The 144,179-nt window shown below is 25.4% G+C and overlaps 4 protein-coding genes across 7 annotated transcripts; 2 read left to right on the top strand and 2 right to left on the bottom strand.

Moving 5' to 3' along the window:
• The first annotated feature begins 37,081 nt into the window (after positions 1-37,081).
• On the top strand, positions 37,082-90,358 carry LOC129618756 (probable serine/threonine-protein kinase cdc7). Of its 3 annotated transcripts, XM_055533721.1 has the most exons (13): positions 37,082-37,343; positions 42,789-43,371; positions 55,205-55,388; positions 63,016-63,198; positions 63,259-64,179; positions 64,451-64,775; positions 64,896-65,120; positions 86,880-87,134; positions 87,189-87,366; positions 88,429-88,675; positions 88,839-89,081; positions 89,191-89,399; positions 89,635-90,358. In XM_055533721.1, exons 2-13 carry the CDS (start codon positions 42,848-42,850, stop codon positions 90,044-90,046), a joined length of 3,906 nt encoding a protein of 1,301 aa, XP_055389696.1. In that variant the 5' UTR covers positions 37,082-37,343; positions 42,789-42,847; the 3' UTR covers positions 90,047-90,358. The 3 variants fall into 3 exon arrangements, with proteins under 3 accessions (XP_055389696.1, XP_055389695.1, XP_055389694.1); XM_055533720.1 differs by having other exon boundaries at positions 86,880-87,366; positions 89,203-89,399; XM_055533719.1 differs by having other exon boundaries at positions 86,880-87,366.
• Positions 90,359-96,500: 6,142 nt separating this feature from the next.
• LOC129619145 (histone H3.3A) lies at positions 96,501-99,644 on the bottom strand. 2 transcript variants are annotated; one of them, XM_055534240.1, is made up of 3 exons: positions 99,490-99,644; positions 97,256-97,545; positions 96,512-97,185 (listed from the first exon to the last, which is right to left on the bottom strand). In XM_055534240.1, exons 2-3 carry the CDS (start codon positions 97,535-97,537, stop codon positions 97,057-97,059), a joined length of 411 nt encoding a protein of 136 aa, XP_055390215.1. In that variant the 5' UTR covers positions 97,538-97,545; positions 99,490-99,644; the 3' UTR covers positions 96,512-97,056. The 2 variants fall into 2 exon arrangements, with proteins under 2 accessions (XP_055390216.1, XP_055390215.1); XM_055534241.1 differs by lacking the exon at positions 99,490-99,644 and having other exon boundaries at positions 96,501-97,185; positions 97,256-97,543.
• A 2,004-nt stretch (positions 99,645-101,648) lies between these two features.
• Positions 101,649-107,166, top strand: LOC129618773 (trimethyllysine dioxygenase, mitochondrial). The gene is made up of 6 exons (XM_055533750.1): positions 101,649-101,685; positions 101,742-101,817; positions 101,898-102,547; positions 104,563-104,769; positions 104,838-105,111; positions 106,324-107,166. Exons 2-6 carry the CDS (start codon positions 101,798-101,800, stop codon positions 106,952-106,954), a joined length of 1,782 nt encoding a protein of 593 aa, XP_055389725.1. The 5' UTR covers positions 101,649-101,685; positions 101,742-101,797; the 3' UTR covers positions 106,955-107,166.
• A 3,603-nt stretch (positions 107,167-110,769) lies between these two features.
• LOC129618698 (chitinase-3-like protein 2) lies at positions 110,770-114,232 on the bottom strand. The gene is made up of 5 exons (XM_055533628.1): positions 114,033-114,232; positions 113,725-113,855; positions 112,390-113,172; positions 112,118-112,265; positions 110,770-112,039 (listed from the first exon to the last, which is right to left on the bottom strand). Exons 1-5 carry the CDS (start codon positions 114,083-114,085, stop codon positions 111,646-111,648), a joined length of 1,509 nt encoding a protein of 502 aa, XP_055389603.1. The 5' UTR covers positions 114,086-114,232; the 3' UTR covers positions 110,770-111,645.
• Between the last annotated feature and the right edge of the window lie 29,947 nt (positions 114,233-144,179).

Genomic DNA, 144,179 nt, shown 5'->3' with positions numbered 1-144,179 from the left:
TTCTGCAATAGAAGTTATAAGCAAAAATCTTGTGGAAATAGAAATTTCGTGAAAATTCTTTAAAATCCCTGTACCTTGGAAACCATTGAGATTTGACACCTAGTTCTGAACACAAATTTTGTTCATTTTTGATGTCCAAAAAGATGGTATATGTTACGTCGATAATATAACTCAATCACCTTTTATATGAGAATGCAGTTGCCTATTGAACATAAAATAAAACAAATTGAGGGGAATATAGGCATGGTATTTATTACAGTATACATATGTATTTTTTACAAATTACAAAATTATTTCTCCGAAAATTTCAATTTCATCTTAATTTCACACAAATTTCAGCATTTAACTTTATATTATTAATTATAGAACTACAACAACTAACTAATTAATATTTACTTACTTTTCAAAGTAACTCCAAAATTTCCGACAAAGTCTAAGCATAGATAGCTAAGTTAAAAGCTAACTTATTCGTTATTTATTACAAAGTTTTTGAATTTCAATAATATTCGCAATAATTTACATAACTAAATTATCAAAATTTAAAGATTTCCATTAAGAATTCTTTTTCAACTTATATTATCAAGAATTCGTCATTTTTGTGGACTTTCTTTTCGGGTTATTAACATTATCTTCAAATATTTATAATAATAGAAATAACATGTACTATACATATAATTCTTACATATTACGAATAATACATAGAAATAAATTTAAGATTTTAAATATAAACATTTAATCAACTAAAATAAATAAACGACCTATTAAACTTTTCCCACATTATGGCTATAGCGTTTCTCTCATCCTATCATAACAGAAAGTAGAACGGTTATTGAACTAACAAATTTGTTCTAATTGATAACAAAAATGAAATACAACTTAGGTCTATATTGGGATATTAATGAAGAGCTTTTGTATTAAATAAATATTTTATGTAAAAATTAAAAATATTTATTTATAATTTAAACGTTTGCGATGAAGTGATCTTCCCTAAATAGTGAAAGACTTGTAATTTAAAATCTTATAATTGAATACATAAATTTTATTGAAATTCCGGTTAGATTAAATGTGACGAAAACCAAGAAACTTACACCTTGAATGGGAAGGAAAAAGTTTTATAAATAATTTTCAAATAATTCGCAATCTTGTACGTTTCCAAACAATGAACATTATGGTAAATTGTATTATACGTTGTAAAAATCTTCTTTTATTATTCAGTAGAGATTATTCTGAGATCATAAGTATGTGATTAAGTTCGAACGTTTGCATATAATATAAAAATCCAATTAAAATTGAATATTAAAACACAAAACTCAGCAAGTTCCACATGCGCGTATACAATAACATTAACACTAGCTTCTTACATGAAAAAATAAATAAAAATTTAAATTATTATACAACCTATAATTATTTTTCCAACAAGACTTAAAATACCTTATATATGTATGTATATTATATCACAAATATCTCATGCTACAGTATTAATAAACAATATATTTATTAACCTCAACTGCTTATGTTACTCTTTTAGATAAATAAATTTTATAATAAATAATATTTATACTATATTTGGGATTCCAAAGACGAAGGGGTATACACTAAAATATGTTTAAAATTAACTTCCTACAACAAATAATTTGTAACTTTGATAAAGGAGAATGTTGAAGTTTTCGTAGATATTTCATAAAAACGTACACGAATGCATTTTTCATGATATTTACTGAATATTGAATAATTGTTATTTATATTTAAAATAATCTAAATTTACATTTGCTTAAAATATAGATCAATCACAAATATGAAAGAGTAAACAACACAAGTGCCTAAATATACCCGCTTTTAATAGTTATTTTATAGAAATGTGGCAAAGGCATGCATTTATGCTCGACACTATATTTTTTGGTACAATAATAAAGTGCATATCGTCGGTTAAGAAGCAGAAAGCATTAAGTCAGGAAACTGTGTTTTGAGTAAATTCAATTTGAATTGAATTTACTCAAAAAATTGTAAAACTAATCAATTAGTGCAATGGGATTGGTCTCTTTAATTTCTGAATTTATAAACTATATTCTGGATTTGTATGATTTTTTGTTACAACAAAGATTATATTATTCTGATTTAATTCATTATTATTTCGAATTCTCAAAAAATGCATTTAGTGCTTTCTGCCTTTTAACCGACAATATTATGGCTGTCAAAAATAATTTTTGTGAAAAATAAATTTTTTTAGTGATTTATTAAATTAAGGATTCAATTTTAAAATGATTTGAATATATTAATTTCAAAGGTATTGAAATTGTATAATTAATTGTATTCTGCCCGAATCTTTCTTGTCTTTAATAATAAAATTATTAAAATTCAAAAATAAAATTAGTAAATATTATTTATAAAGAATAAAATTATTTTATTGTACGATCACTTATTACTAAATAAATATGTTAGAAAAAATAAACGTTAAAATCAAGAAATGCAATGTATGGTAGGGTATAAAGTTTAACAATGTTATAAACGTTCTCCCATACATTTTAATCTGTCATTAATTTTAATCATAATCATTTTAATAGTTTATAAATCATGTTATGCTACACATTTACATATTATTAATTACGATTAATAATAACATCGTATTAGTAATGAAAAAATAAAGCAACGATATTAAAATTTCATTGCTTCTCCTAAATATATGCAATTTTTTTTTTTAACAAGTTATTACTTTGCACTTTTAATTGCCACTAACAGAATAATATTTTCGAACTAAGGCAAGTTTAATGTTAAAGTTTGGTGCAAATTATTAATTTTTTTTTCCATTTTTTTTAAATTATATTTAAACTTGACTGAAAACTTTTGCTCAATTAATTTTGCCCAGCTATTTTAATTTGATTAAATAATTAAAATTTCTGGAAAATAGAAATAGAAAAATTATAATCTGAAATTTAATTAAACTAAAATTTATATAACAAAACAATAGCTATTTAGTAAAATTTATTAAATGGAGACCATTGGGTTCTTAAGGAGAATATAAGAAGAGTTAGAATGACTAAGACTAAAGTAACATGTTTAAATTCGTTTCTTTTTTGGGAAATGGGAAATATAAGAATGACAAATTGAAAAAAATAAAAAATCACAGAACTAAAATACAAGTTCATTGAAACAATTTCAGAAACATTATAAAAGATCCCATTTCAATTTATGCTATATACAATTTATTACCGTAATTTAACTATTAACCATCATTTCCACAATGTAATGGTCTTTAACACAAAATTTGTTAATTAAATTCAAATGAATTGATCCAAATCCTCATTCTTTTCGTAAATAAAAGGTCATCAAACTCATATTTCATTGAAATAATGATTGATTTCACATATAATTGCATATTATTGTAATATAAAATTTAAATACCAAACCATGAACGACAAAGAATAGCGGTAAACTTACAAGTGTTAAGACATTTAATTGATTAATGTCATAAAGCTATCAAACTGATTTATGTTTCATTTAATTTAATTGCATAGATTAAATCGATTTAAATTTTTTTTTATTATTTCCAAATTTATTTGTCATGAAATTCAAGTTCAAGAAACATGAAAACATGAAATTTTCAAATACATTTTATTGTTCAAATTGCATCTTTATAACGTTATTAAAACATAAATTTTATTTTATTGCTTCTGGGTAAAAAAAAATTATTTTTCTTTATTTCTTTTTTTATTTTTTTTTGTATTTTGATATACGATCGTGTTTTACAAGTCTTTTATGTCTTTATATGTAATCAGTTTATGTTGTTAAACTTTAAGCTATCTGACTTTCTCTGATGCAGATATGATCAATGATGGTCATTTGGAAGCCCACAATAGTTCTGTGTGAAGAAATTATAAGAAGATGTGAGCACAAATAAAAATAATTACATGCCAAAATTTTTACTTAAATATTTAAATGTTAAAATAACAATGTAATGGAAAACTTATACTGGCATTCAATTTAATTTTCAGTGAAAAAAATTCAGTTAAAAATAATTTATGAATAATAACTTGATTTTCCAATTGATTTATGAACAGATAGCCGATAGCTAATAAAAATTTTAGTTTTAAGTCTTTAAAATTATAATTAACTTTTATTTTGTTTAACATTTTGCATTTACTTGAAGATCTTCAATTTTGATCTAAAGCCAATTTTTTATAAATTGAATTTCAAATATACAAATATATTTTATTACTATGGCATAAATGAAGAAGCTATAAATTTTTCCAGCATTACAAGTTCTAAAGTCTTGTAAGTTTAAAGAAGTTCAGTATACATATATGTACTTGCGAAGGTATGTAATAAATAAATAGGACCACGAAGTTTAATCACTTTTAATTCGTACTCATATTTTAAAGTTTAAAATTAGGATAAAAGCTTGTGAATCTAAAATTTTAATATTTTATTTAGCAAATTTGCTATTTTATCAAAAATATATTGAGTAATGGAACTAAACAGGATCAAATTTAAGGAGTGCTCTCAGTGTTTTAGTTTTTTTTTTTTAAATTATTGTTCTTACATCACTATAAATCATATACAGTCGGTTCAATGCCTTTTAAAATAACCGGAATAAAAATATTGAATGAAAAGAACAAAAAATTATTTTCAACTAAAGATATCAAAGATAAGGAAAGTTCGTATTTCAGCTCACTAAGAATACTTAAGAGAAATTATTCAATCAATATACAATTACGTTAGCTACTTGGCAAACTACTGAATACCGAATTAGTTTCTTCACATTAAAGTCCATATTCCAACTTTCTTTTTCATTCAATTGTTCGGAGTTTATTTAAGTTTTGATTTAACACTTAACTATTAAAATTAATCAAAAAAAAACTATAATTGGTTTTCACGCCCCTAATTAATATATTAAAACATTTTTCAATAATTTTAGTAAACATTGTTGTATTACTCATCAAGGAATGCCTTCCTGCCAATAACTTTTTCCCACTGCACTTCTCTTTTCATTATAAAAATTTAATTTTTATTTATTTCCGGTCTTAAAATTATTAATAAAAATCTATTAAATACTTTCTTAAATTTTTCTATTTTAATTTCAAATTGTAAAATTATTCATTATTGAATAACTTTTCTACACAAATGTTGAAATTGGTTATTGAAATTAATGTAAAAGTTTATTTTGTGAAAATTTCTTAGAAATTTAAATCAACTTTTAACCTCTTCGTAATTTTTTTACCATTTTTATTAAATGCAATTAAATCTTGTAATGAGCATCAATTTTATCTCTTTAAACACTTTTAAAGTGTAAATATTGAGATGAAAAATTACAACACTTATAAATACAAAAACGCAAATAAAGAAAAAATGTTAAATGGAAAAACTATAAGGTATTAAATTTTAAGACGTGTGTAATAAAAGTAAATTGATTATAAAATAGCTTATTCGATTGAATGAACTGAAATTTAAATTTTTTCAATTTCAAAAAAAATTTGGATGAATTTAAATTCAAAAGCAAAGAATTGATCTTAAAGAAAAAATTATTCACTTTTCCTGACCGTCTGATAATGGTCGGAGATCATAATTCAATTTAAAAAATTATTTATCCAAAGAACGAACAAAGTATCCAATGAAACAACTAAAAGTACATATTGTACTTTCTGTAGTTAGTATAGCAAAGGGGCAAGAGCAACCAGCACATGCTTAAAACCTTACAAATATGTCTAATTTTTTTAAATTTCTTTCTCATAAATAAAAAACTGTCTCATATGATAAGAAAATTATTCTGAAAATCAACGTGTTTTTCTATATTTAGACCATATAGAAAGGTCCTTCAAATAGGATGTAATGGAAAGTTTATTTGAAAGTCAACATTACTACAATTTTCTATTCTAATGAGGTGCAATTTAAGCAGCAATTGAAACTAATTGCCACCGTCTCTTTTTGAAATATTTCTAAGCAATTCCATTAATTTTATAAAATTTTCAAATTTTAATAGCGTTTAAACCCACATTACAAACTTAAGTTCAATTACCATTGCATTTTATACATTTTTTCACTTTCAATTTAATGAAATATCATCCTGTACGTGAAATTCCTTCGTTTAAATTATCGTTTGTTCTCTGAAACATTAAAAGTTCACATTATAAATATTGAAAAAGAAAACATGACAGCTGAACATTACATTGATTCTCCCTTTTTCCAGTTTAATTTCCCAACATTTTGCAAAATACATACATACACAATTTCATCATTATTCGATGGGAAAGAATGCAAAAATTCAACTATGTGAGGTGGTGATGAATTTATTAATGAAAAATCACTTTTTTCTTTTCTTCTTTTCAAATATTTTTAAAAATTTCTTTATTTTATTAATGCGGAATTGGAAAAATTATTTAATAATATTTTCTATTTTTATTTTAATATTTAATTTCCAAACTGATTTTCTTGAATTGTGTGTATTTTTTGATTTGCTATTAAAATTTTTTGTATACATAAGTTGCACAAACATGAAAGCAAATAAATTCTGCTTTTTTCTCTATTATTTTTGTTTTCAATGAATTTTTCGGAATTCCGTTCACCTTGAATGAAAGCGATATTATTATTATTATTTTTTTTTTTATTTTTTATGTTAATAATTTTTTGTATACACATACATATTTGCAAAAGTTCATATAGATTTTTCCATTCGAGATGTTTGAAGATAAATAAAAAACTGGGAGTATTACATTGTGCGCAATCATATAGTTAACATTATTTTAACATAAGGTGTACAAAAAGTACATATGATGTCATTTTACATGTTTTTATTTGTGTTTCTCATGCTTGTTTTCATGATTATTTTAAATTTTTGTAACACACACAGTGTAATATGCGTTAAAACAATGTTAGTAAGGTCAACAAAAATATCTCTAGGTGGATTCTCTGGTAATATGTCAAATGTTACATAAAAATTACAGCCTTTTAAAAATATAGCATAACATTAATTTTATAATTTAAAATAATAATCACATAATGTAACTGCAGTGTGTTCTGCAGTGCTTCCAGCAAAAACAGTTTTGTTTTTATTACTAAAAATGGAAAAACTTTTCAGCTGCATGTAGTGACGTCATAAAAATATCAGTAGTTCGTCCTAAAAAGTTGAAATATACAAGATGAATTCGATTTTCATTGGCGTCCAATGAACTAATTTTCTGCCCATCTAAACAGAGTGAATAATATGTACATAGGTATATACTATGTGTGAACTATGTGCGTCAAATGAGGTATTGAAATATTTCGAATAATATGCTTGGATTGTTGAAAAGTGGTGATTTATTTTATTAAATTTTAACAAAAATTCAATTTTAAGCAAAATAAACACATTGACAGATTTCGGATTTTCAAAAACTAAAACTGTTCGTTACACTTTTCATAATTCTAATGTCCCCTTTATATGGCAAAAAATTGTGTATTCCATCAAATATGCAAAATTTATCTTTACATGTACATAAGAGCACATATTTTTAGTACATTTGCAACAAAGCTAGAAAAAATATGCTTATAGGTTTAATGCTGCCCGTCCGTCCATCTGGACTTGTATTTACGAAAGTTCTACCCTTTGATATACATACATAAGATGAATTTTTATACACAAATGTTTTATATACACAAATATTTTGAGAAGAACATATTCATTTTCTTTTGTAAGCTTTTTCGATTTTTTTTTTTTGTACAAAAGGACAAAAATAACGGTAATTGCCTTGTCATCAAAAATAAATTAAGACTTAATAATTTGAAATTTAAAAAAAATATGTTTTTATTTATTCAAAGGAAATGTGCTACTTCACAAGCCAATTTGCGTTTCTTCTGAATATGCTAATAAAATATTTTTTGCAAAAATATAAACTCAATCAGTTCAAACATAACAAATAATAAATAATAACAGCATACAATTTGGAAAATGATCTTCAATAAAAAAGAAAAACAAAAAGCGCTTTATCATGTTGGGAAGGAAATATTGTGTTTATTTGTTGTTAGAATAGCAGTGACACTGTTATGCATCAGTAAATATTTTAACAATTTAAAGTTTGTTGTTAACACAAAAAGTAATAACGCTACTTCATGTTAGACCTGTCGCTTTGCTGTTATTATTTTGTCTTTGTCTTTTTCGATTATGAAATTTTTATTTTTAATTTACATATTTCAGCTCGTACTTTTACGCATTATGTACACATATGTACATATGGGATGAGTAATGAAAACTAAGTTTACTGGAAAAGAATTGTTATAGTTGAAAAACTAGTAGATCAATGACTTCTTTGTCATTTCATGTAATTTAATATTGTTTTATAAAAAAAATTATAATAATAGATTAAAATAATTATTTTCTAAAATAACTAAGATTTAAGAACTTCAACTTCATCTAAAAAGAACAATGACTTTAAATTTTATTTGAAAATTATTTGGTATAATTAATTTTTATTGTGAATATTGTTTTATAATATTCTTCAGCTTTGCTTTGCGCCTAAAATTAATTTTTACAAGAAAAGAATTTAAAATTTTACAACCCATTTCTAGCCCGTAAACCAAGTAAAATAGTAACATTTTTATAACTGTATTTGGAAACACACACATTATAGTTGGTTTATTTTCAAATTCAAAGTTTGAATCTTAATTTGAAAACATTTCTTTGCCTCAGACCACAAACAACACAAATGTTCACATATTTTATCTTATTACAAATCTCTTATAAAATAATTATAATTCTTTTTAATTAAAAATATGAAAAATTCGCAGTTAATTTTTTAAAAATTTACATTTTTAAGAAATGAATTTTGAAAGGCTGGTTGCTTCGCCACTATAATTAAACGCAATCGCATAATGAACATGAAATAATAAAATATGCGAGTGCTTCAAGCATTTCAAAATATTTTATGCAAAAAAATTTACTTAATTTCTACAAATATGCGCTTGACTTTCGTCATAAAATAAAAATGATTTTAAATTTTTAAAAGATTTTTTAAAATTCATACTCTTTAAATATTTTACAATTAATTAACTTGGTATTTAAAAGCAAAGTGAAAATATGGGATGAAAAAATTACATGGAAGCAGTTTCATTCATAAATAATTTTCAACACATACATAAATGAATTCATGTATTTTTTCTAGATTTCTAATGTATTTTTCTAGATGGCCCTTTAATCTAAAAGTGAATTCGACTTTTCCACATTTCCTTAAGATAAGTTGGAGGAAAATTGTCAACTAAAATATTGTGATGTTTTATATATGACAAAATTGACTTATTTCAATACTCGTTACTTCGAGAATTCGAAGTAATTGATTCCTCGTAGATCAGGAATACTCGTTACTCAATTCTCGCACATAATCTTTCATATTGTCACATCATGTACCTAGTATATAGTTAATAGAATAATCAAAATGTGACAAATTCGTATTAGAATTGATTCTTCGTGTAATTACATTGTGATTTTAATTACATTGTATAATATGCTACTTATGGGTAAGTGTAGAGGATTTATGTTTTTTTTTACATTCAAATACTGTCAATTATTAATTTATGTAAATGCTAGTGTAAAATTAAAATTTAGTTAGAATAGCCTTAACATCACGTTAACATTATAATTTTGATTCAAAAAATGTGCTACTGAATTTGTGATAAGGAACTTCAAAATGCTCTTTATAGAACTTCATACCTCCTGTCTGCTTAATTCAAAAAACGTACTCTCCGTTCTTAAAACAACAAAAAATTAAAAAAGTTCCAAAAAATGCTACAATTTCATGCCAAAAATTTCCAGCAGTAAATGAAGATTGTTCACATTTTTCATTACAACCATAAAGTTTATTTATATCCATACTTTAACTATCGTGGAAAATGGGTTTCTGAAAACTCAATATTATTGTGTCAGGATTTTAGCTGAATAAGATCGATCTGGTATTTTACTGGTAATGCGGTCAAAAATTTAATCGAAATGGCAGTATTATTTTGTTTGCTACCTGCTTTGACAAAAAAAAAGTGTTTCCATTTTCTAACATTCTTAAAATTTTTGCGCTCTTAGATAACTTGTTTCTAAATAAGAATTGTTAATGTAGCTCTGAATTTTCGAAAACACTCGATTTCATACGCATGTCTAAAAAATACAAACAAATTTATAGACATAAGAAAAGAGCTCTGAAATATTTTTAATTCTGAAAATTAATTCAGAAAGTATTTGAGCTCAAAGTTAAATACTTGTAGTACAAGTAATCAATAAACTAAATTACATCTAAAAACTATCAATCTGCAAAAATATTTATTAAATTATTCACAAAACGAAAATCAAATTCAAAATTACCCTCTTGTTGTTTTTCAATGTAATTTTATGGACTGTTGATCTCTACTGCCAGATTTTATAAGATTTTTTAAATAGTTTTCCTCAACTTTTCAAAAAAAAAAACAAATTTAATAAAATTTAATTTTCAATGTACAATTTGGAATTTTTCCAATTTTCCAATGTTATTTTCAATTTCACAAAATTTCAAATATGATTTTTTTATTATCTGAAAATAAGTGATAATTAGCATGACAAGTTTTAAAAAGTAAAATTTAATTAACGTGTCTTACAGAAAAGACAACTTGATTTGATGGCAACAAGTTTCTTAAAATTTATTTTACATACATATGTATATACATACATAATATGTACGTTGTCATAAATTTGCAACTATGATACCTAAGACGTGCATCAATCTTCGTCAAATATTTTAATATCTTTGAATCGAAATTTACAAGTGAAATTTCGTAGGTGTCTTGATTTAAGTTAATAAAATTTTTCATTTGAAAAAAAAACAAGACTTTTATATGATGAATATCAGAAAAAGCGGTCATAAATTTAAAAAACAAAAAGAAAAGCAAGTTCACTAACTTTCTAACAAAGAAAAAATACTGTGTATATACTAAGATGTGGTGAGGTGTCTGTGAAAAGTAACTTACTGGAAATTCTTTAAGCTTTCAAATAAACAACTGTATCCAATTAAGTATTTGTTAACATAGTCAATAATGCGAAAAATGGTCTAATATCTGTTCCTCCCAACTAAAAGAGAAAAAATAATTCCAATAAGTATACAAATGTTCCATAAATGATAAATATCACAACGCTTTTTTATCGAACGCAAGCGCTTGAGGCATTGACGCGAATGAATATCTCAGAAAGCATTTAGACTAGAATGCTAAAATCATAAATGAGTACATAAATTAGCGAATCCACCATTAATATAAATTAACATAAATAACTAAAGAGGAAAAATCCAGATGCTGAAGTTTCTCACTAAGTAAGTGTCCATTTCTTTTCTACAAATGCTAATAACTAAATTATTTTTTGTGTCGGAAGTCAGAAGAAATTTTATTTACATATAGTTTATTTCATATAGAAATTTAATCCAATAAATCTAAATGTAAATTTCGATCTTATTCTATAATATCACTTATCCTGAAAATATTATTCCTGCCAAACTTGTGAAAATTTTTAAATGGAAACAACAGAAAGCATTTACTCTCTAAAAACACATTTTGAGTTTAAATTAAAATAAATTTTTTAATTAATTTTCAGTAATTTTCTTCATTAATATTTGAAAAAAATTAAAATTTTCGCCATTCTCAATTCTCTAACTTCAACAACATTCAATACCGCATTAGAACTTTATTAAATGTCTTCTTTTATTCTCTTATGAAATTTACATTAGGAGTTCAGGGTATCAGAGCATTGCCTTGAATTTATTAATTTCGCTTATTAATTATAAAAATCTATATATTTACTTTCAAAATTGTAAGATTTTTTTCTGATAATATTCTAACATTGTGAAATTCTGTGAAACTTTTATTGTCTTGGACTCAAATTTTATTTGTAGCAAATATTTTAATTCCGCCTTGTCTTATACTCGTACAACAATTAATTAATTTTTAATCACAAAAAATTAAGAAAAATTTTTGCAATTTTCACAGCTTAATTATAACTGTAAAGTTTTAAATAATATTTATTTTCTTTTAATTTTTTCTAAATTAAAAATCATGGAAATTTGGAAACAAAAATAGCTTCTTTATTACCCATGCAATCAACTTAAATTGGCTATTCTATGTTGTGCGATCAATTCCATTACCATTTTAAAAACATTTTGATATTTTGAAATAGAAAAAAGAAAAAAGCAATAAAAATAAACTTTTTTTCCAAAAGTGACCATAAGAAATTCGTTTCGTTTGTGGCAACACTGACCCTACAATATAAAAACTCAATTTCTCATTTCAATCTCAAATTTTACCCATTCAAAATTTTTCTTTCCAAATTGAAAATGAACTACTAGAATTGCCCTAGTTTCATTTGATTACAACGTTTTTGTTATTCAAGTAAATTTTAAAATGTCTTCAACTAGTTTCTAAACGCTTAACTTATTACAATTTTTAATTGTTTTATTTTTTTCAATTTGTTTCTTTATTAGTTAAAGAAAACACAAAATAACCATGGATTTATTCTATTTTTCTCAAAAGGTTTTTTTGTTTTTTTAATTTTTCCAAGGTCATTCATTTAATTTCGAAATAATTTTCCCAACCTTTTAACTTTTAACTTTGAAAAACTAAAAACTTTAACTTTTGCCTTATTTTTGTTGCTTTTTGTATTTCATCTGCCTTGCAATGTAAATGATATTTCTAGAAATTTTAACATTTTTTAATGTTTAGACAAAACAGAGTAAAGTTACTCAACAAAAAAAAAAGAGCAAAGAAAAAACCATTTTATTTTATTTTCATCACCACCATTTTTAATGGTTGCGTGTAAAATGATGAGCGTTTGTTAATGATTGCTAATTGTTTAGATACACTTTGAGCATCTAAGCGACTATTTCGCTTTTTTTTTTTATGCAATCATCATAAATGTTAAAATTTTTATTCATTAGTGATTTTAAATAAAGATAATAAATATATGATTACATACATACATTCATACCTTGATATACTTATATGTATGTAAATGAAACATTATGCATATATGAAGATTTATGATAGTTTTTTTCTAGCATACAAATGCTCTTGTTTTAAATATTTTGTTCGTATTGAAACGCACAAACTAAAATTAAATCAGGCATTGTAATGAGTTCATTAATCATTTATTAAAATAAATTTGAATATGATGATGATTGACACATAAGATTATCGAAGACACAATTTATATAAGGAAATGAATTAATCTTTTATATGTATAATATTGGGGATGCAGTCATGGTGTGGGAAAATTTAGTATTCGCACATAGATGGAAAAAATTTTCAAATTTAAATTGAATAAGTTGAATTAAAAATTCATTTCTCTTTGAATGCTTTTATAATTTTAATGGATCAAAATATTAATGGATGACAAGAGCTGCTATAAAAGTAATCGAATTATTTTTAAAATTGGAGCGAAATACTTTTTCATTATAAAATTAAAGGAAGTTCTTGCGGCAAATCAGGGCAATTAGGTTTAGTAAATTTTTTAAAATATCAGGTATCAAGAATTCTCGAATAAGCTTTTTTGTTTTTATTTTTAATACACAGTTTCACTGGAATTCATTTTGTGCACTTGCAACGGAATTTTAATTTAATAGTTTATCGCTTCAATATATTGTAGATTGGTTTACCCAATTTAAGTGCCTAACATAATATTCTTTAAATGACTCTCTAATTCGGATGCACATTTTTCAGACTTTTGTTGCCTTTAATTATTAAAGTTATTTATTTTGATTATAAATAATCTTGAATACTTCAAAAGCTTGAAGTAGAAAAATTGGCGAGCACAATATTCACATTCATTTTTAATTTTTTAGGAACTCTTTAATTTTTATTGGAGAATAATTATAACATTTAGTACTACACTTGCAATTTTTGTTTCAATTCAATAAAAAAATATAAAAAAAATAAATATAATATAAAAATCAAAAATGATGATTCGCTTGACTTCGCTTGCACAAAGGTTCACAAAACGATTTTTTCAAAAACCTATCCTGAAAACTAAGTAACCTAGAAATTTGGATGGAAAATACCTGTTCCGGTGCAAACTAGCTCCATTTCACACACCCGTAAAATCAATTCAATCTCTGCTTTCTATTGCTTATAGTGCCACAAATCAGTTCTAATTGCATGAATTTAGAAAAGAAATTAATATTTACAGCAGACAATTTAGTTGGGAAAAGTATTCTTCTATATAGTACACTTGCATTCTATTTATCACAAATTGGATATTAAAATTTATGTCAGAAATAAAATCGAAATTTTTTCTAATTAAATTCTTTTTTTTTATAACTTTTATTTTTTCACACTAAATTTATTGAAATTTCAACTTTCTCCCAAATATTGTTTACACCTAACAGGATTTTTTTCATTTTGTCAAATCGTTAAAGGTGTGATTTCCCATAAAAATCCTTCTACATGCCATGCAAATAAAATAAAATTTATATTTTGTAGTTTATTTGGTTTGATTTAAACAAATCGTACGGGGATTTTTCTTTCTTCTTTTCACATAAATAAATTGAAAAGACTAATTTAAAATTATAGTGAAATTTCACAGGTTATAAAAAATTAATTAAGAATAGAAGAATTATTTTTTATAACTGATAATTTCTAAAAAAGAAAAATTGGCTTGAAATAAAAAGAAAAAGTATTCAAAATTTTAGAAGTTTTACGTACAACCAACCATAAATATATGATTTATGCTTGGTATCCAATTTGTTTTGTCCTTCTGTCTGTCATATTTAACTTTTTGACTGCGTATTTTCAATTATTTTACTAATTTACTAGTGTAACTAACAAACTTGTGACGGAAATTAAACTGAGCACACAAAAGAAGAAAACAACTGAAATTCGGAAAAAGTTTTAACACCCTTAAGTGATATCGTAACTGAAAAATTACATAAAATTAAATAATCATAAATAATTTTCAATCCAAAAGCAATTTTTTTTAATAAAACTTTAATCAAGACATAAAAACTTTTGAACATTTATGCACACTGAACGGATCCTCGCAAGTTGTTCGGATTTATTCCAAAGATAGCTGTCTCGGAGAGGTACGCTAGGATTATGCCTGTATTCTTTTTCGGGTGTCACAATATATCCAACTAATGATAGGCCTAGATGCATTCTCATTCTGTTCTTGCAAACTACAATCAGCGTCATCTTCGTAGGTAACATTAAAAAATAAAGTTGAAATATAGATCACATGTCTAGACGGACTTTATAAAATAAGAAAAATCTAATATTGTTCCTAATGTTTAATGTCTAAAAGTTCGTTAAAATTAATGAAGCAATTGTTGGTTAAAATTTTTATAACGATTTTTATTCAATTAAAGGTTTAAGGACGAAATAAAAGCTGCCTCTAAACTAAATTGTAAAAAAATGTGTGGATTAACCATTCTTTGATAGTCAATTCAAATTACGGTATAAAAATCTACGGTAACATTAAGCTTATATCGTTAAAATGTTTTAATTTAATTATACTTATTTAATTTTTATTTTTTGGCTTTTAAACTCACACGGTGATTGACCCAGTCATAGTTGATTATTAAATTATTTTTTAAGATTATCTGGATAATGAAATACTACCAAAAGTATCTTTTACTTGGTCTGTAAAGAAAATTATAATAATAACGATAATATTGCAATAAAATCATAATGAAAATGTGGTACGGTCTTAAAACTTAAGACTAAAACTAAAAAAAAGCATAAAAGAAAAAGAAATTATATTTCACGGTGTAAACAATTGGGATTTATCTTTAAATTTATTGACTTGTTTCGGAATCTATGAGAAATTTTGCTGGTATATTCAAAAATATTTTTTTATTTTTCAAAACAAAAATTTTGTTTTTTTCTCTGTTATTTTAGTTTCGATTTTATTTTTCTTTGTCTGTATGTAAGAAAAAGAGAGAAATTTTATATGAAGCCAAGAATATCTGAAGATATAAAAGCAAAATTAAATTCTTAAGAAAATGAAATCTTTTATTGCAGTTTACTGTTATTTTAGTTTCGTGACTTGTGACAAACAGTGAAAAATTCTTGGCGTATAGTACAAAAATAGTTGTAAGATCTGCAAACTGTCGAATGTAATTTAATTGTCAAATACACGTCTCTAAAGATATGGCTACCATTATGAAAATTTGCGGGATATTTTGACATTTAAAGTATTTTTCGCATATGTAGAATTTGTTAAAATCTTTTCTAAATCAAAAATTATGTTAAATTACGAATGCGAAAGAACAACAAAATAATGAGTGGCTAAACTAAGAAATATGTAAGATACAATGTACTCTTTCCCTTCTTCCTCTCTGCTTCTTTGTACTTCAGGTTTATTTGCCTCGAATTCGTACTTAAGATTTATGTCTTTAGTCATTTGATGTTTAAGTTAAGCAGCTTTCTCATTCCAAATTCTTTTATACTCCTATACAAATTATTTATTTATAATTTTTGATTTTTGTTTGTTTGTAATCTCACTAATTTTAATTTTTAACCAGTCATACAATTTGACGGTTCTTAATTATTTTCGTTTAGAACACGTTCTATAGTTTATTAAAATGCAATATTAAACATGTTAAATTGATGATATTTCTAACGCACTGTCCAAAAAGGCTTTTATAAAATAAGACTTTTCGAATAAATCATCTAAAAACGAAGTCATCATGGCTAATATTTAAAAGCAAATGACGATTACAGAATGAACATTTTAAAATGCAATTAAAAAATGATGGCAAAAATTTCAACTTTTTCCGTCTCTTATTTCAATTTACAAAATTATGTTTTAATCAAATCAAGTTACAATATTAGAGCTCTTCGCCACTTTTCTAAGAATTAATTCTTCAGATTTTGTATACTATACATTCTCACCACGGTTTGTTTCAAAGAGCAACTTGTTTATTTAGAACTAGAAAATGTAAAATTAAAAATTTGTGTAATTTTGTAACTTACCCTAACTCTAAAGCTTTAAATATCCCCTAATTTATATTGTAAACTTTTACATTTTCAACTAGCATTAAAAAATATGTTCCTCAGAAGAAGTTGTATAAAAATTTCCTTCATACTTTATTGAAATATGGCAACAATAGTCATATTTTCAGGGACATAAGATCCCTAAAGTAATCTTTCAACTTTTCGAAATATCTAATTCTAGAAATAATTAAAAATTATTAGGGAAATGAAAACAAATAGGGTAAAAAAATACCAGCACTTTTTAGATAATATTTTCAACTCAAGCATTCTCTGAATGTCTTCATTAATTTTTTATCTCGTTTTTTCTATTTGAATAGCACTACCACTTTAAGGTACTTATGTGTTCATGACTTAATTTATGTTAAAATTAATCATTATTGAAAATTAGCATTATTTACATTATTAAGCCGTAAACTCGTACATATAATTATTTATTTTAAATTTACAGGTTTGACGTTTTGAATTAGTAAAACTGTACTTTATTGTAAGCATTATGAAGAGAAGGTCATCATTTGTTAAAATAATTAAACTCGTCAAAATTGAATAGATTTTTAATTTTACAAAAATATCATTTACATACACAGCGCATAACATATAATTATTATTTAAAAAAAAAACAAAAATAAACAAAATTTTTTAAAGTTAAAATTTATTTATTATTAATTTTATTTATAATTAGTATTGATATGCTAATTATTTTATTTATTTTTAAAATTTATAACCTTAATGAAACTACCTTCAGCAAAACTGCCTACTGGATACCATCATAATATTGTGAAGAAAATAAAATTTAACTATAAAGCTTGTTTTCACGCAACTAAAACTGAATTATTTCAGCAACCTTTATTTTACACCTGTACATAATAAACCCGTGCATATATACTTGCTATTTATGAAAACTCGTACATAGATTCACGTATACGAGTATAAGACTAAATTTAGTTTTTTTTTTACTCTTCCCTTTTGTTTTTCCTCTTTAACTTATAATTGTAGAGTGTACGTGTATGTTTGTATCAAAAATTTCAATTTTTCTACATTAAAAAAATTTTTCATTTAATAAAAATATTTTAAATTTTACAGAAACTGAAAATCAAACTTAAATTTATACCTTTATTTTCATTGTGTTATAAATACAGCATAATTATATAGTATGCCGAATCTATTGTTATTCTTATATGCTGATTATGACGACAAAGCTTTAACATCTCATTCATTCAATTCATTCATATACACACATTTTACGCTACTAACAGTATAATAACGCGATGTATAAAAAATAAAGAAAAACAATATAGCGAAAATAGCAAAACTGAGCCTTGCATATTTTTTTTTATTCGCTTAAATATTTGCAAAGCTGAAGAGTGTAAAATACACACTCTGCTAAAACGAAATTTTCATCTCAAAAAACCAAACCAAAACAATTGAAACAAAAAATGTGTTTTTCATTTTCCATTTATGAGTAATTCATCCATCACCTTATATACTTGGGTATCAGTGTATATATATCATATACATACATTTGTGTACACACCATATAATAAATAGGCCTTAACTAGTGCTCATATAGATACATACTAACTATAGTAAAATCTCTGTAGGGAAAAAAGGTCTGACTTTAATTTTAGTTTATCTTTATATAGAAAAAACAGCAACCATGCAGCGATGATAGAAAAAATTTTACGATCACAAAGAAAATGAGAAAAAAAAATCATTTTCATAGCTGATATTCAACCATCCAAAACGTCAAAATGAGAGTTAACTTCATAAAGTAAAAACAAAAAGCCAACAACAACAAAATGCGAAAAAAAAATAAAAGCCGAAACCTGTGAATTTAAAAAAAAATTTTTTTTAGTTATTGTTGTAAAAAAAAAGCTTCTCATTATATGAAAATTTTAACTAAGTTAATGCCTTACACAGAGAAAAAAGTTAATCTAAATCAGTTGTAAACTGTTATAATACTTTTTTCTTCAAGTTCTTTGACTTCAAATTTCAAATAATATGAAGTCTAATCGATAATATGAATTAGATTAAAATTTACGAGCTAGTTCAAAACTAGAAAATTCATCTTTGTCGCTACATGGTTTTCAAAGTTTTCATCGTCTAATACTAAAAAAATTTCATTATCTTTTAATTTTAAATTGAAATAGGATTGAATATGCAAAAATTAAATGGTTTTTACATCATTACGAGTAGAACATCAGCAATTGCTCATATTCGTAGATAAAAGTAGACCCGGAAACTAATTCCAGTATACTTTTACGAAGTTATCAAAATATAGCTTTAAAGTGATTTTTACATTTGATTTTACTGTCAACGATTTCATGTTTTCAAATTTGATTTGATTGCTGCAGCTAGTTGCGAAGAAAAATTTTAGAAATTCTGATTGATTTGTCAAATTATTTTTGAAAATTATGATTTTGATCGACATAAACTTTTTGAAAATTTTGGAAAAGTCTACTCATAAAAATATAAACTGCATAAATATAGTGTATTTTAGGAGCTCAAATTATGAATTGTATTAGAATGAAATAGAATCGGATAAAATTTTGGAAAAAAAGCATATGTTTTGTGTTTTTTACGAAAAAGAAACCTTATTTACACTGAGTGCATTCCAAAATATCAAATTCATTACAAAATAATTCGAACACTTCTTTATCAAACAATTTTTGTGCTGATATTGCTGTCCATATCATACATCATTTCTCAACAGCTGCGTCACAATGAAAATGCAAATAACATATTTTAATCACATAGAAATATTTTCTATCATTAAAAAAAACTAAGAAAAAATTCAAACAATAATGACATTACTGTTCAATCACAAACATGAAATGGGAAAATTAGTTAAAAAAAATTATTGTATTTCTTTCAGTGTTTATTAACAATATTTTAATTATGGAAATTAGGAGAAGCATAATTTCAACATCATTGTATACAACAACAACCATCTATGTAACAACAAACAATGTGCAAAAGTCAAAAAAGTCATCAGAGTAAATTTGTCTATTGGGGCCATCGGACGTGTCGCACTAAATTATAACAACCAAAGAATACCATCAATTTGTAATAAAACAGAAAAAAAAAAATAAATAAATTACATAAAGAAAAGAAGAAAAAAAAGTACAAAATTTCGTAATAAATTTACGCGAATTTTAATTAAAAAGTTGGTATGTTGCGTGTCTAGTTAAAATGTTAAAAATGTTAATTAACCATGTTGGTCAATAGTTACAATGTTAGTGCTATATTTCGAGTTTTTTGTTCGTTACTCGTCATAAAATGTCCCCCAAATCGTGTATACTGGATTCAATTTTAAATAATAATTGTACCAAAAATTATAATAACCGTAATAGCAACGAAATAAAAATGCTCAATAAAAATTATAATAAAAATTTAGAACAAGAAAATTATTTTTATAATTTTAATAAAAAATGTGAAGTAAATAATTCAGTGTCAGCCCGAAACGGTATAGAATTATTGTTTCAACACTATAGGAATAACAATAATAGCACCAATCTAACAACTTCCACAACAACGACAACAACAACAGACAATGTAAATAAAATTTTTACTAATAGTAAAACTAGTAACTGTAGTACTTGTAGTACAAACACAAATAATAATAATCAAATTATGACACTTCATCAGCCACAAAATTACAAACATAGAAAACATAAATGTTTTTGTTCATCATCCGGTCTATTATCGTCATACAATCACCATCAACACCAATGTAATTTTGATTTCGAGTGCCAGCACCAGTGTATGAAATGCTCTAGTTGTTGTCTATCAACATTATCGTTATCAACCATACCAACAGAAACATGTATAGGAACTGAAGAAAATGTTAATGATAGTAGAAAACAAAATAATAGTAATAAAAACAACAAAAATTTTAATGGTACAACAATAATATCAGCAACTTCTTTAGAACAAAAACCAGAACAAAAATTAAAAATTTCTACAGCTGTTACAACAAAAACTAGTAAGGTCAATAAAAATTTATCATTGCCATCATCTACATCATTATCAACATCAACATCAACATCAGCAATACCATCATCAACAACGCCATCATTATCATCATCGTCAGTAATAGCAGAAAAATTATCATCATTATCATCATCATCATTATCAATAATACCAGCAACGAATAACCGGAATAAGAATACTGCCGGTATTACCAATGATATTGATATTCATAATGGTATTATATTTGTTAATAATGATAAAAATGATTATGATGATGATATTGATAATCATTTTAATAAACGGCATAATACAAATCTTAGTAAAAATAATAACAACAATAATAAAAAATTCATTGATAATTTTGATGATTGTAATAAAAGTGATTGTTGGATATTACGGTATTCTGAATTAGAAACTGACTTTCATCCATGGTCGTACCAAGGTGAAAAAAAATTTTGCCATTTTGATTTAGTACCTTGGCGAAAGCACAATAAACGAAATGCATTTGCGAATAACAATAATAACAATAATAATAGCAGCAATTTTAATAATACAAAATCAATTGCATCGCAGCAAAAAGAAAATAAATCTCGTTTAACAACAAAAACAAAACAAGAAGAAAAATCATTAAAGAAAATTAATAAAATTATTGAAAATCGTAAAAATCGTCAACAATTACGACGGATTTTAAGTGAAAAAAATAAAAATTTAAAAAATTTAACTCGCGTTCGGTTGATATTTTCAATTGAATTGCGTCATAAGAGAATGGATATATTAAAAAAGACCGAATTAAAACCATCAAAATTAAAATCAAAAATTTCTTCATCAACATTTGGTTCAACAACAAATATGACATCATTGGCAATGTCAAAGAAATATCCTTATAATTTTGATAAAAGTTTAAGTGAAAATGGTTATTTAAATTACACAAATAAATCAAATATGTTGAATAAATATAAAAAAAGTAAATTATTGCAAAAGCATTTGGCGTATTTGAGCCAAAGAAGTGATTATCGTAACATAATTAATGAGTGCTTAAAAATGAATGGTGGTGTTATAATATTAAGTGATAATATGGTACCATGTGGGAATTGTAGCAAAAGGTACACAATTATTTTACAATATTTTATTTATAATGAATACAGAAAATTATCTACTGATATTGCAAGAATTTTATAATATTTTGTACTTGTAAAGTTTCTCGCTTAAATCTTTTGTTTATTAAAAGCTTAATTACAAAAGCTCAAAACGAAAATGTGAAAATTTTAGTGTCTCTTAATAATTGCACCAAAATCTAGTGTTTGACGTTTTTTCAATTTGAAATTTAATTTAGTGACCAAATTTATATTCGAAGCTCATATTCTAATAGAAAATAAGAGTCTAAAATCAAGAACTCTAGTTCTGATATAAAAATTTGCAAACGTAACTTAAAAAAAAGTTTAGATTTTTCTGATTGAAAAATTACTTCTATTCAAGTAAAATTGAATTAGCAATGTGAAGGATAGCTCTGTTTATCGGCTCTTTCCACAAATATTTCGTTTAGGAGCTATGCAAAAAGATCACAAAATACTTACAAACACTTATATAAAATAATAAAAATATTCTTAAGAGAGAAACTTCTTATAACAGTAAGCTTATGATTCGAGCTCAATATGAAATTATGCTCGAATAATTCGAGCTTAGTTTTGCAAAAAACAAAGTATTTTATTTAATTTGACCAGACAAACTTTGCTATTTGGGATAATCAATTCTGCTGTTTGGATTAATTTTACTTGTTCAGCTTTTGGTTATCAAATACAAATTAGATTTGATAAAGATTTTTCGTATATTTTTTTATTATTCCAATTCGATGAACAAGTCAACACGATTAAGAATGACTTATGGGTTCTATTTTAATGCAAATGCACTTTGACACTTTTCTATAATCAAGTTTTTTAACTATTGAACACAAATTGACCTTGAAGATAATCGCGGGCTTATCGCGAGAAAAAGAGCGTTAAAATTGTATTTTGATTAGACTAATTTCTTCCATTTTAGGAGTTTAAAAAAAAAATAAAAGCTGGAGAACAACTTTTGAATTATATTCTTTTAGTGTTTCTCAGCAAAAGGAGAACGTCCTTCTTATAAAGCTCTCGTTAAATATTAACTTATCAACTTTTCAGAGATTTCCACTTTATATCTTAATTTCTTTGAAGTTGTCTTTCAAGTTCTTTGCAACTTAACTAATTCTCACGTCTGTATACGTTCAAATTTTGAGAGACAGTCAACATTGTATTTCCATTCCACATTTTCTTATTTAATTTTGCACGAAGAAAAAATCCATTAGCAATTTTCACTTTTCTTAGTCGAAGTTAGTTTTCACAGATGATAACTAATCAGCTGACTCATTCGAATAGAAGTCTATTTTGCTTTAAAAAGTCAAAAAAATAAACTCAAAACATGTTTCTTTTATCTTAAATCTTAAAGCATAGAAAAATTATTCCACGAGTCTATGGAACAAAAAGCAAATATTTTTTTAACCTAAAGAAAAATGTCTGCAACACAAATTTATGAAGTGATCATAAAACTAGTACATTAAAATATTTTATGATTGTGCCGTTTACAAAATTAAACATAAAAGAAAGGTACTTAAAATTCACATTTTTTCATCATTTTCTTTTCCTGATGATGAAAAACCACTCGTCGGACTTTGTGTTTTCTTTTGTTTTTGCAACATTCTCGTTCAAAAAGAAGTAAAAATGCAACAATATTGTTGATTACTTTTAGAGAAAGAGATGATGATGTTGCAAAAACACTTCAGTTTTATTAATTTACAAATAAGGATAAGATAAAAATGCAAAGACAAAAAAGTTTTTGAAATATTTAAAATCTTATTTTTACTTTCTAACACCTAATATAGAACAGAAAAAAAGAAACTATGCTGCAGCACTTATGATGTTTTGCTTCAGAGAATCGTGGCTTGTTTAGCATAATTGTAATCAAACGTGTTAAATTACTCGATGTAACTATTAAGCTGAGAATGTGCCTTTAAAAAAACAGGGTTGTACACTGTGTTTTATGCATGGGAATAGTTTGTTAGTTCACAATTAATTTAACTCACTGAAAGCTTCGGATTAAACTAATAATTTGTAAAGAAGTAGAAATTTTTTTTCTTTTCCAGCTATTTTCATTAACGAACCTTAAAAAATTAGTGTTAAAAAACCATTATGGTTGAACCCCACAGCAATTGAAATAAAGAGTTTCATATTTCGATGGGAAGTCACCGTAAGTTCTTTGCTTTTGTATAGAAATTTTAAAATGTCTTAAAAATAGAAAAATTAGGGGGACGAAAATTCGTATTTTGTTAATTTTAAATGGTGCTATCTTGGAAAAGGAACGAGGCAGATTCCTGTAAAACAAACGATTTATTAATTTATACCAACTGTGTGGAACTATATTAGTTTTTTCAAGCATAGGGAGAAGAATTAAGAGAAAAATTGTATTATAGTTTTGTGACAAGATTGTCCAAGATAACGGTTAATTTTTACATCTATTCTACCTAATTCGGTATAGAAGAAATCGTTATCTTTGTGTGCTTTAATTCCGGGATTTTAACGCGGAATAAAGCTTTCAAGCATAAAATGTGCAAATCTTTTTTAAACAGACGCATGAAAAGAATAAAATTAATAAGCACTAATTTTGTAGTTACTAATTTTGCTGCAATTTTGTTAAAAATCGATAATTATAGCCTTTACTAAATTTGCACCCCATATTTGTTTTAAATATGCATGGTATGGTCATTGTCATTCTGAACTAAAACAAAATACGAAAATAATCGTTAATATTTTCAAAGTTTACAATTTTCTACTGTAAAAACAATTTTTCTACAGATAAAAGCTAGTTGTACAGATTTATAAATTGAAAACGTCAATTGTATAGAATAATAATTTCACATGGCATCCTTATATGTTAAGAACCAATTTAAATATTAAGAGTTTTAAAACAAAAAAGGGCGTAATTGGATTCAAAAGCACAGAACAAAAGGAAAAAATAAATTAAACAACTTAAAAATTGCTACACAAGGATCAATCTTTTTTCTATTTCATGAGCGTATAAGCTCAAGAGTGAACAAATGCTCATTGCGATGAAGAATGTTTACTATTTAACTCTTTTAACTGTTTCTTGAGCCTAGATCTCTTGACTCACACTTCGTTTTGTTAAAAAAATTCTAAATTAAAATTTCAAAAATTTCAGTAAAATTAAAATATTAAAATAATTCTGAGGGAGAGAGAACCAAATCGAAATTAAACGAGAGGAATTGAAATTTTCATATGAAACGTACGTGTTCGGCAGTTCACAATATTTCTTTACAAAATTCATGAAGTAATGAATTCCAACTTGATTTCAAAACTGCACAAACTGTATAGTTTAGTATTAAAACAAAAAAATTACTTGAACTAGAGAAAGTATAAAAGGATTTCATGCATTAAAATAAAATTCGCAAAATTAATTTCATATAAGAATATGGACTCAATTTGTAGAAACTGATTGTTACGCACTTAACTCTTTAAAAATCCACCGTCAGAAATATTGTAAAATTAATATACAAATTACTCTTTTGAATGCGTTCTGAAATCTTAAAAATAATTTATATTATTTGAAATTATACTGAACACTTACTGAGTTCTGAAAATTCTACATGAAAATTGTAAATTACGTAAATTTCACTTATTTGCTCAGCCTTTCTTTTTAAATTCTACAACACAATATTTTCCATGTGGTCGACAATCTAATAACAATCTTTGAACTTAAAGCTGCAGGGCTTTTTTTCAAAATGATTTTATTAAAATATTTTATTAAGCATAAAATTTTGCGCATATTGCAAATAACAAAAAATTCATAAGGCATACTAGTAATTATGTCGAACATAAGCCCGATTACAACTCCAATCTCTATACTACCTATATATATTAAAAATTCATACTCAAACACATGTTTTATCTAAAAAAAAAAATCTCAAATAAAATTGAAAGTTTTAAATTTTTTATAAGTTTTGTGAAAAATTAATTTTACTGTTAAAAAAAAAAAAACAAAACCAACGTGTCCTTAATTACATAGCTGACTGTAGCAGAAAAATATTATACACGTATAATTTCACATTTCTTTTGCAATAAACTTGTAATAACCGTGATTATTGCAATTTTATTGTGATATGTTTAATACTATAAATGGTTACTATGCCATGCCATATACACACAATATATGTGTGTGTACACTAAAAGACTACTATAGCGTCACTTATAGCAGTGGAATCCGTTCAGTTGAATATAACGATGTTGCTTTTATACTTTTTACAACTTAATTGAATTGCAATGATTTTATATGGTGAAGATAAAATTGAAAAATAATGGTGGTTACATACAAATTTATTTATATGCATTTTTTATGAAAAATGAGTAGGATTTGAATCGAATATTAAGGCAATTTATATGAAATGATTTGTTATTATTGTAAAATGTTATAGCTCAACTTTTAAACTACATAATTAATTGTTTATTTGTAATATTTAATAAAATTACAATTGCTATACAAGTGTTAAACTCTTAAAGACCACAACGATTACTGGAAAATATTTAAAAACGTTTAATAAAAATTAAATTTCAAAATCTTGTCAGGACAATATTTATTATTTGAATTTAACACTATAATTAAAGCACTAAATTTCTTGCTTAAAACCACTTCTAATTAATAGGATATTGGAAATTTGAGTAACCATATTAGGTTGTCTTTTAAATTTATTGGATTTGCATATCGGAGAGCAATGGCTATGGCTATCAAATTTATAACACAAACTTACCTAATCAGGCAAGTAGTTTTCCGCTTTGTTTTACTCCTAAATACTTTGAAAAGTTTTGAATACTACGACTGACTTGCGATACATCTGATTGTGTTCTGCCTAAAATTAAACGTTAATTTGTTTTTTTTTTCATAAATTCTCAAACAGAAAAATTTTGTAAAATTGAGTGCATTCACCAAAATTGTTTTTCAAAAATTAATTACAAATTTGTAAGATTACGACTAGCCCTGTAATTATAAAGAAATTTTGTTCAACATCACCAACAAATGTCAAAAATTATTATTTTTCGATATTCATGAGATTTTATTTTGCTGCTTGTTGTTGGGCAATTTTTTCTTATCGTGCGATTTAGGTGTCATTTTTGAAATAGCCGTTTCAGATTTTCCTTGATTATTTCAAACAAATTGTATGGACTTTCCGTCATTGATTAGGCCAAAAGATAGTGTATCGATGTATTGATCTATCACAGTAAAGTTTTGCACTGTTACAACAGTAATTTAGCTGTTAAAGGAAATATCCTTCACTACGCTCCACAAAAATGCATACGCTCCACAAAAACGTATCGTAATTTTACATTGAAAATTTCCTTCAGTCGTTCTCTAGTTGGAGGCAAACAATTTTTTTTCCTTTTTTCTTTTGTCCTACTAAGACGTGTTGAAACAATAAAGTTTGCGCAATTTTCAAAAATTTTACTGAGCCGAACCATAAATATTTTTTTATAGTAAATGATTTTTAAATTATGACAATATTGAAACAAATTTAATTAAAGTAATTTTAAATTTTTTTTTAAATAAATTTACGAGATCAATCACGATAAACTCTTTGAACTAAAATTTTACTTTCACAGTAATTTAAAACTTTTTACAGCGCCATCTAGTTGTCAATAGAAACAAAGTGAAATAAAAATTTTGTTCATCCTAAATATATGCAACATTTTTTTATTTTATTCATAGCTTTCCATTTTGTGTTGAATAAAAATTTTGGTATGCAATCATTTTCATGCAGAAAAAATTTTAAATTTTTTTTATTTTTGTTTTTCATTTTTTTTTTCTTCTTTTTAGAGCTACAATCGGTTGTGTTAGGCAATTTAATGAGTGTAATACAAAAATGCATGCACATAGCATTGATTCATATGATTCTTATGGGAATTTATCAACATCAACAGAAAGGCCACGTGGTGGAGCTTTAGCATTGCATTATGCTGCTGCAAGAGGTTGTATTGATTGTGTACGTCTTCTGACTGAAGCAACAACAGAAATAAGGTAAGTGAATTAAAAATTAACAAATAATTATGATTTTATGAAATCTACGCACACACACACTTTGATTGCAGGTTACAATTTATGCAAATTTTTATAGGTCTATTATTAATAAGAATCTTAATAAAGTTTTAATAAAGTACATTAAGAGGCCTGGAATATTGAATAGAAAGATTTAAATAGTAGAATTCCACATAAACTATACTAAACGCTTATCATTTCAACATTATTGGACAATAAATTAATTTTTAATTTGTGCAAATATGACGACTGTGTGATACAGTGTGAATACTTGCAAAAATGCTCTTAGTCCCAACTAACATTATTTCCAAATGACAGTGCTGATAATGCTGTTATTTTAAGCGACAGTGCTGTTAAGTTGTAAAAAGTTATTCAAATTTCTGCTGTAATTTTCAATGAATTTCGTTTTATATGATAAAATTGTATGGAAGCTATTGTAAGAACTTGTACAACCAAAATTTGAGCAACGTAGAGTTTTTAGTGTCTAAATAATCTGGCAGTCAATAAATAGAAGCTTAGCTTCGACAGAGCCCACAAAATTAGCGTTCTTGTTTACTCTTAGAAATTTTCGAAAACAGACAGAAAGACGGACAAGCATAGGTTAATCAACTATGAATTCCTCGCTGAACAGAAATTTGCATATATATATAAATTTTTAGGCTTTACAAATGGGGTTATAAAGTCAGTGAGATTTAAAATTTTTGAAAATTCAAACTTGCCACAAAGCTCTAATAACTGGTGTAAAATATAAAATAAGAAAATTTTGTATTTAAAGTTTCTCCATTGATTGATACTCTAAAGCAGAATGTGTCATACATAATGCACAATTCCTACATGTCTAAAACGGACGATTACAGTCAAAGGTTTTCAATTAAATTGAGATTAGTCATAAACTACATCAACCCAAAAACATTACATAGAAATATTATGTTTGTACGCAGTTATCTACCTATTTTATCCGATAAGATATAACAGTTATCGCAAACAGAGCAATGTTATCTTTGTTCACTTTATTGCACTAAACTTGTTAATTACCCAACTATTTAATAACCAACATTCTTTATCTAAATTTTAAAAAAAATTAAATTTGTAATTTTCATTGAAATTTATGATAGTTTATGAGCTCAAATAAATGTTATTTAAAATTTTCAAGATGAGCTCTACTCCCACTTACATCGTATTTATTTTTTTTATTGTAACCTGTTACACTTTTGATTTTGATTTTTTGATGCGAGTATGTTAGATCCTACCGGTCACAATACGAAAAATCTTAAAAATTATAAGACGGTAACATAAGATACGTGCAAACATTTGCTGTATTTCAGATGACAATTTGGAAAACATTCAGAATACTGCCTAATTTTGAATTAACAGGTTTAGATCCAATATATGACCGGTGAACAAAAATCCACTATTGTTTAAAACTCGTGTCTGTCACATTGAGTCTGGTCACGTAATGTCGGCAACACCTTTATATATTGTTCTCCAATATGTGGTTTTGGGGCGCCCAACACTTTTCTACTTTGCTGGTTCCACAGTTAGTTTCCACAAATCATTATTGCTTATTCTAAGGGATCAATATATTTTGCAGATGGTTCTTAAATATCTGTTTATGAAGACCTGCAGCTTGTTATGATCATCTTTCTAAATCAGCCATGTCTCTGAGCCGTATAGCAGCACAGGCTTTACACATGCGTTGAATATTAACAACTAACTGCTAACTGCTAATAATACCAAAATAAAGGACTCTTGCGTTAAATTTATTGCGCTTTCACAAAAAGAGTGGTTTAAAAATATGCATTCCATGTGACTAGCTCATTTTTATCTCATAAATAACATGTAGATAAATAAGATAGTGCGAAATACTTATGTGTAGTGCTAGAGCAATTTATTCCGAGAACGACCTTAGCAACCACAAAATATATTTCATTTCCATCACGTGGGACTCAACTTATATTTTATAAAATATGCCAGCTATGTCCAACTATGCCTAAATATTAAAATATGCCAGGAAAGTAGTTGTAAAACCCATAAAATATTCAATAGAATAACGTAGTTTCGCAACTCATTCATCTTGTTTAGGGACAATTTTTTATTTTTTCACCAGAACTTTGATATCCAAGTAAGTCATTCGACTTGGAACTCCTATATTTAAGGCTATATTGAAAGCAAACAAAATAAGAAACTACGCGCTTCCGTTAGATGCAATTTGCATTTGTTTTCCAAAACGAAAAAAAAAGAAATCATTTTTTAAAAATTTTCTGTGTTGAAGTCGAAATTGTGTTTAAAGCGAACAACGAAATTAATGTACCGAAATTGCTACACTTCATTAAAAATTAATTAATTATTATATTAAATATAAAAATAATTAATTTTCGATTTAAATTCATAAATTTAAAAAAAAAAATATTTTATTTTGATTTTCGCCAACAAAACAACACGCAACATTTTCATCGTGTTGAAATTTTTTTCATTTTAAATTTAGGCACTGCAAATTTTGAAATCTCCAGTAATTTCTTCAAAAAATACAACTGCAATATTTGTAATTTTAAATTTGAATCAACTTTGATTGAACAATTTCACATCAAACTCAAAATTTTTATTGCATAATTAAAATTTTTCGTATTGCTACACGTTAATCGTATCGTTGTCATTTTAAACAAGTTTAAATTTATTCAATAGCAATATTTGAAAATCCAAAATTTTATATAATAAATGAAGAAATTGGAAAATTATGAAAGGAGTTGATAAGCTCTTTATTTCAGCATGATAACTTTAAAAATAAAAAATAAATTGTAAAACTTTCAACAAATTATTGCTGTCAACTGTAATTTATTATGCGTTCCAATTTAAAAAACAATTTCTAATAAAAATTTTTAAACAAGTTTTATTACGCATTTACAAATATTTTCTTGTATATTGCAGATTAAGTAAATTAATTAATTAGGTGTGCTTAGAGATTAGTTTTTCTCAATGAAGTTGTCAATTTTGAGAACTAATGCTTGCACACCGCACAAATTTACTATAAAAACGAGAAAAAATAGATTTGACCATGTCAACTCTGTGATATCCGTACGAATTTGCTATCCTATGCAGCGCCGGATCTGTCATATATGCAAAGTAAGCATATGCAATGAGCGCCAGAAAATAGGGGTGTAGTTATTATATGCAATATTCAATATTTGCTGCATATTGTTCATTGTTTGGAAAACGGTAGGGCACACTTTTTGAGAGCCGCGTAGGGCGCCGAACAGCTCAGAATCGAGCATAATCCTATGTGCCACTAAATATGCCATAGTTGACTATGGGACAGACTATGACTTTAAGTTATATCCCTATTATCATATTAATTTATGCAAAACTTCAGTACTGTGAATTCAATATTTTTTAAGATATAGCCAAAATACTCTTGAAGTTTTATGGCGGCTATTTAAAATCTCTGTATTTAAACTGAGCGATTTATTTTTTAACCAAGTTATTCTCGAAGGCTAATAAATTTTTTAAAAAATCAATTTTTTGTGTATTACAGGCTGATAGTATCATTGATCTATTTTTTGGAAATAAAACTGACGAAAATTTTACTATTATAGAGAATCACTACAGCTCCATGACAATCAGTCTCCTAGACCGTGTGCTATAACTCACGTACTTTACTATTATTATGGAATATCAAAAATTATTTAAAGCTTTAATTGAGATTGTATTAGCTAAGTTTTTAGCAAAATTATGATCTGAATTTTTTTAAACGTAATCTAAAATTCCATTTAACAATTAATATAGACTCGGATTTACCAAATTTATTTTAGAATTCGAAGAACAATTGCGCGAATCGTTCAAAAGTATAAAGAATTTTATTATGGTATTTTAATATAATGGTACAATACTGAAACTGCATAAGAAATTTGTCAAATAAATCAATTTGAGATACATAATGCTAAATGCTAGACAATTCCTCATCTCAAAAGAATTTGACAATTTGACAAATTTATGCATTTCAAATGGTATCCGAAATTTTTCAATAGCATAGAGAATTTCAGAATCAACTTATTAATTACGTTAATACAAAAAGCGTTTAAAGTTGTTTATGATTTCTTCAAAATTATTATTGTAATTTGGGGTAGAAACGAAAATGAAGATTAAAATACTTTGTTAACATTACATTTTATGTTAAAATTAACATTTCTTTGAATTCTAATTACTTCGAAAACCCTATAGAATAAAGATCTTAGATTAAATCCTGCTACAATGAAGAAAATCCTTCCTGGACTGCCTGGACATGATTTTTTTCGTATTTCTCTTAGAATAATTTTACAAAATCAAAAATTCTCTTAATTATAATGAACTTATTTAATTTTACATACACTTATCTTCCATTATGTTCACACTTTTAATATTGCGTTTTATAAATCAGGTGCAATATTTTAATTTAGTATTCCATTCGTTCAATGAAATTGTAAGTGTACAATTTTAAAATAAAAATAATATGCATTTCGTTCATAAAATTTTTTGCAGTTAAAATTAAGTTTTTATTATAAAATATATTAGACTGGAAAATTTCTAATAAAGCAACACGAAAACTCTCACAAGTCAATGACACTATAAATTTTTATATTAAAGTTTAATTGTATTCAATATTTATACAATCCACTATTTAAAATTAACCACCCATCATTAAAATCATATAAAAAATATTGTTTTATAATTCCAAAATGCAACTAAGCAAACGAAATTTCATATTCATATTTAACTGCGTGAGTGCGCTTACATGAATTTCGGTTGAAGACCGCACGAAATTGTAATACTGTGTGTTTTGAATTACTCTTATACTCGTATCGTAACATGTTTAAATTATTAAATTTACTTTGAAAACATAATCCCGACAGAGAAAATTTACTTGAACAATAAAATTTTTAATTAACTTGGTATATTCGAATTGTTATAAAATTTGAGGTGACGACAAATTATTCAAAAATTTTGCAATTTTCTGAATTTTAGAAAATTATTTTAGAAATTTAAAATCCTTTACTGAAAATTTTAATATATTTTTATAATTCTTATTAAAGTCTTATCGTGTTAAGTAAAGCGTCTTACAGCGTTTAGGGATATGCACAAGCTCAGTCCAGCCAATAACTCAAGGTTTCAGACTCATTACTCATTAATAAAATGTTTTCAGTTTTCATGTTGTCTTTTATCTTTTCTACCCATTTAATAAATCCTTGAAAGCGTAGTTGATTGAAAAATTGATAATAAGAGCTTTTATTTGTAAATGAATTGTGTTTCTAGAGAGGCACCCAGAGTCTCGGTATATCTCGTCTTTTCAGTTAACTTAATTTTCAAGTTGAATTTCTCCTTTCTTAAATTGGATAAGAATAGACTTGTCTCAGTTGAAAATTATGTTATACAAATATAATGATACGCAACAAATTTCTTCTCACTCGGCTGGTAAAAAGGCGGGAATCTTAATCAAACTCATCTCAATTCATGATTTTAAATTTTAATTGAGAAATTTTTCTCAAAATTACGATCAGATAAATAACATTTAATGTCAAATAAATTGCCTGTAATAACAAAAATTTATAACAGTTCTTCAATGTTGTGTAACAGATAATGGATTTTTTCCTAAAAACTTAACTTTTATGGAAATTATTTTTCTTTAAATGAGAGATTTTAAATTAGATTCCAAATTAGAAAGTGCGAATTGAAAAAAAATACGAAGGGCAAATTTTTTTAAGTATAGCTGTTATTTTAATTTTACTGTATTTTGCGAATGATTTAGAAAATGAGAGGTTTGTCTATATTAAAGCTCTACTACAAAATCTGAAAGTTATTGTATTATAATGAAAGTTAACAGTTTCAAGTTATTAAAGTTCCACAACTGAACAGAAGTCATTTAGTTGAATTCATAACATTCTGAAGTGTGCTTACAAGTAGTTAAGCGGGTTAAAATTTGTACCCAATTTTAAAAACTGGAAAAAAAAGTTTGTATACTCGAAACTTATTCTAGAATCTTCCCTGTTAAGGATAGAATTCCGTTTGCCTGCCATCTGAATCTGGTAAAATCTTTACTTACATCAAAATGAAAAACCTTTAATCCCATACTATTATGGTAAAACCCCACAAAGTATGCAAAATTTCTGTTTTCTTCGTTTTCCAATTTAATACAACAATAACACAAAAAATAAATTGTACTCGATTTTGAATAAAAAAAAATTTATTAAATAAATATTACGCACAATGTGTAACTTAACCCTATATCTACGTAACTCAAGTTTATTGAGAATAAGGACCACATTTCCAATGAACTCACAAATTTTTTTCTCAATTTTTCTTATTCTCTACTACAATTCATAAGCAATTATTAACGATTAAACTGAATGTAATTTTTTTCAGTTTCGTGTTCATGATAAAATTAATAAGTCTATTTAAAAAAAAATACCAATCTAAACACCTTTTTAATCAAATTTATAGAATTTATCCACTCTATGCCTCGTTATAAATTATAAATCGCATTACATTTGTTAGTTTTTCATTGTATTGGTACTCGTATTAAGTGAGCAGAATTTGAAATTATAAATAATAATGTAAATGTATCGTATATGCACCAAACATCAATACTTGGAGAGGATTTTAACCTCATTGCGATAATACCGTAAATTTATGTACGATATACAATAAAAAGTCCGTTACATTATGTTGCCTAACAACTCGTTAGAGAAAAGCTATCATCCATATTTAATTATAGGTCATTTTAACTAGATTTACCGCATCTTGTTTTTGTTTTTGTAATCACCAAGAGGATTTTCATTTATTTGAATTTTATGATTACCAACTGTTCATTATTTTTATACTTTATTAAGAATATTTTATAACTTGTCTTATGTTATTTTTTCTGCATTTTGTAGAAAAGTTAATTTAGTTTAGTAAGCAAAGTTTTCCTCCCCCAGCAATAAAGTATACGTTCCGATGAAAATTCTGACAATATCTTCAGTCCATTATCCAGATGTCTTAATTCCAGAATTAAATTTTTTATTTTATAAAGAGCGGGCTACAGTTATAAACAATTAGATAAAGCGACTCGAAAATTTTAATTCCAATAATATTGAATCGGCAATTACAATTGAAATTTTTAAGTTCTACAGGTAACCCTAATCTATTTCGCCTTTCTAAAAATGCCTCTAAACATTTAATTTTAATAAATAGAGAGAAATTTTTTATTTTATTTAATTAAATTATAAGGAGAAAATATTCAATGATTTCAGGGAAACTTTAAGGTACAATGTATACACAAATTTTATATTAGCTACTTTATGCTTCGAAACTGCCTTTACATTGTGATAATTGAAAATTTAATAATTTTCCAATTTAATTCTAAAAAAGTATAGCGTTAGGGAAGTTGAATGAGAAGAAGTTTGTAAAGTCAGCAAAACTTATAATTAAAGAAATTTGTATAATTTTTAAATCATTTGTTTGGTAATAAGCTTGTCAAATGTTTATCCATCATTCACCCGGTCTAATATTTTCTTAAAAGAATGCAAACAAGGTTAAATTATATTAAAAAGCACCCATCTGTTGTATCTATATTTATACGTTATAAAAGTTAAATTGAGTTTGGTCAACTAACTCTAAAACATAATGAACTAGGACTCATTATTCATAAAATTAAGCAGATATTATAGCAATTCACAAATAAATAACTTGAAATTTTTTTAATTTAAATTAAGGACCATTCAATTAACAATACAATCGAAGGATTTTGGGCTCAAATTACGATCTGACCTCTAAAGCATGTTTAATAATCTATGTGGCCAAATATTCAATTCGGCAATATTATTACTACTATACAAATTATTCTGAAATGTTGACCAAAAAAGCAATGTCTTGAAATAATCACCACAAAATTATGTCAACATTTCTGCATGACAGAAAATTTTCACTCCAAACCGTATATGATACTCGTAAACGAAACAACATGTTTTGAATAAAATCTCAATGTAAGAAAAATTGTGCAAAATATAAATTTAAAAAGTAAAACAAAGCAGAATAATAAAAAAAAAAATTCAAAAATGAAACCAACCTTACCGGCCTGTAATTTTTCTAAAACAGCATAAATAAGCGCATATATTTACATATGTGTACTGAACACATAACACCGATGTGAATACAAACTTACAAGCGATAGTAATCAACATTTTCATATTACACTTCTAACAATTCGCTATAATAATGCGGTTATGCTGTTAAAATATAGGAGAGTAAATCTAAATGATTTTCATTGGATTATAATTTGCTGTTTTTTTTTTTTAGTTTTTTTCTTCAATGAACATATTATGATAAACGTACATGTTATATGTTCAACGTATATAATATAATATTTGTATAGCACTATCATGCATGTATATCAACGATATCGTTTCAGTTTCATGTTACTTGCTTTCTTTATATTATAAAAAGCTTAATATTTAATAGACAAGGTGTAATTTCTTTAAGACGTTTTTATTTTTACTCTTGTATACGATGTTTAGAATATTTACGATATTAAAGAATTTTTCTTCTGTATGCACATCTGATACGATATACGAATGTGATTTTTTTTCTGAGCATTTGCGTTGTGTTGTCTCGTAAATAAGCAAATGTGTATGTGTATGTGATGTTACAACCAGATTTTCCTAAATAAATTAGGTTAATACCGAGGATCATAAATTTTTAACTTGTTTTTTTTTTTTTTGGTTATTAATAGAAGTAGAAAATAGTAAAAATATGCAAAAAATTTCATTTGCAAAACCTATGAAATATCGTAATATTTTCCCGCTTTTTTGTTATTATTCCAGAGATGAAAATTTTTAATAATTCTTTTAATTTTAGTTCTATTCTTGATGAACAATTGTTACGATCATTCCGCACGGAGTAAAAAATTCTTATTGTAGTTAAGATTATTTTCTATTGGTGTTGTTTTTTTTTTGGAAGTTTTTTTTTGTCGCCCAATTGAAATATTTAATTTATTATTAAAATTGTTTTTAATTATGAAAATTTTCTAATTTTTTGATTTCGCGTAGAATTTTCATAATCCAATATCCGTTTTAGAAAAATTTCATTGTTGAATATTCAATTATTCGCAAAATCAAAATAAATTAAGAGAGAAACTTTCAACAATAAACAATTTAAAGAAAGAATAATAATTTTTATTAAGTTGTCCGAATCAATTAACAAAAAAATAATAATATTAAAGAATAAACGCAAGAAAAAAACAAAAACAAGAAAACCGAAAAATCATTCAATTTAATTGCGGGTTCCATAGCACTGGTTATGTATGTTAAATTTTTTCGTTTTCTTATTAAATAGTAGTTATAATATATTTTTAATTGAAATTAATTAAATCAACAAAATTTATAATATTTAATAAAATAAAGAAAATCAATTAATGAAAATATGAAAAACAGAGAAATTATGATATTAAAAAAAAAAAAAAACAAAAATCGTGAATTGTTCTTTCATATGATGAAAATAAATTATGAAATTGAAATAAAATTTTTAATTGTTGCATTTTTACATGTTGATTCAATTTAAAAATTATCATATTAAATTTATTGACTTCATTTATAGCAAAAATAATCATAAAAATAAGAAAAAACGAACAAGGTGAAAATTTTGGTGTTGCGGTTTCAATGCAATGCAATGCCCGTCTGATTTTCGAATACAATTTTTTGCCTATTTGAATTAAAAGTGAACATTGAATTAAATAAAAAATTAAATTCAAAACTTTAAAACCAATTAAATATTGTATAATTGCATAATTATAATAATTAATAGTATAATTGTATGTGTGTATTTATGTGTGTATTGAAAAAATGATTTAATAATTTAATGAAAGAAAAGCAATACAATTATGATATAACTGTAAAAAAAAAAGGATTAAAATGAATTGTACAAAATTTCAATATCCTTAGGGTCCTCCAATATTATTGATGTTATTATTTACATATGAATATGGATACTACTGTATTATAAAACAAGTACAGTTACAAAGGGAATATAATTTATCCTTACCGCATCGTATACATATTTGTAATTCAAACAAAAAAATATTATTTTGTATTCTACTACAAAGTAATTTTGGTAGTCGCCTCGTCTCATTTAGAGTACATACTTATGTTACATTTGCCACCATTTAACAAGAAAAAAATATTTTCGAACTAACAAAAATTAAGATCTGACTGTGTTTATTTTACCGTTTATCGATTAGTCTATCTACTTCTTGTTCAAACACACATTTGAGAGCTGTCTATAGAGATTTTAAATTTGACTAAAACGTTTTTAAACTTTACTGAAAGTAATTTTGTATTGCAAATCCCATGTAGGTTTTCTTCCAAAACTATGAAAATCTCGTATAAAATATTTTTGTAAGTGAAAGGTTATGTAGTCTTAAAAATGTTTTAAATGTTTGTTTTACGATTTTTTTTTATGAAAATCAAAACGCCAAAAGCAACGTAATATTCAAATTGCAATAGGTGCGTATTTGAATTTTTTTCAATTTATGTTTATTGTTATAAAGGTTTTGCGTTTAGTCGCATAATACAACGGATATGATGCTAATAAATCTGTTTATGTTTGTGTATATGTATGTTTAAAAGTTTTGGAAATGACATTACCCTTCATGTATTTTAAGATCTTAAAATTCAACTGTATAGCGATTTTTTTTCAGTTAAACTTAAATAAACAGGGTATTCGTAACTTGATGGTAGTCTCGAAGCAGGTTGATAGAATTTCATTACCTTTTTATGAAAGGGAATTTCATGTGATTTTAAATGAGTACCCATAGTTCAGATTGTCTATCATAGTTAGCAAATTATCAGTAAAAATTTGAAAATTAGGCGATTTTAAGAAATTCCATCAAACGACATTGAAATTCAATTGGAACATCATATTTGAAGAACGAAGGCCCGAAAAGTCAGTGGTCGTTTTTCGTTCGTTTAGCCGCATTTTATCACTTTGCTTCAATTTTACCACCGAGTTGCAGAAACCCTAACCTATTTTTTTGAGTATTTCATAAAGAAGTGAAAGCTTTAACTTTAATATTTAATTAGATACTTTGTATATTTCGTATTGATGATTTATATTTGTGGGAGCAAGTAAATAACCGAATTATATAACTATTAATTATAAAACTATTTCAAAAAGAGTCTCCCCCTGGTAGCCTTAGGTAAGATAAACCCGATTCCGTTTTGATTTAAAAAAAAAATTAATAAATATTCGTAAATATTTGGAATATAAGAATTTAAGTTGCAAAAACTTTTTTTCTTACATTTTTTCCATATTTCTTGTAGGAAAGTAATTTGCGGAAATATTTTTAAACAATAAATAATTTTTGTTTTACAAACTGTTCAATTGTTTATTAATTTTTATTTTTTTCTTAAATAAATAAGCTTAAAACATATTTCGATCTATATTATCAAAAAATTTCAAACCTCGATTTTTACTTCGTTTTTTTTAAATCTTACATGTATATTCTTAAATTTTGTCTAAATATTCTTAATTTTTTATAGAAAAAGATTCCCACAAATTAACATAATTGATAATGTCCACGATATCTTCTTAACCTTAGAAACAACATAGTTGGTCTCAGTTATCTTTAGAAATTGCATTTTTATTTGTAATTTAGCAATAAGGAAAGCCCTATTAATCATTCATTAATTGATTAACATTAAACTGAATTCATTATACCTGTACGAAGGTATATTCGGAGGGTATACTCAATTTGCCTTACCGTTTGTAACGCTAAGAAATAATGCTCTGAGATATAGACTCAAGTGTATGTTTTTGATCCGCATCGAATTCTGAGTTGATTTAGCTTTGCCCGTCCATCCGTCCCAGCGATAACTCAAAAACTAATTGAGCTAAATTCACCAAATTTTCACAAATAATTGTAGTATGTGCCAGAACTCTATTTAAATTTTACATGATCGGGGTACCGGTTCGGGAAGCTTCCCTCTAACTTCAAAATTTATTTTGCTATATCTCAGAAACTATTAAAGCTGTGATATTGAAATTTCATACAAACGAATATATTAGTAGGACCAATGTGTTTGATAAAATTCGTTAAAATTTCTTGGCTCTTTCTGGTATCTGCTATACAACTTCAATAGTAGTTTGGCACACACAGTATTTTGAAAAACACAGTACTGAAATTTTGCATAAATTAATATGGTAATACGGCAATTGAAAGTCATAGTCTGTCTTATTTCGTACGGCTATCACAGAGTTGACAAGGTTAACTCTATTTTTTCTCATTTTTTCTTAACATAATAAATTACCGAAGAAAGGAAACAATAATAATTTTGGAGGAATTAAATAAACTTACATATTTTTAATTTTTCAATCGGTCAATGTAAAGAATTTCTCTATGTGGCAACTTAAGACCAATATTTATCCATTAGAATTGCATATCGCATAAATAAATCATAAGTTTACACAAATAAAATCATCATCACTTTACTCAAATTTATCCATGTACATATGTATGTATGTGTATTTAATATTGGTGAAAAACTTGAAAGTCAATAATTAAAACTGTTTTTAGAATCGCATTAAATTAAACCCATACAAATATAATGGTAGAAATTCTAATGCATAATTAATTCAAAGTTTATAAATCGTTATGATCGAAGGAGCAAAAATGTTATCGCCTGTAAAACGAAATATTTGTGTGCGCGCGATTTCAAATACAAAAAAAGAAAAAATTTCAAATTTAATCAAGATAACAAAACTCTACAACAACAACAACAACAAAAAATGCAATGAACACGATTATTATCAGTTTTTCTTCATGCATTTATGAATTTTTTTGTTGTTGATGTTGCATTTTTTTGCACAATTACTAACTGTTTTTATGTTTTTATTGTTGGCTTTTGCTTACTTCTTTTATAATTTTTGTTGTTCTTGTATTTATTTATTCTTCATCATTTTCTTCTTTCAAATAGCACCAACTAACAAAGTATTCATTTTTATTTTTTTTTATTTAGTTTAATTTTTTTGTCTTTTTCTTTATTTTTATAATATTTGTTGTGCAAAAAAATCATAAGTATTTTGCAAAAAAAGTTGTTGGCGATATTATTATAGAGTTAGCGATCACCTGGCTGATGATCTAATTTTCATTTATCTCCGAAGAAAGAAAGTTGAGCGATTTTCCTTGTTACAATATGAATGATTTTTTTCTTTGGTTTTTGATTTTTAATATCGCTGCTAACTCTAAATATACAGTCGTTGATTGGCCGTTAATGCGGGACAATCATTAAAATTTTTCATCTTGGACTTTTTAATATTTTATTTTATTATTAATAAAATCAAAAATTATATTTTAAATTTTACGATAGAATGCAACAATTGAAAATTAATATGAATTTTTTTTTTTGAAAATTGTTAAAATGTTAAAATGGAAAAATTTAAAAAAGAAGTGATATTTTTAGATTGCTAATAAAAATAATTTTTTTGATAATTTATTAAAAATTATTATGGTTATTGTGATAATGGAATGAAATATGAAATTATATTGTATGTGAAATTGTTGAGTTTGAAAATAATAATTCACGATTTTTGAAATTTTGAAACCAAATGAAAGTGAAAAAAATTTTACATAATACAATTATTATGGAATTAAAATTAGTTTTTGTTGAAAAAATTAATATGAGTGTGTAAAAATTATAAAAAAAGATTTTAAATATATTTAAAATTATTAAAATGGAAAAATGAATAATTGTAATTGGAATGATATTTAGCACAATTTTATAGGTTTGGTTCACTTTACAAGAAACAAAAAAGTGAAATAATGACAGTCGAACTAAAGCCGTTTTTGTTCTTCCAGAAGATTCAATAGAATACAAGCTAAGAGTTTTCGAAATTCTTATTATTAGTTTTAAAAACTTTTGAAAGTTTTTCCTTTTCAACACTTTGAAACTTAATCTGACATCCGAAATGTAATAACACTGTGTCGATACACAATTGAAGACACGAGTGAATGAAGGTGTCATCTACAATTTTTACAAATAAGGGGGTTTATTGCATAAATAGAAGTTTTATATTTTTATCTTTCCTATGCAAAAGACCGTTTTTCAAAAACTGAGTCAGTTTAAGAAAAAGCTTATTTTTAAAAGGTGTTGTGTCACACTTTTGAATTATTTTGCTTTGAAAGAAGGTTAATTTACAAGAAACTTCCTAATAATTAAAAGCTCTTGAATTTAAACAGCAATTTAGCTTATTCAGCAATACAATATTAATTGCTGAATAAACCAATTCGTTGTAAAATCTGTATTTCAATGTTTGGAGTAACAATTTACTTTACACGAATAAACCCTATTAATTTTGGTGTAATTATTGGAATAAGCCCTATTTTGGTTTAATAAAGTTAAACGATTAATGTGCTATGAATCGAAATTGTTCTTATGAATTTAAATGCAATTAATCTTTGCCACACGTACTTAAATCAATCAATTAAATTTTTTCTCATAAAACCAATCCGATTTGGGGCTATAACTTTATTAGTTAGCATATTTTATATTAGCCAAAGAATAAAGGCTATTTCTTTGCAAATATTTTTATGTAATGTTTGGCAAACCTATAATAGAATATTTTTTGATTATTGAATTTACTTAATTATTCAGAAAACATTTTATTATAACAATAAAATTTACAAGAATCAAAGTAGGATTTGTAATCAAATAATTAAATAAATTTTCAAAATTATTTTTTTTCTTTATAAGTTTAGAGGCTTTGTCATTAAAAAAGAAGCATTATTCCAAATTTTTGGAAAAAATTCTTAATGTTTGGTTATTTTCAATCATTAAATGCAAATAAACGTAATATATTTTTTAAAATGACTAGTGTTGCGTCATTTCGACGCAATAAAATTAAAAGTAAATCAAATAATGATATTCAATCAGTTTTGAATGAAAACGGCAATTGTAGTAATAACAAAATGTCAAATTCTACTACAAATGCTAATTTAAATGCTGCAAATTCAGCGACATCAACTGCTTATTCAATGAAAAGTGATCATAAAAGAAATCATGTAAATAATAATAGTGATATTAAGAAAAATGATAATAACGATAATATTAATAATATTAACATAAATAATAATAAATTTATGATCGAAAATAAAAAATTGTCACCAATGTCTTCGAAAAAGAGTACGATGAATAAATCAAATAGCAGTAAAAATAGTAAAGATTCTATGGAAATAAATCAAAGTAATCATTCTAATATGGATAAAACATCAAATTATAATAAAAATAAGGATTTAATTGGAAAAAAGGAAAGAAATACAAGACGAGCTTTAGTAAGGTAACAAAAAAATCATATTACATAAGTAATCGACAGCTTCATACTTGAATTAATAATGACTAAATTTAAATTAATTTAAAAAATGTGATTAAAAATTAGAATAGTTTCCACATGCATTAATGAGAATATGATATCCGTATGAAATATGCGGATAAAGTTGTATGAAATTTGAGAATCAACTTAGTAAACTTTTGAAAATGTAGGGCAGTTTTTATAAACATTCCTAAATTTCAACAACTTTTATAGTAAGTGAAGGCCATCTTATCTTATTATACATATTTGTGCGAATTTTGTACGAAATCTTCGCGATACTGCAGCTTTGATAGTTCTTCTAAAATGAGACTAAATAACTTTGAAAGTTGTGTATCAAGTATCCTAATCAGTACCTCGATCAGATGAAATTTAAACAAGATTCTGACATTTATTATTATACAGCCTTTACACAAAGTTATACTTACATAGACGAACGGACGGACAAACTGACTCTGAATTTGATGATGATCAAAAACATATGCTTGCGCATCTATCTCAGAAAACTTGCAAATGAAACGAAAATTATTAAGAAATTATATTATTATAACTTCTTAATAATTATAAGTATTATATTAATAGACACTATAATAGAATAATCACGCTACACGGTAGACAGCTTCAGCAGTGATAAAATCGTCAAATTTGTTGAGAACCTTACATACATGCATTTTAATTATTTATAGATAGATATAAAGAGCAAAAAACATGTTTTACTGAGATGCATTATTTAGAGATTACAATATACAAATCCGGTATAAATGGTACAGGTACGTGCACATGCAACGCTCACCTTTAAAATAGAACGCAATTAGGAAAATTAGTTTTCATTTTAATTAATTTAAAAACTAATTTCAACATCACCGCTTAAAATTTTATAGCTTAAACTTATTAATAAATGGATACAAACACATACTGTTGCTCGTATGTTTTAAGTAATAAAGTTTGCAAGTAATAATATTAAAATTTAATAAACTCAGTAATGCTAAGAATTAATCGCTTTAATTATTTTAATACAAGAAAATTATTTACACTTGCATACTTTGTACAACTTAGTTGCAATTAATCACTGAGTCTGACTCTTTTTTTAGTTAATTAACAAATAGGTCATGAATTGCTCATATTTTATTCATTCATTTTATCTTATTCATTTGAAAATCTTTACCCAGAATTAATAAAGTTTATGATATGAAGGGAAAAGCCTTACATTGCACTTTTAATTTTCAGTCTCAAATATTGTAAAAAATGTACTAGTTGCAAAAATTTCATTATGTTCATATTTGGTTATATATATATATGTATGTATGAGGAGAAGACATATTTAACTAACAATTTATGAATCCACTGCTTATACATTGCAATTACTTTATTACAAAATTTTTCAACAATTGTTCAAAATTACAACAATTGTTCAAATAATCATAAAATAAATTGGGATGATTTTCCGATTTAGGTTATTACATACCACAAAACTTTTATAATTTAATAAAGATATTTCTGTGTTGCGTCTCTCTATTCGAATATAAATGCTTTTCTATCTTACACTTCTTACGAAGGGAATGGATCAGTAATTCTGGAATTGGAAAAGTCTAGATTCAACCAAACTTTTAGGATAATTTCTGATTATTGTCTATAATAATTTTGCCAGAAATAAATTGCAAAAGACACTAGATTATTTTCAGGATTTCAAAATAATGATTTTAGTGTAGTTGAATTTAATAAAGCAAAGTTACATAAAAAAATAAAAAATTTTTGAGTTTCAAAGCAATTAATAAATAAAGCGAGAATTTTCTGTTTTTTCCAATGCACAGTTCAACAACAACATTTAGAATTTATTAAATGAAATTAGAAGTTATTACTGAATCCATTAAGAGTAAGCAGGATATCAAAAAAGCTTCCAACACAACATTATGGGATTAAATTGAATTTCTAATTCATAGAGTTGAAACTTACAGTTTAAAGGAATAGAGGCTGTTGAAAACAGAAATTTTTTACTTATACACAATTAGTAATTCAGAACGAGTGACAGAACTTGACCACAGCATGATATTTGATTTCAGTAATTATATTCTCATAAATTTAAAATATTCTTAAAAAAGCGTGCGTATATTTTAATTTAAAAATTAGAATCTGACTGATCTGGTTTTAATACATGTCCATAAGAAGTTTTCACTAAAAGCATAATAAGTTTCAGTTGCCTAATAAATACGTTTTTATTAATATTTCATAAAAATTAGAATCTGTTAATCAAAATTTTAGTAGAAAATTGTGATAAATTTATATGCCGAATTCATATTCAAAATCTTCCACTTTCCAATGTAAAAATAAATCGACAGAAGTTAGGATTGAAATATAAACGTAACGGCAACTATTTCTATACATTGAAAACTGAAATGGCAGGTTACAATTTCATAATTTTACGATTACTGCCATATAAGTAACAAGAACAAGAGACTTAACAAGATTTATTAGCATTTTAATTACAATTTTAAACCATTTCTTTCTGCATTCGCGAAATATTTCCAATTGTTCGTTTAATATTTGTTATAAAAGCTGCAATCGGTGTTTATTATAGGATCAAAATATAAAAAACAATTCAAGTCCACATTTCTGATGAACAATTGACAGGTGCCAAAAATTTCAGCCTTTATAAAACATAAAAAAATCTGATATGGTGAGCATATAAGCGACTAGATTAGTGAAATCTAGTCGCTTATATGCTAAGTATTGTCTAGATTAGTGAAAGTGTTACAGAATATTATAAAAATGTCTGTAAAATACTTAAAATCGGCCCTCAGATCAGTTTCCGAGCCCTGATCTTTGAAAAAATGTATATGTTCATTAATACGAAGAATTTAAATATTAAATTTTAATGAAATCGGTTGATTATTTCTCTTTATATACGCAAAAATGTATATTTGGCCTGTAGTAAACGTCCAGTCGCTGACACCTGATTTCTTCCAAAAGTTAGGAGATTTCGCGGAAGATCAAATGAAGTTTATATATGAAATTTCAAGCAAATCTATTGAATATTTTCTTCATAATGATCAAAAATGTAAAACAGGCCCGCTAAAAAGTGCAGATCCCGAGGCCTGATATATCCTAAAAGTTGATCAATCCGTGCCATGATGGAAATAAACTTACATATAAAATTTCATCAAAATCGGTTCGGCAGAACTTGAGATAAACGCGTGCACACACAGACCGACAGACCGACAGGTTGCTAAAAATAGTTTATTTACACTTCCCTACCATGGAGAAGTGTGTTCCCAGCGAAAACTCGATATGCAAAATTTGTTGCCATCACATAATCTACCTATTGTGGTCCGTAAATATGAATAGAACTCTGGAAAGAATTCAGTAGAAAAATTCAAAATTACTGTCCATCAACCGGTATAGACGTGTTCACGTTTTGCTTAATTTAATTCTTCTTAATTTTGCTAACGTTATCAGAATTTAGATCTTTCCAATTGGAAAATTACTTAAATAAATTTATGTATAAATAAAGTTGGGTCAAACCAATGGTTTGTATTGTAGCACTTTTCCCTTCAACAAGTGAAAATTCTGCTTTTAAATACAGTCTATGTATACCTATCACACTATTAAAATTATTTTCATTCATATACAAAACTATTTCTAGGATTGCATATATTTAGGATGATGCATGATGCAATCTTTGAAATAAAGAAAAAATTAATATAAAGAGGGGTTAACATAATGCTCGATTTTAAGGTTTAATTGTGTGAGTTAAGAAAAATAATTATATTTTTAAATGTCATGGAATTTACCGTTAACTTTTTGCGTTTATAGAAATTTGAAAAACTTACGGTTTCAGAAATATAGGGTGTCAAAAATTCAAATTTTACAAATTTCAAGGGGCGATAACTTGAGAGGGGGTGGAGATGGAAAAAAATTTTCTTCTAATAAATTATAAATAAATTATTTGTTAATGTCTAAAAGCCCCTAAAATTTAAAGTTTCTACAGACTGGGGTGTAGAAGAAAAACGACATCAAAAATTTGCAAAAAAAGGACTTTAGATAACGGTAAATTTGAACGGCCATTTTGTTTTTATAAAATTTAACTATAGTATACCGCGCTAGGGGAAACAAGCCGCTGCCTTTCTGCGTTTGCAAAATTTCAAAAATGCTTATGGTTTCATTGCAACAAATAGTTAAAAAAGGTCATTTTTAGCATTTTGGGGGGGTATAACTTCTAGAGGTCTATCTTCAAGGATGTAGAAATTTTGTAAACAAAAAAAGTGTCCACAGACGGACGGACAGAGTGAAACTAATAAGCACTTTTTCCAAAAAATTTTTGGAAAAGTGCTAAAAAAGGAGATTGGGTTAACAATATATGTCGTCAAAATTCACAATTGTGGTTTATTTAATCAAAACCGAAGAGGAGTGCTATGAAAGCAAACTTTGTGTGATTTGAAAATTATTATTAAAAATAATAAAGGGCAAGATAATTGTGACTGTTTTATTCTTACTACCATCCATTTTATTACAAAACTTAGACTGATACTAACCTGTAGATTTATTGTGATAGCAGCAGAAATTGATTACGACAGCATTGATTTTATCATCCTTTATTAACAAAATAATTTTCGATGAAAATGAATTTTTTACTGAATTAATTTTAAATCTGTTTTTAACACTTTTGTTTAATCAAGTTTGGTCGTCTTTCCAACTATTTCAATTATTAAGTAATTTTTAATAATTTCCCAATTGAAATTTCATTTTGCATCTAAATTGGTGAAAAGAAGATTTCATGGTCAGTAACATGAATAATGACGTTGACCTCAATTTAAGTGAAAAAATACTATTAGAGTTGTAACAGTTAACAAAAGAACGAGTAGATAAAATTTTCTTTTTGTATTTTTTAGTATAAGATTTTTTAAAGCTTGAAATCTTCTGCTCCACTTTAAAAGTAACACAAATAATCTTTTCTCTTAAATAAAATTATAAAAACACATTTTCAATTTTTCCGTGTTTCTTATAAGAAAAAATTAATTTTATATAAAATTTGTTTATAGCAAATAATTTTATTGCAATTTTTATTGCTCCCAATATCATTCATTCTTGATCAATAATTTTCACGAAAATTTCTTCTTTGCGGATTGCAAAATATTTTTATTAATTATTAGTTTCATAAAGAATTAATATGAAAGTATTTGTAAGATTTTTTGACATATTTTTGACATACTGAAATTTTTATAAAATTGTTGTTGTAAATTTTATTTTTTTTATCAATTTTATTAGAAAAATAATTCAATTAATTTTCGCCATTGGATTACAAACCTTTGATGTTATCAAATATCTAACTGCAAATTTTCCGTTTATTAAACTGAGTTCCAAGTGCCGATAAGTGCCGGGCATTCAGACTATGGCGTCTGTTCTAGGTCTATGTATGAAAATATTCTTTCTGAAATATTTTAAAACGTTGACAAATTTACCGAAAATCTTTGGCAAGGTTACGAAAATTTATGTTTCGATTTTTCAAACCCAAATTAGGATACTTGCTCTGCAACTTTGTATACCACATTTTGAAGGACAATTCCATGCATATCAACCAAATTTTTTCTTCAAACTTAAGAAACCAAATTACTGATGTTTTTTTCTGAGCTAAACGATAAACTGTAAATTGTTGTATAGAGTAACAATACGTTGCGACCCAAAAAGTGGATGTGCTGTGCATCTAAAATCATTTATAATATCTGAAAAACCGCGCTCCCTCGAAACCCATACTCTTACTGATTCATAGTATCTTGCAAAGGCTGATTTCTTGCAGCGCACTTTTACTTAGAGTACGTAACCACCCAGGGACTTCAACAGATTTTCCAAAGCATCAAACCTACACATTCATCGTGGCAGTATACAGAAATAAACGAAAATCGTGTTACAAACTTTGAATATTGAAAAAGAAAACGCTTTAAAATGCGTTTTTATTGCCAATAGCATTTAAATGAAAAAACCCACAAAATTAAACTTTTCTTTAAATTAATTCATATTTATATACATATTTATCTGCATATATGTATTACAATTCTATACAAAATCGTGTAACAGTAGCAATGCTTAAAAATCTGTTATGACTTTATTAACATTTTCTTGCAATAATAATTGTTAATTGTAAAATTAGCAATAAAATTAACGTTTTTCTGAAAGGAGTGAAAGTATTTGCAGTTTACTTTTGATTTTACATCTACACATACGAGTATATTCAGTAGGGTACAATGGATTTTATTTTAAGGTGTGCAATGAAATTTAGGAAGAAGTTCTTCATATAAAAAAGAATATTTTCTCGCTTAATTGTTAAAAAACATTAATGGGAACTGTAAGAGTCAACATATTATTCTCTCTTCTTCTTTTATTAGTTTGTTTTAGAATCGTTTATATGCCCGAGTCCATTAGAAGAGCATTCAACTACAATTTTGGTTAATGTACAAATTTTGAATTTATTGAGGTACTAACACTAGTGTACTCGTATTCGATTGCATTCCAAGTTAAATTTCTTTTACAACGAATTTGTGAAGATCAAATTGGAGTTCATGCCTTCATATAAAAGATCTTACACATATATCAATATTATTATACTGTTATGTAAATATTACACTATTTATGCCAATATTATAATACACTACTATCACGTTAAAAACAAGAAATGCTAGAAAAAATTAAATTAAAAATGTATGAATGTATAACACAGTCAAATGAATTATAAAAGAGAAAAATGTTAAGAGTTTAGAAATGATAAATTTCATTTTGAAATTTCTCGCTGCACTTACTGTACGTCTCTGATTCATACATGCGAGTCAGTAAAATTATTTTATATTAGTTTATGAAATTATCAATTTAAGTATGTAGATAATATATGTATACGTGCACACTTATGTACATCTCGCAAACAATTTGAAATAAAATAATTTCTTAATAAATGTACAAATAAAATTTGGAAAGGTGATTTTGATTAAGATTGTTTAAGAGATAAAAATTAAAAAGTTGTGAAAAAGTCAGTTAAGAATAAGTAAGCGTATTTAAAGTAAATGTGTTAAATTGATTGTTCAATGATAACAACTGTTTGCTTTGTCAGAATCTGAAGTAGTACAGTATATGGTAAAATACTTATATATATATAGCATAAGAACTACTTTAACTACTTATGAATATGTAATTGATTTTGAAACTATAGAAATATGAGCTTAAAATAAAATTTGACTTTAGCTTCAAAATTACACTTTAGTACTTACCATAAATAAGTAATTAGTAAATAGTTCTTAGCCTTATTATTTACTACGTATTAATAGTAAATTTAATAAAATAAAAATTTTGTAATTTGTGATCGTTTTATCTAGGTAACGATATAATTACTAAAGTAATAATTGCAACAGTTCTAAAAATTCATTGGGGCGGGGGGTGTCTATATAGAAATAATATAAAATCTATAATAAAATCTGAGGCGGATGAAAGCCCCTGAAAATCAAGGAATACAAATTTTTTCTCATTATAGATTTGCTGTCTGATTTTTATACCCGTAGAAACGTATGTTCGAATATAGACTCAAGTATATGTTTTTGATCAGAGTCAAATTCTGAGTTGATTTAGCTTTGTCTGTCCGTCCCGACGATAACTCAAAAACTAATTGAGCTAAATTCACCAAATTTTCACATATGATTTATTGTAATAAGTGCCAGAACCATGTTTAATTTGGGCACGATCGGAATACCGGTTCGGGTAGATGCCATACAACTTCAAAAGTTATTTGACTATATCTCAGAAACTATAGAAGCTGTAATATTGAAATTTCGCACAAGCAAATATATTAGTAGGGCCGATGTGCTTGATAAAATTCGTTAAAATTTCTTGGCTCTTTCTGGTAGCTGCCATACAACTTCAATAGTAGTTTGACACACACAGTATTTTGAAAAACACATTGTACTAAAATTTTGCATAAATTAATATGGTAATACGGCAACTTAAAGTCATAGTCTGTCCCATAGTCAGTTAGGGCATCTTTATTCCCACATAGAATAACAAATTCGTACGGGTATCACAGAGTTGACAAGGACAGCTCTATTTTTTCTCGTTAATATTACAAAAGTAAAATTTATGAGTTTATGAACAGGGATGATATCGTTTTTTTTTTGGTTCTTGTAAGTAATTACAATATCAAGTTTAATTAATCATCAGATTTTATCGTAATAATTTTTAATATGTTTAAGTTGATTTCTTTTGCTGTACATACTCGGAAATACTCTTTGCAAGTTCACTAGATAAGGAGCCTAATTGAAGTTGCAGTCTACTACATTAATTTCAGTGGGTTAAGTGTTGTAATTTTTGCAAATATGATGTTGATATGAGTTTGTATTAAAATTTTTATTTCTAAAATAAATTGCAAAGTATCTAAAAGAATGATATTTAAAAATACATCGATATAAAAATTATCTATTTGCCAAGCGACTTGAATTTGCTTTACTAATTTTAATAGAAATTTTATATTAGTTTGATGGTATCCTTCAGATCTCCGTAATCATGAATAGTTTTTTTTAATAATGTAATTAAAATTCATATAAAATCATAATTCAAATTCTCTAGTCCATGTTAAAATTCTATGTAATGCGATTTAAAAATATTCCTGCTAAAATTTAGATTTAGTAAATTTTATTTGAGCATTTTTGTATCGTTGTATTTTGATTAAAATGTAATACAAATAGAAAAACTTTTAAATGGTATGAGTAAAGTGAAATTTACAAAATGTATTTTTATTGCTATAAATATTTACGATATTGAATGATGTTAAGTTTTCTCTAAGCAAAGTTATACTTATTAATTAAGAAAAAAAAACAACGCTAAGTAGTTTATGCTCAACTAATTTTAATTTTAAAACGTTAACAATTAAGCCACAATCATTTTCATAAACAAATTTTACAAATTAAAGCAAATATGATAGGTGTACAATTAAATTGCTTCTTAAATATTTTATTATAAAACACGACCAAAATATTAATATGAATGAATGAGTGCATTTCAAAAAAATCATCATTGCGCATCAAAATATTTATGTATCTGTTGCATATTTTTTTATCGCTATAAACACAGTTGATACATACAAAACTACAAATATGTACATTATAGTGTCTGTATATTTGTTTACATAAAATTCATGTTTCCTTGAATTATAGCAGTGTTTCTGTTATGTGAACGAAAATAATCGACTGGCAATTTTTAATAAAGTTCTGTTGTTTTCCATTGCAATTCACATTGATTGCATGCACAACACTCGTTAACGTTTCCTTTCTTTAATTTTTATTATCGTGTTTGCAAAATTACTGCACCATTTATACAACATAGTGAAAATTTTTCTCGTAAGTAACAATAACAAAAAAAAAAAAAAATTTGAAAATTCGAATAAAAGTTTAACGACCTAATTTATATAAAAACAAACAAAAATTTATTAACTTAGAAATTATGTCATAGACACTTGAAGTCACACACGTATGCGATAAAGTGGGTGGATGTTCCAATATTTATTTATTTAAATGTACTTTGAATTTAAATGTAAAAATATGAAAAAATGTACCGTATAATTCCAATCAGTCAGTCCCCGTCTACTCACAAAACTTTTACACAATTCTAGATGGAAAAATAAGTTAGAACATTTTAGTTAAAATGTTAGTCATCAAATTTTTGAAATTGTGGTATAATTGCACACAACTCGTGATGCCAAACACTTTTTACAATATTTTCAATCTGTAAAAAGTGTTTCGTATCACGTGTTGTGTTCGAATTTAACGGGAGTATTTATCTGCATGGCATATAACATTATTGACTGGATCACATACAAATTAAGACGCGTTTAAAAATTGTGGAGCTACTAATTTACTTAATTTAACATTTATTTGTATCTTTAATTTGTGATTCCGTGCAACTTAGGTATAGATTCCCAGAATGTAATTTTTTTATCTTGTTTATAAGTCCTAGATTCTTAAACGATTCCTTTGTTTGAAACGCAATCGTTTGGAACTATATTTTTGTATTAGCTGCAAACAGTTCAAGACATAACTACAATAGTACAATAATCTGCGATAGCATGGTTTGGAAATAATTGAGAATTTTTCTAATGATAGTTCTGCAGATCGATCTATTATTGAAAATTCAATATTCTTTACACATTAATTTCACAATCTGGTGAATTTAATTATGGTTAAATGAATTTTTATGGCAAGCTTTTAAAATAATTCATATAAAAACTAACAGGACTGAAATTTTGAATAAATGAATGCTGTTACAAGAACATTAAGTGTTTCAACTTTAATACTAGTACTGCATTTCTTGAAAAACTTAATAAAAACACCATATGACGTTAGTTGTTATGTAATTTAAAAATTAATCTTCGTATTACAACATCATCAGAGAACCAATCCACTGTATTATGTAATTCATGTTACAATTATCTTCATGAGTGACACTTATTTATAAGTTGAATAGCCTGTTGCTGTTTTAATCTTGTATTTATTTTTTTAAAGCTCATAGAAATATTTGAATAAAATAATCATCACGATTTATTTTCCACTTAAATCTATTTTCTATAATTCAATAAATTTGCCTCATTCCTAAGAGAATTGGTTCAAAAAATGATTCACATCAGAAAATACCAAAATGTCACATTCAAGCCAGGAAACACCTATTACATATGACAGGCGATTTTAGTTCCGTTTGAATGCGTAATTTGTAAAATTATCGTGGTCAGTCGGGGTTAGCGTTTTTCAAAAATTAAATAATGAACTTTTGTGTAAGTTTTGGTCTTAGTTTACATTAATATAGAATAAAATTAATTAATTATTTATCTCATCTCATTATTTGAAATTTTCGCGGTTACTTTATTATTTTTCCTCCAAATATTAAAAGATCGATATCGAATTATTGATACTTCCCTTGTAAGAAGTATGGATACCAAATATCGAATCGAATCTATTCTCATAATGTCCCTAATTGTCACTCTAAGTAGCAAAAATGGCATTTTTCGATAATTTATTGTATTGGCCATAAACAAAACGTAAACATATTTTAAATTTCGCAAGCGCAGAGAAATGACAAGCAGCTTGTTTTTTTTGTCAAATAGCATGAACAAACATTCAAATGACACCGTGATCGTTATAGAATTACCCGTTATGTCAAACCGGTTTGTTTTCAAAATTTCACTTCGATTTTCTATTAAACAAAAATTTCTAACACTCTTTACTTTGAAGTTACTTTTCATTAAAATAAACAAATTTTTGTTATAATATAGGTAATTCTTTAATTAGCTATTGAATTCGAACAAAATGTTAATGCACAATATATTTTTTTTTGATTCAAAGAGAATGTGCTAGATACTTTAAAAATCATATGTTTGATGTATTTTTACTTACATCGGATTTTGATATGCAACAGCAAATGAATTGATAATGCTACGAATATGTGCTCTATAACCACAGATTATTTATCAAGCCTTGCCGATAATACCAAAATAATTTTTGGCTTTGTTGAATTGTTTGACAAATCTTACCAAACAATAAAATGAATATTGATTTTTAAAATCGAGGGTTAACATAGACTTTTAATCAAAATTAAATTAAATATGTATTTTTTGCTAATATATCCAAACGTTCTTAATTATAACAACATCAGCAAATTTGCAATACTTTTAACCACCTTACACATAATTTGAAATAATTTTAGTAAACTCGACTATAATCTTTCTTGTGCGTATTCAACCGTATTCAATCCAATTTTTAACGAATTTATTTTATTTTATTTTTAGTGCTAATACTCAAATGGACAATGATGTAACACCAGTATATTTAGCGGCTCAAGAAGGTCATTTAGAAGTTTTGAAATTTTTAGTATTAGAGGCTGGTGGATCTCTGTATGTAAGAGCACGGGATGGCATGGCTCCCATTCATGCTGCATCACAAATGGGATGTTTAGATTGTCTCAAATGGATGGTTTGTATTTTTTGATTTTCTTTTTGCTTGTTCTATATAAAAACTATTCTTATTTCTGGATAACCTACTTTAAAAAAATAATTTTATAATTAAGAACTTGTTTTAAAGAATTCTCGCTTTAAACAAAAATGAAAAAAGATATCTATAATAAAAATTCTAAATGCTTTACAAAAAAAAAAAAAGTGGAAATAGAAAATAAAATCTGTCTTATTCGTTGTAACTGTTTGCATTTTAATATCAGTTGCTGTCATTTAAGTAACTGCGTTTCTTTACTACTTTTTTCTCTTTTTTTTCTGAATGCGCGGAATAATGCAATAAAAAAAAATAATCCTATTATGCAGGTATTTCAGTGTACATTGCATATTTTAAAACCTCCAGAGGAATATAAAAAAGTAGACCATTTCTAAAATTATAAAGCGACGACAATGAAACGCTTTATTTTTAACTATTAAAAAAGTTGATTTTTACTAATATGGGCAAATAATAAAAAACTCAAATGGTTTTTTTGTTCTAAGATTTATTTCATCCCAGTCAAACCCCTTGTTACTATTGATATTCAAAGCAATGTTGTTTATAAGACAATAAATTTACAAGAAAGGAAATATTAAAATTTAATTAACTTTAATTGATTCACAAAGAAATAAAAAAGGAAGCCTTTTACAGTAATTGTGAATTAGAAATTGTGAATTTCAAGCAAGATTTGTGTTTTTGATAATAAATTGTTACTTTGATGTACTTCTTCCTTTCAAATTCATTTTAACATTATATTCAATCGGGAAATAGATCAATTGGAAAGCAGTGGTAACTTTTTATTGCACATGCAATTCAAACCATTGATACATAGGTGTGCTGCTTCTGAATAATCAATTACATATAAACTGTTATTCGTCAACTTTAATTAACTATCATGATTGATTTTTTATCATATTTCATTCACTACATTGACCTATTTGTCAATATTTCTAAGAAAAAAAGTTTATTCACTTAGTCATTCACATAATATTAAAAAATTATGACTAAAATCACAAGTACAGATAAAAATCTTATGCTCTACTTATATCGGCCGAAAAAACTGGTATACAATTCGAATTTATCAAGACTACGAATCTCTAACGTGAAGTTTGATTCTCGTAAAATTACAACTATAAACAATCAAAAATCAATAACTACCCACGGTTCTAAGCTTGATGCTTTGAAAAATATGCCTGTTAGTTTTATTCCACAAAGTTTCTACGCCGTTCAAGATATGAAATTTGGAACACAAAATATAAATGTTAGTACTATTATAATAATTTCGAGTCCCTGTCGCAAAGGTGCAAATTTTTGACAAACTATTGTGGCCAATTCAAAAGCTTTTAAATGTCAGAAATTATCTAAAAAAAATTGAATTATTATAAAAAATTATTAATAAATGTGAGCCTGAAATCGCCATTTTATGCGAAAGAATACTCACGTGCCTCATTATAACTAAATTAATTATAATCAATACAGCAATTCCAGTTTTATATTGGCTATCTCCTGAATTTATGTAAAATTATGTGATAATGAGAGAATAATTTCAATAGATCATTTTTAGCACTTTACCCAAAAAATATTAGAAAAATTTGCTTATTAGTTTCAGTCTGTCCGACCTTCTATTCGTTTATCTCTGCATAAAGCTTCTCAACCCTTTGTATTAGAAACCTCAAATATACATAAATAGATCTTTAGTATTAACTTATTTCTATAAAGCAGAAACGCTGAAAGGTAGTGAAATTTGAGTCATAGCACTAGCATTAAGATCCAAAAGACATTTTGTCTTTATGGTCCTGTAAAATGAACAGTTATTTCAAACACGTTTTTTTTTCAAATTTTTGATGTAATTTTTCTTTTAGACGGTAAGAAGTACAAGCTTGAAATTTTATCTTTTAGATGCTGATCAATTATTCATTTCGTTCTAGAAGAAAGTTTTTTCCACCCCCATCTTCTTTCAAGTTATCATCTCTCAAAAATTGTAAAACTTGAATTTCCGGTGCCTTATAGTTCAGAAACTTCAAACATTTTAAATTTCGACTACAAAAAAGAAGCAAAAAGATAATGGTGAATTCCATACAATCAAAAAACATAATTCATCTTAACTCACTTATTTAATCGTCCAGTTCCAGCTTTATTTATTGCTTTGGTCAATTTATTTTTGTTTTTTTTTTTTTTCTCATCCTAAGTATATGCGATAATTTGATATGTTTTGATATACATGAACGGTAGTAATAAAATAATGTAGTAGATTGTTTTTAAAATCTATATTTATTCGAGGAAAAGTGCTGTTTTTCATAAAACTTGCTTTGATCCAACTTTATTTTATTTCATCTTATTAATAGCCTTTTGTTTGTTTTTTGACATAAGACAATTATTCTACTGCAATATAGTTTAATTTCCTTTATATTTCGAAATTTATGAAGCAAAGCATCTTTCTTTACATAAAAATTTTAAACATCCTTATCAATTTAAAACTGTTCAATGATAAAATTTCTACTTTATATAGATTAAATACAATGCATTCTAAGACTAATGTTCGAGCAATAATTCAATATCACCATATTAACCAGAATTCAAATACTGTGCGGTTTATTATATTAAAGCAATTTTATTGAGTACAATATTGAATGTAATATTGAATAAACACAAATTCATAAGGATAACAGTTTATTTATAGACGTTTTGCATACCAAAGAGTTGTATGTCTCGATCTATTTTCTGTGTCATGCAACATTAAATAATATTCTTTTTGAATATTTCTTTGATATTTGAAACATTTTATGTAACTGTATCTAGTTCTAAATAATTGCTAAAATAATACTTAATCTTCAACGATTTGTACAAAATCAAAATGAGAACAAGTTTACTATATATTTATAGGAATATAAATACATACACATTTACTTGCGTATAACATTCACCTACATTTTTGTTTTCAAGAAATATTTGCAGCATTTTTAAAATAATGGATTCAATGAATGAGTAACATTAAAATTTTAGACTAGAAGTTCGATATAATAGAAATATCTATAGTACTGGGATTTATTTTTGAAAAACTTCTAATAAAAACAGGCTATTTTCAAACTTCGTTTATTGCATAAGATGTAAATATATCGTAAATTTAGTCTTTAACATTATAGATATACATAAAAGAATGTATGTATTATGAATGCATGTAAGAAGACCAGTTTAAACGTTTTAAAGGTAAAACTAGTATTCAACTGTAGTAGGAACACAGGTTTTATTAAATAGGTCTACATTGATATGTATATGTAAAAATTTAAAATTTATTTTCTAAGTCATATAAAAAGATAGAGACACAATTTACATAAAGAGTGAATAAAAAAGGTGGGTTTTTGTTTTCTTTTGGTTTTGTTTTTGTGATTTCACAGTTAAAAAAATTTTTTAATTCTTAAACTATGTAATTTGTGTTCTACTTATTGAATTTTATTATCGAATGCAATATTTCAGATACAAGCATTAAAAGTCAAGGTTCCAAGTTATCATTATTAGAATATGTGCCCGCATAACATTATATTTTATTACAGAAATAATACAATCGAAACTGTTACAAGTAAATAAAATGATAAACTTTACCTTAATTTCGTATTTAATTTTTATTGTCCGCTTATCTGGAATCTTAAATATAAAAAAACCAATTTTGACTCTTAGTTTTCATAACTTTCATCTTCAAATTCTAAAAATATCTTGTAGTGGTTTACATAAATGATATGTTACATTCTACACCTACATTGAACTGGCAGTCACTTAGTTATGTAGGTACTCAACTGTTATTCTAAAAACTCTCATTGCAACATAATATATAATTATAGAATAATAGCGCAAGTCTCGGACGGTAAGTACAAATTCCTCCAAATTTTATATTTTCTGTAAAATATTATATACAGAAAGCTATAGTATTTTTATAGTTAATATAAATTTAGTTATTAGTAGAGCTTTAGTTATTAGAGAATAAGAAAGTGATTTTCTTAGGAAATTTGTGAGTTAGTTCAGTTGACAAATAAAGCTCGGATATTGAATTTGAAGAAAGTGTGTTAATCAATTTCATATATAAAGCCAAAAATCGGCGTCTAGTGAAAATTTGTTTTGCGAGCCAAAAAATTGTTAAATGATTTAACAACAAGAGTTAAAATATGAAAGAACGTAACAACAAGAATTGAAATATTAAAAAAAAATCCTTTGATTATTTCTTTATGTATCATGCAAATTTGGACTGTAATAAAAGTTCAGTTGATCAATAAAAATTATATTATAGATAAATATAACTTTTATTAAAAATGTGTTGAGTGAAAATAATTATACATGTGTGCACTACTGACAGACCAACAGGCCAATAGATCATTCAAGTTTCCTCAACATATGAGTGAATTTCCGAAGAAAAATTGACTTGGTGTCATTAGGATTTATCGATTTCGACCATCTTTATTGTCACGTATAATATGCGATTAGTAAAGATTTGGAATTTTTTCCCGTTTCAATTTCTAAAACATTTTATTTTACAAAATTCCTCACAATGAGATTTACAGGGAAATATATCCTTTTATTAAACGATATAAACTCAATTACTGCCGATATTTACAATTTTACAGACATCATTTATAGGTTAACTATGGAGTCTTCAGAAAAATAAATTTTAAAAATTTTTGAAAACATGTTGATCAATGTATAGCAAATTTTTACAAAATTTTATAAATTTCATTTTTCAATAAGAAAAGCCATGTGTTTGGAAATGATTTATTTTCTTTCTCTGAGAAGTTTCGAAATACCCGATACGAAAAAGATGATTTTAACGTCAAACATCATTCCCATACTTGTTGTCTGTCAAACTAATTGAAATCTTATTCTTAAAATTTCACCACATATTTTACATACATACATGCATTTGTAGGCACGTATATGCCATCCATATCTGTGTCCATATGTGTGTATGTATTTTCAGCATTTATTAATTTTAGCACATATGAAATTATTTCATTTATATAGCTCCAAAGTTTGAATGACAACAACACATAAAAACGTATGTAAAAGAACTAGTTTAAATGAATCGCTTTTTTCTTATTTTAAACTTGTATTTTAACATGTTTGATTCAAACAATATCACTTATGTATACATTCAGGATAATTTAAAATATTCGTGTACATGTAAATAATGGCCTTGACTTTCAATAATGTGTAAAAAAATTGACGTTTAAAACTGTTATTATTTATGTTTCTCCTGCTACTCTCTTTTTGTGGTGAGTTAAAATATAACAATCAATTGTTGAATACAAAGACATAACAATTTATTTTTCTTGAAAACTTTCTAATAATATAATTTAAGTAAAAAATAATAAAAGATTTATTGTTTTAATGACATAAATTGATTTTTTTAATATAACTATATGTATATGCATTTAATTCTTTTGGAAAGTTTTTAAATTTAATGTTTTATTATTAAGGCAAGTGACAAAAACTGTTATACAAACTTAAGAAAATCACACGTACAATGTAAACGGGAAATTTTGAAAATGAAAATATTTATTGTCAATATTGACAGTTTAATTTTGCAAAAATAATCTTGACAATTTAATTTATATTTTATGTTTATAAATATTGTAAATGTTATATAGATTAAAAAGTTAAATTATTTTGCACTTTGATTTATTTATCTGTTATACAACTCTGAATGAAACGTAGAGAAATTTTTTTGAATTGTGAAGAGAGTTTTCATGAAATCTACATATTTTTCACATCTAGAACCGCTCCCTGAAAATTTATATAACAGGTTCACATAATGGGTCACATGTGAGACGCATGGTCGTAAGAAAATATTACGCATAAAATTTGAATAAAATCCAAGCAAAAAGGTTAAAAATATGGATATTATACTCCAGTATATATATGTTTCTAATAATGGTCGAGACCCGAAATCGAAAATACAGCACATTAAAATAACTGACATTTATATCTAATAGTGGTTCTTTCATCGCATTTACGGAGTTGATAGGATCTTTTGATAAATTATTTGCACAACTGTCATTTAAATACGATGTGGATCCAAATCGCGTTTATGTATCTAAGAATGATTTATACAATAAGCAGTACTCCCGGCGAAGGAATGTATCACGTAACCAATCTTTTTATTCTTCCGTGCGTAAAGAATCTACTTATCATAGCAATTTTAGCTTCAGCAAATGATCCTTTTCAAGACTCCATAATATTGTTTAAAAAGAAAATATTAGAATATTTAATTGTTTAAACTGATTTTACAGCAATTTTTAATATGTGCAAAAAAATAAATTAATTCAAACTTAATTTTTTTGTTTTCTTAATTTTAATTAACAGTTAATGAAATCTGGCATTATAAATTCAAAATTTTAAATTTAATTCAAAGTGTATCATTAAATATGTTAAGAGTTAATGTTGGTCAAGCCTCAGTAATTAGTTATTTACTTACTTATTTCTAATTTTAATCTTATATTTTAAATGAATACTCTGACCACAATATTTTCTAAGCTGAGTAGCACATTTTCATTCGCCTACATACATACATACACACTTGAACTCATTCAAAAATATTCTATGATTTTTTTCTCCTTCACTCTAGTAATTAAAACAAGAAAAAATAGAAATATATGTTCAGTTAGACGTTAATCTTTTTAAAGTTTCAACTTAAATTTATTTAACTGATGAGTCTACATATTTTTTCTAGAATTAACGAACCGTCAATTTATTTTTACTGTTCACGAAATCTTCAATTAATAATAAATTTAATATTTGCTTTCTATACTAATAATTTTACAATTATAACGTACAACAAAAGCAAAGATTGCAACAAAAAATAGTTTTCAACGATGCCGCGATTTGAAATAGCTGTAAAATTAAATATCACATGACATGAACTCATATACATATTATATACATATGTGTGTGCATAAATTATGAAATGAATATTTATTGTCTTATCTTAATGGCAAGAACTTACATTACATGCAATAATTTGAAATTATGACCTTGCATATTTATATCTGAACTTGGTACTCGTATGTGTGTATGTTCTGCGATCATATTATAATAAATCAAACCAAAAATGAAATTGCTCAGTTTTCTTCTACAGACTAAATGGACTTTATGCAGTTTGGACAACAACAAACAATTCAAATGCATTTTGATTTTGATATCGGCTAAAAAAATTGTCTAAGCTTTTCAATAGATAAAAAAGTTGAATACACCCGAATACACCCGAACCTGTGCAAAAACTCGCTCCCATTTGAGAGAGAAGATTAAAAGAACGAAAGAACCTCAAATTATTGTAGAACTAAGGCCACTTTCTATTTAAAGTCGTTAAAAAACAATAAAAACGCATATTTTGTAGAAAGTTTGCGCTTTTTTCAGTGGTTATCTGCATTCACTCAGAAATTATTTACCATACAAACAATTTATTTTGCTTAAACTTTGCCTAAAATATTTCTGTATTATGTGTGTTAAATTTGTAAAGACTTTAATTTTCCTTATTATTGAAATTTAAAATTTTTAAAAATTTTAGGCAAAAATTTTTTTTTTAAAATTTGATGAAAATGCAAGATACTCTAATGAAAAATTTTGATTTCAGGTTGAAGAGCAGGGTGTTGATCCTAATTTACGCGATGGTGATGGTGCTACACCATTACACTTCGCTGCATCGCGTGGTCATTTATCATCTGTAAGGTGGTTGCTTAATCATGGAGCGAAATTATCATTGGACAAATATGGCAAAAGCCCAATCAATGATGCTGCAGAGAATCAACAAGTTGAGGTACTGAAGATTTATTACGTATTTAAAAACAATTTTTTTTAAATTCTTTTTATTTTACAGTGTCTAAATGTTCTTGTCCAACATGGTACGACAGTAGATTATGTGTCACAAAACGGAAATAATAAACTCGGTAGCGTTCGTCAGAAAACTGCAATGAAATACAACAACACAAGTAGTAAATCAAGTCGTAGTAATACAATTAAATCAAAATCTTCGTCTGGTAGTTCAGATGTTGAACCATTTTATTTACATCCACCATCAGCAAGAAAGAGTCATGATTCTGCTTCATTTGGTACTCAATCTAGGACATCATCGGAAAAAATCTATACTGGCGTAATGCCTAACGACGGTTTATATGTGAACCCAATGCGAAATGGTTCAATTACGCCACCATCACCTAACGGGAGTATATCCGGGGAATCGTTTTTTTTACATGATCCCCAAGAAGTTATATATAACCGAGTTAAAGATATTTTTGACTCGGATTGTAGTAGTAACAAAGATGGCCATGCCAGCTCAAAAAATTTAAATAATCACACGAATGCTTTGACAGTCCAAGCTGAAGTTCATTCTAGCAGTAGTGGTGCTGCAAGCGGTTCAGATGAATCAATTTCAGTTCGTTCGAGTACAGACTCGCCAAAATCAAGTGGTAGATTAAATAATAATAATAACAATAATAATAATCGTGGTAATTTTTCCGTTTCTATAAATGGTAGTTGTAAAAAGTCTAAAATTAATGGTTCTGTTAAAAATACTAGTAATGACAATCATGATTATGAAGATATTTATTTAGTTAGAGAAGAATCTAAATTAAATGGTGCTAGTAATAAAACAAATATTCGAATTATTGGTGGTAATATGATTAAAGATAGATATAATAATCCAGGCAGGAGCCGTTCTAAAGATAGCGGTTCACACAGTAGATCAGCTAGTGCCAGTTCAACCAGGAGTAATGATGTCATAGTGCAATATGGTAGTCATGTAAGTTAAAATTTTACATAACAATTTTTAATTGCCAAAAGATTGTCATTTTAAGTGAAATGCTAAATATCTTACAAGAATATTATATATAAAACATTAATTTTTATAAAAACTTAAAAATCTAAATGTTATCTAAAATTATTATTAATTCTTGTATATTTTTTGTACATTACCGTGAAATACACCGTCTTTTTCCCAACCCTTTCTTGACTTTAAGTACATTTGCTGCAAAATATAGTTGCACATAAAAATTATTATTTGCTTTTTTCAGAATCTTAATAATCGTGGGTCACTCTGTAAACGTAATAAATCAAATTCAATCAGTAACTTAAACAGTAGTAAATATGATTCACCTAGAAAGGATACGTATACAGTAAAGAATATCAATATTAAAAATCAGCTTAATACACATAATAGTGGTATTAAAAGTGATACATATGAAAGTGTTTGCCCACCAGAAGATATTGTTGAACGTACTAAGCAAGCAAATAAAAATAATTCAATTATTCACAACAATTTAAGCTGTAAAAATAACACAAATAGTCGACCGCTAAAACGAGTTGTATCAGCACCACATACACAAACAACGCCAAAAGGTAAGCCAAACTTTCAATTCTTTTTATTTAAATTTAAATATTATGTTATACAAATAATAAAAGTTTTGTTTCATTTTCCTTCATGTTACTTATAATATTTTATATATATTTATTTTTTAGCACATGGTCCACCACCCCCGCCATTGCCACCTCCACTGAAAGCGACAGCCCAACGCTCCTTATTTTCAAATGAAATTCATAATGATGATCATAACAACGATAACAATAACCTATGTTGTGATAGCCCAGATTCAGATTCCGGTTTAGAAGTAGTCGAAGAACCAACTCTGAGACCATCAGAATTGGTAAAGGGAAACCATAACAGAACGATGTCAACGATTTCAGGTATGAAAATATTAACTCGTTAGTTTTTCAATTGTCTTAGTATGTTAAGAATTAAGAATTACAATTTAGCAAATATTATTTCTTGCACTTATATATAATAGAGAACATCTCTAATATCCAAATTACAATTATAATGTGTTGTTGTACAATTCAGCAATTTACACTTAGAAAATTAATTGTGTGGAAATGCATTGGAATTTGGTAGTCAGAACTAATTTTTAAACGAACGTACATTAATTGGTCTATAACTTTAAAACGTTAATATATTTTTCTTCTTTAATATTTCAATTGTAAAAATAATTTACAAGATCATGCATAGATTTTGAACGCTTATGGAGAATTTGCAACTTAAGTAGTTTGCATATACTAAGACTTGAACAGCTTAAGGTCTGTTTCAAGTCCCAAATTATAAAGCAAAATATTATTAGTCGCATGAGTATATGTCGAGCTATTATGTGAAATTAATTTTTTTAAGTTTAGTAAGAAATAACCAGTTTTGGTTCTACAATTAAAAACAAAACAATTAATCAAATGCATTAACTAAAATCGTAGACTTATAATTTGCAGTAATAAATATTATATGAAAGCATTGTCACTTGGAACTTCTAAAAAGAAGTATTAATAAACATTGTATTGGGTCCTACCAATTATTTGTATAATTAAAATATTAAAGAAAAAATATGTATTAACGTTTTAAAGCTATAGACCAAAATGAAGTAATTATAATCAATGGAAAGACCATATAAATTTAGTTTTCTTATTTTTTGGGTCTTAACGTTGTCCAAGCAAAATTTCAATCAAATTAAAATTGCATATTAAATTTCTATGGTTTTTAATTTTTGCTATATTTTCTATGGGGGAAAATTAAAATTATTTGTTTATTATAATTAGTGATAATTTATTACCGCAGATTTTTAAAAGAGTTAGGTTATGATTGAATATACAGTGGTGGTCATAGAAATAAAGCCACCTGCCTTCATATTAAATTATATTACTACTTACATCTATAGGCATCATTATTGTTCTCAAAAAGTAAAGTTCCATTCTTGAGTTTTCTAGTTATTGAAAACGGTCTAGAATTCTCAGAAGAACTCAAATTCTCTCAAAAGAACTCAAGAATTCTCGGAATACTGGCGAAATATCACTTTGTCATCAGATAACTAGCCATAGTTTCTGCTATCAGAAATTATGAAGCTGGAAATTATTTCATATTTCCCTTAAGTATAAACGTACAGTTAAGAAATCAAGAATTTGTTTTTTTGTATGGTTCCAATTTGTAGATATTGTTATTAATGTCATTTGTAAAAATGTAATAAATAGAAAATTATGTATGTATATTGTGAAAAACAAAATTAGGTCAAAAAGAAAATTTTTTTTTTACAATTTAATTTATAGAAATTTTTATAGCCTTATAGAAATTGCTAAATGAATCTAATATTTAAATAACTTGTCAACATACACAATTTAATTAGTTTTGTTCTACAGAACTAATAGATTTTATAAAAAGCAACATTCTATAAAAAAATATATGTAAATAAGCACAATTCCTAACATAGAAAACAATTCCAAGTATTAAGAATTTAAAAAATTTTTTAATTAGAAATTTTAGCTAAACATGGAAAATTCAAAAGAATAAAATATGCAAAAGATGGAAAACATCTTCATAACAATACCATTGAAAAGAATATTGAAAATAGCTAAAGAAGAGCTGAACTCTGGGTATACAAAAATGGAATATAAATATTTTTTCAGTTTTAATGTAAAAACAAGTATTACTTAAACCTAAGTAAGTTTGTTAAATCTAATTGAAAATGTTAAAGAGAAGAACTCTTTATATTCCAATTATTTAACAAATATCTTTGTAAATAGCACATAAATGCATAGAACTAGATTATTTTCTCGTAAAATTTTTTATTAAAAATATTTAATTAAAAATGGAATATAACTGATAATTTTATAAATACGAAAAGTAACTTCAGCATTTTCACGGTAATATTTTGGAAAATTATTATAATTTCTTTGAAAATGTTTGATATATACTCTAGAACTGCTGCTTACTATAAAAAAATTAAGAAAAGATTAAGAAGGACTATAAAGGTTTAGTTAGACTTTGTAGTAAATTAAAAGTCAGAAGAATAGAGAACGAATACAAAGTTTTTAAGAAAATTCAATAATTATTGCCTTGGAAAATTATACAAAACGATTCTTAGCTGATGGAATAAATTAAAAATTTCAAATATATTCCCGAATTGTATGTCACAAAATTTGAATTTATGGATAAAATTTCTTTGTAAATGAAATAGAGCTTCCGTACTACTCCATTTTGCGTTTCACTCTACTTAATTTCATCGACTTCATTTCTTTTAAATGTATATTTTTCAAAATTAACAGAAATCGAAGATGATTTAACATGGGTTTCCATTCCTGTTAAAATTTCGCTAAAATCTTCCTTGTTAATTTTGAAACTAGTAAACTAGTAATGAAACTTGATGATTATTTTCTTAAAAATTAACCCATATTCAAAAATTTATTCCCGCAGAAGCTCCACGTTTAAGCTGATTTTTTATTCTGTTTCCGGTTTTTATTGTTCCTTGGTAAAACAAGTTTGATCTAACTTTTTTATTTGATTTCCAAACAAATTATCTAAAAAATTCACGAATAACTTATAAAATTATATTAAATAAATAATAACTTTGTATTTAAAAATAAATATTAACACTTGATTAAATTTTCCGAATTAAAATGTAATGTAAGAGACTGTTTTTTAATTTAAATGCAGAGCGCCGCTGAAAACCAAATTCATAAAATGTCCCGAAATCAAAAGTTTTTGAAATAATTATTTTGAAATTATCACGTTGGATTTTATATGCTTTTCCGAATTTTTAATTTTTCCACTTTTTCTGAACAGAACCAAAATACTTTTTCCAAACCTTTAAAAAAAATGACTGTTCTGACTACGATATAACATTAAACTAATATTTTAAGCGCGGATGGAAATAATAACAAATAAAAACATTTCAGTCGATTTTAGCTGTCTGAACTATACTCATGATAATATAATATACCCTAGTCAGCCAGCTAAACAAAATTTTCGAATCGTTTATAAACTATAATTTCGAACTTTCTAATCAATTTGATGGTATCTTAATTAGTTTTTGAAATTATTAAAGGGATTTGGCGTCCGTTTTTTGGGATGCGCGTGGGATAAATTTTATTGATTATCTTCAGAAGGGAAAAACAATCAACGGCGAGTATTATGCAAACTTATTGCAGCGTTTGAGTGAAGAAATCAAACTAAAGGGCCCACATTTGTCTGCTTCCTCACGCACCCTATTCACCAGAATTAGCCACCTCAGTTTACTTTCTATTTCCAAACTTGAAAAAAAGGCTTGGTGGAAGAAGATTTTTTACAAATGAAGAGCTAGAGTCTGGCGTTGATGGCTATTTTGCAGAGTTTCCCAGTTCTTACTATAAAAATGGTATCGAAGCAATTCAACACCGCTGGCAAAAGTGTGTCGACCTAAAAGGGGACTATGTTGAGAAATAAAAATAAATTTTGTCAAAATTTTTGTGTTTTCTTGCTTAGGTTACTTAATTCTGGGACAGCCCTCGTATTGTTACCCGCCTAGGAGAAAAAAAAACAACTTATGAAAGTTTTGCGATATTTGTGCTTTTCGTTCGTGAGGTCGTTCGTGCAAAAAGCAAACAATCGGGCAGGCGAATATGTCCAAATTAATGCAGAATTTTATCTGTAGCAAGAATGCAGGGTGGCTCATAATAAAGTGCATCCCCATATGCCATTGTATAAGCCTTCATTAATAGACAAAACTTTTGTATGGAGACAGTGTTCACAGCTCTACAGGGTCGGAATTACAGGGGCTTAAAGTCAATTTCGACTGATTTTTTTACTTTTTGAAATTTTAAGTATAACTCCGCGACTGTATAAGACAGGCGCATTAACAATTATTATTTGGAAACCTGTTCATTTTTCGGAATCACATGACTTTAAAGTTGCATACATGTTCATACGGCAGACGACTGCTTCAAGTGGTTATAAAATCAAGTACATTATAATGATGTTGATTTCGATTTTTGATTTTTTTATTGATTTCTTGATGACAAAAAAAATCTGATATGATCAGCACTTAATCAACGATATTTTATAATTTGCATAACACATAGCTTTAAATTCCAATTAATCTGTTCTTATTAGTTGTCGAGATAATTTCTTAAGATTATGAAAATGTCATTTGTACTCTTTTTTTTAAATTCAAATAACCTTCTAACAACTTTTCATTCAACATAACAACCCAGATAAATAATTCCTCTATTCTTGCATTTCCACGCAACCGGTGAAAAGAAAAATTAATATAAATTAAAAAGTTTTGGCATAAGATAAAGTTCATTCGTTTTTAGTAATTTTTTCAAATTATGCAGGCACTCAAAAACTCAAATTTTAAATGACATTCGGACAAAATGGATAATTCTACTTTTTTTACTTCCAAAAATTTGAATAATTTCACAAAATAATGAAATCAAAATAATTTTAAATGAGAAAGTTAGCTGCAATGAACTTTGATATTTGCATCTGCTCCATGGTGGTTTTGAAACGTTAAGCTTCATTAAAATTTTCTAACTTATTTATAGCGAAATGAATAAAACTGAGCACTTTGTTTGTTACAAAATATTTGCTAGTTGAAAAACCGTGAATTAGTGCTCTATATTTTCAATGAACAGTTAATTCAAACGACGATTATAATCTTTGTAAAAAACTCTTTAAGTTGGAGATGGCAATATAATTTATTTAATTCAAAGTGGATTTCTTTGATAGAAGATTTTTATTCAGATTTTAGCTTACTAACAATTTTTTTAAATACGCTATGTCGTTTTGCTTATGAAACATTGATATTTCAATTCAACCGAGGTGCAACACATTTTTGTAAATAAAAATTCTTGTAAATAGCATAAATATTTGATTGGATTTGATTTGACGACTCTTATAAACCCTGGCGACACAATACATACTAGATTTACTGCGCTATATTAGTTGATTCAATAACTTTTATTTTAAAATATTAAATACTTGTATTTGATTCTTTTGCTTAAAAGTATTGTCAATTCTATTTTTTCTCGTTTACAAAATTACTTACAACGACATTGTCGTCACCTGTATAATTTCAGAAATTGTGTCTTCATTTCATATAGTATGATTTTTCAAATTTATATGTAATGGCACCCGTTAACTATTGAAATTAAATAAGAAAATTATTTAAGAACCATACTCTCTTTATTTAATACCAAAAATTTAAATATTATCAAACATTGTTTGCTTTACCCGCTTTGAAAATTAAAACTATTTTTTCCCAAGCAAATGGTGTGTTACATACTTAAATACTATTTATTTCAATTTGAGTTTATAAATTTCCAGCACTATAAAAACTTGAAAAATATTCTTAATCTAAAATATTCTGAATAATATTCACTGCATTCAAACTTTTTTCATTATAAAACATAATTATAATTTCATCCATTAAACAAGTACAAAATATAATTCTGAAACCAAAATTTTAGCCATACTCAAATCAAAATAAATGAAATTGAAATTATTTTTGCCTTATTACTCCACTGTAAATAATATCGCCATTTTAATTTTTGAAAAAACATTTCACATTTTTCAATTTTTCAAACTACTCGTAGCTATCGATTTTCAATGTAACATACGGCGGCGTGTAATTGTATGCAATATTTTTATTACTTTAATTTATATTTTATCTCTATCACCTATATCTTATAACTTTTATATTTAAGTATGTGTTTTTTATCATCTTTGAAATTATTTTTAGCTTTCAAATTCTTTACTTCCCAAAATGTTGATGTTTTGTAATAAAATTCAAATAGATATTTTAAAATCTTAATAATGGCAATATAATAACCTTTAATCTTGAAATTTCATATCTGTATGCATTCATTCCATTTTCCTTATTGGTAAATAATATTTTATGTATATGTATGTACATGTGAACTTAAAAACAACTATTTGTACATAATATGTACATACATGTGTATACTTAATTAAAAATAAAATTTAATAACAACTAAATTGAAATTGTATTTCAAGTTTAGAGTAACTTTGCAATTTATATACAAAAAGCAACTAAATAAATTTACAAACAAAAAAAAATAAAAACATGTGTAATTACATACTTATATAGCTATGTAAAATCAGAAAAAAAAACAAGAGTTAAATATTTTAAAAATTTACAATTCATTACCATAAATAAAAAGTCATTGATCCGACACAACCATATTATTTTTATATATTGTAGTTACTATGAGTTGAACATTTCCTCAAATTGACATTTTTGTATTTTGTTGTCTTCACTATTCTTTTGCATCATCTTTAAATTTTTGTTACTTAGTTAATGTTTTTACATTAATTTTGAAAATTAATTAATAAAAATTACATTGAAAGTACCTCGTTTTACCCACTCATCAAAAAGAAATATCACAGCATTAAAATCAATTAATCAATTAAATTTTTAAAATTAATAGAAAAAATTTTGATTGAATTTATAAAGTTTTCCTGAAATTTGCTTAAGTAATAATTAAATATTTTAGAAATATTTTTAATAAATTTGATTTTAACTATTAAATTTAATAAAAGATTACAAAAGTATTATGAATTTTAAATTGAACATTGCAATTGATTGTAATTTCAAACAACAATTTATTTTCACTGTAGTGGAGTGCAAATATAAAATCTGCTGAATCCTATGTTCCTATGTGTGTAGGTTAGGTTAGGTTGAAACGGTTGTCCGAGGATACAGCTAGGCCACTTGGGGTCGTTGTGATGTCACAGGACGTTAACAAGCCCGAGTCCTTTATAAACCAGTTTAGGTCTCTGGCATTTACATATGTATGCAATATTAATCTAAATAAATTGGATTTGACGAGTAAAGCCAGATCATGTTCCGTCAAATACACAATTACTAAATCTTTAACTTTTTTTCTTATTCACTTTCAAATTCGCAAACCGTCACCGATATCCTTGCTTAAAGCATTTTATAATATTTCTAAAATTATTTGTACTATTTATTATTACAATGTCGTGCTATCACTACGCTATTATGACTTTTTTTGGCATAACAAAGCTGTGGAAATATAGATGCACCAAAGCTTCCACGAATTCAACACCGAAAAATGAGCACTTCCCGAAACTTCTTAAATGCAAATTCAGTTGAAATCTGAGTTTTGTTTTTGACTTTCAATGTTTGCGAATAATATTGGATCTCTAATCAAATACCCCACAAATATTTAAAAAATACTCTATAAATTCCTTATTAATGCAAAACTGTCACAACATTTCCCTGCACAATTAATAAAATTTTAATATTATTACACAATTATTTAATTTTTTTTTAACAGGATTGCTCTTAACAAACAATAGAAAAAATTATTAATTTAAATTAAAAAAAAAAAACATTAATTTCATGAGGAGGAAAACTTGAATAGAAAATTATTTTTAACTGGTATGCATACAATTTTATCATGGTGTATCAGTAACAAAAACAATAAAAACAAAAAAAAATACTTATTTCTCTTCCTTTATTCACTCATGAAATACCATACTCTTATGTGTCTCTATAAGCAAAATGATAATGAATTTTTAACACATTATTAAAATAATCACATCCGATCTGGTTCAACAACTTTCTCACAGCATAAAAATGCTCTAAATAAGGTAATAATAATAATATTGGTTTGATATACACCCGGTGGTTACTAACAAATTTCAAATATAGCTTTATATAGTTGATTATGCTATATATTTGTACATACAGATTATGTCTATATGTAGTTATTCCTACATATAGTGTTGCTAAAATGCGACAATTTTAAAATGCTTTCAAAGATTTCTTGTGCATTTCTTCTTTGAAATATGAACAACTTTACAAAAGTATCATAAATTTTTTTTGTGTTTTGCTTTTGTTGCGGGCTAAATATGAATTTTTTATTATCCGGACTTTTTCAATTAAAGAAATAGTGGAATAGAAAAATATAGAAAATCAAAAATATAAATTTTAACCATCACTACAGCAAAACAACGAAATTAAATTAATGGTGATGGCAGAAATATTAACTGTAATGCTGTAAGGCAAGCATCACCAACATTATATGATGTACATCAAATAATTTTTTTTTTATTTTTGTTATTTTTGCTTTTCCTTTAATGTTGTATCTATTGAATTTTGAGATTGAATCAAATCACGATCTAAATTTTTGCTTCCAGTTTAAATTAATCTTTGATCGAGAAGCTCGTATTTAATTAAAAAAGAAAAAAAAATTATAATAATAATAAAAGTGAAAAAAGGAAAATAAAATAAAAAATTCGGTTTGGTAATTAATCTACCGTTAGTTTATTATACTTGTTATCCTTACTTTTAATTTGAATCCTTTCACCACATAAATTGGAATTATGAACGCATTACTGAATTTTTTTGCACGTTTACAAAATTTGGATTTTTTTATTGCATTATGTAAGTATTTTGTCCAACAATTTTGGAAAAATTGGGAAATGGAGAAAACGAAAAAAAAAAAAATTTTTTTTCTTAATTTATTACGGTGTTCAATTTACTCTTATCAAATTCAAAATTCGGAATTAAAAATAAATACTTAGGCGATTTGTTATGTAATTTAGAATAGGAAAATTTTTAAATCAATTCACTTACATTACACATATTCAAACTTAGAAACTCATATTCAAAAATTTTATTTGATAAGTTTATTTATTTTAAATAAGTGTAACTGATCAAAAACAAATTGTGCAGATTTATCGATAGTTAATAAATAATTTCTGTTCAATGGTGCACTGGTTATGGTACCAGTCCTTTAATCGAAGGACCTCGGCTGCAAACTCTGGTTAGGTCAAAAATAGTACTTAATAATTTATAGCTTAATATACAATATTATAAAATAATTGAAAATATATGGATAATATTCAATATCTATGCAGTTAGTTCCGTGATTAATTTATAATCAAATATTTTTATTCTTTACTCATAATGTTTTATGTCTAAGATCCTTTTTAGTTTATATCAAAAGATACCAAAATATTTACTTACATTTTTTCGACACAATTTCCTATTCGCGTCATTATATTTGGATCCTAAAAGCATAGCCAGTAAAATAATTGCATGAAATATTTTTAAAAATATTAAATCTACTCAAAGTAAAGGTTCTGTTTCTGAAATCTTATTTTTTCAAAATAACTACCTAGAAAACTAAAAAACTTTATTTTGCCCACGAAGTTTTAGAAAATATAAAGATGTAAAATAAAAATAAAGTTGGATCAAACCAATCGTTTGTATTGTAGCACTTTTCCCTTCAAGAAGTGAAACACTGCTTTTAAATACGAGTACAATATATTATTTATACCTAACACACTATTAAAATTATTTTCATTCATAAACGAAATTATTTCTAGGATTGCATATATTTGGGATGAACGATTTATTCAGTTCTCGAAATAAAGCAAAAATTAATTTAAAGAGGGCTTAACATAATGCTCGATTTTAATGTTAGTTAAAAAAAATAATAAAATTTTTTAATGTCATGGAATTTACCGTTAGTTTTTGCGTTTATAGAAATTTGAAAAAGCTTGCGGTTTCGGAAATATAAGGCGTCAAAAATTCAAATTTTACAAATTTCAAGAGTTTTCTTCTAACGAAATAGACTATTTATTAGTGTCTAAAAGCTGCTAAAAATTCAGGCTACTACACCCTGGGGTCTAGAAGAAAAACGTCTACAAAAAATTGGAAAAAACGGATTTTAGATAACGGTAAATTTGAACGGCCATTTTGTTTTCTTAAAGTTTAACTATAGTATGCCGCGATAGGAGAAGCAAACCACTGCCTTTTTGGGTTTGCAAAATTTGAAAAATGCTTATGTTTTCACTGCAACAAATAGTAAAAAAAATTGTATTTTTAGGGTTTTTTGGGGTATAACTTCTAGAGGGGGGAGATAGGAAAAATTTTGCTCTACGGAAATAAGTTTCTAGTAAAGATCTATGAACATATTAAATTTCAGCTTTCTATCTTCAAGGGTGTAGAAGTTTTGTAAACAAAAAAAGTGTCCACGGACGGACGGACGGACGGACAGAGTGAAACTAATAAGCACTTTTTTTCAAAAATTTTTTGGAAAAGTGCTAAAAAAAGTTCTTTCTCATTTCTTATATACACTGACCTTCAATTTTCTAAAACTACGAGAAATAAATCAAGATATGGTCAAACATATTTGGTTTTCACTGTTTTAAAAGAAACGCAAAAAAACTAATTAGAAAACTTAGCATTAATTAAAGCACTTAAAATATTGCACATACGCATCCGATCAATGTTGTAAATCACAATTATACCTCCACATCTATAACTTCTTCAAAAACCTGAATATGTAATGAGTATTGAACGCTTTATGTAAAAATTTTTGACTATATACATGTGAATGTATATGTGCATACGATTTATTTATTGTCCATTTTTTCATTAAAAGTTTTTAATGTTGGTATAAATAATAGACTTAAGTTGCAATTGAATAACTGTTATACGTGTAATGAATGAAAAACGCACTTTCGCACAAATTAAAGAATTTAAACTAAATTGACCTGAAAATTGCAATTTTTAAATCATAACAGTGAAAATAATTAAGTAAGAGAAAATATTTAACCAATATTTCAAAATTAAGTTAATTACACATTTTATAGTTAGTAAATACCAAAAAATTAATATATGTAATCTAAATAATTTGACGTGAAGTTTCTAATTAAACTACTTAGTGCATTATAATTTTATTTAAGCGGAACCACTCCTAATTGAATAAAAATTGCACATATAAAAGAAAAACGAAATTATAAATAAAATTTATTAAAAGATGACATACTGACAGGTAGAGAACTCAACAAGCAGTTATGTTATGGCATTGATGACTTTCAACATTTTGATTGCGTTTGTTGAACAAATTTTTATTAAATTTTTCTCTAATAAAATTTTTAAAACCTGCTGATAATTTGAAAAGAAAAATAAAGAATAATTTTTAAAGTTTTCATTGATTTGAAAATTAATTTTTTCTAATTTGGTATTGTTTTTGATCAAATTAGTGCTTTAAAAATTTAATAAATTAGTATGAAATCATTATGTTGAAGTGTTTTATAAACATTGCATAACAGTAGGCGTCTTGATATTTTAGTTGACACTTTTATAATGTAACTGCAAAATTAATTTATATGAATGAAAGAAATAGTAATTAATTGTTAGTTAATTGTAAATAATTACCGTTATAATATTTTGTATATTAATTAATACTTTTGTATATAACAAAATATTATAACGGTATATAATTAAAATTTAGCTTCTATAGCTATCCTCCTAATTAATATTTTAACTTACACTTTTGTTTCAATGAAACGTCATAAAATATTTATTCAATTAAACCAATAAAGAAATCTATCTTACGGGTTGAATAAGAACAATGACTGATTTTTTATACATACTTTGTTAATGATTTTTACATAGGCCGTTTCCAGTATGTCCAGCATTTGACGATCATGTTAATTACATTATTAACTAACTTGATGTATACAGTAAAACGGCCGTATTATACTACTAATACTAGAAAACAAATTTCTGTTAAACTCTGCAAATAAAATTATAACACGATAGATTTGTTCTTTTACAAAAAGTGTCGTTTCCAAGTGCACCGCTATGTACCTTTGACCCACAATTTATGCAATCGCTCCAGAACAACAACTTATGCAAACACCCAAAAAATTAAAGTCGTAGATTTATTGCATAACAGAAAAGAAGTACTAATTTGAACGATGAGACACCATTTTCGAAGTCATTAACGTAAAAAATTGTTATATAAACTACATAATATATTTTTCTCAATAATTTACATATCATAACACGTACAAAAATGTTTGTTATACTAAATTAAATAATATAGGGTAACCAGATGTAATAAATTTGGGGAAAACTATAATGTTACTTGAAAAATAAAAATAAGGTTTTTAAAAAAAAGAATTTAACATTTTCAGAAATTTTAAATTTTTGGAAATGTTACGTGACATGTAAGTCGGAAAAAAGTAGCCTGTAAAGATATTCATGAGAAATATCTTATTCTGAGCTTTCCAAAACGTATTCAAACATCTGTCTTGTATAAATAGAAAAGTAGTGATACTTAAAATTTCAGAAGTAAAAAACGATCGCGATTTCCTTCAAACCCGTGAGCACCTGTTAAGCTTTAAATATGGTCTTCATATAAAAATTTTATTGATGAGAACCTATACAGTGGTATATAGAGTAAGAGACAGCTTGTATACCAAACGCGATCTGTGAAAAAAAAACACACAAACTTTAGTATTTGTATTTTCTTTTATTGATTAAATTTTTTGAGTTTCAATTGTTTGAAAACAAAAATCATTGCTATTTTTGTGTTTTCAACTAAAAATTTTATCAAAAACTCATTATTGAATAACCATTGTAAGATGAATTGAAAGTTGTATTTTACAAATTTTGTTTTTTTTTTTTAACAAACTCAACACAATAAGAAAAAATTTTAAATAATAAAATTTTTTAATCGGATTTAACGGAACATTAACCAGTGCTCATCAAATTTTTCTTGGCCTTCAATTTACACGTATAGTGGTAGTGTAATTTACTCAAGTATAAATTAATAATTTTTTTAATTATAATTTTTTGAAACGCTATTATTCTCAAGTACATATGTATGTATGTATATCAAAAGTATTGACAAGAAATAAATAAATAAAATTGAACGTTTTCGGAAATAAACTTTTGTTTTATAGCAATCAACTCTTAACACTTTCAGCTAAATATTTTAAGTAACCAAATTAACATCTTTTGAGTGTTATATAAAATTTATAGAACTCATGTAAAAGACTCTTGTAAAAAGCTAATATTATAGTAAGGTAGCCAACACATATGTGAGTAAACTACTTATAATACCTGGGAATAATATGAAATAAATTCCAAAAAAAAACTCTTCAATTTTTCCAAATTTCAAAACCCGAAATGAAAATTTGCGCCTACTCCTTTTTAATGGAATCGCAAAATTTCAACTTAGAACTTTCAACATCAGTTACCAACTACAAATTAACTTGTTTAATCGGCATCGGATTGATTAAAAAAATCATATTTCAGCCGATATTTATTTGTGCTACCTTTGCATTCTATTCTGGAAGGAGTGGTATTGTAGTATTTCTGATGTCTTTAAAGCGTAAACATTTGCAATAGCATTTAACATTGAAATATCACAATGAAAATTATGCAATTTTATTGCACATCATCTATTAAAATTCAACATTTTTACATAATTTCCATAGATCATAGGTGTATACAGACAAAAATTTGAAATTCACATACTTACATACTCGTAGTTATTAAACACAGTTAATACCAAATAAATAATAATTTCTGCACATAATAAAATTTGCAAAACAATAAAATAAATATTTTGTTCAATGGTTGAATTCATTTTAACGCTGTTTTAATACAGACATATGTATGTGCACTTTATTTGGTTTCTGGTTATGCTCATTTTCATTTGTAGACACAGGAAATTAAAATATTAATAATAAAAAAATGAAATAGAGAAATATTTCCACTTCCGTTAATAATATTCAAAATTATGTTAGTTTCTTAAATAGTTTGCATCTATGTGCATATGTGCTCTTCTTATATATATATGTATGTATGTTTTTAATTAAGTTGTACAAAATTAATTTTTTAACCTGATTTAATTTTCTAATAGTTTTGTGTTTGTATATAGCGATAAAATTGGCAAATCTTCATGTTCTTTTGGTAAAATTGTGTTAAAAAAAAGATTGAATTTGTTGTTTAATATTTTAAAAATTTTATTTACAGGGTGATTCAGTAGACCAGCGCTTTAACATTTTCGTTTAGAACATTAAAAATGTGTAAAATTTTTGTTCGAACTAGATGACAAATTTCAACTATTCCCGAAATATAAGAATTTTAACTATTTTTATTAAATTTCAACTTTGCCAAGTTTTTTTTCTTACTATTTCCCTTCCGTAAAAGATAGAAGCTTCAATCAAACAGTTTTTGAAAGTGCTCGAATCGTTATGTTTCTTTATTTTGTATTTTACGTACTTTCGGAATGTCAAGCATTCTAATTTTTAAAATATTCAAATTTTTCCCTGTTTAGTTTCTTTAGTTTTCTATATCCGAACAATTTCGTATGAAATTTCTTGAAACTTCAAAAGGTGATTATACAAAATTTTTCTACCCTTCCTTAAGCTTAAATTTAAGCCAAACGTTATATTAAAACAATGTTTAGCTCAGATTATGTGTTCTATTCTTTGTGACATGGTGTAACACATTCGAGTAGTTTTTTTATGGTTTTAAAAACAAATTTTAAATTTTTCGATAACTATAGTTTTAAGTGAGCTTGTCAAGTCGGATAAGATCGGTTGAAACGTTTTTATATTTGTTATTTATAAAACGTTATTTGATCTTCTTGTATTTTCTTTTTCACTTTTTGATTTCTTACCTTACAATTTATAGATTCAACTATAATAAATTATTCGCTATACAAGACAAACTTCTTGAAGGTTGAAAATGTCTATCGGCCATATCAAATTTTAGGACTTTGAAATAAAATTTGAATATTAACCTTCAAGTCGGAGTTGTCGGACAAAACTTAGAAACCCAATGTTCGGCACGAAAAGAAAGCGATAAATTAAGTAAACTTTAGTATTCATTTACCCTGTATTTTTTAAATGTATAAAACCTTAGTTTCAGCCTATATGGACAAGCTCAGTTGTCAACTATTTATATATATATTTATATATATATATATATAACATGCAACACACGCATGTTTGTTAATTAAAACAAGACCAAGCCCAGTAAAAAATTGCATAAGAAGAAGGGGCATTTTCGAAAATTCTGTTCTAACTGAAATCTTACAAAATATGATACAAAGTATGATCGATAAATCAAAACTGCAAAATCTTCAAATGTAGCATGATCAATAAGAGCAAAAGTTCGAAAATCGTTTCATGCATAAAATTCTAAATTTACTTTAAAATGTTAAATAAAAGATCTTTAAAGATTTTTTAAGAAATGCTTCACAAATATTTTAAGTTTGAAATAAATCACATAGAAAAATTTAAAATTTTAAAAATCTGGAAATCTGGAAAATATTACACTGGATTTCATAAAATTATTTTTACTAGTCTCATTATTTTTCATTATTGAATAAAACTGCATGTAAAACTTATGGCAATTTACTTTTATCATTGTGTTGCAAGAAAGTTAGCCTAATGGACTTTCCTAATGAATAGCGTCACCGTTTTCTTTGCCATGTCCTATATCGTCCCATTAATTTGTGTGCAAATGTGTTGCTGTTAATTTCTCATAAGCGTTTACATTCTATGGTGCCTAAGTGTGCGAAAAGTAATTTAAAGAATAACTTTAAAAATATGAAGACTAATTTTGTATAAACGCATATAAGGTGTTACAAGTTTATTTTGCTAAGTTCACAATTTACTTTAAAGTTAGATTCAAGCGAAATATAAAAGTGTTAAAAGAAAAAGCAATCGTGTATACCTACACATTGCAATTAAAAATTCAAAAGCATATTTAAATAAAAAATCTAATTAAAGCTAACCTATATGTTTGTTTTATTCTACATCCATCTTCAATTTGCACTGTCAGTACCTTAGAAAACGAATTATATAATTTTTAATGCAACTAAACATACATAAACATGCATAATTAATTGCGTACAATTTTATGTAGAAAAATTAACCTTTCGTGCAATCAAAAATTTTTACTCTAGCACTAATTATTTTTAATGAACGTCGTACAAGTTCATATTTAATTATACAAATGTATTTTGTATTAAATGTATACATACACACATATAACTCATAAACTGTTTGAGTTAAAATAAAAAAAATATCACATTCAACTGTCAAACTTGCTACTTTTATTCGAACTTTCCCATTATATTTGGAAATTGTAAAATAGTAAAATGAAATCGGATGAAATCGGAAGCACATAACAAATCGCATTGCATCCTTAAAAGTTCAAAGACATCTAATGTGAGAAGCACATAATCGATCGCATTGTATCCCTTGCAAGTTCTATTTCGGTAATAGTTTTACAAATAAATTGCAAAATTTGGTGAAAATATTTGCCGCATAGAACATTCGTTACATTCTAATTAATATACCTCTAGTAGTTGGGCAGATAGTACTCATATATGAGCTACGTCGAAGTTTCTTGCTAAATTGACTTTTAATGAAAATCAATTGTAAATCATCCTATTAAAGACAAATTGTTGTGATCAATATAATTTTGCTCCAATAAAAAATTAAGAAAACTCGCTCCCTTTGGAACAAAATAAATTTCATTATAGTTTATATGGCTGCATTTAGAGTTGTGTGAAAATATTAGTTAAGCCCCCAATTTTATGCAATTTTGTCAGAATCATAAAATATAATTAAATCGAAGAAGTACATATAAAAAAGCAAATCTCTATTATAACCGCTAGAAATGTGGACGGCGTCTGTTAAAATTTTAAGAACAATAAAAAAGATATAAATTCTGGACTAGAAATTCGATAACATTTTGAAATTTACTAGAAGCGACCACAATATATAGATTTTCAAGAAGAACAAAATGATAATTAATGTGATTGAACCGAGAAATGTGTACGTCAGTAGAATGTGTTGTAGTTAAAAAAATTATCAAAACACACAATGTTTGTCGTTTATTGTGTATGCACGCGTATAATCTTAAACGTTGTTTTGGATTTAAGACAACTTAATGACTACAAGTTGCTACAATTTAAAAATACTTCAAATTATTTTCAACAACAAGGCGCATCAAAAATTGACAGGCAATAAATTAAATCTTATTATGGAAAATAAAAAATCAAAACAAATTCGAATTTGCTCTCTAAAGCTTAACGAAGCGAATGCAAGCTTGTATTAAAGTGAAAGCAATTTCTTTTTAAAGCAGGCTTTTTACGCGATTATAAGATAATGTAAACTATTAAAAAAATGCAAGTAGAATTACAAGTAAACAATTTAATATTTTAATGCATTTTGTAAACGTAAAAATTTATTTCAATTTCCAAATTAAAGATACGTACAAGTAAATAGCACGTATTTACACATATCATATGTACATACGTAAGTATTATATGTATATGTGTGTAAGTATAAGTATTTAGTGCATAAAATCTCTTTTAAATGCAGAAAAAAAAAAAAAAACTATAACGATTTCATTAAATGACCGCGAAAAGTAAAACTGAAAAAATTATCTCAGCTAAATTTTTATTAATTTCGCAAAAAAATTTGATAATTACAAAAAGTCGATAATGTTTTAATTAACAAACGTGTGTATTGTATATATACACACCATAAATGAACACGATTTAAAAGCCATGTGACAAAATCTTGAAATATGTGCGGAATAAATTGTACAAATAATATGAAAATGTTCACTAATATGAAAAAACAACTGAAGTCCATAAAATGACTGAAAACAAAATACTACAAAAACCTCTTAGGTTGTAAGGAAATAAAAGGAAATTAAATAACTGTAAAAGAAATAGTGATTGAGGGTTTTCTACAAGGAATAATATAAACTTTTTACGAATTTTTTTGTAATGATAATCGGGAAAATCGGGTTATACTGGTATTTATAGTATAGTAACAATGTAATGTTTTCTAATTTCGGATAATTACAACCAAGAAATAATTTCTTATAGTAGAATTGTGTTGTAGAATTTTTTAACAATTTTACTTTATTACCTCTGCATAGCAAAAACCAAATCAAAATCTCTGAGAAAATAAAACAGATCAAAAGTCGTAATCTATTTTATAGACAGCAAAACAGAACAAAGATTGTGAATAGAACAAACGACAATCACTAACGTTACCCAATTTTTATGTGGTAATACATACAACAGCGTGTTACAACAACTAGCCATGTTTTAAGCTTATAACACTTAGAATATATTTCAAATTTTCTATTACACATAATAAAGGCATGTGTACTCTTCTTCAACCACAAATACTCTAGGGTTAAATGTAACTACATAAAATATCCGTTCGTGTGTGTTGTTCAATTGTCACAATGATAACTTAAAAATATGTTTGAGTTTGACATAAAAGCCTTATTCGACTAACTGCTGCTGCGTTACAATAATTCAGTTTTTTAGTAATAAGGTGGCTATTACAATAAAATTTTATTCCTTAGTGAATTTAGTGAATGAAAATAATATATTTGAGGTTGTACCTTTAGAGTATTGGTTCGCGTATCACACAGTTGGCACTGCTAAACTAAATAAATCATTACTTCTGCACAAAACCGTGTATTGCTATTTGCATTACAATTTACAATTGATATAAAATTAAATATTGATTTTTATAAATTTTTGTAAGTTTTCCTACATACCTTTATGTTTCCACTTTAAGCAAACTTTATTTTTATTTCAAAATTTGGAATTTTCTGCCAAACAAAATTTTAATGTAACAAAGTAACTCTCACTCTTATTATTACATTCGAGCAAAATTTTATGCGTTCAAATTTACATTTTTTAATTTGCATTGATTTGTGATAAAATTATATGGCCATGGATGAGTAAACGATGGTTTTCTATAAACTAATCAATAATTTCCAAATAATTAGTTTTACAAAAGTGTACTTTATCAACTGGATGTTAACAATAAGTAGAATACTTCATATTCAAAGTTTAAGAAATACCACTTTATCATTATTGAATCTGAATTCAAAAATTGTACAATAAATTCAACAAAATTTTTTTTAATAAAATTATTAAAAAAGCAACGTAACAAAGTAACTGTATAAAAATATTACCGTATTTATTTAATTTTTTTTTTACGTTTGACAGAACTAGTTTTGGAGTGGTTATTTGCATATAGCAAAAATCGAATCCAATTATTATTGTGGATAATCAAAACTATAACTATAATCAAAAAGACATTGTTGTTTTCTCAAACAACTTTTTATCGTACATTGTATATTATGTATTAGACTAGTTGCAATTATGTACAATTTACGATTAAAGTTGCATAGTTTTTAAACAAATAATAAATTGTTAAATTAGCAAAAGAAAAAAGTACTTTTCAAAACATGCTGGAGTATACATAACTGTAGCAATCTAGTATACTAACAATAAATAACGAGCGCATAATATAGACGAAATTTATTGCCACCCTATAAAATCTATGTAAAACTCACACTCGTTTTTAGATATACATCATTCTGAACTTTTAAGTAGCGTTTTGGCGAATTAAGTGATAACCTTAACCAACGATAACCTCGTTTTCTTTAGAATCAAACCGCAACAACTATCTTGCAAATAAAACGTAAAATTAGCAAAGTTGCAAACCAAAAACAGCAAATTCTTGTTTTTTAAGATTTCTGAAATTACTTTGAACTTTCTTGATTTGTTGGGACGTTGGGACGAGTTGGTTCCATAGAATTGTCAAAAGCAAATTATGTGACAATAACTAATGACGTCTAATAAATGTTAAAAATAAAGACCTAAAATGCGAACTGTTTTATTAGCGTGGCTAAATGGATGTCACCGAAGGTAACCAAAGCAAAGTGAGGAAAATAATCATAGACTCAATGAGAATTTCATTTACTTACTCTATTTACTTTGTGCATTTGATTACTGTCAAAAAACAAAGTAAGTAAGAAAATTATTGGACCTTCATATATAACCTTACAATTCTACATGAGAATCTGTTTAGGTGAACTTCGACGTATAAACGTTCAGACTTAAAATAATAACGTACATATCGTGCACGATTTTTGGTTAGATCCTTGGTAACGTGTTCGTTGCACCAAGTAAATTGATGATAAATAAAATTATTATTTATTTTTTTTTTCATTTATCTTTATGTATCCAAATTTAAAAAAAAAGTAAAACCTAAAATGATCAAAAAATGGTCGTGGACAAATGATCCAAGCCAGTCGACTATTTGTTCTAAGATACCACAACACATTCACGTATGACTTACATTTATTAGGTACAGTTTTTGACAACACTATAAATTAAATTAGATGAGTTAACCATTTAATAAATTTTTGTCTGATTCCAACAGCACGATATGGAAGTCAGGCGGAAATTTGGCATCATTTAACGATAAATGTGCCACATTTTGACGATATATGAATATGTTTAGTTGTTTCATCTTCCTAACAACAAAATCTGTTCCGTATTCAATCTAAACTTTTACAAATTGTAGCTCAACTTGAATTGCCTATCCCAGTATTATTTTTAGAGGCCCCACAATATTAATCTTTTTTCGATTTTCTCATTAATATATTCCACTGACATGAAATTATGTTATAGACATTTGTAAAACTAGAAATTTCAGGTTCAATAATTTTATTATATAAAAGTATACTAGTGAGATAATATTGATCCAAAAATTTAGTATATTTAGTGAAAATTGAATAAATCTCATGTGAAAGCATTATGAATGTTACGATCTTAAATAACAAGAATATATGTATATGTAGGTTGTTAAGATATTTAAGAAAAAAGAATAATTTGTAGTAAGATTACTAAATAAGTAAATTGTTTTAGTAGTTTAAATTTAATTGCAATTATCAAAAATGTTGCAAAAACTCTTTGTACGTTGTTAGCACGCATTATCAAAATTTATTAAATATATGCGTACCTATACATTGTCGGAAATATAAACTTTTACCGTAATTCAATAATAAAATTTAATTTTAACAATTCAATAATCGAAAATTTATTCAATTATACGCTACAATTGTATTACATAAAAAAACAAAAATTTTATTTAATTGATCTACTTTCATTTTTCCCCAAAAAATATTATCAGAACGAAATAAATTTTTTTTTTTTGGTTTGAAAAAAATAAATACGTTTCCGTTTTTTAATGGTCAAATGATTTTGTGAGAAGTTATGTTATTTCTCATATATTAACATACACTGCGTATACATATAATTACTTACTTTAAAATTCATGAATAACAATTGAAATGATTGCATTTCCGGCAGTAATCGTTTTTTTTTTTATTTTACATAATTATTAAATCGATACCATGTACATATACAGTATACACACATGTACATTCAGATAAATCATTCGCATCATTCACGACATAAGTAAAAATTTAATTATAAAAATTTTCCAGAAATTATAGATTTGTAAGTTGTAATATTGTATAAAAATGAATGTATGTATGTATGCTGCACATGCTCAAACTATATTTTTAATATTAAAATGTTCTTATTTGAAAAATAAGTAAAAAATTCACCTGAAATCATCACCTTGCAAACTAAGCAATTATTTTACTTTTAATAACAACAAAGACTCAATTATTGTTATATTTAAAAATTAAGAGGAAAAACTGCTAAGTTAACCATTTTTATTAAATGAAATAATTAAAAGAAAACATTTTTGATTTCATTTGTATTTGAAGAATAAAAAAGAAAAACCACGGAATATACTTTAAAACATACAATATATACAAGCATATACATATAACTATATACATACATATATACGTACATTTTATTTGAATTTCAAATTTTAAATTTTTTTTTTTTTTATTTTTATTTTTATTTTATTATCTTTCTCTTATTTATTATTCTGTATTTTTATGTCTCTTTTTTTTTATTTTCGTTCAATTTCAGCGAACAAGAAAGCCAAATTATTAAACGGATCTTCAGTCGGTCACAATCAACAGAAGCAGCAACAGCAGCAGCAGCAACAGCAACGTCTTAAACAAAATATTAATAATAATAATTCAGTTTCCGAATTATATTCAACACATCATTTTCAAAATCAAACACAACAACAACATCAAAACAAGCAACAACAGAAACAACACCAACAACAGCAAAATAATAATTCCATCAATAACAACAATAATAATTCATCTTCATCTGGTAATAATAGTGGTAGCGATGGTGATTATCAACAATCAAATTATTCACATTTAGGTTATGAACGTCCTTGTTCACGTCCCGGTGGACCAAATTTAGTTAACAAACAATTAGTTTTACCATTTGTACCACCAAGTTTTCCAAATAAATCACCAGATGGTGTTACACATTTAATAAAACCATCAGAATATTTAAAAAGTATTAGTGATAAAAGATCTTGCACATCATCTGCAAGGTAAATTTCTTAATTTTTTTTAATAATTTAATTAAATATTAATTATAGGAATTGAAATTTATTTATTGAAAGTGAAAGCTTAAATTAAATTTCATATTATGAGTGCTTTTAATAATTCGATATAAAAAGTGAGAAAATTTTCTTATACATTTTTTACTTAATAAAATCAGAAATGCGAATTTGTAATTTATTTTGATAATTGGGCCGGAAAAGTAAAAAAAAAAAATAATAAAAAGCAATGACCAACTTAAAAATATAAGAAAATAGAATTTAATAAATATTTTAAATTTTTTGGAAAATTTTGTTAATGCGTCTCACAACACAGTATTTATGGCGACTAAAGGATTGTATAAAATTGAAAAAAAAATATGAAATTAATAGCTAGTTAATGTTTTTGAAAACGCTGACCGAGTATAATTTCATTAATGATAAAATATATACTTAATGAAATTATAGAATAAAAATTTGAATCGTAGGATTTAAAATAAAATCGAGAGAAGTAGTTGAAACTACAATATTTTATTGCTAATGCCCATATTTACAAAAATTAGTACGCAAATGCTAATTGCGGGAACAGCAGCAATAGTAAGAAATTAACAATTTTTAGTAAATTTTCGGAAAAAAACAAGTTTTTAACTCTTAAACGCTAAAATTTTAAAATTTTCAATAACCACAATTGTTTTCTAGAGAATTATATAAATTTTTTTGTAAAGAAAAGGCCTTTAGAAACTTGAACGTTGAATTTATTTTAGACTTATTGGAAATAACAAATCTTAAATAATTTAATACAATAACACGATTAGGAAAAAATTGTATCAACAGACTAACTAAACTTTCTTTCCAATATTTTTCTTAAAACTCTCAAAAGTAATATTAGGATAAACATTAGGATTCGAAAAAATTTTACAATTTGAATAACGCATTAAGGGTAAACCGAATTCGAATAACTAAACGAAACATAACACATATATGCATATATAAATCATATTGCATATACATACAAATGACATTATAAAATGAAATTTTCAACAATTAAAAATTCACTTTTTTATCGTTGTATAGATCTACCGACACAGAAGAGTACATGCAAATTTCAATTCATCATCACCACATTCATCAAAATTCCAGTGGCGGAGCAGAAATTCCAAAACCGCCACCGCCACCACCATTACCAATCCCTCCTATTCATGGTAATGAAAATTCAAGTCGTGGAATTCCTCCGCCTCCACCGCCCATACAAGATACTGTAACACGGAAACAACATCAACCTTTATCAGCTATCTCTATACAAGATCTAAATAGTGTACAGGTAAGTAATAAGTTTATTTGTACTACCAAAATAAAATATATACATCATGAATCGGCCTAAAATTTATAGATTCTTTTTAAACAAACACAGATGTCTGTATTAAACACCCAATTAGTTATCTAAATGAATATTAAATTAATCATCGATTTATTACAAATTGTAGCTTCGTCGAACAGAAACAAAAATGCTTTCAAAAACATTTTCGGCACCAACTCGAAGCATCAGTATGCAATGTTTGTCCACTACAAATGATGCATTTCTAAAAACGGATTTAATTGCTGAGCTTAAAATGTCGAAAGATATTCCAGGTATTAAAAAATTAAAAGTTGAAAAAGCAAAGCAAGCTGAAAGAGAGCATTACACAGAATTATCTAAACAATTCACGGCTAGTAAATTTGTTGACCAGGTGAGTTTCACAGTTTGTATAAGAATTGTGTAAATGTTAGAATGTTTTTTTTTGTCTCTTTTCGTTTGATTTTTTTTTTTTTTTGATTTTTGAAACAACAAAACAAAAGATTCAATTTCAGATACCCGATAAGGATCAAGCGGGTAATATAATACCTGATTGGAAGAGACAGATGTTAGCTAAAAAGGCAGCTGAACGAGCCAAAAAAGAATTCGAAGAAAGAATGGCCATTGAAGCGGAAAACCGTCGACTTTCCCAAATACCACAATGGAAACGAGACTTATTGGCTAGAAGAGAAGAAGCTGAAAATAAATTAAAGTAAGAATTTTCATAAAGTCATAACAGTCATTTTTATGGTTTAGCCACTTTACTTAGTAAATCTAGAAAATATAAGAAACAAATATAATTGAATCTAAAACATGGTCCGAATTTTATCTTGATTTCAACTGAATTTTGATTAAATTATTTTATTCTTTACGATAATTTAAAATTATTACATAATATGTGAAACAAATAAATTATTATTAGTAAATTGTCACATAATAATTTTTAGGGCCACTATCTATACACCCCGAGTTGAAGAATCTTCAAGAATAACCGATACTTGGCGTCTTAAAAATACTCAACGTGCAGTCTCTATTGACAATATTAATTTTTCATGTTCAACAACCATTACAACAATGAATTCGAATGGAGTAATTGGAAATTCAGATAATTCAGAAAAAATTGAAATCAACAATAATAGCAATGCTAATCAATCCACAGATTATAATAGTAATGATAACAACGATAATAAAAATAATCAACACAATAATAATAACACTAATAATAATAATAGTAATTATAATAGTAATAACGTTAACAATTGTAGTAACATAAATACTGAAAATGATGAAAATGAAAATATAATTCCTTGGCGAGCTCAACTTAGAAAAACGAATAGTAGATTAAGTCTAATTGGTTAATCAATATAATGTACATTAATATTATATACTTACATATATATATATACATATATATGAATAATTATTATAAACATTGCAATAACTATTTAACTAACCCTTTCAATTGGTATTAAAAACAAAAAGGCAATCAAAATTTTATTAAAAATATTATTGACGAAAACTTATTTTCTTAACATTTAAACTAATTATTTGAATAATATGAGCAATGAATAATTATTATAATTTTGTATATTTGATAGATTTAATGACTATACATATTTGTATGTATGTATGAACTTTAAAAATAAAAATATTTTTCTAATTCCAATGTCATTTTTAATATCGTTGTATGATTTTTCACCAATGATTTTATTTAAATAAAAATATAAAAATTCAATTCTTATGTAAGTTTTTTTTTTTTGTTTTTTTTTGTTATTTTCATAATTATATAATAAAATTATATTGTAAATTTTATAAGTAGTGTTATACTAATCAACATTTTTGTCAAATTTATAAATAAAAAATGATGTAGTTAAATGGACTTACACCCAGCGCAGAAAAAACCCTCGCACTTAATTTTTTTTCGAAATTCTGTATTTAATTAATTTTCATACTAAAGTGGTCTCACTCAATTAAATATTGAGTTTTGTTTTTTACTTTGGTGTCTTCCCTTAATGTAAGGAACAGTTACTTTTTTGTTTATCGTTTAAAGTTATGTGGTTTTTAATAAGAAGTTCAAGTTTCATACAAAAAATAAGTTAAAAATATGGTGTTATCTCTCGAACAAAAAGCTAAAATCTTAGCGCTACATGAGAATGGTGTATCAAATAGACAAATTGCGATAAAATTAGGGACAAACGAATGGAGTATAAGAAATTTTTTAAAAAATTATATTATTTCTGGCTCTTTGGAGCGAAAAACTGGAAGTGGAAGGCCGAAGCTTCTTAATGAAAGGGATGAAAGACTTTTGAAACGAATATCACTTCGAAATCGATTTTTAAATGCGGGCCAAGTTAGAAAGATATTTCAAAAGCAAACTGGAAAGCGAATTTCAATACGAACAATGCAAATTGAGTTGAATAAGTTAGGAATGGAAGCCCGAAAGCCAGCTAAAAAGCCCCTTTTGTCGAAGAAAATGAAGTCGCAGCGTTTGGAATGGGCAAATACCTATAAAAACTGGACTGTGGAAGACTGGGGAAAAGTGATTTTTTCTGACGAGTCTAAATTCAACTTGATTGGACCTGATGGATCGCTCACAGTTCGGCGTAGAACAGGAGAACGATATTCACAAAATTGCGTTTTGCCAACAATGAAGTTTTCACCCTATATAATGGTTTGGGGGGCCATTACAAGGTATGGTGTTGGAAGGCTAATTCTTCTGGAAGGTGTAGTAAAGCTCAGGAGTACATAAAAATTATCATTGAAGGTGTAGTTCCGACAATTGAGCAACTTTCTGAATATACTCAAAATGTAATTTTTCAAGATGATTCTGCGCCATGCCATAGAGCTAAAACGGTGAGAATTTCTCTTGTGATTTCAAAATTTTTGTATTTTAAATTAATTTTATGGTTTTCTATTTCTTTTAGGTTCGAAACTGCAAGACTGATTTAGGGATTTCGTCACTTCCTTGGCCTGGAAACAGTCCAGACCTAAATCCCATTGAGAATTGCTGGAGTATGATGGGTAAAAAAATCCGGGCTGAACGGCCACAATCTCTAGTGAAGATGAAAAACATCATCGAGAAGGTTTGGTATGAGGAAATAAACGTCGAATATCTTGAAAGTTTGTATTTTTCAATGGCTCGAAGGGTTGAAGCTGTCGTTAAAGCAAGAGGTTTTTCAACCAAGTACTAAATGTTAATTACCATTGTTATACCTTCTATTATTAATTTTTTTGTTTTTATTAATCTACTAGTTACTTGCAATTTCAATAATAATGTATAATTTTTTAGTTAAACTTAAGATATTGTGAATGAATGAATATTTTAAGACCTTGATTTTTAAGTTTAAATTTTGATTTTTTTCTATATTATGACCATTGGGTTTAAAACTTTTAAATTCCTGGATATGCATTTATTTTTTTCGTATTAAATTTTATTTAAAATTGTTAAAAATATAATATATTGAAAAAATTTGAACCAAATTTTTGTGTTTATTTGATTTAAATACCGTATTTTAAAAGAATTTATTAAAAGAGTACCGTGCGAGGGTTTTTTCTGCGCTGGGTGTAAGTGCAATTTAAATATAAAATGGAAGATTAAAAATTTATTTAATTTTTTTTTTTAATTTTGTTTTTTTGTTGTCTTATATAAACAGATTTAATTTTTTTTTTATTTTAAATTTGGCAATAATTATTTTATTTTTGAAATTTATGTTTTGTATATTATTCTTAATGAAAAAAATTTAAACAATTGAAAAATAAATTTATGTATTTAAAAAAAATAAAATAAAATATGCAAATTTACACAATATTATATTATATACATAAATGTAGATAAATTATATAATATTATGTAATTATTCAATAAATTAAAGGAATATTTTTGAATTATTTTACACTACAAAACTAAGCTGAATGTCTTCACGTTTCCTTATGTCCTTAAAGCAATTTTTAAAAAAATGACATTAATAATTTAAAATACGAAGTTAATCGCTTACAATTTAATTTCAAAAGCCATTTTGTCATTGTACAATATTTTCTTACCTGATTTCGCAGTAGATTGGTAAAAGAAACCAGACGCTATTTCTCTGCCTTTTGCAAAATTTGTAAAATTTAAAAAATGTCTGTCGTGTCGAGGTAATTGTTAAAAAACGACATTTTTAAGACTATCATGTCAATAACTTAAAGAAAGAAGTTAGGTGTTGTTAAGAAACCAATCTCTCCTATAGACATAGATTTCTCAATAATACACAAAAACGTATAAAATTTATTTTTCTGTATATACGCAAATTTTTTAAAAAGCACAATTTTGTAGGGAATGTGTTAAAAAACAAGTTGAAGACTAAAATATCTATAGGTATTTAAAAGGCATTTGAGATATGTACGCTTATAACACAAATTTTGAGTGCAGCAGCATAAAAAGGAATATATACCTTAAGAGTACGTTATGAATGATATTTATAAATATTCTGCTAAAAATTATAGTATTTACCGTAAATATTTTGATTTATTTTCCTGGACAGACGTACACAACTTTAAAAAAGAAAAAATAAAATATGTAATAACTTGCCCTTAATTTATACCTATACGAAAATCATAGTTTTTACCGAAGCTTCATCATTTCCTCATAACTTAAAAATTTTTTAGCTTTAAATGTACGCTGTAAATAAAACAAATTGTTTGTATTCATATTTAATTTTTTACTTAAATTATTTGTTCGGCATAGGTATATACAGGGTGTCTAAGTAGTTCTAAGAAAATTAGTATTTTTGCAAATACTAATTTTCTCGTTATAATTCTTGTTTTTTTTTTCAATTTGGTTTCACTGTTTGCATTCGTACCTGTTAATTGTGTCTTTATTTTTTGTTAGCCTAGAAATGAATCGCGATAACAAGCGCATTACTATTACAGAATTACACACGTCATGTATGAAGACCTCTGATATTGTAAGGACGACTGGTTACAAAAAAATGACTATCTATGATGCCATAAAAGATAACCAAGAGTTGGAGAGTACGTCGGAACATCCCCGTAGCGGCCGTCCTGTCACTATATGATTGAACTTTATTATGAAATTACCATCGAACAGTGCGCCACCATTATGAATGTATTACTGCAAATTTTGAGCATTTGTTGTAAATATTTTATTGAATATTGTTTTTAGTACTCTAATAAACGTGTCTTATCAGTTAATAATGTTAATTTCTTAATCCAAGTAGCAGTTCTAAGCTGTAAAAATATTTAAAAAAAAGTACGGGAACTTTTTGGACGCCCTGTATGTATATTATGCAAGTAGGTAGTTACTATTTTTTTCAGTATTTGAATTATTTTGGGTATACCCAACACTAATAATACTGTATCAGTTAATGCTGATATTTTCAACATTAAAAATTTAAAAAATTCCAAAATTTCAGCATCTAGAATTTGAATTTTATTTTACGTAATTTTCATTAAATTCCTTTTATATACTTATGCATTTAGTTTTATATAATAAAGAACGTACACACATTTCGACTTGAAATTTTCGGCTTAAACGCAAAAGAAACTTAAAAGAATTTTTACCACATTTGAAGTATGTATCCTATTGCTAAAAAAGGCATAAATTTTTGGAAAAAATTTTAATATCTAAGAAGTTATGTAAGTATTACAACATTGTGTAAGTGTTGGAGTTCTTGCCAGTCAGAAATTAAAAGCATTAAAAAGAAATACAAATGTTTTCTTTTTGTTAAATTTTACAATCTGATGAAAGCAATTGATATTTACCATAATTTTAAAAATTGATTTAAATTTTGAGTTAAAACTTCATGAAATCTTAATCTTGATAAATAGTTGAATTCCGCCAATATTTCTCTTCAAAGGAAAATTTATTTTTTAATATTGAAATAAGTTACAAAAGATTCAGCTTAGTGTCTTTTTTTGTAAAATATTTTTTCATCCTTAAAGGTCGTTAAAATTTTTTCTACAACTATAACTGCTTAAATTCATAATATACAGGGAGTTCGGGACTCAATGGTATCCCCGAATCAGGGTGATAGAATACATGCAGACGAACGAGAAACACCTAGTGATGTTTTTCTTTTAAAGCCTTTGTTCTCGAGTTATGGGGCCTCAAAGTTGGAACATGCAAAAACCGTCTTATTTTTACATTTTTCGATCATGCTACTAATTAAACTATGTAAGTTATTTTGTTTTAAAAAATAAATACAATTAATCCCTTATTTAAAGTTGTTTTTGAAACCGAAAATTTACGACTTTAATACCCTTATTATGATCGGCGAAGCGAATGGCTAGGCGAGTTGAATGGACTAAGCGAATCGAATGACATTTTAAAATATGATCGGCGAATTCTTCATTCTCCAGATCCAAAATGTTGCTACCGCAAGACATCAGAAAACCTAACGAAAATAATAAGGTTAACACCACACATATTTACATTGTTTTTGTGTTTCTGCAAAAACAATTGAATTTTCTTTCCTATTTAGCAATGTCGGGGTTGTTGTCCATTAATTTTTTTAAATGCTTAGTATTGTTTTTGGTTCGTTTTTTTCACGCTTAAATTAGTATTAAACAATCAATATTTTTTACAATAATTTGCAGAATTTTATGAACTTGCTTTACAGATAGTTTAGATTTTCCATTACATCACTATAAATACTGTAATATCCAATAAAAAAAAACACTTACATACTTATGTATTATTTTGATTTTTGGTTTTATTCGCCAAGCTTGTCACACAGAATTTTCATTCGAAAGATTAGAATGCTCATTCGCCTAAAATTTAGGCAAATTCGCTAATCATAATACCAAAAATTTCATTTCCTTGGCCGATCAAAATAAGGGGCTAAGTGAAGTGACTCAAAGCAACATTCATTTCATAACGAAATTTTATAAAAGAAATTTCTCTTCAATTTTGAGTTATTTCTTTAAAAAAAAACAGAATTTTAACAAGGTTTAAACTAAAGTGAAAACTATGTATATATGTATATTTAACTAATAGATATTGAACGCAAAAATTATTATTAAATTACATATTGAACGTAATATGTATTAAGTATGTACATATGTATGTATGTATGAGTAATCATAACTCAAAAGTGATTTCGTAATTTTTCGTAACTAGTATTTGCTGAAAAATATAATGATGGCACGAATTTGAGTACACGATTGCAGAATTGAATATGTACAGTTTCCCAACATTCGTGTTACATACGGCTATATAACAATACTTTGCACTGTGACTCGTCTCTACTTTAAAATGAAAAATAATTCAATAAATTGTGAATGTGATACCTCCATTTTGTGCGTCTAAATTATACATAATCGTTTCGCTCTTTCCTGAAATTTTAGTTTGCATGATAGTTGATGGTTGTCTAATCAACGCGCTTGATAATAGGGGTTTTTCATCGATTCAGTTGTAACTTAGGGGATTTTCGTCTATTCACGCTTTTTTTTTTTACGCAGTCTACAAATTCTGAAACTTCTAAATACATAATCAGTCGTTCGAAATTAACAGGAATGATATTGTTTATGAAATTGAAGTATTGGTATACAATTTAGTCTTCCAATTCACTGCAAAACAACGAAATTTTAAAAATATTTAAAAACTAAAAGAAAACTTACTTTAATAACCCTTCAATATTTGAATCTGCCATTTTTTAACAAAGAAATTTTTAATTGGTCACTTTACACCTACATGCTTAAAAAATTAAAACAAAAAATTTTTTTTTTGTTGGGCAAATAAAACTATTTACCCTTTTGTTTATTAAGATCTACAAGATTACATACCATATAGATTAAGTAATTTATATCTAATTATGAAATTGTATTTCTTCGAGTTTTGTTTAAAGAAAAAAAAAATGAAATTTATAAAAATTAAATTCATTTTTTTCTATTTAAATTAGAACAGAAAAATAATAGAAAGGATGTCAAAATTTTATTGAAGTAAAATCAAATTATAATAATTTTAAATCAATATTAAATATGAAAAATTAATGTTTTTAGAAAAGAACACGTTGATAATTTTTATAACAAACAAAAAATTTAAACCTAAATCAGAAGAGAATTGTACAAAAATGAATTATCGTTTTCCGATCTACATCTAGATTTTTTTTTACTTTTTATATTTTTTTTATTTTTTTTTTTATTTTTTATGCTTTCTTTTTTTTAAATTATAATTTAACTTGTTTCCTTATAATTCTTTCATTAATTATGTGATTTTTCTTTGTAAATATAAAAATAAAAATTGTTAGCATATTCTATTAATGATGTTTAATTAAATGCCTTAAAAAGAATTTACTAGAATATGCCCATATTGAGAAAAGAATTTTGTTTAAAATTATTAAATCTAATGAATATAGAATTCTTGAAGCAACTTAAGCACGTTCACCTCTAATACGACGAGCCAACTGAATATCTTTTGGCATAATGGTTACTCGTTTTGCGTGAATAGCACACAAATTGGTATCTTCGAAGAGACCGACCAAATAAGCTTCAGATGCTTCCTAAAATATTTCAAGATTACGTATATTAAAAATATTATCAAATATGATTTAGTAGCATAATGGTTTTTACCTGTAAAGCTCCAATGGCGGCAGATTGAAAACGAAGATCTGTTTTGAAATCCTGTGCAATTTCACGTACTAACCGTTGGAAAGGTAATTTTCTGATGAGCAATTCTGTCGATTTTTGATAACGACGAATTTCTCGAAGAGCCACAGTACCGGGACGGTAACGATGTGGTTTCTTTACACCTCCTGTTGATGGTGCCGATTTACGAGCTGCTTTTGTAGCCAATTGTTTGCGTGGAGCTTTACCTCCAGTGGATTTACGAGCTGTCTGCTTGGTACGTGCCATTATTTAATCTATTGTAAAATTGAAAAATCAAAATTATGAGTTATCCTTTTTCATATTATGAGTCGAAATTTACTGATAAGAAATCCTTTTATTTAGTTAAAACTAATATATGAATATAAATTAATCGTCTACACTCACATTTATTTTCGTGGAACAATTTAGTCATACTAAAAATTCCGATATTCTAATATGTAATAATGTAAAAAAAAAATAAAATTCCGAACTTCACTTCTCTGATAGTTTAAACTTACTTTCAAAGAGAAATCAATTAAATAAAATCTGTTGGGGTGTACAAGGCCCCAATGTGAGTATTCAAGGTTACGTTTACTAACAAATGAACAGGAAATTGACTGATTTAAACTGATAGGTGTTATATTACCATTTTTCCCGAATACCAAAATCGAATTACATATGTAGTAGGGTTCCTGATTTTAGCGCGTTTTTTGCAAGAGTTGGAATTGGCAAAAAATCATTTGTTGATTTTATCAGTTAATTGGTAATAAATAGGTATTTATGAATATATTACAAATGGGTACATATTGTAGAACCCTTAAAAATATTGGACAATTTTTCCAAATATGCATTTGGAATATTTATTCATATGTGTACATTAGTAATTTAAAAATTTTTTAAATACCGTAAAGAGACATTTCAAAACATGAATGTAGTTATATTACAATATCATGTGTTTTTAGAATAACATCTGTAAAATGGAAAGGGAATTCTTAAAACAAAATATGTATATATGTATGTACATATGTACATATTTTGTTAACTATTTTTCATTCCATCTTTGAAATTTTTCAATTCCCGCGCAATTTATTTTCTATTACAAAATTAAATCTAATAAGACTTTGCGCCAAAATTTTTTTTTTATTTACAATTTTTACCTGAGAAAAAATTGCATTGTATTATATAGCGGACAAAGACTTCACACCACACTACAATACCACATTGTACTTCTATGCTTATGGTTTTACAAACACAACCAAATAAAATAGTTTATCTATGTATAAAGAAAATCAACAAACTCCTCAATCACAAATGATTAATACATTTTACACACAAACGCTGATACACATATTCTTATGTATGTATATAAATATTTTGTCTATTATTAACATACACATTCGTTCAAAAATTAAATTCTATAATTAAGGTGATTCCGCCATATTTATCATCATCGATGCTTTACTACAAGCATAAACAACAAAGTAAAATCAATCTATCAATGAAACTACTTAAAAATATTCTCCCGCACGAAATATTTTCTGTATACTAAAAGAAAACAATTGCAAGTTGTTTTTGTAAAATGTAGATACATAGAAAAGAAACAATTGAATCACTAATACGCAAATGCACAAGTTAAACTTCAAGCACATCCTTCTGACTTTTCTGTCAAGCTTCAATTTTTTTTTTATACAAAATTTGATTACCCACACTACTGTTTATTTCATAATAAATTCTTTAAAAAAACCCAATACACAAAATATAACCTAGTTCAGAACTACAAATGAACGATTGAAATTGAAAGACTAGAATTGAATCAAAGAAGTCTTAACTTTTTAGCGGAGTCTCACTTTTTCTTAATTTTTTTTTTTGTGGATAAAAGGAAAATTAAATTTTCCAAAATATTCAAAAAAAAATCTTTCTCTAATATTTTAGTTTTTGTAGTTGTAGTGCATCTATACAAATGTAAATCCATACAATAAATACATTTCTGCATTTCATAATTATTTTATTTCGAATTTCACTTGGTAGCCATATTGGTTTTTTTTTTAAGTTTTACAATGGGTAATTTTTGGATCGCGTCTTTTTCACTACTTTGTTTCTGAATTCAATATTCAAATATTTTAATTTGCATATTAAGCAAAACACCAAATCAAAAATATTAAGTAAAACAAAACAATAATTAAAGATTTGATTATAAATAATTTTGTTGTTTTTTTTACCTTAAAATTTTTTTTTTTGTTAATTAACCAATACTTTAAATAAAAATCTTCTGTCGCAGAAAGTACTTATAAACACCTTTACTATTTACGATTCCAAACACAAATGCTCAATTATTTGTATGCGTCTACTTTTTCAATTTTAAATGAAATTATAAGTATATATGTATACATTCTATGATGTTGCTGCACTGTAGGCCTCTAAAAATAAGTAGCGTTAATTTCTGATTGTTGTAGCCGCTTAGTCAACTTGACTTAAGTGCTATCTACCGGAATATAGTTTTAATAATAAAACCTTACAAATATTTTAAAAATAAGGAACCAAAATAAAAAAAATATACATGCACAATTTAATTTTGAAAATCTAAAAACAACTGCTTATCATTTTATAATCAAAATATTTGATATTTTGCTTTATAAAGTAATTTACAAAACATTTGGGCATAGTGGTTCTTGTTAATTGTTCACATTTTACATATACTTTTATGTTCCACCCTATTTATTAATTAAAAGCTACAAAAATTTGTAGTTTTCAAAAATATTGGAAAAGTAAATGCGCTTCGAAAATGTTGAAAACGTTACAACTACAAATTTTGCAGAATATTCACAATTGACTTTATAAGTTACAATCATACAATAACTTAAAATTTTAATGGTGGTTTTTTATAAGATTGACGTTCACTTCACCACAATAATACCATTCAGCCCATTAAAATTAAACCGCTTTGTTTTTTATTAAATTTGTTAACTTTTTTTTACATTATATTACACATATTTTATTATAGACCTGATAAAAAAACAAAATAAATACGCTCCTGCTGCGAGGCTGAGTTATTTTTCCAAAATGTCTTAGTGCTTCTAATTCGTTGAAATAAACATACAATTATATTTTATATTTGCTTTTTAATTAATATATATAAAAAATAAGCAAAGTATATTGATTGAAAATGTCAAATATATTTGAATAAGTTTCTAATAATTTAAATTTATTTATAACTATTGTTTTAAATAAAATGAACTGGTGATTATTTTAAAATTTCAATTTTCATTTATCTGATCTTTAATTAATAATTGCCTTTAGAAGATTTTTAAATGTAATATGAATTAGAATTAAGCATTCCAAACATTTGAAACAAACATTCGACCGCTTATTAAGACTGACCTTATTTTTGTTGTAAATTATTTGTTATATTTTATTAGCACTTATCCAAAAAAATTATGAAAAAAAGTACTTATTAGTCTAATTCGTCCGTCCGTCCGATCGTCCGTCCGTGGACATATTTACAAAACTTTTGCCCCCTTGAAGATAGATAGCTGAAATTTCATATGTACATAGATCTTCAGTAGGAACTTATTACCGTAGACCAAAATTTTTACCTATCTCTCCTCTCTAAAAGTTATAATCTCTCAAACCCCTAAAATGGCTCAAACAAATTGAGTGTTAAAATTTACCATTACCTAAAACCCGTTTTTATCGAATTTTTGATATCTTTTTTCTTTTAGACCGAAAATGTTTAGGAAATGTTTTGAAATTTTAGTCGCTTTTAGACACTAATACCTAGTTTATTTCGTTAGCAGAAATGTTTTTCTATCCCCCTCTTAAGTTATTTTCTCACGAATAAAATTTGATTTTTTGGCACCTTATATTTCCGAAAGCGTAAAAATTATTTCAAATTCCTATAAACACAGAAAACTAACGATAAATTCTATGCCACTAAAAAATATATTTCTTACCTCAAATAAATAACCCTTAAATTCGAGCATTATATGAATGTCTCTTTCAATTTTTTTGGTTTACTTAAGAAGTTTAATAAGAAGAAGAAATAAGATTGAATACATTGCTCATCCTAAAATGCAATTTTTGAAATATATTCGTTGGTTGATTGTTCTTAAAAGCAGTATTTTCACTTGTTGAAGGGAAAAGTGCTAAATTACAAATCACTGATATGACCCAACTTTTTTTTTAAACAAGATTTTATTTGCTGTTTATGTATTTCTGTATTTAAGAGTGGAAACTCATGGTTATTAACAGAATTTAAAATTTAGTAGATTTACTGCAAACTCGTAAATATAGTAAATAAAGAGCTTGAACATTTAGATATGAAAATTGACATTTGAGCAATAGTGTTGATTGTATTTTCGATTACTTGCTCTTATAATTGTATGGTGGTGGTATACGATGCATAAATTATTGTGACAGTAATATTTTGTGCATTTGCTTTCTGCATTATTGTTTATATTTGTATTATTCTTAGAAAGGAAATTTATGTAAATATTGTTTCTGATATTGAAAGTAAATACTGTTTTTAGTATGCCATTTCAGGTGACAAGGTACTAAAATTGTATATTTACATAATTTAATAATTTTATGTACGCTATTAAAACAAAAAATATATGTATAACTTTAATAGAGATCCAGTTGAGCGTTCATGTTGTGTACCAGTGTGTAAAAATCAAAAATGCAGTCTGTCGCACAGATTTCCTATTAAAGAACAGAAATGCAATGAATGGTTAGCGGCCCTGGAAATACCCAAGTTATATGAGATTCCAAAGGAAAAATTATGTCGTTCATATTTTGTATGTACAAGACACTTTCGTTACGAAGACTACAAACATCCAACTAGTCGTCATTTGAATACAACTGCAGTTCCCAGCATAAATATAAAAGATTTAAGTCAACTAAATCTCGTGGAATCTAGGTGGAAATCGGATAATAAAATTAAAAAGAATAGACAAAACATAATTTGTCAAGCTCAGTCTGATAATGTTCAAGACGCCGCGGTCATAGATTTAGTTTCAGAATATGATGTTCAAGAACCAGATGCTGCTGATGCAACAATTTATGTAGAAATTGACCAAGAGAACGAGATAGCAGAAAACTGTTCTATTCTAAATTCAGGTTTAAAAAGAGTTTCACCTTTCCCTTTAGAGAATCAGGACACATTGCACATTGAAAATAAAAAAAGCAAAACAAACAAAGAACATGAGGAACATGATAGCTTTACATGCAGAGGTGGTGAAAATCAATTGCTTGAGCTTGAGGAAAATGAAGAAACAGATGGTAAATTAAATTAATTTTAATGAAATATTAATTAACCTCTTTGAATTATTCATAATTATTATTTAAAAATTAGTAAATCTTAATTACCTTTTTGGTATTTTAAAAATACCGAAAAGTAATTACATAAGTACTTTTACTTTTTGTCTCGCCTAAAACGGTTCGAGTATATTCTTATTATACCTAATATTAAGCATAATTTTCATTTTCGCTAAAATCAAATTAAATATTTAAATTTTAAGTTTATATTTTCCATTATTATCTCTTCTATAACATGCAATTATGGTTGTTGCTTAATATAAGTAAAACACACAAGTACAAATAAATTTATAATAAACCAAGTCCAGGAAATAAATCAACTAATCCCTTTCAACTAAAAAACTTAGTGCCTCGCTTAGTGCCTCGTACAAATAATTCATATTAATTGCAAAATAAATAAAAATATATAATAACTATGTCGTGATTAAATTTCTTTGCGAAAGAATGTCAAATTTAGTGTGTATGATCAATAGACAGCCATTTAGATCAATAGACAGTTTGCCAGTAGTGTCAAAGCAGGGCTCGTGCGACACTCAATATACAAAATTCTAGAAAATTTATAAATTAAAATAATTTCCAATTCTGCAAATAAAAACCTCGTTTGTTAATTTTTTTAAATTGAGATCATCAATAAAAATTTTTGAATTTTCTATAATCTAGTATACAAGCTTTTGATTAAATCTTTATTCTGTTGGTAATTAATCTTAAGTATAGTTTAAAAAAATAAGTAATACATATTAAAAAAACAACAATGAAGAATAAAATATCATTCTACTCTAAAATACACTTTAATACTATTAAAATATTTTTAGTATCAAGTGTTTTTTACAGTATTGGAGGAGAACAATGATCAATGAACAATGGGAAGAAATAATTTTGTCTATAATGAAATAATGCAATGTACTATACATTATGATTATAATACACATATTAAATTTAGATTATTTGTAGCGGTATAATTATTTGTTTATTTTACATACAGGATGTTTCATAAAGATCCCTTTTAGTTCTTCCGAAAAACCTAATATTTTTAACGTAAAGAGAATAAACAAAAGCAAACATGAACAAGTAAAAATTTTGTGTTTTCTTCTTTTTTTATTCGTGTTCCCTGAAACCGTTAAGATATGATCTAGTTCCAACATGGTTTGTTATTTAAATTACTAAATGATATATGTATGTAATACATTAAAGCATTATAAATGAATCACTCTGTAGATACTTTCTATATATGAGTAAGGACCAATTTTAAGACCCGAACCTACAATTTCAATCAGAACATTAAATAGAAATTAAATATGAATTACAGATTTAGTTTTCTTTATAAATAGAGAATGTTGGACGAAATTTCCGAACATTTTAATATTCTAAAAATAAAACGTATTTTAAATTCTTCATATTATCAGAATATAATTTACACATGCTTATTTTGAATTGCTAAAAAGTTCTAGTGCGTACTAAAGTAGGAATCGTATAATTAGAACATAATTGTACGCAAAAAAAAAATATTTTCAAAAAAGCCAGGCATCAGCAACGAATGAACCACGAACTAATTATGTCCGTTAGTTAATTCAATTTATGCAATTTTTTTACCATCGAAATCGATGGTAGGTTGCCAAAACCTGAACAAAATTTTAAAGTTATTTGCAATTAACTCTCAATTCATTCATTGAAAAATTTTAAATTTGAGTTTACATCTTGTTTTTGCGATAAGAGATCTGTAAGAATTGTATTTCTGTAAGAAACGCGGATTCTCGAATATTTTTAATGATTTCAAACTTTTAGATTATAAGGAAAATAAAATACAGCAATTATTTTGCTTCTTTTATATTATTCGCCTGATAAGGAAATCTCAACAAAAAAACATCGATTATTTACATATGCTTCGAAATTTTTATTTTATTTTAGTCTTCTCATCATTAACTATTGAATTCTAAATAAATTTTATACTTTTTTATATTTTACAATGGTGAAAATAAAAGTTAAGGATGTTAGCTCTATATTAACAATAAATCATCCTAATTATGAAGAAGAAATTGACATAAATTTATTTTGGCTGCGAGATCACTGCAAATGCAATTTGTGTTATAATCATGAGATGTATCAAAGGAAAACAAATATTTTGGATATTCCACTAGATATAAGTGTTCTGCAGACTGGAATCAAAGACGAAAAATTAATTATTAAATGTAAGTTATTTTTTTAATGAAATATTACAAAAAATGGAGAAACTGGAAAAGGAATTTTTTTTTTTAAGGGGAAGATGAACATGAATCAGAATACGATTTAGATTTTCTATATAAAAATCAATTTAAAAAGCAACCTTTATTAAAGTTTACTGAATATTTTTTGTGGGATAAAACAAATATCACTAATGATGGCAGTAATAAATTTATAGAAGTAGACTTTGGTCATTTTCTTAGTAACGAAAAACAAGCTGTAGCAGTTGTGGAAAGCCTCGTTAAATTTGGTATTGCTTTTATTAAAAATGTGCCCCCTACAACAGACATGACAGAACTATCAATAAAACGGTAAGTTTTTATTTTTTTGAATCTTTTTCTTTTCCAAAATTCAATTAATGATAAAAAGAACTGGATGATTTCTCTATGATATTATGTAGTTTATAAACTATTTTATAAATTAATTTCCCGATTTTTATAAATTTGTTAAGGACTAAAATTAAGATTGTTCTTGCATAGGAATATTACAGCCTACCTAACACATAAATACTTAACACGTTTTAAAATTAAATCCAGTAATACTTTTGCACCGCCATGTAGCACGACAATATAGCAAACTTCTTAATTCAAATATAGCTAATTAAGCTAGTTCTGTTTAAATTTTGAAAAAAAAAATAATTTTTCGGTGATAAGACATGAATGTCTTATAGGTAGGTGTTATCTAGAGTATTTTCAGAAAAAAAAATAATTTTTTCAACTTTTGACTTTTGAAATATTTTGTACATGTTTAAATAAAAAGTAATTTTAAACATTAATATTTGAGGTTGTACTAAATGTTCATAATTTTTACCAAACATAATTTGAGAGATTAGTATAAATTTTTAGCAAAAGTGATGTCAAATTTTTTTTTATCTTAATAAATTAACACTTATCCTGTATTTTTTTAACGTGATCTTACGTTTACTGATAATCCAGATGTTGGGTCATGAGTTAAACATAACTTTAGATTGATGACAATTAATCTGTTAATATGATTTAACATAATTCAGGAAAAGAATACCAAACACCAATTTTTCCAATCCATATATCAATTTTTATATACATATGTATATTCATATATATGTAACAGTTTTACTAATTCATAAAAATGAACAGAAATGGAAAAATATAAACAACCGTATTCAACAGAATTTCCTTTATAATGTAACTTATATGGTCAGTCATGTATGTACATATATATGTAACTTAAGTAGAGAATTGAGCGCAGTCCAATACGTCAGTTAGTATAAAATTGAAAAAACTGAATTTATAGATATAATACATTACGTCCTTGATATCGATATAGGAAAATTTCATTATAAAAATTGTCTTTTAAAGCGCGGCTATGATCAAAGTAAATTTACGGTCATACTTGTATAAAACAAACAAAGGATCAGTTACATTAACATAGTCACATATTATAAATAATCATTTATTTTAAATTAGTTTTTTTTTAAAACTAAATTAGTTTTATTCATTATACTAAATATATTATTTTGCTTATTAATCTTTCTTTTTTTTAAGATTGTTTCCAATTCAAAAAACATTATTCGGTGAAATGTGGACATTTACAAGTAATAAAAATAGGGCTGATACAGCTTATACAACTGAATATTTAGGACCCCATACCGATAATACCTATTTTTCCGATGCAGCTGGTTTACAAATATTTCATTGCATTGAATTTGAAGGCAGTGGCGGCGACTCAATTTTCGTCGATGGATTTAATGCTATTGAAAAATTAGGAAATGAAGATCCTGAAGCTTTAAAAATATTATCAACAATTAATGTACCTGCAGAGTATATCGATAAAGGCCAACATCATAAGTATTCCGCTCCAATAATTCAATTAGATCCAATTACTTTACAACCCAAGCAAATACGCTTTAATTTATATGATCGCAGTGATTTCAATGAAATCGAATTAAGTAAAATTAAACCGTTTTATAAGAGCTTAAAAAAATTAGCACAAATCGTTAATGATGAAAAAAATATTCTCACATATAAATTGGATCCTGGTACTATTGTGTTATTCAATAATTGGAGAATTTTACATGGAAGAAAAGAGTTTTCCGGTTTACGTGTTATGACTGGTTGCTATGTTTCTAGAACAGATTTTATGAGTAAAGCTAGAACTCTAGGTTTGGTTGCGTAAAAAAAACTTATGAGATTTGTTGCGCTAAACATTGTAATATATGAAAAATTTTAATTATTTTTTTTTGTTTTGGAACGTTATGTACTTCTGTGTATTCTTTTTTAATCTTCTAAAAAAATGTTACCATAATTACACAAAAACCATAATTAAAATATAAATTTTTTATGTATTTGGATTAACTTTTAAAACGTAATTTTTATTATCGTATTTTTATTATATTTTTTTAATCAAATATAATTTTTTCATCGAAAATCTAATGAAAGAATATTGGCACAAAAAAAAACTATCCCTCTGATAAACTCTGATTTTTTTTATCTTTTCCTTTTCAGTCCCCTCTTTTAATTATTTTTCAAACAGAATTCTAGTTTAGTTAATGAAAATCTCGTAATGGTGTACATCATTTACTTAATGATTACTCAGTTTTTCTCAAAATAACAGTATATAAACATTTTATATTGGCTGACTATTAACTTGTCAGCCTTAGAAGCAAAGTTACTGGTTTGTGAATGAATTTTGTACATTTTTTGAAGAAAAAAAAAACGAAATTTGCAATTCAAAACATAATTGTATTATGTTTTATGAAACTCACTTAGTTTTTGCTCACCCAGAGAGTTAAAGGGACAAAAACAACCAGACTGCTTATGCATTATTTTCAAAATTAATGGTAATGCTTCAAAATTTAAGAAAAAAAATTGAACTGGTGCAGATTTCGGAAATAACTTTTGTTAATATAATATTTTTAAGCAACAAATTTAAATACCATGTCTGAAATCTCCAAATTAAAAATGTTGGTATAAAAATGTCATACGCATGTCTTCCTCAAATTCTGTTATAGCTTCTGTTCTTTCTATTTCATAAATTCAACATTTATTCCTTTAAATTTTTGATTAATACTTTGTTTCAGTTTAAGGATATACCTTAGAATAGCAATTACTAAATATTATATCATTATAATTGGAATTTAAATACTTGTTACAATATTTGAAACACAACTAAAAAATTTTTAAGAAATAGATCGAAACTTAATTTTCGTACGCTTTTATTTTTATTTTAAGTCCAATTGTTTCTTTGTCTTCAATTCTTATCATTAATAGCTGAAATGTGTTTATTAAAAGAGTCAGTAGATTGATTTATATTAAAATTTATTTATTTCAATTTTTTTTTATAATGTAATTTTATAATAAGAATTTTTGTTTTAAAGTAATATTTTAGTATATTTTTTAACTAGTGAACTGGGTTTTAACAATACTGTTCTGATTTTTTCTTTTAAATTTCTAAGTATATTTTTTATTATGAAATTAAATTAAATACAATATTATTGAATAAAATATTGATACAACCTTTTTAATACAAAAACTAAATACAAAATATATTTTCAAACAAGTAAAAAATAAATTTAAAATTAATCCATTTTAATATTAACCTGTGGGAATATTTATTTTGATGGGAAATTAACACATTTTTGGCACCCTGCGAGATTGAATTATGTAAAAAATTTCTGTAATTATGCATTTGATAAAACAGAATAGGTAAAATAAAATGTTTATCTAGACGTGTTCGCAGCAAAAGTTATTTTTTATTCTTTTATTGGATGCCATCAATAATTACTCTTAGTTTTTTTGTTTTGTTTTTTAAATGAACAATGATGGCTTCTTATTTTGCAACGTTCAGTTAAACAATTCAACATAATTTAATCAGATAAAATAAATGAATAAGCAAGACTTATTTAAGTTTTGTTAATTTTAATTATTTTATGGTGTAAAATATTTATTAATAATAGTTGCATTGTTTTACATATTGCAAAATTTTCATTTTTTTTTTTGCTTGTTATTTTAATAAATTTGCTTTTTAAGGGACGGTACTTTTTGCATATAATTGAAATACACACTACAAAAATTACTTTGATTAATACAATTACAATAATTGAAATTATTACGATTTATATAAAATAATTTTTCTAATTTATGTAAATGTAAGCAGAAAATTTTGAATTGCTATGATTTAAATCAGATTAAGTTTTATATAAAAAGAAAAAATACATAACTATTGTTTTTTTATAATTTTCCTTTAATTTGATTAAAATATTTAGCTGCGCCGTTTTTCATTACCTATAGTAAACATAAAATTTTGAAATTAATAATATATTTTAAAACAATGTTTGCTCAAACATAGTAATGTAAAAAATTAATATTTCACCTGAATTTTTAAAAATCTGCGATTGTGTTTATGTCACAAATAATGAAATTGTGTAAAATATGATAATACACACACATATGTACATAATAATTATACATTAATATATTTATGTTAAGTGTATAATTATTACTCATGTTATTAATTAATAAAATTTTGACCCTTATTCTCGAACCAAAATTCACTTTACATACATCCTTTCATAATATATATATTTTATTTTTTTTTTTATTTTTTTTTTGCTATTTTAATTTTATTTCTTAAGATGAATTCATTTTATTGTTTAAATTGTAGCATATACTCAAGTTTTCAAATAGTTTATTTAGTCATTTTAATATAAAGTACTTAGTTAATTTTAGTTAATACATTTTCGAAATTTTTTATCTAATTTAGCAATCGAAATTTATTTCGATAAATATTAGCGTTATTCTATAGTTATTATAAAACCTGCTCTTTTAAAGGCACAATTATTGTTAAAATACATTAAAAAAGCTTAAATTTTAGAAAAAAAATTTGTTAAATATTTATTTTTGTATAATATGTATTTTATCAGTTATACGGTATTTTATAACAAATTCAGATGTAAAATTATATCTAAAAAATATACGTCTGTTTTCGGAAACTTAAATTATTTAATATTATTATATACAATATGCAACTTAATAAAACTCGAAATAAAATAATAAATTAACTTTTTAAGAATGGCATTATGGTTAAAGAATAGATGCAAAAAATTTATTTATATAAATATCTTGAACTGAACAATAGAATAGTGAAAATCATTAAAAAAACATCATCAATTAAATCATTGGGTTTCAAATATTACAAAAAAGGAATAAAACAATTATGATCTTTTCATCTATTATTTAATTGTTTTCAACTTCAAATTTTTGAGTTAGCTCTTTAAGTATACAATTTTCGTGTATCGAAATGTAATAGTTTTTTAGTTTTTATTAAATGCATTTAGTGCCTGGAAACAAAATAATTACAGACTGTGAACAAAGGTAATTTAATTTAATTGAAAAATATTTTTAAGGAAATTTTTAAAGAGTTAATACATTTCAAATATTTTCTAGTGTTCATAATAAATCTAATATGTACATACATAATATATTTAAAGTGTGATATGCATAATCAAACTTTCTCACAAACGTAATTATTAAATGAATTTATAAACATAAATAGTTAATTCATTATTTTTATAATTTAATTATTTTTAAACAAAATTTTATAAAAACTAAACGAAGATTAGAAACAATCCCATATTCAGATGTTTAAATTTTATTTAAACTTCTTGAAAACGAAAACCGTAATTATATAATAATAAAACAAAGCAATGAAGAAGCAATAAAAATAATATTAAATATAATAACACTTAAACAAAATTCAAAAATATAAATTTACTAATTAAACATTATTTAATTAGAAAAACTTATAAAATAGATAACGTTTATATAACTTAAAACTTTATCAATTGATTATTTTATAACTTATGTCATATAATTTGTACCAAGGAGGTCTTTTTACTCTTTTTATAATTTTTGTGAAGAAATTTAAGAAATTTTAACTATAGACAGGCTTAAAAATTACATTAAAAATATATCAGCATAATATAAGTTTGCGTCTACAAAAAAAAAATTTACATAAAGTGATAAATTTTCGTATATGGTTTAATTTTTAACATAAAAATAAATTATAAGAAAGAATTTTTTAAAAAATTTTAAACTACAATTTATTATTCTGTTCCTATCTTTAGATTCTTACATAAATTAATGATCTCATTGAAATAAAAACTAAATCTTAGTAAACTATCTTTTGAAAATGAATATCCATATGACTAGGATGACTGAGAATAGTTCCTAATTTAATTATTACTTAGAGAATCACGATTTTTATTAACATACTCCATATAATAAAGTTTCCCCCAAGACACTATATATGTTACCTTGAAGATTGAAGCTATTTTGCTTTAATACAAAAATATTATTTGCGATTTGTGATAAAATAATTTGTTGGGGTAATATTTTACAAATATTTATTTTATAATTTACTTAGACTTATATATTTCACTTATGTTTTTTTAAATATACTACTTTTCTATTCCCATTAATATTTTGGGGAAGGATATTTCTATTATAGTACGTATTTACTAAAACAAAATATTGATTGTTGAAAAATTAATATTTGTAAGTTGAATATATTAATAATAATAATAATTGTTTGATAAATTTTCATTATTGTGTTTATTCTTAAATCTGATATTTGTGTTAAAATTGGTGAAACTTAGTCATATACCTAATTTTTTTAACCTTTGGTATCGTAATTTTTGCATAAAATACATAAATATTTATACATACATATATGTATGGTAGGAATGTCATGTTAAATATCTAATTTTTTTCCTAATTTTTTTATAATTTTAACACATTTTTGCTTTTTCATTTTGGTCACAAATTATAAAGCTTTATAACATTGAAATCAATAAAAAATAAAGTCAATTAAGGTAATATTGGATCAAATAAAATGGAACGAATTTTTCTAACTAAGGGGAATGTGGAATTCTTGCTAAGATTTTTGTTATTAAAATTACTTTTAGAACAATACTTTCCTGAAAAATCATCTGTATTTAAAGAAAAAACCATTGCACCTCCAAAATTATTGTCTAATATGTACTTTGTCTTACATTCAATACTTTCGATATTTTCAAATGAAATCCATTCTAATCCAGCATACATATAAGGTGAGCAAGTTTCTGTATCGAATTTTGTAGTAACATATATATTATTATTTTTAAACCAACATACAGCAGGATATGATGCAAAACCGCTTCGCCCAACCAAACCAAATCCTTTGGCGGGACTTTCTATTTCGTGGTTAAATGCATTTACCAACCTTAAATTGAAAATTTATTTATTTGAAAAAAAAAATAAAAGAAAAAACAGAATACCGCTTATTGTAGGTTTGCCTTACCTGTAAGAATGTCCGTAGGTGGGTAGTCCAATAATAATTTTATTTTTGTTCAAACCATTTTTGTTCCAATAATTTACAGTATAGTTAATATTTAATGTAGCCAAAATGGAACGTTCTTTATGCCGGGCATAAAGTGGAGAATTAATACCTTTAAAGTTATCGACAATATAATAGATATTGAAAAAATGATTTAAAATTAATTAATATGTAAATATTTAAAATAATAAGTAACTATGTAACTCATTTTTGAAATTTTTTAATAAAATATTAACCTGTGAACGGAGCACCTTTTGTGTAAAAATGAAAATCATATGTCATAATGTTTACGAAATCGCAATAATTTTGCAATTCTCGTATATCGTAAGCGAAATATGCAATTCCTTCAGGAGCGGCAACAGCAACACTTAATATATAAGTTCGATGTTCTCTTTGGTATTCTCGTCTAATTTCATGAAGAAGCTGAGAAAAATGTTGTTTCTCCTTATTGTAGGCGCTAGGAAACTCCCAATCAATATCAACTCCATCCAAATAATAATCATGTAATGTATATTTTAATGATTGTATGAATGTTTTACGTCTGGCATGATTTTGAACCATTTGAGCGAAACCTCTTGAATTAATACCGCCGGCCCAAACTAAAATTTTTAAATCATGGTTTCGAATTTTTAAAGCTCTTGTCTCATTAAAAATTTCTCTTATATCATCGGTGATATTTAAACGATCATTTACAACATGGACTAAGCCAACATTTATATGGGTGCATAAAAATGGATCAACATCTCTTATTTGCAAGTTATCAAATGGATCTATCGACAAAAAGCTTGGTGATGAATAATAACATACTAACTTTTTATTTTTTAAATTATCTGGATATATAAAGTTCCCCCATTTGGACAAATATATGGTTTCATCGTCAAATTTCTTAACAGTCATATTTGACTCATTTAAATAAGATGTTTGAAAATTTCGAAAATCATAATGCGCCCTTGACGAATACATTTTTTGAATGTATGAAGTATACAAGTCTATACGCTGTGATAGCCATGGTGGTAGTTCTAAAAGAATTATAGTATGTACTTCCTAATTAATTTTATAATTTTATAAATTCAAAAAATTTATATTAATCATAGAAAAAAAATAACTAATAAAATAGGTATAAACTAGTCTTTTTGTTTTAGTACTTCAAATACAAAATTTACACAAAAATAAAATGTTCAAGTATTTTTAGTGATAAATAATTAATTTGAAAAATGAGAGCAATAATATATTCTTAACATATTTAAACATACAATACAGTATACAAAATTATAAAGGTTTTAGTTCAAACGTACATATATACATAAGAACGTCACAATAATGTAAATGAAGAATATTTTGTACTTTAATTGTGAACAAAGAAAATTATATTATCATTATCATTATATTGGACAGTGCAATCGAAAAAAATATACAAATGTATGTGAGTTATTTTATTGGTTTAAGTATAACAAAATTTTCGTTCTCCAAATTTAAAACTAATTAGGAATTTCAATTAAATTTAGATAAAATTAGAAAATTTCTATAGAGAGAAGCTCTATGACATTATATTTTTTTAAGTTTTAACTTACCAAGAACTTTCGGAGGAACATTTAGAGCATCTCTGTAATTAAGGATTGTATTCCATATTGTGAAAACTGCTAATGTAGAAAAGGTGCAGATAGTAAACAAAACACATAGCCTGAACCAATTATAACTGGGTCTAGAAATATAAAAATTCATAGGCGACATTCTTGCAAACAAAAGAAAAAAAAAGTACATATATATATTTTTTTGTTAGGCGAATATTGTAGGTGTTTAGTTAAACATAAATAAGATCGACCTCCAAAATAACCTACACACCCTGATTAAATTTTATACAATTTTAATTGAAACTTACCCAGGATTATGCTGTTCTTCCAGCAGTCTATATTTCGCATTTTGTCCGCTCATTTTTTACCATATTTGAATAATTTTATTGCCACAACTTTTTAACGTCTAATACGTATAGGTACTATACATAAATTATTTGCTGATTTAAATATATTTCATCAGTTATTGAACAAATTTTGTTTGCTAATTGAGAATAAAGGGAGGATTCTTTTCTTTAAACAAAAATATTATAAACAACAATAAACGTCAAGACCCTTGTCAATTTTGTGCTATAAACACAATGCATTTTTCACGTTTGTTAACGCATACGCTTGCGATTCTGGAAAAAGTTTTTTATTTTCTTGGATTTTTGTTACTAATGTGGGGAATCTTCTTTTTTAATATAATTACCTGGGTTTATATATGTTTGTGATCATTACTGTTACTGCACTCGGTTTGACTTTAAAAGACTTGCACTTTAAGAGGTGCAAGTTTTTCTAGGGTTACTTACTTTTAATACACTTGAAAGAAAATAATATTAATAGCAACCCAGAGATTATGTAATTCTGGACACTGAAATAAAATTGGTTTTTTATTGTATAAAAAATCCGAATAAAAAATTTCAACTTTTTAAATTAAGCTTTTAACGTAAATTTTGGAAAAGAGAAAAAAAACCTATTTGCATTGGTTCTGCAAATTTTCAGATAAAACTTAATAAATTACTAAATAAAATTATTAACGAATATTTTAAAAGAATCGCAGAAGTTGTTTCTTGTGTTAGATAATATTAAAATATCACTCAATTGTAATTTTACTTCAATGATGTTTTGAAGGAAATAATGGTTCAGGGACTAATTGGGTTCAATATTCAAAACAATATTGTATACTCTCCTCTGTTTCCATCTATATCTACAGATATATTTGATTTTTTACATATTGTGTTATAATATATACATTGTGTTATAAATCTACGGAACTTTTGTGTAAATCAACGAATTAGAAATATTAAAGGAAAGAGCATCTTGAAAAATCGTCAAAACCAAATTTTTTCTAGTTTCTCTGCCTGGTGTATTGTCAAACTCGTAACAAGGACGTATTTATTTTTTTCATCGACCTTCCATTATAAAATATGTAACATGTAAAAAAGTAAAATATGTTTAGGTAAAAATAAAATATTTTAAAATATTTAATTTTTGAAAAATCTTCAATTCAAATTACAAATTTAAACAAAATTTATTAATTTTTATTTTTGAATAATTTATATTATAAATTGAAATTAAATGTATTTAAAAAAATATTGTCGCATTAAAAATTTATAATAGTTCTTGATGTTAATTTTCACATTAATTTTTGAAATTTGTTTAATTTTACAATATTAATTATATGTTTGCAATAAATTATCATTGTATATGTTACAAAGATATATTATAAACTATTTTTGCAGTGAGTTTAATCAAGTAGAAGAACAGATGCTACCGTATTCTTCCTCATTAATTATTTGAACTACACGTATTAATTTACTCTAAAGCAATATACATATTATGTATTTTTCAATAATTCAAACTAATATTTTATTTTATTTTATTTAGCGCATTGATGAAGATTAAAAATTCACTCTATAAAGGCAAATATTAACAGAACAATTCACATTTAAGAAAATATTTATTACATAAAAAATTATGTACAGCATCTGGACGTTAAATAAATTTTGGCGCTTAATTTAATATATAAAACGAATTAAATCAAAATTTTTGGAATATATAGTATAGATTACAGAACATGTGGAACTTATTGAAAAAACATTTAAACGAAAATTTCTGCACTTCGGATAAATCGAATCCGCTTTTTTTTCACTAAATCATTCGTTTGTTTACAAGTACTGACGTCGCTGACTTGTTTTACGAAAAAAAAAAAATCATTTGACATTAAAAGGTCAACAACGCTTGGTAATGAAGAAGAGATTGAAATTTTTGGCTCATTGTGTTTTTCTTTAATAACGATTTTTTAGAAAGTGAGATAAAAATAAAAATGCTCTTATCGTTGTGGTTTTTATAAAATTAACTTCCTTTAATTTACTACACTTATTAACTAAAGATACTCATGTAATGAAATTCGCATTGTTGAATAAAACGGCTTGATTTTAATTGACAGTTAATTAATCTGTACCTAATAAGTGTGAAAACAGAAGCAAAGTCGTGAACGACAACGGCGAATGATATCCGTCGTTAGCTCAGAATAAAGCCAAATGTACAGAATAGGATTTGCATAAAATGTTACCCACATGGAAAGCGATGATATGATGTCAAAAAAAAACCACCGCCGAAAAAATAGGAATATAAGCTATTTTACTGCCGGCGGTTATATTTGTGGCGATGATTTCGCTTGACGCTGAGCAGTACAATTTAAATATGTGTATTCTATAAGAATTCTGATATCGCGTAAAATCGGTCTTGTAACATAATTTTTGTTTAAGTATAATTTAAAAAATCAAACGCAATAACTCAATATAACTTGTCAAATTCGTATATATTGTGTCGTGTAGTTTTGTAGTTACGTACGTGTAATGTCATTTTTATTCCATCAATACTCACAACTCAGCAAAATGTTTGGCTGAATTTGATTTTTTTTTCGATATAATTAAAAATTTAGGAGAAGAGAAACAGAGAGAATTTAAATTCTGTATAGTATATTGTAAATGTATTTCTGATATAAAATAAATTTTTATTTCGTTAAAGGTATTGACGGAGAACGGATGTGGTGTCGCTATTACTAACTGATTTGTTTTTCTTGTTGAAGGTTGTTTTTGGAATGTCGGGCGCGGTTATATTTCACAAAATTTAATTTATTTTTTTTTAATAAATTCTTCGTGAAAAAAGTTTCTGCTGCGAAAATAACGAAATTAATCGAATTTAATTAAATTTTTTTATACAAAAAATTCAGTGTAACTTGAATTTTTTTTTATTAAAAAAGAAAATAAATGAAAAAAAGTTATTAATTTTGGTGAATTATAAAAATTGTATATATAATATTATATACATATATACAAATATATCTATCTACATTAAATATTGTGAAAGAATACCTAAAAAGAGAAATAAAGTGTATTTTTTTTTTATTTTAACAAACATAACCTGAAAAGGAAAAAATAAAGTATAAAAAAAAAGAATTAATAACGAAATTTGTGTTTGTGTTTGTAGTGAAAGAGAAAAATAGGAAAATAAGAGTGCAATAGGAATTTATGCCGAGAAAAAATTAAAAGAAATTTTTATGAATTGAAGATTTCAATTCGAAATTTAAATTAATCACTATTATAATAGTAATTCAAGGTAAAAATTTTTAAATTTATATTTTTTAATTTTCTATTTAGTTGAAACAAAGAAGGAAGTAAAAAAGTATAAATCTAGTTTTTGTGGTATTATATACCTGCTTGGATATAAAATTAAATTAGCAATAGTGACCTCTTATGTATTAGATATTTTGTACATTTTGTTAATCTACTGATTTCAAAGCCAAATAAAAATTTAGTAAGGTATATTCACCTATACTTGTCCCTATATACATATATTGTATTTATTGGAGTAAAACATTTGAAGTTATAAACAATAAAAGCGTTGCCATATTACATTTCTAATATTATTTAATATTGTTGATATTTATTTTAATTATTGAGTTGATTAATTTAGGGGTAAAAATTAAGATTCACCATGGAATACAAAAAAAAACAAATGAAAAACCAGTAATGGGTTTTTCTCAAATATTGAGCTAAAATCTTTAAATATTCTTCTGAATTTATCTTTGAGAAAATATTTAAATTTTTATAATACATGCAATAAGATTAATTTACTAAGTTTCTGGATTTTTAAATAGAAAACTGTGTAAAAGTAAAAATATTTTTATTGTAATTATATTCAATATAAATAAAAATTAATATGTATATATTCTACGTGTAAGTATGAGTATGGATATAAAGGATATAAAACGTAAAAAAAAAAGAATTGTTAAAAGGACTAGACTAGACTCTACTAGACTTTGTGTTTGCATCCACATACATATTTTAACAATCAAGGACAAAACGGGGAACAAACACATTTTGCAAACAACAAAACAGTCGCCCAATAGTTCGGAAAATATTTTTATTGCCAAAATTTTTACTACAAAAATTTAAAATATGAAAAAAAACAATGGAAATTTATATGGCAACACTTAAACAAATAACTATAATATTATAACATAATTCCCATATTTTAGTTGTCAATTCCCCAAAAGAATATGAAAAAAAGGGACAGAATTACTCTTAATTACCATCCAATTGAAAGTTTAGTAAGTAGTGAAACAAAAATAAAAACGAATACATATTCTTATATACTAACACATGAATATAAAAATTTAAGAAATAAAAACTGACAGGTGGGAATTATTTTTACTCTTTCTTTCTTTTCTGTTTGATTACGAATAAATTATACCAAAATCTAACAATTTTTAAACAAATGGAATAGTAATATTTTTTTGAACACACATGCACACATTTGTATGTGTACATATTCAAATTGATAGCTAACTATTTAAACTTCAATTAAAAACAATAACTTCTAATTTATGTTTAAGTTAAAACTTTATATACTAAATAGGTATATAAGGTTTTAATTTATATATTATTAGGTATATTTATTTGTATTATCTACATATACATACGTTCATATAACATATTTATATTTTTAACTTCATTCCCAATATAATATCTTATAAATAATATAAATTCAGTGATGACGTTATCAGAATGCTATAAAATTCAAATTTGTAAGTTTTAATAAGAGCGTAAGAATTCAAAATAGAGAAGAGGGAAAAGATTTAAAACTGAGAAAGACAATGGCTTGGTGTGGTTTCAGGTTTGGTGTTGTTTTGTAGTTGTGTTGTGTGGCAAAAAAAAGAAAGAGAAATGACGTCATTTTTCAGCACATTTTTCTTTTTACTAAAGTCGAGTAAAAAAGAAAACAATTTGTAATAACGCCAATTATTGCCAATCTTATTCGCCAACATTTTTTAATTTTCAAGATTTGTTAAGTTCAACAATAATTTTGTTTTAAACTTGCACAATATGTGAGATAATTTTTTTCATGTTTTTCATATACATAAATATTTTTGATAACTCAATTGCTATGTACCTACCTGCTCTGAAACATTTTTTAATAATTATTTAGTACTTACGTATGTACAAATGTATGTATGTGCATATTGAGAATGTTAGATCACATTCTATTTGTCCTGTTTTACAGAATATTTCATTTAATAGCATAAAATTAAATTTTATACTGTTGTATAAAGAAATTAAATTTGTTAACCTGTAGAAACGTTTACGATTTTATCATTTTATGTTTGGAATTGGAAATCATATAAAGCTAGTAAAGAAAATATAATTACTAGCAAGATAATCGTATGCAAGATCAAGACTAATATTAAGATTTGTTTAATAAACGTAAATTAATAATATTTTGTTTACTTCTTTTTAAAATAGATCCTTACCTATCTACTTACGTATCTTTTAATGTACATAAATTATTACTTTTATAAATATAACTACATTCATCTATGTAAATAGGTTGATACCTATATACATACATATGTACATAGAATTATTATATGTATTGATTGACTGATTTTAAATTGCTTAATCGTGACATCAAATATGCATTATATGTTATGTAGGTACTTCTTTTTCTAATCTTATCTATTTTAAAATAAACAGAAATTAAAATAAATTTCAGCATCAACTTACAAGAAAAAAAACTTTAATAAAAAAGTATCTACCACTTATTTATTAAGAAGAAGCAAAATGAAAAAACAAACCACAATGTCGAACTTCATAATAAATTTTTAAAAAAGAAAGTTTTCATTTTGTGATTTTTCCAACAGACCAGATCGCATCTAAAATGTTTCTTTCTTTTAAATAAAGTTTACTTTTGGAAAAAAAAGGATTTGTATTGTGGAAAAATGAAAATAGAAATATGAGAAAACTCTCACTCATGAATCAAACTATTAAATGCATAAATACTTTACTTAGAAGAAAATTTCATATGTAGTGAGAAATTTCTTTCAATTATTGCCAATTATAAAGAAACTAAAAGAAGAAAGTTGCTAATTGGTAATTGTACTTTTGCTACAAATGCTTGGGATTTAAAGTATGTAGGTAGGTACTTGAATTGAAAAATTGCAACTTATGTGGACATTTGCAACTTATGCGGACATTTTCAACTTATGCGGACATTTGCAACATATTGCATTAATATTAAATTGAGCTAATTGGAACTTACATTAGACTTTGCATTATTATTTATTGTTCTCAGAATATTTTCGTTTAAGTACATAATTTACTACTTATGGAATTTAAAAAACAAATTTTAAACCAAGTACCTTAATTATTTTTTAACAATTTCAAAAATATTTGACTATTATTTAAAATTTTGATTTTGTACACATATTTTGACTTCTGTCTGATATTTGACTTGTAATTTTGATTTCTTAATATGTGGTAATTTTCGATTTAATTATAAAATATGCATATATTAAGTACGCTAAATGTGATTTCTAATTAAATATAAAATTCTAATACTGACTTAAGAACGTACGATGTTCTTAATAAAGATTCAAATATTTTTTAATAAAACTTTTTTAAATGGTAAATACTGTAATACATTTAATAAGCAGTTAATAATAACTTTTTCGTTTTCTACTTATTGTTCCACAAATTCTACAAATTGTGGCACTCTGCATCAAAAGCGTCTTAACTTAAAAACTGCAATTTCTGAGGTTTGAAACTCAAGCGATTTCGCTACTAAAATTTTAAAATATTTACCCAATTTTAACTGTACAAATTTTTGTTTAAGTATATATGTTCGAAATTCCCAATTTCATAGCTGAAAATCATTTAAATTATAAACTGCTTTACATCTTAATTACATTTTTTCCTAGTTTTCCTAAAATCAATTTTTATTTTTTGAGTCAATACACTTTTGTTGTAAGATTTCAATACCGAAAATGCTACGACACAAAATATTTACTGCTGAAATAATATAAAAGTAACAATTATGCAAATAATGAATTACCTTCAGTTCAACTATTCATGGCATTCTGAATATTGTAAAGCAATGATGCTGTAATTAATCAAATTAATTCATTCACATAGAGAAGAAAAAATTCGATTTTTCAATGTTTTTTATCTCTTAACTTTCTATAGTACATTTACATTTTGTTTTAAGTAACGAAAGAAAGCAATTAATAGTTTATACGTAAATGTTTTTCATTCAGTATTTCCTCAGGAAACATTTAATAATTTTTTTTTGTAAAGGAAGTTGAAAAAAAAAACGTATCATCTTACTTTTTAACGGATTGCTTTTATTTTTTTTCATTGTTAATTAACTACTTAGTTAGTTATTTACCGGCATTACATTTTTTTTGGGTCATTTCTCTCTTTTTATTTTTTTTTTATAGCAGAAAAACTAGTTTGACAATTAAGTTGTGTGGTGTTCTGTGTTTATTTGCATATTCTAACAAAGAAGAAGATTATGTGGGTAAATTTAGATGAGAGTGTATTGCCTTTGTTCCTATAGTTTGTATTTCGTTCTTATGATACCTTCGTTGATTGAAATTAATAACTTTATTTTTTTTTCAAAAAGAAGGAAATTATATTCCGATTAGTCTACAAGACAAGATTGCTTAGGTATTTTAAAATTGTTTATTGAAATAAACTGGCTTTTTAACAATTATTAAAAATTAATGATGCTGAATTTTTTTATAAAATTGCGGTAATAGTTTTAATGAGAAAATAAATAATTTTTTTTATATTTTAATGAAATATTTTAATGAATGGCTGCGAATATTTTTTTATATTAAAAATTTTGAGTTTTTTTAATAATATAACTCATAATTTTGTAAAACGCGGCAGTGAAGAGAAATGAAGTAATTTTATATATTTTGCATAGTTCTTTGAATAAAGGTAGTTACGAAATTTGGAATTATGTACTGAAAACCTTAATAACTTTGATTAATATCCTATTTCCTCAACTGATACGACTAAGAATATGTATATATGTAAGATTAATTTAAATTGTTAATTAATAATAATATATAAAATGTGTATTGGTACTATGTTGTTATTTCTCACAATATTTATGAGAATTCTCATGAAATTATAAAAAAAATCGATTTTAATCGATAAAAACCTACCTGTAGAATTTATAAAGTTTTTCGTATTAGTCACAGATCTTTTCACTATGCAACAGTATTCGTATGATCATATAGAATTTTGTTCGTTTACTTAATGAATTCAGTATAGTTTTTATTAAAAGTAAGTGATTCACATCATGACCATACTGAAAACAAAATCATTGTTGACCATATTTTTTATTGTTAAACGGGTATTTAAAAATTATTATTATTTAAACCAAGTAAATAAGCATAGGATACGAGTATTTACATTCTTGTAAAGTTTTAAGTTAAAATTTGATTCTCTAAGAATTTATTAAATTATATTTTCCAATGTCGATATTATTCTTTTACTTTTGATCACAAGCCAAATTATATGTAGAACTTATAAGAAAAATTCTTCAAAGAAGTAAAATCATAATGGAATAATCAATAATCAAAAATCCTGTATTCCTTTTCTCGTCAGCTGAAAAGCATTTAATTTCTTAGTGATTTAAAAAATCACTCTCGCGATCAATATTGAAATTAAGATTTTCGAATTTGCGGTGGTATTATCATGCATATGTTATTTAAAATTTTGAAAGACTATATTCATAATGTAATAAATGCATGCATGTGTGAGTATCTAGGACAATAGGTCGAAAGTAATTTTCTAACGCGTCAGCAATTGTAATACAATGCAACTGCAGACCTTTTAAAACAATGTTGCAAATTAAGAAAAAAATCTTTCTAACTTTTCTAATTGTAGTGTAAAATTTTCAATCCCTATTCCTTTCTTATTTTGAGAGTTTTGCCAAATAATTTGCTATTAATCTTGTAATAAAATATAAAAACAATTTTAGTACTCATAGTTTATTTTTATTCGTCATTATAGATTTTTCATTTCTATTTATATTTTTTAATTTTGTTTGTTTGCACTATTTAAATTCAAAATGATTTAATTTTACAAAATTTGAAAAAAAAAAATTCTTGTTAACCTTAAACATTAAGTATATTTTTGTTAGTTTTTTTTTCTATATGGAATGAATGAGATAATGTATGACATCATTACTTATAGCATACAATACTCACTCATATTTTCAATTTGACAATGGAAATCTGGCATAATGATCGAAAACTTGATTTTAGAATTTACATCATGTTTATTCGATATCGGAGATGATTAAATCAATTTTTAGTACATAATTAAAATTGAATATAAGAAAATGTAGTTTTTTTTTCTTTGCTCTTTCCTTACTTATTGAATCATCGAATGCCCAATAATAAATAAATCGAGTAAAAAGTAAAAACAAAATTAACTTGAAATGTCGAGAAACTTTATCGCAATTAATGAGTCATATTTACTTTTTGTATATTGTTCTCTCTTCTTTTTGTTTTCTTAATAAGTAGTGCAAATCTGAAAACTAAAACCAAACATGAAATGGAAGTAAAATTAAATCATCAGTTAATTATAAAATTATTTATTTACATATTGTTATTTTATGTTAAATATTGTAAAGAAATATTTGTAAAGAAATTCTTAAGAAATTTAATTTAATCTTAATTATAGTTCCTAATAAATTCAATAGTCCAATAAAAAATCTACAATAAAAAATTCTAATTTTAATCAGAATCAACGTGTTGTAATTGTAGTAAATCCGAAAAAAACATGTGTGCTACTATGGCATTTTTGTCGCTTTGAATATTTGTGCATTGTGGCTGCTGATTTTCGTATTAGTTCTCCAGATTTTTTTTTAATTTCGGTGAATATTATTAATAAATTGTTCTCTAAAACTCTCTATGAGTTGGGTCCAATTATTTTTCTTACATTAATTGGTTCTTACTAGACTTTCATATGTTTTTTTTTTAATTTTAATACATTGTACATTTTTGCATGTTTTAATTTAAGCAAAAATTAATTTGTGTGTTGTCTATGCCAAAAATTTATTTAAATTAATCAATCTCATCTTTTAAAGAGAATTAGCAAATGACTACTCACTCATTTACCAATTTGTGTGTATTTCTCTCTTTTTTTTTTTATATACATAATTAAATTTTACTTTATGTGATGAATAATGTCAATATTAAAATATTTGGTTTGATTCAAATATTATTGCTGACACGCGAAGTTTATTCCCATTTAAGCAAAATAGTTTATTTTTTTTTTTAAATTTTACGATATCGTGCTTTTTTTACTTTTTTGTTGTTTTTTTTTTTTTTTGAATAACATATTTCATTGAAAGTTAAATTTTAAATATCTGTTATCTAGTAATAATTATTTAAGTAGTGTTTCGATTAGTTTAGAAGAGTTTGCGAGCCTAGAATTGTATTTCGAAATTCACGAGTTCCTGTGATTCCTCTTGGATTTTTTGTTTATGATTTCCTGTAAGCTTTTTTATATGATTAAATTTTCTGAATAAAGTTACCGATGAGTACCAAACTTTTAATGTATCGTGATAATGTTAGGAATGAACAAATCATGTATGAACAGATTTAGAAGATATAATGTGCAATTAGTAATTGGCTCTTTTTTATTTCATTGATTACCGAACGTTTTTGATCATAACTAATCCGATTATAAGTACTCAAGTCCAATTCATTTACAAACATATAGGTACAATTTAAGTAAAAATTTGAAAACTAACTTTTAATAACTTAGTATAACTTAATTTTGATTTGAGCAAATTTCTAATGATCTATCAAAGAATAAGAAAAATTGGAACATCAATAAAAAAAAAATCTGATGTGGTCAGCACATAACCGACCGCATTGTGTATTGTCTAGTTAAATGAAAGTTTTACAGAATATTATAAAAATGTCTGTTAAATACTTCTTTCCAATTTTTAGGACATTAGTAAGCTTATAGTTAACATACTTAGAAAAATGTAAATTTGGCTCTTAGTAGAGTTTCGCTTTGTGCTACCCGAATTCCCTGAAATACTCGCCAGTTAGTTTCATTAACAACCAGAACTCAAATATCAAATTTCAAGAAATTCCATCAATTTGTTCTGTTGATATGGTGGAAAATGTAAAATCGGCCCGCAAATCAGTTCTCGAGCCCTGATCTTTCCAAAAAAGTTATATGTTCATTGCTTTAATATGAGGAATTCATATATTAAATTTCAATGAAATCGGTTGATTATTTCCCTTTATATACACAAAAGTGTGTGTTTGGCCCGTAGTAAACGTCTAGTTGCCGATGCCTGATCTTTCCAAAAAATTTTCATGTTCATTGTTTTAATACGGGGAATTCATATATTAAATTTCAATGAAATCGGTTGATGATTTCTCTTTATATACACAAAAATGTATATTTGGCCCGTAGTAAACGCCCAGTTGCTGTTGCCTGATTTCTTCCAAAAGTTAGGAATTTTCGCGGACGGTCTAACAAAGCTCATATATGAATTTTCAAGTAAATCGGTTGAATATTTTCTTCAAAATGGTGAAAAATGTAAAATCGGCCCGGCCCGCAAATCAGTTTTCGAGCCCTGATCTTTCCAAAAAATTTATATGTTCATTGTTTTAATACGAGGAGTTCATATATTAAATTTCAATGAAATCGGTTGATTATTTCTCTTTATATAAACAAAAATGTATATTTGGCCCGTAGTAAACGTCTAGTTGCAGATGCCTGATTTCTTCCAAAACATACGAAATTTTACGGACGGTCGAGCTGAGCTTATATATAAAATTTCAAGTAAATCGGTTGAATATTTTCTTCAAAATGTTCAAAAATGTAAAACAGGCCCGCTAAAAAGTGCAGTTCCCGAGGCCTGATATATACCAAAAGTTGATCGATCCGTGCCATGGTGGAAACAAACTTACATATAAAATTTCATCAAAATCGGTTCAGCCGAACTTGAGATACACGCGTGCACACACAGACCGACAGACCGACAGGTTGCTAAAAATAGTTTATTTACACTTCCCTACTATGGAGAAGTACGTTCCCACCGTAAACTCGATATGCAAAATTTGTTGCCATCACATAACCTATCTATTGTTTACACAATACGGTCGGTAAAAACTCAAAAAATTGTAATAAGACTTTAATTACCGCCAAACATTGTTAAACAGCAAAATGAGTCTCATTAGAAAAGTTTGGACAAAAATGGCAAAACTGTACAGGATAGCGTTAACAGTTTTCATACTTGTAATTTTCTCATCTTTTGCAACAGGTTTCTTTATTTAAATACTTTATCTTAAAGCAAGGAGATTTAAAGTTATATGATAGCTATTAAACTTAAACTATACACCCCATGTGTGTAAATTCATTAGCGGAAATATAAGTTTAAAATTGGCATCTTTGAATTTCTTATTTGTTTTTTTATTTTGCTGTTCGTATTTTTTTGCCATTTTATTCGCGAGCAAGCCATTTTTTTCGCGAGCAAGCCATTATTTAATAATGTATTAATCATAATATAATATATGTACATACATACATTTACATATAAGAATTTATACATACATATCCACTTTAATAGGTATGTGTTAGGTATGTATTATGTGATATGTGATGTAGGTATGTAGTTTATTTTATACAAACTAAGTTTGATGAGAAGGCCAAATTCATAAAAAAACATTATATTTTTTATATTGTATTTGATATGCTCGTAAATGCCAATTTAGAATATAATTTAGAATTTCTTATTCATTTTGTACTACATTATTGTAAAATGAATAAAAAATTTATTTACCGGCTTTTGTTATTCTTTGGTATTAAACGCATACTCGTACAACCATAATATGTATACCAATCAATTCATTTAAATAATGAAAATGAACTTTAGTTATATTAAAAATAATTTATTGTTAGTAGTATAAGATTGATAATGTTTACCAAGTATTTGATATCTCAACTTAATAATTTAATTATAAAATCATGATGGGGAGAAGAAAGTTGAAAATTATGAACTAAATCTAAATTTCAATAAGAATTTGGTTAGATTTCCAATTCAATTAAAAAAAATATCAATTAAAAGACATATTTAAAAATTTCTGAACCACATAATCAAGATGGGAATAAAATGTACGTTTTATTAGAAACCGAACTGAAAATTCGATGAAATTCTGGTATATTAGCTAATAAAATTAAACTCATAAAAATAAAGCTCACCCATAGTAGATTTTGGAAAATAAGTCAAAAAAACAAGAAATTAAAATGAGAATTTTTACTTCAAATTTTTAATGCCGTGGTTATTATTTGAATACAATTATACTTAAGTGTAACACAATCACTTAAGTGTAAAGGATATGAGAACAGAACCACTCAAAAATAATTACTTAAGCTAATATTATTATACACTTACTTACTGTTTACAGATAATATTATGTAGATACTTTCTTTTGAAATTCTAAAAACTATAAAAAGTGTATAATAATTTTAAATTCAACGTACGGTTGCATATTCAATTGTAACATTGCGATTGCGTATTTAAGTAGTTAAGACTAATGTCAGGGGGTCACTTGTTTAGCATTCATAAAAAGTACATCTAATTTTAATTTAATTGAAGCCCAAAGAACGTCCTTGAACAAATGATTAGAACAAGAATTCAAAAATGACTTATCAATAAATTATTCCTTTAGTTAATTAATTAGAAAATTTAGAAAATCATAAAAATTTGGAAAACTACAATTTTATGTTCTAAAAAGTAATGAAAAATTATTTTTCTTTTGCTTTTATTGTTTATTTTTTTCTTTTTACAAAATATTTTCGATTTTATTTTTAAATTCTCTTAAGTATTTTAATTTTTTTTCTCCAAATTTTATTTACACAAAAACTTGAATTCAATAATGACGTAATTTTTATCCGAAAAACACAAAAAAAAAAAGAAAAAACAGAAATAAAATTTTTTCAATGTTTTTTTACAAACAACTAAAAAAAAATTTTTTTTGGTATCACTCAAAAAATTAAAAGTAGTGAAAAAGAGAAGGAAAATAATTTGGAATGCTTAACAACTAAAACCAATTTATAAAATCTGTATAAAAATCTATAAATATCATTATGTATATACGTGTGTGTTTTATGAGTACGATTATATTGTAATTTTCAAACATATCGTTCTAACATAAGGCACATTTTGAATTGGAACATACAAAAATATAAGAATGAGAATGAACACAAAAAGCAAAAAACAGTTTATGACTTCTGATGAATTGGTAGAAAAGTAGCAGAAATTGCGGTGTCGAACACAGATACACTTTTAGAACACAACAATACGACATGCCACAACACTAAACTGTTGTAAAACTAAATTTTTACTAAAAATACGTATGTTTTATAGTTTTTGTTGCTATTTAGTATTTTTTATTCTTTTATTATTGTTGGTTATTATGTTACTCTTATTATTATTATTATTGTATTGTTGCTGCTGTTCTTTAATTGTGTTTAGTGTTGCGATACGATGATATCATAGTTTTTCATTTTTATATTTTTTGTTTTTACTTTTTCTTTTTCAATTTTCAAATTTAGTCACGCAAACACCTTTATTTTTATTATTAAAATTTTCTATTTCTTTTTTGTATTTTCTTAAAAGGCAGTTAAATTTTGATTAAAAATATTATTCAACGGTAAAACTATTTTAATGTATGTTAAATGTATGTGTATATATGTAAATCTAGTTTAACCGTTAATTGCATTTTTTATTTTAATTCTGGTAACTAACGCTTAAGTTTCTCAATATTATTTTTAATACATACATACATAGTAATGTAATTTTTTTTTATTTGTGTGGAAAAATTGTTAATTTAAAAACTTATGTTATGTTTTACGGGGTCTAAGTTGACTATATTTCACATAATTTACATAATTATGTATTATAGTTATTTCTGTATTATGCGTTTGAATGTGGAAACAAAATGCTACCTAAATGCTTAAAATAAGATTCTGAAAATATAGTGACATGAATCATTTCTCTTAGCTTAGATTTTCCAAAATTTCAAATGTAACAGAAAATCAATTTTAGATAAAACAAAATGAAAATTATGAAAGCGAAAGCTTCAATTACAAAATTTGAAAATTTTGCCCTTGAAAAACGTACAATACAATCGATTTTTTCAAAATTCTACCACACTGTTTCTTAAAATGGTATACTCTTATAACCTGCACATCTTATTTCCTAATGCTTACTCAATATTTATTTTAGAATAAAAATTTAAATATAATTTACACAAGTGCAGTCTACCCACAATTTTTAAATTCTAAGAAAAATTGCAAAAGAACAGATTTCTTTCAGAATTGAGTACAAATTTTTTTTATATACTCGTACTTATATATATGTATATTCGTCTGTTACCTACTTTCTTAAATTGAAAACATTATGACTCACACTGCGATTGCAAATTTTAAGTGCCTCAGAAAAAGTGCAGTTATTTAATTTAATAATAATAGAATGTTAATGATATTAATTATGATGATTGTGCAGTAGACGACGACATTTGTGATTGTAGTTTGGATATTATGTACTTGTAAAAAGTCTAGGGTTTAAGTCATAAAATTATTTTTAATAGCAAGAATAAAATTTTATTAAAAGAATAAATGCATAATTTTTTTTGTTTTAAGATTACATTAGAAATGTTAAACGCGAAAAATTATTTATGCAGTTACAAACATATGAAATTTGTATATAGATGTTGCAAAATGTGGTGCTCATGTAATTATGTATGTACATATGTGTGTATATTTGAATGAATAATTATACGTATAATGCAAATGGTAGTCTTAATTCAAAAATAAAATATATACCTAATTGAAATTATTACTTTTTTTAATAAAAAAAAATAATTAAATTTTTTAATTTGTCGTCCATTTTTATTTATGAGTAGTTTTGTGGAGGTTTACGAGAAAATAATCTAAGCAGCATTTACAAATAGAATTTTCAACACGGTATACTATTGTCTTCGATTTTTGAAAGAATCATCATTTCTTTAACGCTATGCTTACAAGATAAGAAATAGTTTAATTAGAATTAAACTATTTAATATTTACAATTAAGAAACTTATATTACAATTAAGAAACTATTATAATATTTCTCATGCTAGTGTCAGCATTACGTTGGTAAAATTAGCAAATATTGTTTTCGGAATGTACATATGTATTTGTTCGTTTTGTGGATTACAGGTGTAATTAAAACTCAAAAATTTAGCTCTTATATCAGCAACCGTTAGTAACTTTAATAATCTTGATCTACTGTACATACATGACTTAAAATACTTTACATCTCTTGTTCCTTACATTTCGTACATATTGAGATACATAAGTAAATAAATAATATATATATATATATATATATATATATCCATAAGGATGTTTACAAAACTAACAAGACCTATAATTATAATGTAATTAATTTTACTATATAATTTACTTAGTTTTAAAAGAAGATTATGGGATTGGTTTCTGTTGTCAAGGGAATTTAATTTTGTAATATGTAAGTCTTATAAATTATTTCATATAATGCAGGTTTTGGGAATTTCCTATAATTACATGTTTACTTTTTATTAAGTTTAATTATGAAAGAGTATTTTTTTATCCACTTGTATGTAAAAATATAAGTACTTAAATAATACACGAATAGTATTACAAAGATTAAGGGATAGTCAGTTCAGTCACCCGTTATTTTCATTATAACTATGTATACATACATTGTATGTATGTATATATTTAACTAAATTTGTATGACACTTATACTAAGTAACACTCTTGTCATAAATTATGAATTATTTTATTTTGTTTTACATACTAAGTATTGAAGTATTTAATTCATAATAATAATGTATGTATATGTACTGGTTATTCGTGCTAACACATTATATAATAAAGTGTGACAAGTAATTTAAGTAAAAAGTAACAGAAATAAAAGTTTAGTAAAATTCATCATAATTTGGTTTTGTGATAATCTAAAATTTTGTTGTAAAAAATTGGGTGTACAATAGACGAAATTAATTTGTGTACTTATGGTAATCGTAATATACATAGGTGTATAATTATATAATAATTATTTATTAAAACGAAGCGTATATGTATGTATATATTGAAATTCGGGGGTGTATTTTTAAATATTAATTAAAACAAAAAAATATTCAATACAAAATTTGTTTGAAATCAAACGTTAAAAAATTGGGGACTTCTCAAATTATTTCACTAAAAGAAAAAATAACAAATTGAAAGCTTAAATTTCATTCACTCATTTTATAAAATTTAATTAGCTGCCATTTAACATAAGTAAATTAATTTTTATGTTTCATATTTTAGGTTTATTTTTTAGGAGGTTTATTTTAGTGTTCAAACTATTTTTACCTATTAAATTTTAAATATTTTAAAATCTATGATGTGAGAGGTATGGACATTGAAGTGAATCTTCATAAGGTATGTTTTTGTGTAAATAGAAAAAAAAAGAAACCAAAAGAGATGGGTACTTACTTTTTAACTGTTTTATGTGCATAATTTTTTAATTTGCAAAAACGATGCCAATTATTTCATAAATAATTGTTTTAATCTTTTGTGCTCCAGTCTAGTCACCACTATGGCATAATGTAACAAATCTAGCATCATGATGAGTACATATGTACTATATGTGTGTTCATACGTATAAAGAATTTATATGGTTAAACAAATATATTTATTTTTTACATTATGGAGGTAATTTGAACCCATATCGTACCCGCTATTCATAACAAAAACATAAAAATAGGCAATAGAATAATCTCATTCAATAATTAATAAGAAAGCATTTAAGTTTGAAATCAGCGTAAATTTTTAAAATAATATAAAAATCATTCGTGTAAAATTAAAAAAAAAATTTCTAAATTTCAAATTATTAAGGGAAATATTGTGTCACGTTCAAAATTTAAGATTTACTGAATTTTCGCCACAAGTAGTAAAAGTATTTAAAACTTTCGTCAGATAAAAGAAAAAAACATGAAATTTGAGGTAATGACAAACTAGTGAAAGCTTGGACTAACAGTGAACAAAAGAGAAATATGTTTTAAAGTTCTCAGTTTAAAAACTTTTTCAAAAAAATTATGTAAGAAGTTGTGATCTCCTTCACTTCATAATTTTTGAATTATTAATTTATTTTTTTCATTTTATAGACCTAGGTAAATTGATCTAGTTTTCTATTAAAATCACATCTGCTAAGATATTAAGGAAAAGAAAATCTGCTTGTTTAATTTAAAGTTAATTATGGTCAAAAATATTTTATTTTATTTGAATTTATAAAAATCATTGTGGTAAAAAATTTTCACTAATTTTATAAAGAAAAAAAAAATTTCATTCCCTACATCAATCCTTTTCTTTCTTTTATTTTAAAATCCTCTTTGGAGATACATTCATGTTTATTTAAATGTATGTATACATTATATGTATAGTTGTGCATAAACATATGAAAATTTCAAACACGCACACTGAAAATAAATTTTATAGCTTAAATGGCGACGAAAATATTTTCACAATTTTCTCCTTTGTCTTGTAAAATTTTTGTTTTTTGTTGGTATCGAGAAATTTTGATTTTTATCTTTATCAAAAGTTTGAATGTTGAGAGAGAAAAAGAATCCTTAAATTATATGATAATGTTATCCTTTTTTATTTTATTTTATCGTTTGAATTCAAGGTTAATTCTTCATTTATAAGCTCTAATGTACTTTATTACACATAATTCATTGTATAAATATATATATATATATATGCGTATTATATATATATAAATACAAAATATATTTAAGTACTTATATTAAGCGCACTTCTAACAACAAAAAAATAAAAAACAAAAAGGAAACGGAAGGTTAGTGAAAAAAGGAAAAAGGATTTGAAAATTGAAAGATAATGTTTTAAACTTTTTCTCTTTTGCTTTTTTATTTTCTCTTTTTCTTTTTGGATAATCGTATACGAATATTTTAAGAGATTTTCATTTCGAAGCTTAAAAAATTAGAAAAGAGAAAAAGAAAAATGAATTCTTTAAAATTTATAAGTGGAGTATGTAAGGTTGTTCATTAAATTTCATAAAATTCTAGTAGCTTCAATATTTTTAACAAACATTTTTTATATTTCAATTAAAAATTTAAATTTTTATTAAAAATTCAAATTTAAATAATGATTTTTTAACAATCGGATTCAAAATATCAGTTGTCTTGCAATAATGTTAGATATGAAAAAATTTGCACTGGTTCAAATGTCTCAAGTGTAAATTATAAGAGAGACTTGTTCTAATTTCATTTTTGTAATAAAAAATACTTCGGAATGAATTATAGATAAGCATGGCAAGTGAACAATTTAATGATTTAAAAAAAAATCGTTTTTAGAATAAGAAATATGCACATAAGTATGCAAACTACTACTGAAAGAAATACTATACCAATTGTCTGAGCATTGAGCATGAATAAATTTAAAGTTCTTAGTCTAATGCTTTCCTCTATGGATTTTAATAAAAATTTTAAATAATCCTTAGTAAAAATATGAAAACTTTAAACTTTTTTAATATTTTTCTTACATTTTTGTCATTTTTCTAGTAAATACATTCAATGATTTGTGGCATCCATTTTGCAAACGTAATTGAAAAAATATTAAAAAAATGCATTGCTTACAATTTGCATTTTCTATCATTATTTTGAACTTTTATTAGACGGCATCAGTTGTTGTCACATAATTTGTTTTTAACAGTTCTATTCTTTAGCGACAGTTTGGATCATATGACATGATCAAATATTTTTGGTTTGCAATTTGGATCATGTTATGTTATAGTTTTGTGCTTTATTTGTAAAATTAATGTTACGGTACACACGCACAATGTATATTTTTCCGTAAATGAAAATAAAAAAATTGCAACGGAGAGAGTCTGAAATATTTTAGTTTTGAAAAAAAATTTTTTTTCGGAAATTGTTTTGGATTTTAAAACGGTGTTGATTACGGGGGGGATAACGGGGTTTTGGATTTTGAAACGGGGAGCGTTCTTGAATACTATTATAGGTGCATATGTAAGCATACTGTTTGTTTTTAAAAAAATTTGAATAATTTTTTTGCATGTTTATTAAAAATTGTTAACAAATTTTTGTAAAAACTTTTGATTATAACATGAAAGAGAAAATAACTTTATTCCTAAACTATCTACTTACTTTATTTAACAAGTTTAAAACAGTGAAACTGAATATTCTGCGCTAAAAAATTTTTCTCTCTTCTTCTCCCTTACGTTCAATTTACATTTATTTGCTTAAAGAATTATGCACTCATATCCTACACCAATGTACAACTACATAAAATTTTCATTTACCATTTGCATACTTATGTGCGGATTTTTTTTTGTAACTCAATACATAATGTATTTTAAATGTATTTAAACATAATATAATATACATATATACTTAAATACATAATAAATAAGTAAGAAGAAAAAAATGTTATAATATCTTATTTATTCATGTTCTTATGTTTTTTTTATTTATCTTAAAAAAAATTTATATACAATAAGCAATGATTATATTATTTTAGATTTTATGTATTATTTACAACATTATAGCAAAGTATATATTATGTACATTATGTATGCATGTATATAAATGTTATTTGTTCACACATTTAATAAACATATTGTCATAAATTATATTATGCATATATGTATGTATATCGATATTTACTACCATAATATATTATTGAAATTTAAATATTATGATGTACATAATATATGTGTATACGTTCTCTATTGTTATTTTTAGTGTACATATTATGTATATACTTAGAAAAAAATAACACGAGTTTTTATATGTCTATTTTAATTAAATTTTTTTTTCTTGTGTACATACATGGTATATACACTTAGTATATACATAAATGATTGTATATTATGTATAACAATGATGATATCAGACAAAAGCCTGAAAATCCTTGAAAATTTTTCTCTATATATGTAAGTATACAAAAAAAATTTTTAGCAAGAACAAAAATACTATAATATTTTTACTACACTATTAAAAATAATAAAAAAGAAAAGAGAATAAAAACCAATGAATTGAGGACATGAGTACCATTATATAAAAAAAGGAAAATTGTACATATTTATTTATTTATGTATACATACCAAAATTTTCATATTATATACATATATATAATCTACATCTTGGTATGAGATACACAAATACATATTTAAGTACTAATGTACAAGTATATTTACTAATTTTAGGGAAAACTTGTTTAAGGTTATTATATTTATCATAGTCCTTTATTTAGGTTATTGATTTTAATTTTTCTTTTTTCATACTTATTACATTTTAGTGCTTTTGTGTTTTTCTTTTTTAATCTAATATAATCATGTGTATGTACTATATATACATAATGTATATACAATGAATTTTATTATAAGAATATTTTATTATTTTTATTATATAATTATTATTATTGTTGTATAAATAATATTTATACATGTACTTATATTTGGTTATTGATTTCAGATTAATTTATATCCATATACTTATATTATGAATTTTTAATGTGATATGTGTATATATGTACATGTACATATTAAATTGCATGTAAGTACTTATTTTGGTACAGAAGGTAGGGAAATTGAATTTTATTGAAAAATTAAACATAAAAATAATTCCAAATCAGAAAAATAGGAAGTGGCAGTAGAAAAATAGTTAGCAACAAGCTACAAAAATTAATTTTTATTGTTAAGCTATACTAATGCAGTAAAAAATTATTAAATTATTTTATATTTAGTAATGATAAATTTGTATATGCATTAAAAAAATTTTATTTTTTAAAACTTGATGTCAGTACCATTTAAATTAATTGGCTTAATGTTTTAAATAAATATTATTTAGAAATAATTGAAATATTTTGGAAATTTTTAGCCAGAATTCTGAAATAGAAAATTTTAATGGGCATTTTAATTCGATTATATATGAAAACGAGAAAAAATAGATTTTACCGTGTCAACTCTGTGGTACCCTTGACTGTAGGACAGACTATGACTTTTTAGTTGTCGTAATACCATATTAATTTATGCAAAATTTCAGTACTTTGTTTTTAATACTTTCTAAGATATCGGAAAACTACTATTGAAGTTGTATTGCAACTATCACAAGGAGTCAAGAAATTTCAACGATTTTTATAACACATAACAGCCTTTAATTAATATTGCACTTGTTTTCGAGAAATTTCTATATTTTATCTTTAATAATTTTTGGGATAATTCCAAATAAGTTTTGAAGTTGTATGGCAGCTATCACAAGTTCTCATCAAGTGCTCATCAGAGCTCAACAACAATTTCCATGACTTTTTTCAAATAAAATATATACATATTTGCTTCTGCGAAAATTTAATACTATTGCTTCTTTAATTTCTTAGATATAGCCAAAATAATTTTGTACAATTTGAACAGGATTCTGGCATTTACTATAATTAATCATTTGTGAAAATTTGGTGAACTTAGCTCAATTAGTTTTTAAGTTATCGTTGGGACGGACGGACAAGCTGACAGACTAAATCGACTCAGAATTCGACGTTGATCAAAAACATATGCTTGAGTCTATTGTTCAGACCATTATTTCTTGGCTTTGTAATAGTACACCCTTCGAATATACGTTTGTGCGGGTATAAAAATACTACTTTAATTAAAACGAATTTTCCAGCGTAATGTGTTTGAAATATTTGATTCCTAAAAGGTATATGGTATTAAAAATAAAATTATTTGAAAATCGATTTTAACTTGAAAGCCACTCTCTTTCTCATCACGGCAAATTTAGTTGGTCATCCTGTGATTTAATATTTTTTTCTAATTTTTGACAATAAAAATTTCAAATTACTTACTTTTATTTTTTGATTTTTATTTTCACAATTACACCCTATCATTTTCCTATTTTATTCATTAGTTAATAAATTTGAAGCAGTAAGTGTAATTAATGGGAAATTTGTTTTTATTTTTTGGCGTAGAAAATATGAAACGTTCATTGAAATTTGATGACAATTAATTCATTATAATTTAAAAAAAAGCAAATATGCGATCGGGAATTAGTTTTTTAAAAATAGATTTCAAAATTTGTTCTTTACCAAGATTTTTTTCATATTTGTATTAAAAGTATTTCTAAAAGTTACTAATTAGTGTACCGAAATAAAATTAAATTGAATAATAAATCAATGTCATTCTGACTGAATAAATAATTAATATTGTTGAATACAATAACGGTACTGCTATATATAACAATCCTTGAATTTTATGATTCTTAATTTAAAATTTATATTTTATTTCATAAACAAATTTTAATATTTTAATCATTTTGGTTAAATTACGAACAATGCCAGAAAATATATGGCAACTTCAAAATACAAACGAGAAAATTTGATTTAAGTATAACCCGCAGAGACTTTTCACAGAGTTTTAAGTGTAATAAACTTGTTCTTTCAATTGAATTTTCAAAAAGGAATAATGCCTAAAATTGACTTTTACGAAAAATTTTAATTGTACATAAATAATTTTGTTTACATTGTCTACTTAATAATTTGAAAATTACAATCTTTTCCTAAAAGTTTTTCATTCTTTCAAATTGTTACTTTCATTCCTTCTCTTAAGGACTTTTCAATTTGCTCTTATTGTTGTGTGAACATAAATAGAATAAAAATCTTTAAGAAATGACTAAGAAGTTAAATTTTTTTTTTCTTATTAAAGTTTCCCTTTTCTTTTTTTGTTTACGAATTGTTTTTACAGAAAAATGATAACTTGATATGAGTAACGCATATCCGAAGCGTTAATTGAGTTCACCCCCTTTTTCTTTTTTTTATTTATAAATATTCTCTTATCTTTACTTTTGCAACATTTTGCTTTCATTAAATCTGAATTAAGTGGGAACATTCTTAATCATTGTGCCATATATTTCAGTTTAATGTCATTCGCGCTTTTGATTTCAGCCATGTCTTTTTTATCCTATATTCACTAATCGAATATTATTACTTATTTAAAGAATTTAGAGTTTGTAAAAAATTGCATATTTATGGGGGTTTTAATTAGCTCTTTCGTTCTTTTCACATCAAAGATATTAAAGAACTTAAAAATTTATTTTCAATTTATTGATATGTGAGATCAAATGATATTTTAATACAACAAATTTCCTAATTTAGTAAGAATTCTGCAGAATAAGAAGAAAATTCTATTCTGCTGAATAAGGAATTTCAGTTTTAGTTGAACCTATCTGATTCCATCTTAATTACAATTTTAATTGCTTTTAAAAAATTTTAGTTTTGTTGATTTCATTAATTCAACTACAAATGACTAAGCCAATGTTGTTTCAGCAAAGTTAAAGTGGAAAATATTGATTCTGCCTCGAATGAACTGATCACTGTGAATCTAACATTAATGCTAGGGTAACAAAAGAAATTATTCCAACTTAAGTTGCATTTTGCAATATTAATTAGTAATTTACGATTTCCACTCTCAAAATGTATATGAATTAAGCATATATGAAATATAAGTACTTTTACTTAATTAATTAGAACATGCATAATAAATATTCAAATTATAGAAGCCCATCAAATTCATTAAGGATTACTTATACTTTGTATTAATTTTTCATTTGTAACAGAAATTTAATATTAAATTTTTATAACAAGTGGTAATCCTATTTGCTGCTCTCAAAGTATATTTTTCTTTCAATTATCTTGTTATTGGCTGCTCTACTTGAACAATATTATACAATTTTGTTAATGCAACCGCACATCTTCAAACCCACATTGTTTGTTTTCACTTGTTACGGTGACAATTTCATATGTATTTTTTTTTAATCACTAACTGTTATAATTAATTTATACGTTTTTCTCTTTATTGTTTTTTTGACTGATTAATTTTAAATTTACGCTTTATATAGCCTTACATTATTTTTAAAATAATCGTTAGAAGTTGATCTTTAGTACGTATGTTTTTTTTTCACTTTTAGATTTCAAAGGTTATGAAAATGATAACCTTAAATTATAATATGAATTATTGTGTTATATAATTATATTATATTTAAAGATAATTACTTAATATTTGTTTAATATTTTGAGTTATTTGAAATTTTTATTAATAAATTTATTATTTTTAGTAGATGAATCAGCGCTTTTGCGCTTTACAAAAATTAGTTTTATTTTTAATTCTTTTTGATTTGTATTTCACCTACACCATAAGTGTTCTTATAGAATAACTAATTCATAGACAAAATAATTTTCTCTAAAAGAGTCATAGACTGAATACAATACTGAACTCCTCGAGAAAATCAACTGAATGGTTCGTCCATTGGAATTCTCTTCGAAAAAGGTAATTTTTCAGCAAATACAAAAACGATTATTGTTCTGCAAGCAGCAAAATTTACAGTCTGAATTTTAATTAAACTACTCACTAGCATTGGCTTATCTATAATTAAAAAAAAATTAAAATATTAGTTGTTGGACGAATTTTCATAAGGTATTGTGCAATCTCGAATGTACATATATGTATATATAGATTCACAAGGGTAATTAACAAGCAGTATAAAAGTTTATTCAATATCAAAATCATATTTTTAAGTCATTAGAAAATACAAAAGCTTCTCATATTTTTGCAATATGTACTCACAAACGGAAATACAAAATTATTTTATACACTTACAGTTTATATGAATGGTGTAGGAGGTTTAATCATTACCTGTAAATTTCTTTTTGAAATTTTATCAAAGTTAATTGATTGAGAAAAGACTAAGTAAACCATCAAATTGATCGTGCATGATCAAATATGTGAAAGAAAAAATTATAAATTAAACCACGATCAGAATTCATTTAACAATATGTGACACCATTTTTGCAACTCTAGTTATCAATTTGTGTACCCATTCCTTGACACCATAACTATTTGGTATGTGCTTTATGTTATCAACATGAAAACCAACTGATCTAACAATTATTTCAAGCACATTGTTGAGATCTATTTAAAAGTCGATGTTGTGAAAAAAATTACCCTTTTGTTATTTTTTAACCATAATATCAGATTGAAAATTTTTTGAGACATTTTCCCGATGTTACCGTCTGCCTCTATTGCCTGTAATTTTGAATTTTCTTTCTTGAAATTTTCTCTTTAATTTTTACTGTTAATGTTGAATAATATTTTAAATTTTGAGTCGCCAAATGAATATTTTTCAAAGTTATCGAATCAAAAATAAAATTTAGTTACCTTTATATTAAATTTTTAATATAATATTTTTTTTATATTTTCAGGTGCGCAGCTTTAGAAACATTTTAACGATTTGGCAGAAAAATCTTTTTTTTTTTATTTGTATTTTTAATCTTAACCATAATAGGCAAGTCAAACAAAAAACATTATTTTTATTTTATATTGAAATTGTAAGATTCATATTCAATTTTATTGTAATTTTTAATAAATCATTTAGAATGCCGAAAAATTCAAAATCACCTCATAAGTTTAATTACATGTTATTTACATTATTATTGTTAATTTAATGTGATAGTCATATATTGTCCATCAAAGTGATCAGTTTCTAAGTGCATTTCCTAAATAAATAACAGAAACGAAATTAAAATTCTTCTTTTTAATAAAACAACATTATTCTTCAGAAACTTTAAGATTAGAAAATGTGCTATTTCTGTTTTTTTTTATCAACTTCAAAGTATTTCAATAATTATACAATGAAGAATATGCTATGCATATGTACGTACATATACTTATATTCTATACGTATACATATTTAAAATAAAAAGGAAATAATCTGTTTCTGTTAATATTTTGAGTTTTTTTTTTAAATCATTGGTCGCAATTGCGTTGAACTCATGATTACTACTAGAACGTTTGATTACTGCTATATAAAATTGGTTTAAAATATGAATTTAGTAAAGTTATGATGTTTATATAAAAAGACTCTTATATTTTATAACTATTTATATAATAAAAATTTCCGTAATATTAAAAGTTCTTATTTCTTTTAAGCAGAATCCTTAAACATCCAAAATTCCCTTAAATATCACCTATTTATCAATTTCATTTGATTTTACGATACTTAGCATTTCTCGTATTTAACAGCATCTACTAGTATTATCGTAAATACAAACACGTGCACATATGTACTCGCATTCAACGTACTTGACCCCCAATGTAATTGGAATCGTTGCTCAAGTCGATCAGTGGCATATTTAAGTTGAAATTTTCTTTAAAGCTACCACCTGTTCTTTGTTTCTACCGAATTTTTTTGCTAAATGTTTATTTTCTTTTTATTTATTTTTATTTTGTTTTTTAAAGTACTTGTTATCATTTTTGGCTTTTATAAATCTGAGATATTTAAAAAATGAAAAATTTTTTCCGCCAAGTTGAATATGTATTTTATTTGTATTGTTTTTTCATAATGTAAAATTCAAGAACCTGGAATAATTATTTCGATTCAGGAAAATTAAAAATAATATACAAACACACTGTTATAAACACATTCTACACATTTATTTAAAACGGCAACAATGAAAATTAATTTTCTCTCTCTTATTGTTTTTTTTCTGCCATTTTTTTAAACCATTGAATTCAATTTTAATTAGCCTCAAGAAATTTTCTTCAGAAGGAAGAGAAAAAATAAAAAATTATTCTAAATAGAATTAAAGAAAAAAAATAAACTAAATGAAATCACATTAAAAAAATAAATTTTTGGCAATTAAATTTCCGACATAAAGGGAAAATAAAAGGAGAAGCAGTCATATCAGACTAGAAAAAAAGAAATATCATGAATTTCGGATTCAATTCCACCTTATTTTTCTGATGATAATCTCATTCCATCACATTATTTTATATTATGTTAAATTATATTGTAATGCTCGTAAAATGAGAAGGGAGAATGGTAAGGAGAAAAATGGAAGTCTATGTAGGTACATGTGTATATGTTATATTGTGCAATTGAATCTCCCAAGCCTAACATCTTTTTATGTCATATTCCGTTTTCCTCTTCTGTGTAACAATAAAATTCTCTAATTACTCTCATTCCATATTGTTTTGTCATTTACTTCGAAACGAGTAAGAATGTTTTTAAATTTTGAATTTATCTTTTTGGAATTTATTTTACAGTACACTCTGTATAAAATTAACATACTTAATATTATGAGTTAAAATTTTATGTTATTTCTGAGTTTTTTTTTTTATATCAGTCACTCTAATTTATTGTCCATTTTAATTGAAGCCCAATTTGGTGCATTTAAGCGTTTCTTCATCACAAAATCCTTATTTTAAAATCCTTATTATACTTTTTTAGTCAAAGCTTGTATTTTCCGTTTTTCGTCCTTATTTTAAATTTTTATAACAATATTGGCCTTCCACACTGCTATTCGAATTCGAATACCTTAAGCTTAAAATTTTTTAAGAAAATTTCATACTTTAACAATTTTTCAAATAATTTTTACAGTAAATTACCGAATAACTGAAATTGTGAAAATATTTTTAATATGAAATGAAAAATTTGCTTTGTAAACGATGTGAAGAAAATTATTGTTTTCCTTTTTCATTTTTTTGATTATCCTTTTAATTACAGGATAATAATTACATGATGAATAAATATAAAATTTTTATTTAAAATTTTGGTTATACAAAGGGTGCATACATAATTACGATTTAGTAGACAAATTTCAGTTTATCTGGCTTTTTTTTTTTGTTGTGTTTTTAAAGCTTTGATTATTTTTCCTTTTTTTAAGGATATTTTTCTTTCATTATTTCGTTTGAATTAAGGTAAAATGCGTTTTCAATGTGAAATTATTTTTCCTCGTTTTTATATTCGTAATTTGTTTTTTTAAGAAAATTGAGAAAGAAGTTATTGAAAATCCTTGAAAGGCAAAAACTTTCTTCCATTTCTTAAAATAAATATTTTCTTTTTAAAACAAAAGTAATAAAGAGTTTTTGTTAAAAAATAAGTTTTTGGAAGTAACGGTGAAAAATTGTTATTTTAGTAAATATTATTATGAAAAATGTACAATTCGAATATGTTTGTGTATCTGTGGTTTTATAAGGAAAAATGAATACAGTTTGTTTTAAAAAATGTTGTAGCTATGTTTTAATATTAATTTTTGAAGTTTGAATTTCAAATTGAAAGTCTTGTTTCGAATCCTTTCGTCTATTCGTAAAGTAATGCTAAAATCAAATGCTTCAGCTTATCCAATTTTCGTTCTACATAATGATAAATGGTTTGTAGCAAAATAATTTTAAGATCATATTGTTATTGTTCAGAACCAATCTCCTTTGTGATTATTACGGATTATTATGATATTACAATAATTATTATGAATCATACATAGTTTACAATATGGTGAACGATATAGAGCCAACTAGAAATTTGTTCTTACCTCGTCGTTTAAACTTCAAATTCTTAAGAAATCATAGCTTACAACCAAAATTTGATTTCTTACGTATAATAATTGGATAAATTTTCGCATTCAATTTTCGCTTTTTAAATATTTTGAATTAATGTTAATTATTTGCAATGCTAAAATCAAACTGCACAGAATTTTATTAAATTTTTGGAAATCATTCAATTAAAAATCAATTTTATAGCTTTTTTTATAAAAGAAATTTCAATATTACTTAATCAAGACATAACATTGCTTTGCTTTATTTAAAAATTCATATCGTTTAAAAATACATTTAATTCAAGTTATATAAAATGCACAAGGGTAACAAAATATTACGCGTAACAACATGTAGAATATTTTCGAAAAGCATTTTTTTACAAATTTTATTACCTTTTAAGTACCTAGACATTTTACTAACTAAATAAATACTTTTACAGCATACCACTACACCAAATTTTTACCCCAAAATATTTTCATTGTTATACGTAAAAAAACTGGTATATTTAATATTGTATAACAAGGATATTGTATATAGATTATCATCAAAAGGTATATTTGTATATAGTTATGCAAGTACTACCGTTATTTATTTTATTTTCCGTTTAATTCAATTCAGTTAAATTGCAGAAATATGAGTAAATGAGCCCCATGAAAGTCAGAAAATGCGTTAGACA

The sequence above is a fragment of the Condylostylus longicornis genome, unplaced genomic scaffold (genome assembly GCF_029603195.1).
Source record: "Condylostylus longicornis isolate FDR11 unplaced genomic scaffold, ASM2960319v2 ptg000010l, whole genome shotgun sequence".
Lineage (NCBI taxonomy): Eukaryota > Metazoa > Arthropoda > Insecta > Diptera > Dolichopodidae > Condylostylus > Condylostylus longicornis.
Note: the sequence above shows the minus strand (reverse complement) of the source record. Positions and strands in the feature narration are given on the sequence as shown.

Coding starts and splice junctions, on each gene's coding strand:
- LOC129619145 (XM_055534240.1), bottom strand. CDS start 97,537: ATGGCACGTACCAAGCAGACAGCTCGTAAATCCACTGGAGGTAAAGCT. Junction 97,186..97,255: donor CCGCCATTGGAGCTTTACAG/GTAAAAACCATT, acceptor GAAATATTTTAG/GAAGCATCTGAAGCTTATTT.
- LOC129618773 (XM_055533750.1), top strand. CDS start 101,798: ATGCCATTTCAGGTGACAAG. Junction 101,818..101,897: donor ATGCCATTTCAGGTGACAAG/GTACTAAAATTG, acceptor TAACTTTAATAG/AGATCCAGTTGAGCGTTCAT. Junction 102,548..104,562: donor GGAAAATGAAGAAACAGATG/GTAAATTAAATT, acceptor TGAAAATAAAAG/TTAAGGATGTTAGCTCTATA.
- LOC129618756 (XM_055533719.1), top strand. CDS start 42,848: ATGTTTGGTTATTTTCAATCATTAAATGCAAATAAACGTAATATATTT. Junction 63,199..63,258: donor CAGAGAATCAACAAGTTGAG/GTACTGAAGATT, acceptor TTTATTTTACAG/TGTCTAAATGTTCTTGTCCA. Junction 87,367..88,428: donor TCTTGCACATCATCTGCAAG/GTAAATTTCTTA, acceptor ATCGTTGTATAG/ATCTACCGACACAGAAGAGT.
- LOC129618698 (XM_055533628.1), bottom strand. CDS start 114,085: ATGAGCGGACAAAATGCGAAATATAGACTGCTGGAAGAACAGCATAAT. Junction 113,173..113,724: donor TGTTCCTCCGAAAGTTCTTG/GTAAGTTAAAAC, acceptor TAATTCTTTTAG/AACTACCACCATGGCTATCA. Junction 112,266..112,389: donor AAAAGGTGCTCCGTTCACAG/GTTAATATTTTA, acceptor ATAACTTTAAAG/GTATTAATTCTCCACTTTAT.